This window comes from Gavia stellata, chromosome 5 (genome assembly GCF_030936135.1).
Source record: "Gavia stellata isolate bGavSte3 chromosome 5, bGavSte3.hap2, whole genome shotgun sequence".
In the NCBI taxonomy this organism is placed as follows: Eukaryota; Metazoa; Chordata; class Aves; order Gaviiformes; family Gaviidae; genus Gavia; species Gavia stellata.
The window spans coordinates 31,569,658-31,713,836 of NC_082598.1; the positions used below are offsets into that span (position 1 = coordinate 31,569,658).

The 144,179-nt window shown below is 40.1% G+C and overlaps 5 protein-coding genes across 5 annotated transcripts; 2 read left to right on the plus strand and 3 right to left on the minus strand.

The window, feature by feature from the left end:
* The first annotated feature begins 6,481 nt into the window (after positions 1 to 6,481).
* On the plus strand, positions 6,482 to 32,619 carry CRACD (capping protein inhibiting regulator of actin dynamics). Its single transcript, XM_059818006.1, has 8 exons — positions 6,482 to 6,616; positions 17,449 to 17,613; positions 20,152 to 20,220; positions 21,508 to 21,690; positions 23,357 to 26,438; positions 27,929 to 28,119; positions 29,194 to 29,359; positions 32,167 to 32,619. Exons 1-8 carry the CDS (start codon positions 6,497 to 6,499, stop codon positions 32,325 to 32,327), a joined length of 4,137 nt encoding a protein of 1,378 aa, XP_059673989.1. The 5' UTR covers positions 6,482 to 6,496; the 3' UTR covers positions 32,328 to 32,619.
* Positions 32,620 to 36,064: 3,445 nt separating this feature from the next.
* Positions 36,065 to 55,923, minus strand: AASDH (aminoadipate-semialdehyde dehydrogenase). The gene is made up of 15 exons (XM_009822058.2): positions 55,900 to 55,923; positions 55,171 to 55,424; positions 53,054 to 53,174; positions 51,993 to 52,333; positions 50,959 to 51,151; positions 48,369 to 48,610; positions 45,459 to 45,565; positions 44,829 to 45,001; positions 44,090 to 44,282; positions 43,453 to 43,571; positions 41,275 to 42,112; positions 39,999 to 40,162; positions 39,279 to 39,404; positions 37,824 to 37,955; positions 36,065 to 36,753 (listed from the first exon to the last, which is right to left on the minus strand). The coding sequence occupies exons 2-15, from the start codon at positions 55,398 to 55,400 to the stop codon at positions 36,346 to 36,348; spliced, it is 3,387 nt and encodes a 1,128-aa protein (XP_009820360.2). The 5' UTR covers positions 55,401 to 55,424; positions 55,900 to 55,923; the 3' UTR covers positions 36,065 to 36,345.
* A 3,254-nt stretch (positions 55,924 to 59,177) lies between these two features.
* On the minus strand, positions 59,178 to 108,263 carry PPAT (phosphoribosyl pyrophosphate amidotransferase). The gene is made up of 11 exons (XM_059817600.1): positions 108,136 to 108,263; positions 72,640 to 72,706; positions 68,970 to 69,176; positions 67,516 to 67,628; positions 67,251 to 67,396; positions 65,895 to 65,967; positions 63,904 to 64,055; positions 62,536 to 62,663; positions 62,005 to 62,226; positions 61,110 to 61,230; positions 59,178 to 59,700 (listed from the first exon to the last, which is right to left on the minus strand). The coding sequence occupies exons 1-11, from the start codon at positions 108,261 to 108,263 to the stop codon at positions 59,525 to 59,527; spliced, it is 1,533 nt and encodes a 510-aa protein (XP_059673583.1). The 3' UTR covers positions 59,178 to 59,524.
* A 603-nt stretch (positions 108,264 to 108,866) lies between these two features.
* PAICS (phosphoribosylaminoimidazole carboxylase and phosphoribosylaminoimidazolesuccinocarboxamide synthase) lies at positions 108,867 to 118,303 on the plus strand. Its single transcript, XM_059817601.1, has 9 exons — positions 108,867 to 108,945; positions 109,798 to 109,995; positions 112,666 to 112,844; positions 113,544 to 113,723; positions 113,816 to 113,929; positions 115,238 to 115,321; positions 115,426 to 115,606; positions 116,171 to 116,329; positions 117,077 to 118,303. The coding sequence occupies exons 1-9, from the start codon at positions 108,927 to 108,929 to the stop codon at positions 117,241 to 117,243; spliced, it is 1,281 nt and encodes a 426-aa protein (XP_059673584.1). The 5' UTR covers positions 108,867 to 108,926; the 3' UTR covers positions 117,244 to 118,303.
* A 9,084-nt stretch (positions 118,304 to 127,387) lies between these two features.
* LONRF1 (LON peptidase N-terminal domain and ring finger 1) lies at positions 127,388 to 143,180 on the minus strand. Its single transcript, XM_059817660.1, has 12 exons — positions 142,556 to 143,180; positions 137,200 to 137,318; positions 134,620 to 134,742; positions 133,874 to 134,020; positions 133,187 to 133,424; positions 133,014 to 133,104; positions 132,046 to 132,160; positions 131,356 to 131,477; positions 130,012 to 130,170; positions 129,737 to 129,899; positions 129,194 to 129,346; positions 127,388 to 127,661 (listed from the first exon to the last, which is right to left on the minus strand). The coding sequence occupies exons 1-12, from the start codon at positions 143,178 to 143,180 to the stop codon at positions 127,503 to 127,505; spliced, it is 2,214 nt and encodes a 737-aa protein (XP_059673643.1). The 3' UTR covers positions 127,388 to 127,502.
* Positions 143,181 to 144,179: the final 999 nt, after the last annotated feature.

Genomic DNA, 144,179 nt, shown 5'->3' on the forward strand with positions numbered 1-144,179 from the left:
GTAACTCTGAGTTATGTTGCAGCATGGACATTATTCCCCATGCAGGCATGAGTTAGAACCAAAACTCACATTCCAGCATGACAGATGAAAGAGAGAACTCTAAAAATACAGCTCAGAATTACAATCCATTTTCCTCTATTAGAGTATTAATGCGTATCTGGAATGACTAGAAAATGCAATTTATGTTTTTCATCTCTAGCTGGCCTGGGGACATTCATGGGAGATGCAAAGAGTTGGAATCAGATTTCTTTTTTTAAAACAAAATGTTAAGGTATCCTATCACTGCACTTGTCATTTCCCTGGGGCACTATTCTGGGAGGTGACTCTCAGATGTCTTTGAAGGAATTACACTGAGGGTCAATAGCTGGCTAAAACAAATTTGTTCTTGCTTTGCATGCTTTGTGAATTTTTTAGTGTTAAAAATGGCTGTATGTTAAAAAGTTGGCTCTATTCTCTGATTATTACAGAATTGGTTTTTAGTGGAAGTCTAGAAGAGTGAAAGTCATGAGTTGATTGGTTGGGTTTTTTTGGAGTCAGTTTCTACAAACATGAAAGAACAGAACAACTAATTTTTTCCCTTTATTTTCCAGTTTCTATTTCTAACTCTATAATACCGGAGTGGGAGGAACATTTATGACACATCAAAGAGGCAATTGGTGGTGCAAGCTTTCTGTAGTACAGTAATGCACTGATATGGGATTATGCAAGAGCTGAGAGCTCAGTGTTCCCTGCTGGCAAAATTCCCCCTTTTTAAGGACCCCACATTTGTCTTGGAGAGGAAAAGTAGCTCTGGAGGAAAATGGGGTCTAAAACATAACATCCACCAGTACTGAGGTAAACTTAGCCTTGTGTTCTGTGCAGTATTACCCCTGCACATACTCTGATGTAATTAAGGGTGCAGTCCCACAGCAGAATGAGCTGATCCAAGTCTGGACTGCAGTTGTCCGACTCTTTTCCAGCAGCTCTCTGGCCATGCAACTGGCATCGATGCTTGTGCCAGTGTTTGCTCAGCCAAACCAGGAAGCTGTGCGGGGTTTTGGGGTTTGGGGTTGGTTATTTTTTGGAGTTAGTTGTTCAGCCAGAACAGCTCTCTCAATTCTCTCATGTGAACCATGAGCACTAAGCAGGCACAAAAGAGGTGATGGGAACACGTGGGGAGGAGGATAAAGGGAGAAAGGGTGATACCTCACCCAGTCCTGACTAGGAGTAGCTAGAGCTGACAGAAGATTGCATCCTAAAGTGGTACAGATGCGTAACAATGGATAGCTGATGGAGATCCAAAGAGAAATCTCTTTCAGTTTGTCTGTCTTCATAGGAGAAGACTGAGACTTCTCTAGTAGGTGGTCCCATTCTGCTGTGAGGGATTTACTTCACATTTCCTATTTTCTTAGCACACACAGACACCTCAGCAAGAGTGAGTAATGGAAAGAGGGTTTACTGCACAGAGGTTTTTACAAGACAAATTCATGCATAGAAACATTAGATCTATGACACTTCCAATATCTACGTAATCTGTTTTACCTGTGGTTTTCTGGGATTCTTCCAGAAGTCTGAAATACAGCAGAAGGTGCTCCCTTTTCAGGGGAATGAATTTATTAGCACTGAGTTAAACCAAGAGTCTGAGAAATATTAATTTTGCACAGAAGAAGGCTAGTTAGGGATGAGATGTATTCGATGCAACTCTTTTTACAGCTAAATACAGTTAAACCTGGGTTAGGAGTCCATGGTCAAGATGTGGTGTCGTCCTTGTACTCCATGTCTTGCTCTATTTCCCACCCGTTTGACACTATTGGCTTCATTATTTGTAAAAATCCTGTGGGATGGTTGGCTTCGCTGTACTTTTATGCTCTTGAGGTACCCTCAAGATAAAGACATATCCTGGGGCGCTCTTTTTGTGCCAAAGCCCGCGTGTTTCAGAGAACCCCTCGTACATCCTCAAAAACGTGGTAGTTCTTGAGAATTTCATCCTAATAACAAAAGATGAAAACTATGTTCTTAGTTTTGCTGAGAAACTGAGTATTCCTACCTATCTTCAGGAATCTGAAGAGGGGCACAGGCGTGGCAAAAAAACCTCTGAGAACGGATGGAATTTAACTTTGCTTCGACTATGAGAAAAGTAATTTTGAAAATTTGTGTATTGGAACTGAAACTGGAACATGATACTGGGGCTGCAACACATCTTCAGAGAGAACATCTTTAAGGGTTTGCTAAAAGTGCTTTGTATTTTGGTATAGCACATCCATAATTTATTTAATTCAGTCAGGTTTCTGGAAGTGAGTCTGATGACGATTCAATTATTTTCAGCACAAACAGCCTCTGAAGTGTCATCGTCGGTATTATCAAGAGAAGTGCTCATAAACTGATGCCACTGTTTTCCCAGACCTCTTGGAAGTGATACGGCAGCCTGAAACTGTGTAATACCTTCAACCGTGGCTACAGCTATAGCCCAGGTCTCTGACTCACCATGAATCTATCGAAAGCCGTTCCTGGTGTCAACATGCCTTTTAACTGAGGGGAGGGCTTTCTGAAGCAGAGTCTGTAGCTGTGGATTGTGAGGATGTTATTCTATAAAGGTTTCTGAGAAAATCTTCAGAGATGAGAATGGTGGTAGCAGTGAAGGAAACGCAATTATTCATACTGTATTATGACTTAAAAGAAATTCAGTCTTTCTGAAAGCAAAACATGAGGGGAGTGAAAAAGGGACAGAAAAGGACCTTTGTGATACAGCCTGTCAAACTCACAGCTGGGAAGATTTGAAAGGATTGTGGGCTCAAAGTGAGTAAAATAAGAGACCTTTCAGAAAGTTCAAGTAACCTGGAAATCATCTTAAACACTATTTAAACTCACCTATAAAAGAAACTAGGTTACTACAATGTGTGAATATGTTTTTTTCCAATGTACTTCAGCCTACATAGACATTTAAGCAAAATTCTTAAAACATTTTTACTGGTTATTTGACATGTGGCTAGCAAAATTGCTCAGTCACCCAGCTCTGAAATACCCAGTATATCTGCAAAGAATTTTGAGGGGATACAGTAGACAAGAGGTCTTGGGTTAATTCATTGTGGAGTTTTATGTAAATGTTTCATGTGTTCTGACAATTTGGAGTATGTTTGTTTTGGTAGCAAGTTAGTAAGAAAACAAAAATGTACAAAAGCTTTCAAATATGTTTGGCCTCAGCTCTATGAAACAAAAATGTGTGGTGCCATATTCATCTGCATCTTGTAATGAGGAAGTGCCTATACTGAAAGCAGTTGGCGTATGGGAGAACATCAGAGAGAGATGCTATACGTGCTTAGCATGGTCCTAACCTGCCATCTGTACCGTTGTGGCCCTTGTCAGAGATAGGGTTGGACTTTCAGTGGTGATGTTTTTATGACTGGAGGTCACATGAAGCTCCCAAGCTGTTTCACATTACCTGGTGTCCCAAAGGAAGCTTTAAATGTTGTTTCAACAAAACTGACCTCACTAGCCATAAACCCAAATTTGCACGTAGCCAAAAGCTGGTGTGGCGTCTATCTCAAACAGTCAGGAGATTCCTTGGATTAGTTTTCAGGCAGGAGGTGAGACTAGATCACTGAAGGTATCCTCAGCTGTGTAGCAGGATGGGGAAGATCTTCATCTGCAGCGATGTCCTAGGCAGTCCACCAGCACTGACCTCAGCAGTCTCTTTTCTCCTGTTGCGGGGACTTAAATTACCAGGCAGTTCCTGTTGCCAGAGCATCCCTGCTGCTGGTCAGCTGAAGTTTTGGGGTTTGAACTGCTAGCAAACCCTGTTCAGTTAAAAAGCTGCAGGTTGGCTGTTCCTGACTTAAATATTAATGGACTCATTAGTAAAGTCAAAAATGACTTGCAAACAAGTCACTGAACTCTTTGGTGCCTGAATTGCAGCCCTCGCCTACTAATTAGTTGTAACAAACAATAGGGATAAACGTGAGCTGTCTAATTTTCAGTAGGAGAACACCAGCTCACTGGACAGTAAAAAGGGGAGAATGGTGTCATACGCACGGTGAATAGCTGTGAGACAAAGCCACAAGTATCTGAGCCACAGTATTGCTGGAAAAATCTTTGAGGGAAGATCCTCTTTGGAGCACAGTATGACCTGGATTATGCATCCTCAGCAGATCTCTCAGCTCAGAGGTAAATAGTAAATGATAAATTCCCACTGGCCTTGCCTTCTGTACGTGCAGCAGTTTCACGTATTGAACCGTGCAAATGCAGGAGGGGTTAGCATGGGCAGGTTTGTCAAATTTTGCATGTTCCCCTCAGTTTTAGTTGTGAATACGGACTTTCCCCCCCCTGGTTGAATGGAATGCTGGAACTTTCCGTTCAAACAGACCTACATGGTTGTATGGAAAAGCCAGCTTTCACTCAGCTTCCTAAACCACTCGTTTTGCAAGCCAGCCCTGCTAGGAATTTGTCTCCATTGAAGGGGCATTTCTCAAACTGTGGTTCATGTGTTGATTCCAGAATGGCCAAGGAAGGTAGATAACCTGCTGGCACATACTCCAATGCCATGCGATTTTACCACAGCTCTGTGTACAGGCTGAGTCATGACGTTTCAGTATAGAAACCTTTTTAGAAGAGGGTTTAAAAATATACTCTTATGGTTTCTCTAATAAAAGGTTTCTAAAAGAAGGTGTATTACCTTAGCAGCCAAAGGCAATCAAGTTGCGGATTTTACTTAAAAAAAAAATCTAAAATAGAATATAGCATCTTATTTATTAATATACATTAAATGTTCCACCTCTTTGGTGGCTAAAAATGGTATGAAATGTTGAACAGATTGATTGTGTGCTGGTTTGTTTCAAATGAAGCATGTTGTTCAAATATTAATTTTGGGTAAAAAAATAGTTTTTCAGTTAATCTGTGCTTGCATGGAGGATGAAACGACATAGGGAGCTGTTTGTGTTCTCCCCAAAAGTTTGGATTATTTATTTAGTGAGTGCAAATGTATTTTATATATAAACTAGAGAGAGGGAGAGTTTGTGGGGTTTTTTTCTATTATTTCCAGATTACCTGTAAGAAATTTTGTTACAAAAGTCAAGAATAGCCTATCATAAAAGGTTAGTGTAACCCTATATAACATTCTTTCTATGTAAGAAAAGATTATAATTTTTACTTAAAAAGATTATACCCCAGGTAAAAAATGAGATGAAAATGTAAGAAATACATTCCAAACATTTTTTTTCAAAGTATGAATAGAAATATTTTGAGCTCTTTATAAAGGATTAGCACCATTAAAGAGGGAGAAAAAGATAATATACCGATTTTTCTTAAATATGTGAAGCTTTAATTTTACTTGGTTTAGTTACCCCTCTCTCTGGAAGTATCATCTTACTTGGTTTTGCTGAAGTATTTGTTTATAATGTTTTTATCACATGTAGAAGGTTGTGTTAATTAGATTGGTATTAAAAGTATCTATTCTCTTTCCTCCAGATTGTTTGTTTACTGAAGCTGTAAATGGATTCCATCAAGTTGCCAATAGGTTATTAAAAGGAGAGATTTAAGACCTCTCAGTTGTTCAATTTTCTTCTACTGTGGCTTTTGTCATGTTTGTATTTTATTGGCTTTCCACTCCCCATAAAATACTCCAGGCTAGACAAAACATGACTTCAAACGCAAACATTTTCCCCCAGAATGCCCCTAAAACCCCAAAGTAACAACCTGCAAACCTTTTTTTTTAATTCTCAGTTTTCTTGATGAGCCTTTAAAATCTCCAGTAAATTAAACCACTTTTTGTTTAATCCCTTTGCCCGTGGATTTAGAGCAGCCATATAAGTAGGTCATTTGTGACACGCTCTCTTCCTTGGTATCGGTATCTAGTTTAACAGTAACACACGGGCGTCTCTCGCTGTTTGTTGCTAATCAAACCCACCCGGGATGGTGTAATAAGCTTTGGATCAGTTTGGGGAGTTGATGATAACATTTTATTGTCAGTGTGATCATACTTGTGGTGATAGGAGCAGCTAAGTAATCAGCTGAACGAGGTAGCTCTTTAGAAGTAGGTTACTAGAGTGTATTACCTCTTTCTGTGTTACAGTGCTACCTTTGCTTGGGTCCTGCTGTCTTTCTTTGACTAAGAATGACAGCAGGTCCCAAGCGTTGGGACTAAGCATGAACGCAGGCTTTCTTAAAGATGCGGTGTGGTAATGTATGCAGCAGTAGCATCTACCCTGTATCCTGAAAGTAACATTTAGATTTGAGACTTCTAAGGAAAATGGATTGAACTTCTCAACATGCCTGTTAAAAACATACCCCTCTGTGTTCTTCTGAGGAAGAAAACTGTGTGAAGAAATAATGTGTTAAACTTTTCATAACAGAAAATATTTGGATACCTCTCTTCTGAGAACGTTCAAAGCTTTTATGTAGAAGGCAAGGGGGAGGGCAAATCTATACAGTAGGGCAGCTATGATATGAAAGGTCAGTCTCATAAATTCATTGCTGTGCTTATTTACTTTTTAACTGTTTTTTTTCCAGGTCCTCCCATTATTCTATGGGCAGTCGAGCTTTTTCCCATGACAGTATTTTTATACCTGATGGGAGAACAGAGAGTGAACAGGCCGTCCAAGCAATGTCACAGGAGAACGTTTTAGGAAAAGTCAAAACTCTTCAGGTAAGAAATTGTAAGTGGGAAAAATATTTAAAATGTGGTGGAAAATGGTTTCCAGAATGTGTTAAATGCGGATAAAGGTGGGTTGCTTTTTGAATAGCCTTGGGGTGGTTTCTCAGCCATGTAAATTGCCTGGCCAAAAGCCATGTAAATAATTTGGATCATCTGCAGAAGATCTAGGTTTTGGTCTTGAAAGGTACAGCAGTGATGCTGCAAGCAAATCTGCAGAAATGTCTGCATCTTGTGGAACTCATTTGAATTGAACTCATGGTTTTGGCATGTCCTGGCCTTAGACCTACAGATGTGGTACTGAGTGAAAAAATGAGGGTGGTGTTGGCAGCAGGGAATGGCATGCAGAGTGAGACTTCTTTGCAAAGCTGATTTAATTATCCTTTTATGCATATTACTTTTTTTTTTTCTCCTTCTTTTTCTCCTTATCCTTTGAATGGGTCTCATGAAAGGTGGATATGTTTATCTCTCCAAAGCAAACAGCACATAAGTAAATACATAAACAACACGTTGAGGATATTTGCTTCTAAAGAACCCTTCTTTTCCAGAACTCTGTCCCATTTGTGCTTTTACCATATTTTTGCTTTACTCCTTGTACCTATGTAAGATTCCCAGCCCTATGCCTATCTAGACTTTGAAAGAGCTGTCCTTCAGAAGTACGTTTCAGTTTATTGCTCAGGATGCTGACACACCCTGTCAAAATGCTGATAAATTTTAAATGTTGTGAGGGTGCTGTTAGCCTGTAGCTGACTAGTAAAATACCATTGATTTCTTTTATTTCCAAAGTCTACCTGTGGTCCATCTTTTCTGGTAAGTGAGAGATCACGCACAGTAGACAGATCCGACATTCAGGATGAAATTGTTCCTTCTTCCTGCACGGTGCTGTCAGCAGACAGAGCACCTGAACGGCATTGGCTGTGCTGACTGTGGATGAACTTTGAAGTCGAAACCATGCTAGGACAGCTCCAATTTCTCTGTGCTGTTTTTTCAGCTTAAATTTCCCCGGGTCAGGGAGATTCAATGCATGCTACTTTCCAGGCTAGAATCCATTATATTTTAAATGACTGCTGACTGTGGGCAAAGACGTGAAGTAGTTGGACCTGTCTTGCAGAATGCTTGAGTGTGCTTTGGATACAAAGCTCATTGACTTCTGCCGAGAGCCGTGCCCTCCGTATCTGTTGGATCTCTTGTCTTGGCTTGAGTATCTTAGCTTTTCTCTGAATACCTTTTCACTTTGTACGAGTGGCTTCTCCCATTTCCAAACTCACCTTAAAATTTTCAATAGAAATTATTGCCTTCACTAAACTCAGAGACGTGATAAAAAGTACAGTTACTGCAGTTGCTAACAACCATCCTCGCTAAGCAAAGGGTAACTCAAGAAAATTAAATGAAAAATAATCACCCTTGAAGGTCACAAAATAAATAGCCAGTGATAGGCTGTTGCTCGTGTGCACTTTGCACGAGCCTTTTTTTGGTGTGGTTACTTGCATGTATTTTAAGGGGGAGTGTTGTTTCAGCTGCTTGATTTCAAAAGTGTGCCTACCTTTTTATTTAAAATTGAAGGACAGTAGTTCATATTTATCACTTTAATATAGCTGCAACCCAGCCTGTAACAATGTCCTTGATCCAGCTTTTCCCACTCTGCTAATGATGGTGATGTCCAGAGCAACCCATTCAATCAGAAAGCAAATGCATAGCAGATTGAGTGACACTTTTAACTATTTACATATTTACACAGAAGTTATATATTCATCTAAATGTCCATGGATTTTTTTCATAACCCCATGTAAAGGCTCCTTACAACAAGCCCAGGGGCCACCTCTTGTATCTGCAAAACCTGCTGCCCAGCACATAACTGTCCCCATTTCCCTGGCCATGATTTCTGCAGCTGTTCCCTGAGTTTTAGGACAAGATCATGCCAAAACCCTGTTGCACATTTTTAGGTTGACCTTAGAGTTGAGTCCCAGGTCTGACCAGTTATTTGGACTATCACTCCTGTCTGAAGGTTTTATGCACTCCATACCCCATCCTTTTTTTCTGCTGTAGTATTCTAAAAGGAGACTGTGTTTGCTGCATGATTTTCCAGTCACAGAAAACACTGATACTCAGTCTTCAGTTATCAGAAGCTTGTATCTACTTTGAAGTCCCTTTCTGCAAGCTCACTCCCACTGGGACCATCTGTATTTCTTTAAGTGGTGGAACAAAAGGAGACAGCCATCTCTTCTGAAGAACGCTCCACTCCTTAAAATCAATTCTGAGGCCAGCTCCCAGGAAAGTCATTGCTATGCCACCAACATTACTATGATTTTGCTCAGGCTTATATGTCACGGTGGAAGTGCAGCATTTCCAGTTTCCATTTGCCTGGCAAGATGCTTCTCAGTAAGGAAGTGTTGCCAGGATTCAGTGCCCTGTGCTGGCTCTGAACTTGCTGTATTCCAAGCAGACATCAAAAGCTCCGCAGGTTTTAACCTTTTTCAGGACTTTTTTTGGGGGTGGTACAGTGAACATTCCTGGAAAACTTAAATCGTGTTTGGAAGAGGCACCATGCTTACAAGCCTAACTGATAGCATGGTGAAAAGGGTTTTGATATCAAAATAGAAATGCAAGCCATTTAATACTGATGGTGCTGGATCTCATTCTGCTGGCCACCAAAGTGTTTCCCCCTTCTCACCTTGCATTTATGCTGACTTTGGAGTGTTGATGGACCCACAAAAAATGTTGTGTAATGGTGCAAAACTCTGTAGCACTCTGGGCAGCTGGCCAGCATATGCACTGGTTCAGCTTCTTACTGTAGAAATTCTCTCTTTCTGATCATGTGTGCAAGGTAAATTAGTTCTTTCTGGCATAGCTCTCAATTCTTTGTATTGATTTTCAGATTGGCAGCATTCATCCTATCAGGCTTTCTGTAAATGGATTTGGTTATGGTCAAAGGTTTTAGTGTGTGAGAAGTCACACACGCTGAGAAAAGCCTGACTTCTCGCACTTCTGGTTAACCTCCAATAGCCTTTGTGTATCATGAAGTTATTTTGTGTTGGCTCAAGTCACCTGCTGTTGTAAAAGCAGTCTTTTCCTTGTCCTTTGGATCTGCTGAGATTTATCATTACCTAGTTTTTAAGATCCAGTGTAGAAAGCCAGCCTGAACCTGCTGCCACAAAGAGATGGTACTCCAGGCACTGGTAGTCTTAATGCTGGACTCATTTAGTTTCTTAGGATCTGGTGCTTTGCTTTTCATACCAGACTATGAACGAGACACAAGGAATATTTAAAATCTAAATCTAGCAGTGTGAAAGAACCAATCTAAAAGAAACTCTGGGAGCTTCTTTTTACATCCTTCCCTTTCATAAGATAGTGGAGTTTTTTTTCTTGCATCAAAGTGTGTGAGATCAACTTCCTTGCATTTTGCAGCCGTGACTCTTCTTCCTACTACTGATATTTGCCAGAAATGGTCAGCAAATGAACAGAAGACAGTTTTTGTTTCAGATGCACAAAAACTAGCAAGTAAAATGGAAACTTGTTTTGAGCCATTATCTCCCTTTTGCTGTGACAGAACTGTGGTGCAGCACTGCTACTGCCTCTGGAGGCAGAAGGACAGCTTGTTTTCCACCTCTTGCCTTCACTGAAAGTATCTTGGGTCATCTGGCATCCATGAGGCTGCGGCAGTTGTTAGCTGCAAGAAATATAAAAGGTTGACTGTGGCATATGGCTTATTGCATTTAGGAACTACTGGGCTACATCTTTTCTGCTTCATGTGGCCACGGGGTTTAAAACAAACCAACCCTCTGCTCTGTAAATTTGTAAAACACCCATTTGTTACACAGATATTAATTATTATAAAACATGTCTTGGGAATCCAGACTTCCTGGTCAAATGCTGAAGGACCACTTTTAAATTCACATTTCCCTGGCTTTGTAATGATGAATGTCCCCAATCATCTTCTTGCTGTCAGAGCTAATGACTGTTCAGGTTTGGATCCCATTTCTTTTAGTCATTAACATATCTTAGCTAATGATCAAGCCCGTGCTTCCACTACTGTGCATTGCGTATCTGTATTCTACCAGCCATTCCCATTGTTGTTTCTGTTTGATATTGCCCAGATCTCAACAAAGCTACAAAGTCATTTGCTAAATCTCAAAGCTATTATCTTTTAACTTGATGCTCTGCATTTTATAGAATTGGGAGTGAATTTTCACTGCATGCTTGCCCAGCTTTGTATTTCTTGCAATTCAATTCTTTGTTGCCAATATTTTCTAGTGCCACTGCAGCCTAATCGTTTTCTTCACATTTGACAATTGTTTTCACTTTATAAACTGAATTCATAATTTTTTCTTAATCATTCTAGCATTTCTGGGGCAGACTCCCTTTTTCCTATGACCCTATTAAGCCCTGGAAATGAGCTTCCATTTTCCTTACTCACATCTGCTTTGCTTCCATTTTCCTTACTCTGCAAGGAGAGACTCAGGTGACAAATGCCACAGATCCTGTAAGTAACTCCAGGCTTCTCCAGAAAATCTTGCTCTTAACACATGAGCATCTGTAAGTGGTCCATTGCCACTGTATGGCAAAATCTTCATTTGCATCTGGATTATCTGCAAATATGTATCTCTAGAGATCCATATACAGTTTGCTTCTTCATGATTCTTCTATTTTGGACTCTCCCAAAATCTTTCTTGACATGTAATGCCCTAAACCACATGCTGCTCCAGCAATGGAGAGTGGAATAGTTCCCTCCATGCATCTTATATCCAAAACATCTGTGGTAATACTTCTTATTTTTCTCCTTTTCAGTAGGTTTACATATTAATTTTATATCTAGTTTACTTTCTAAAGCCTCCAGCTGTACCAATATAACTTCTCACATGATGTTTTCCAGTTTACTCTCTCTCTTTGATTTAAAGAAAAAAATAATATTGCTTATGTGGGTGTCTTGCTTGTTTAGATACGCTGTAGATTTTCCTGTTGGCTAAAGAAGTCCACTCACTTCCATAGAAAGAACAATTAGGTAAACTGTCTTTTCAGCCTAGAAAAGAAAATATGAGAGAGAATATGATAGAGATGCATGAAATCATGAGTGGAATTGAGAAAATGAATAAAGGACAATTATTCAGGCTTTCACAGCATGAGAACACATGAGCATCAGTTGAAATGAGTAACACTTTCAAATCAAAACAATTACTTCCTAATGCATAGTTGTACTGTAGAACTCATTGTCATACAGCACTGTTATTTGTGAGATATTTATAAAAGTTCAAAGAGCTATGAAACAAATTCATAAAAGAAAAGTTTCCAACTGGCTATTGACTCCAAAAGTCTTCAGATGCCACAAATCACTGGAGCGTTTACAAGGAAAATCTCAGTATGGGCTTGGCCTGTTCTCATATATTCCCAAGCAAGGCATTTGATTTTTGGGTCACTGTGGGAGACGGTACAGGACCAAGTGGAATTTCAACAGTATGGCTCTTCTTAGGAAAGTATTATTGATTATGTCATTACTGCACAACTATGTATAACTAGAAAACATAATTTCAGTTATTTGTGTATCTGGGCATTACAAACAGACATGAAAAATAGGTATTTGAGTTGAAGGCAAAATATGACCAGCATTTCTTGTAAGACTTGTTTGAATGGAATCAGCTGAAATAGTACACTCTCTTTTAATGGTTTTTAACTGAACAGAGTAAGCAGCTCAGCAGATCCGGTTTTGGATTCACTCCAGGCACAGAGCCATAAGAATGATGTGGTTTCAGGGGGCTGAATCCAACATGCATGCAAGCAGGCATGTGCACAGAAGAGGAGCCAAATTGGAGTGAAAGAGGAGATGTACAGCCCAATCTGGGCTCTCTGCCGGTTAATATGGAACGTTTGTTCTGTGGCATTTCCTATGCAAACACAAAGAGTGCTTTTAAAGTATAAGCTTTTTAATTTGCTGCAGGTGCCAACTAATGCAGAACAATTTAACTTAGGAGTTTTATTTCTGAAGTTATTAATGGTAAGCTGGTGTCAAGATGTCAGGTAAATAGTATCACTTTTAGCAAATTATTTTGCATGAAATAAAAGTGGGCCTGTATCCCGGTCCAGTTACTGAGGAAGATTTTAAAAATCAGATGAGTGCAAACTTTTTTTTTTTCTAAATTCCCAGTATTTATTTGCCTTTATTAGATGTGCAGCCCTGCCCCTCAGCTTACACTGAATGGCACCGCACTGATAGCCACCCGGGTTGGGTGTGAATAGACGAACTCTCATTCACCTCTTGAATGATGATGTTTACCTCATCCCCATTACCTTGGGATGAGGTAAACCTGGTCTGGAGCGCAGCTTGATGAACCCATTCAGAAACTCCTCTGTGAGTGTGGTCCCTCCAGCTGTTATTTCATGGTATAATTGTCATATGTGGTAGCCATGCTGTTTCGCTGCTGAGAAGGGTCTGTAAGTCCTGTGGAAATACCTGTCCACTGACTGCAAACTGGGGAACTGGGAAAGCCCATTGGAGTTAATAAGGCTGGAAATGGAAGGTGCAGGCAGGAAACATTCATCTCTTTCCTCCTTCTTCTAGCCGACAGCTAGATTTCGGCTAGGATGGTGACTTCTGGCTGCTAAAGTACAAGAGACACAAACCAAAAGAGACCAGGTTCATTTAACTGAGACCAATATGCATCTATGGAGATTTCTGAAAGGGTATTTAAACAAATGACTGCGCAATGGTAGAAGAACAAAAAGTCATGCCTGCAACATCTCATGACCAGCTTTGCAAATAATCCTCCTTAGGCAACCATCATCCACAGGCTGTCAGCACAGGAAATTCTCAAGAACAGAGGATTTGTAGTTTTGTGTTCAGAAATATGTCTAACTGAAACTTTTGAGAAATTTAAAGCAGATGCTCCTTTTCAGGGAATATGGCCTCTTCTCAATGGCATTGCAGCTTAAATTGATGTAACTCTCCATCTCTGATTTGAACTGTCTGTGTGTGTTTTTCCAAGTAAGAGTTGTGGGTTTTTTCTTTTCTTTCAGGGATGATGCATTTTTAGAGTTCTTATGATTGACCAGGTAGAAAACGTATCTGTATGAATTTTTTGAGAGAGGATAATTGCATTGTAGTTACAGTATAAGCACATTTAAAAAAGAACATGGAGCAGGTTTAATGTTGGTCTTTGAAAGCAATATGAATAAATTTACTCAATGGTAACAATAATGACGCTCGTGGCTTGGATGGGTGCACTCTTTGCTGGGTAAAAAACTGGCTGGGTAGCCGGGCCCAAAGGGTTGTGGTGAATGGAGTTAAATATAGTTGGCGGCCGTTCACAAGCGGTGTTCCCCAGGGCTCAGTTTTGGGGCCGGTCTTGTTTAATACCTTTATCGATGATCTGGATGAGGGGATTGAGTGCTCCCTCAGCAAGTTTGCAGACGACACCAAGTTGGGCGGGAGTGTTGATCTGCTCGAGGGTCGGAAGGCTCTGCAGAGGGATCTGGACAGGCTGGATGGATGGGCCGAGGCCAATTGTATGAGGATCAACAAGGCCAAGTGCCGGGTCCTGCACTTGGGTCACAACAACCCCATGCAATGCTACAGGCTTGGGGATGAGTGGCTGGAAAGCTCCCCTGCGGAAAAGGACCTGGGGGTGTTGGTTGACATCTGGCTGAATATGAGCCAGCAGTGTGCCCAGGTGGCCAAGAAGGCCAACGGCATCCTGGCCTGTATCAGAAACAGTGTGGCCAGCAGGAGTAGGGAGGTGATCGTGACCCTGTACTTGGTGCTGGTGAGGCCGCACCTCGAATCCTGTGTTCAGTTTTGGGCCCCTCACTACAAGAAGGACATTGAGGTGTTGGAGCGTGTCCAGAGAAGGGCAACAAAGCTGGTGAGGGGTTTGGAGCACAAATCTTCTGAGGAGCGGCTGAGGGAGCTGGGGTTGTTCAGTCTGGAGAAGAGGAGGCTGAGGGGAGACCTTATCGCTCTCTACAATTACCTGAAAGGGGGTTGCAGAGAGGTGGGTGTTGGTCTCTTCTCCCAAGTGACAAGTGATAGGACAAGAGGAAACGGCCTCAAGTTGTGTCAGGGGAGGTTTAGACTGGATATTAGGAGAAACTTCTTCACTGAAAGTGTTGTCAGACATTGGAACAGGCTGCCCAGGGAGGTGGCTGAGTCACCATGCCTGGAGGTATTTAAAAGACGTGGGGATGAGGTGCTTGGGGACATGGTGTAGTGGTGGACTTAGCAGGGTTAGGTTTGCAGTTGGACTTGATGATCTTAAAGGTATTTTCCAACCTAAACAGCTCTATGATTCTATGATTCTAGTAAGCTGATTGAGATTTTGACATTTAGTATTCAGCATGAGCTTTGGAGATTAGAATGCACTGAAAGAAATTGGCCAATGGACAACTATTAGTGGAGTTCATTTAAGCTAAATTTGTTCAAAAACCAAATAATACAGAGAAGAGCCTTCTACCCTGGAAGGAATGAGGACTACTGGAGATTCTTCTTCAATCTTCAAACTAATTTATGCAAGTCTGAGCAAATAAACTTTTAAAACTTTGAAGTAATTTAAAAAAAAAAACCACTCTGTACAGTCCATAAATATTGAGGATCGACTATATTTCCTGGAAATACCAGGAAAACAACACATTTTTACAGCAGAGTCCTCAAGCCATTCTTTTTAAAGCACAGACCATTCTCCACAATAGCTCTATCACCACACAACTCCCACCATGCATTGCACACACAGTAGATCAAGAACTTGATCAGAAGATCAAGAGAATAACACACCATCCCTTCCTCCAAAACACATTGCAAGCAATATATATACACGCATGCATGTTCTCACCGTGGAACAGAGGCACAAATTGTTAGTTTCTTGGGTAGTTGCTCAGGTAACGCTGACGGTTCCAGTTTTCTGCCTGGGACAACAATTTGTCTAGGACTATGGCTTCTGTAAGAAGAAAGGAGCAGCCTTAAGAAACTGTTCTGAAGTAATTTTCTACTAGCATCAGAGGACCTTGCAGGAATACAGCAGAATTACAGAATTGCAGAATTGCAGCCTTCACACTAATACAGACCCATTTCCTCTCTCCACCTCCTATTTACATAGTGGAAACATATAAGATCTCAAGTCAGAGAGTTGCACTAATAACACAAAAGCTGGATAGACTTTGTGAAACCCTTGCCTTTAGACTATGGGTGCACTGCCAGTAATCTAGGCAGGAATAAAACTCTGCCATTCAAAACTGCCCACTATGCCAAAATGAGGTACTAAATGAATTTCATTACTTTCTCCCAATATCCAAATGGGCATAAATAATGTATAACTCAATGAGGAGACTGAGAAAAACTATTCTAGTTTCATAACGTGATTATGTGGAATCTCTGCATGTACTTTTTGTCTTAATAGTTCAATACAGAAACCTGGTAATGTTTTGGGGTGATATGGATGAACTTTTATATAAGTGTCTAGTCCACTGGGTAACAATGGCAACCAAGACTGATCTGACCGGAATCTTTTTAGAGGTCCGCTTGCTGCTACTAAAGGACATCTTACCTAGCCAACTGCTCACCTAAGCCATGCTACTGATTCTGTGCTATAGGAAAAAGATACGTCTTTGTTTTACATGCTACCTACTCCAATCTTCTGCAGTTCTCAGGGGCAAACTTGTGTTGGGTCTGTGTACATACCTGACATTTCCACTGAAGAGAAGCTGCACAGTTGAATTGAGTATCACTGAGCTGTAGATGTGCATAGCAACAACAAGACAGAAAAGGGAGATCTCTTTTGGAGAATTTTCTGTGCTTGAAAGAAAGTAAAGCAGCAAAATAACACGCTTCCTTCCTTCCTAACTGAGAATGATTCCCTGAAATATTTCAGGAAGAAAAGCTATCAATAAATGTTCCTTACTCCATTTGCTTCTTCTAGAGAATGTCTTCTAACTCTTTTGCAAAAGGTTCACTTTCAAAGATTGTATGGTATTTGTCTCTGCAGTAGCCAGGGCTGTAATTTCTGTAATTCACCCTACCAGAGGACAGATATTATATGCTACTTATTTTACTCATCTTACACTTGATATAAGTGAAGCATACTTTCTTGTAACCCTTGAGAGAAGACTACTTCAACAAGGAAAATAAATGGTGGGAAAGATCTTTTATCCATTCATCTACTGCATGTCCCCTGCATAAACTTCTTTGTGTAAACACGGTGATGTGGCAGTCCACATGAGCATGAGCAAACATGAGTTTGTGCTCTGTTCCTACAAGATCAAGCATCTAAAAGAAGCTGGGTTTCCCTTCCTTTGTGGATTTGCCTCCTCTAAGGCAGGGTTATGCCAAACTCTTAACATTTAAAACTTATGACTAAACATTACAATAAGAATACCTTTAAGACCTATAGATGCATGAGATGCAGGGCTTGGGGGCTGGAGAAGAAAAAGGTTGCCTTTTGGGGCTGTTTTAGCTTCTCAGTGTACACTTGGCTCATGATCTTATTTCTTTGAAACAGTAAGGCTTCATAATTAGCTTTTATAAACAAAGTCTTAATCTAGGACATAGATCAAAAAAATAGAAGGAGTGTTTCAAAATTCACAATAAGTTTGCAAAAGTTGGCAACACTGATGAGAGCTCAAGTTGATCATCCAAAATCATGCAATAAATTCCTGACCTGGGTCACTTTGCAGGGAGAAAGAAGAGGGGGTGGCCATCGTGTTGCAGCAATGTGAGCCTCAAGCTGATTGTTTTTAATCCAGAGTCAGAACTTGTCTTGAGTGTTTCTGTGCAGCTTTCACATGGAGAAGGGGCTTGTTTTGCTCATAATATAAATACCTTTTTTTCCTTTTCTTTTCTTGTTTTTCAGCAACAGTTGGCCAAGAATATAAAATTTGGGCAGCCTCCACAAATGACAATTTCTGTGAGGACAATGGGGGAGGCAAACGCTAGTATAGAAGAGGATGTGTTGCTCAGTAGCCCCATGGAGACTGAGACTCAGCAGGACACAGTGATCTCAGACAGTGGTAATAAAGTAAGCACTTTAAATTGATGTATTCGTGGATTATCGTGGTACTAAAACAGTGAAGTTCACTGGGGTGTAGCAGATATCTCCAGTGAGGTGTAGCTGAGCTCAGTGGGCTGTTTTATGTGGGTGGGATCTCTCAGCTCATGCTTCTTGGACTGGTGAGAAGCGTGTGCTCTTGACATCCTGAGCCAGGTCACACAGAGTTACTGTTTTGACTGTCTGCTCTGAACTTCCAGCAATGCAGACATCACTTACAGTGTAGCTAGAAGACAGGAAATTTTTCTGAGACAGAAAATGTCTTGAAATATGGACTTCCCAGCATGGAAAGTTGTGCACAGCATCAAATGGCAAAACCGAAAATCATTCCAAAATGAGAGGGGTCTGGAGCCTAAATCTGTAAAATCCTGTGTCTTGGGGTAAATATCCATATTTCTCATGGACAGGAACTGAAGGCAAAGAAGGGGGAGAAACATTTTGAGAATGCTCCCTAAATCCAAATGTCCAGTATAATTCAAATAATTATTCAAATTATCCATGAAGATTTTGATACCGGGAACTGTAGACATTCAGGTGTCCCGAAAGGGCTTCTTCAGGCAGTGAAGAAACACGGCGAGTGATGGAAGCTCTCTGGAAATCCTCTAAGACGATACGGGTTCTGTGTGTTGCTGTAATGGCTGAAGGGAGCGCAGGGGACAGAGGGACATCCTTCCCTGCCCGCAGGAGGCTGACTTTGTGCCTGGGAACCCTTGGGGAAGGCACGCAGCAACCCACCACGTGCGTGCAGCCTGTAAGATCCTGGAGGGACACCAGGGCATGGACCTCAGCTCATGTTCACTGGCACTAGTGCTAGCTACGTGAAAGGCAAAGGCAGTAAGCGTCCTCTGCAGCTCATGCCTATATTCAGCCGAACACACAGAAGGGAGATTTGAGACTGAGGTGGCCCAAATTCTTCATCAGTCTTCAAGGGGCAACATAGCTCCTCTATGACCACTTCCTTCATGGCTGTGGTCAGATCTGTCAGGGAGCCAGGCGTTTGGGTAGGACCTGCACAGTCACACCTCTCCCTCTGCAGTCTGCAAGGATAAAAATGCAGTCAAAGGTATATTTCTCATGCTTCACAAATACTCCTTTTTGAAGCAGTCAGTTAAAGTGAATCAAGAGCATCCTGCGTGCACAAAAACTGCAGTGGTATTGTGGACAAGTTTTGGCTATGTACCCTGGTACTAGGCGAGACTCTGTGTTTGATACCAACATACATTCTCTGCGGACAGTCTTCTTGCTGGGTCCTGCAGGAGACCCGAATGTCACCTAGTGACTTCCAGCTCGAAGGAGAAAATAATTCAAGCACTAAAAAACCATTGGAGTATCTTTGTGTAATAAGGAGGGAGAGATTCAGTCCTTACAACCTACTCTTTTAAATATTATGTATTGAAAACAAAATTAATGTCCCTTTGCATAGTTCTTTTTCCAAATACTGAAGGAGCAGACATCCCTACTCAGAGGAGATTGCAGACACCAACAAACCAACGCTATGTGCATAGGGTCAACCAGAGCACTTGCTACTTTCCTTTTCTCTTACTGTGTGCTACTCATTACCTGCTTTATCAGAGATTTCTGGTGCATGGCAGCTTGCCTGGTTTCTGCTCCTGTCTCTGCTGTTGGCCTTGTAACTCCTCTGCCTGTTTATTTGCTTAGGTCCTTGGGGGACGGGGTGGCTTCTGTCTGAAGTTGGTGGCCAGGACCACATAGCGCTGCTCTACTTCAAACAGGTTTCCTGTGTTGCTTTGGGACTTTTGATTTTCCCCGACTGAGTAACTTGGATCGATGGCAAGAGTTCTGTGTTTCATTTAACCTCTATTTGTAAAGTTGATTTTTTAGGCTTTATACTAACAATCATGTGCACCTGGTGTAATGGGATCCCAGCATTCATTAGGTTATGAAGTAATACTGTGATATAATGATCAAAGCCAATGTTTCTTGGTGCGATGAATGCTGCTTCAACCTCTGCGCCTTAAAAATCCCCTCCTGTGAGATGGCTTGGAGAGGGATGGTGGCTAAGGAGTCCTAGTGACTGATAGGCTCTAACTGCTCTGGAGGAGCCAGTTTGCTTTGTAAGAAGAGGAATTGTCAAGAATCTAGAGTTTAAACTCTTTGCAGCAGAGGTAATGCCTGATCAGGTTCCTATTCTTTTTCCTTAGGTGTAGGTCAGGAGAAAATAAAGTTATTAAGAGCTGATTGAAATCCTACAAAGCTGTGCTCTTTCATTTGATTTGGAACCTGGTTATTTTGCTAAGGAAGTGTGAGTGTTTTACCTTTTGTAGTGTCTTGTAGCAGCAACTGCTTCTGTACAGACAGCAGTGATTCAAGGAATAGCAAAGAAACTCATAGCATTTAGGAACAAGAATTGTCTATCCGTTGATCCTGTAGTGGCAGGACACAGGGTAAAAATCCTACTCTAACATGCATGATTTCACAAGTCCTTTGAACCATATTTATTAGATACTTTTCATTTTAATATTTAGCTATTGTAATCTTGTTTTCTAGTCCACTGACACCCCAGATTTGTCGAGAACAATGAATTTGCCTGGAACAGGACATGAAGTGGAAGAAAAGGTAACAAAACTTTTACACTCAGTTTGCACCAAGTTAATTTCTTATTTTAGTTATTAGAAGCCTGACAGTCAGTTTTTGCTTTAATACACATTTCATTGTGCCATGATCATCCGAGATTTTGTGAACGTTGGGCAGTTTGGGGGCTAGTAAATAAGCAATGACTAAGATTGAGAAATCTGTAAGAGTTGGTTGCAGCAAACAGCAGAACTCAGTCTCTGCCAGTCTTGCAGCATTCCTGCATTTGATGTATTAATCATACAGCCATAATTTTCGTAAGTATTACTACTACTTTGTTATGCCTACATGTAATGCAATAAGCGTATGCAAAATGTTCCATCAGCTTTTAAGTAATTGGTTCCCTAATTAGCATATGTTTAACCTCAGAAGATTACAGAGCTGTCTTGAAAACAATGTATGTGATTTTCTTTCCTTACAGAACATGTTTTCTCCCTTCTTTTTTTTCTGTCGTATTTTTCCACTTGGATTGTGCCAAATACCAGTCTCAGGATGATAGCTCAGTGACTTACGGGAGAGACTGATTACAGGCTCACTCTTACTCGTCTAGACATACAGTGCCACTGTATTTATTCATAAGAGGAGTCTCACTAAATCACTTTGTATTTGCACTTTCTGAAACCAAGTATTTGAAGGGCAAGAGAAAAAAGTACCAGTTAAAGCCAGTATTTTTGCTGTTCTTTGGTGCTAGCTTGGACAACTCCACATGACTGTGGAGGGAAGGTTTTCCACAGGCACTGTGCCAGTCTGAGATCCAATATCATAGTCATCATCTCCCATGCAGATAGTACAGCTCTGTAGCTGTTCTATTATAATGCTTAGTTAAGGCAATCTGACTTGCTCTTGCCTAAAGTGTATAATCTAAATTATTAAAAGATGTAGATATTTTTTCCATAGCAAGCAAACTTTAACGTGTTCCAGTGTTTGATGTTGCTTAAAACTCTGCCTCTGCCCTTCCCATTCCCAACAACTTTTGAGTGGAACTAAACTGTGAAAAAACTTCAGTTAGAAAGGTCTAAGTAGATTTTAAGTGAAAAGTATAGAAACGTGTAGTACTGGAAATAGGAAAATATTACAGCTGTAACTTTCATGTCCAAAGTAAGTTCATGATTTGTATAATGGAAAAACAGGGTTTGAACTCTTTTCTGCTAATAACTCCTTTGAGTTCAAAACTGCAAAGGCTTTTCTTTGTGTGTGCATTATTTATTTATTTATTTATTTAAATGGAACAAATAGCTTAATAATAGCTTCTTGCATTTGTGATACAAACAGGTCACTCCAGTCAAATCATCTCGGCCAAAAAGACAATTTTCCTGTTCTGGCACAATTGAAACAATCAATTTGGATGCAGTTCCCCAGGCTGTTGCTTGTCTAGACAACAGTGCAGCTAAACACAAGCTGTCAGTGAAGCCAAAAAAGCAGAGGATGTCAAGAAAGCACAAGAGATTAACAAAGGTATTGAATCACTGGTGAAATGGTGAGAGGAGGGGGGTTGCTTTTGAAGCTGGGTACAGACTAACCATAACTGAGTGCACCAGGAGTAGCTGTAGACAGAAGACTGTCTTAAGATATGACGAACACTGTTAGAGACAGTTTTTGAAAGCTTCTTCGACAAATCTTGTGTCTTCAGGGCAAAACAAAATGCATGCTTCTTTCATTTTGTCTTGAAATCAAGGTAGTGACCTAAAGATGAAACCCTAGCTGGAGAGAAGATGCAAAGAAGTTTTAATATGGCCAGTTGAGACAAACACTACTTACACCTGAAGTACCTTCAGTAGGGTTTTACATTGGGAGAGCTTTCTGATTCTAGTTTTTCTAGTAAAAAAATTTGGTCATAAAAGTCTGAAGGATATCTGCCACTGTTAATGGTGCTCCATTATAGGCAATCAGATAGTGCAAAATTTGGTTGGGAAAAAAAAATAGATTCTCTAAAACTGGCATGTGTTCTGACAGTGATAATATCACTGTCTTATAAGAAAGAATAAGACTTAAGTAACACAGCTCTTGCTACAGCTAGAGTGAATTATCAAATCCTCACTTCGTACACTTACTGCGTGGCTATTTTGTTTTTTATCCTGACATCTTACCAGTGCTTGTAAATGGGACAAGACTATTCAACTAATACAGGGTTCAGGAGAGGCCACTGTCCTTTCTTACGCACCTTTTGAAATTTAAACCTCTTGTTTATACAGAATGTTTAACTGGAGCCAAATGATGGCTCAACAAATAATAGCTAGACAGGGCATTAGCTGAGCTGTTTTCCTCAAGGGAAGTGCTGGAAAGCACTTTTCAGGTGCAGCTCACCTTCAGACCATGTCGCTACAGAGACAAGGAGTAAGCTGTGAAGAAGACCTGTATTCAGTTTATTGCAAGTATTGCACCCACGTGCCAGGGCTGTGGGGCAAGCACGGAGAACCAGAGATCAGCAGTTAGTACGTGCCTTGGTACAGTATTGCTGGGGAGCTCTAGGTTCTCTATCCATGGCATGGTCCCACGGTTCCTGCAATAGAACTGGAGTCTCAGCACAGCTAATGGAGGAAGATATCCTGGCTCAGCGTTTGTGAAAAGCAACCAAATTGTGTTTCCCTGAGAAGTGTTCTTCCCTGGATAGCATTGCAGAGCTCTTTTCTGCAAGCAACAGCTTCTGGCTCTGCAAGTAACAGCCAGATTTGCCATGAAAGAACTGGCAAAACAATGCCCTTAAGCAGTACTAATTATTTCAGGCTTAAAGGATGGAGTTCTAAGCAGTAGAATAGGCATATGAAACTTGTGCTCTATTCCTCAGCCTTCTGTAAATTTGAAATGGCAAGTCTCAATCTGGATTAGCTCATGTACACCAAATGGTGATTCAATATTTAGCATTATACTGTTATCATTGCTGGGACGTTTTCTGTCTTTTAAAGGCTATCATCCAAATAGGTGAGAGGCATGGGATATGTGATGATGTGATCCATAAACTGGGGTGGGTGTATTGGTGTGTTGGCTCTGGATCTAAATCATTGTTTAAAAAAAAAAAAAAAAGTTGTTTTGCATTTGCAACTGGTTAATTGTTTCTTCACTGTAAAGAATAACAAGCCAATAGCCAATATTCAGTAACTCCAAACTTGTCTCCCAATTTTAGGGATCACAAAGTTTAACAATAACAGAATTTGAGCCGGAGGACCTAGAAACTCAGCTATATGGAGACATATACCCAGGTTATAATGGACACATCATAGCAGACAAGCTAATCCAGAACAGAGATGAGCAGAAACAGCTTCAGCTGGCAGAGGAGAAAAGAATTGAAGATCACTGGGGCATCTTTGAGGCTGAAAGGATAAGGCAGATTGTAGAAATGGAAGAACAAAGAGAAATGGAAGGGCAAAGGTGCCAGGAACTTGAGCAGGTGCAAAAAGAGCAGGAAAGAAGGCATTGTGAAGAAGGGAGGAGGCAGTATCTCCTTGAAGGAGAGACATCTTTGAAAATAGAAGAGCAAATATGCCATAAAGAGGAGAGAAGACTGCTAGAGGCTGAAAAGAGGCAAGAGCTGGAGAAGCAGAGGCTGAAGGAGTTGGAGGGGCAACAGGGACGAGAGCTGGAGGAGCAGAAGCACCAGGAACAGGAGGAGCAACAGGGACGAGAGCTGGAGGAGCAGAAGCACCAAGAACAGGAGGAGAAACAGAGACGAGAGCTAAAGGAGCAGAAGCTCCAGGAACAGGAGAAGCAAGAGAGACGAGAGCTGGAGGACCAGAAGCGCCGGGAACAGGAAGAGCAGAGTCATCGGGAGTTAGAGGAGCAGAAAAGGCAAGAGCTAGAGGAGCAGAAGCATCAGGAATGGGAAGAGCAGAGGCGCATGGAGCTGGAGGAGAAACAGAGACAAGAGCTGGAGGAGCAGAAGAGGCTAGAGCTGGAAGAATTAAGGCAACACGAGATTGAAAAACAGCGTCAAGAGGAAGAAGAAAGAAATTGGCTGGAGGAACAAAAAGAACTCAAGGAACAAAATAAGGAAGAAAAACAGAGACAAGAGCTGGAAGAGAAAGAGCTTCAAGAAGCTGAGATAAAACTGAAGCAGGAGAAAGAAGCTGAGAGCCTCAAACAACAGAAGAAACAGGAGGAAAAAAGGCAGCATTGGAAGGAGAAAGGCGAAAAGACAGCTAAGGAACAACCCCAGCAAGTAATGGATAAGAAAAAGAAACGGGAAGAGCAGAGAAAACACAAGCTCACAAAACAAATGCACATGGAAAGTGCAGAGGGTGTGCAACAAGATGAACTGAACCAGCAAAAGGAACAAGATGAACTGAACCAGCAAAAGGAACAAAGTGAACAAGAATGGAACAAGCTGGAAGAGCAGAAGGTAGACACAGAAGAACAAAATCTTCAGCAAAACCAACAAGAAAAATCCTTGGAACAGCAACAGGACAAGGATCAGTTGTGTTCTGGAGGGGCTGACAGGCATCCAGTAGAGGAGAAGCTCCAAGAAGGATCAAGAGCCCAAAACCTCAAGCAGCCAGAAAAAGGCAATAAACCAGCAGAAGAAGTCCTAGCCCAGAAACTGAAGAGAGAAGTTGAGGCTCAGGAACAAAAGCGAATAGGGGAAGAACTTAGGTGGCAAGAGGTAGATGAAAGACAAACTGCATCCAGACCCTTCACATTTCAAGTGTCTTCTGGAGATAAACAGATCATATTTCAGAAAGTAAATCTGAGTCCAGTCATGCCCATCAAAGGAGCAGGACTCTCTTCTCCATCCATCAAAGACTGCAGGATGCACACTTCCAGCAAGGGCTCTCATACACTCCCGTCATCTGTGTGTGTACCCCATACAGCTATTTTGGTTACTGGAGCACAGCTGTGTGGCACAGCAGTTAACTTGAACCAGATAAAGGACACAGCTTGTAAATCGTTACTTGGCTTAACGGAAGAAAGAAAAAATGTGGATATTCCTTCACCAGAGAAGGCCCAGAAAAAACCCCAGGATCCCAAACCCAGCAGCAGTAAAATGAAATATGCACAAGAGACATTGAACAACCAGGCCGTACTAGCTGAGTGGGCTTCTATCCGTTCCAGGATCCTAAAGAACGCAGAAAACAGCAAATACAATGAGAGAGACCGAGTAAGTGTCTGCAGACACAGTGATGACTGGACACCCCGAGGACGGGGTGCTTCCCATGGCAACTTGAGGAAAACCCTCTCAGCAAATGCAAAGTTCTCAATAACACCAGCGTGGCAGAAGTTTTCAGAAGCTTCAAAAAACAGTTCAGATGCTGAGAATCTAAGTGTGGCAAAAGGCAATGAAACAGTGGCTGTGGGAAGAACCACTGGCTCATCCACTGATTTGAAGGAGGTTGTGGCTTCCACTTTTAAGGATAACTTAGCTGAAAAGGCTAAGGAGAAAATGGAAACCCATAGTGAAATGACAGACAACACAGAAGGCTGTAAATTTGCAAAAGATCTTCCATCTTTCCTTGTTCCAAGTTTTCCTCATTCTCCAGGTAAAGAATTACCCCAGGCAGAACTGCTGGAAAATCAGCAGAATGACAGCATAAAAAAAGCAGATAAACCAGCACCAAATGGAGAAGAAAATGTTTCTCCTTTTGGGATAAAGTTACGAAGGACAAACTACTCTTTACGTTTCCATTATGATCAACAGGCAGAGCAAAGGAAAAAGAAAAGATACAGTGCAGGAGATAGTTTTGATGGTGTGCCAGACCCACTTGTTACAACTGAAGGTGAGAAAGAATCCTCTGGTTTTGCTCCACAGGAGAGTACATCCCCTGGCATGGGGAGAGCAAACGTCCCTGGCATTTTAAAAGACTCAAAAGACTCTTCAATTACTGTGGTGGAGATTTCACCACCAGCGAGCACACCAGTGGTCCTACCAGCCACCGGCCAGAGTGCTTTACCCCCTCATGAGAAACCAGCATGCAAGTCACTGGTCCCACAGAAACCTGCTTTAGCTCCAAAGCCCACCAGCCAGACACCACCATCATCTCCTCTTTCTAAAATGAACAGGTCAAACCTAGCTGATACCCTAGGGCAAAGGTTGGTTAAAGCTGAATCAGACGGTGGCTGGAGAAAAGAAGGCAGAGCAAATGCAGTGCACCCCACACCATCCAATGAATACAAAAATGAAGAGGAAGAAATCAGAGAAAAGAAGTCATTTTTCCCATCTATAAGTATTCCATGGAGAGAAAAAAATGACAAAAAGCCTGAGCCATTGAAGAAAGGTATGTATTTTTCAAAGGTCATTTAGCTATTGTCTGCATTTCCAAAATTAGATACTTGAGGTCCAGAGGAAGACATTTGGTCTTAAGCTATAATTTTTACCTGGCATGTTATTTGTGGAGCACCACTACTTTGCTTAGGGTTGTTTGAATGAATGGGACTTCCCGTCCCGACAATTTAATTCAGAAACACGTGAACTCGACGTGACCAGTGCAACCTGCTTAAGAAAGTTAATTTCAAGGAGTTAACTGAAGTTTGTGTGTTTTCCTTGGTAGAGATGTTACCTAGTTAGTCAGAGGATGGACTCTGTGTCCCATGTATAATGGTGTCATGAGAGCAGAGGGAATAATTTTTGTCATTTACATTATATTGTTTCTATTTTTTAGGGGAATATTATCTAGCTTAAAAATATTAAAATCTAGGTCCCCTTATAGTGCTTATCCTGGGCAAATTCTCTATCTATCTAACCCAATATAGCTGGGCACAGGAGTCTGCATTTCAGAGGCACTCTTCAGTAATAGAAACAATTACAGCAGCCATAGTGGCTCTTCAGAGGAGAGTTGAAAGCCCCTGTGTCCTGAAATAGCATTCTGTACAAGAGGAAAAATTGCCCTTTCAGCGTAAGGACACTGAAAAGAGCAAGGCAGGAATTCAGCATTTAATTGGGAAATCCCAATTTTTTTCCATTCTTGAATTTTGCAAGCATCACGACACTTCTAAAATTGTATCTCAGTGGAACTGCTGCTTACTTTTTACAATTTTTTACACTTACTCCTTTCACTTCCATTTTTAAATGAGGGTTTAGGGAAACTAGTTGGAGGCACAGCTGCTGGCCTGGGAGAGCAGGGCCCGGGCCAGTTGAGGGTTTCTGTGCTCACTGAGCTCCGCAGGAGGCCCTTTGCACTCAGTGCTGCTCCCTGCCACTCACAGCTCTATGCTGGGTGCTAGCCCGAATTTCATGAAGGGTACAGGAAGTCAAACACTCCAGTGGCGATTTAAAAAAAAAACATTTTTTTAAGAGGGGCTGCATTTACAGGAGTACGTAATTTCAGCCCCCATCTTTTGGCTGAATTTTGGACACTCTTCTTCCCTTAAATACGGCTGGAAAACCAGGGAACTGCAATACCTAGTAGTTTTTCATCCCTTTCATCAGCGGTATAAAAAGTCAATGCATATGTATCACTTTTACTTAAATATCTCATGTGGTGGCAGTATTAGGTAGTAAATTAGGCTATAGCTCTGAGAGTCTGGGCTAGGCTTTTTCACAAAAAAGGATAAATTTGGACAGCTGTATGAGTGTGTTGAATTAGGTCTTATTCTTGAGTCATAAAAACTGTTTCAGGTTTTGACCTACAGTCCAGGAAGGTCTGTGAATGGCATGGCATTCAATGGGCTTAGCTCCAGAGTCTTCACAAGGTAGAGAAGTTGCACTGGTTTGCTTGAGACAAGAGATGTGCATTAGTTAATCAACTCTTTTCATGTTTTCTTTCAGAAAAACCTGTCCTCCAGAGCAGGCACTCTTTAGATGGCTCTAAATTCATGGAGAAAGTTGAAACTTCACAACCACTTTGGATTACATTAGCGCTGCAAAAGCAAAAGGGGTTTCGTGAGCAGCAAGCTACAAGGGAAGAGAGGAGACAAGCCAGAGAGGCGAAGCAAGCAGAGAAGCTGGCTAAAGAAAATGTAAACAATCTTTAGAAACCTGCTCATTAGAAATACTGATACCATAAGTATAAATGTTAGCCAGTTTTATTATGTGGAAGGGAGGTTTTTTTATGTTTGGTTTGTAAGATTTCATAAAAGCTAAAATGACAGTGAGTAAAAAGTATTCTGAAAGTCTGGAGTTCCCTTTTGCAAAACTGAGACCTCCAGGAGAAAATACGGTGCAATAGTGTGACAATTTTAGTGTAAACTCTGATGCCTTAATATCAGGTGGTAGTGAATGGCAATCACTAGCACAACCACTGTGCAGATGATGGAACAGAAAAATTGTATGCAACGTGGTTCTTTCAAAGTTGAGTAAATAAGATGTTAAGGCTTAATGCTCGTGCAATAACAGCTGGGATACTCATTTATAGGTGAATATAGGTGAATACTAGTTAAGTTTGAATTTATTTTTCTCGTAGCATGTATTATTTGGATAAGATGTAGATGAATGAAAGAAATGAACCGTCATGTAAAACATCCAAATGCCTAAAGCAGACACTGAATTCAAGTATCACTTCTTTCCTGTTCTCTAAATAGCTGTTTACTATCCATGGTTTTCTATTAGTAAGAAAAACACTTCTACTTACAGTACAGAGGTGATGCTACACAGTGATGCTGTATATAGATACCGCAGATGGTAAAAAGGGATAACTAAGTATATTTTGATGTTTGTTATGACACACAAATTTCTGATGGACGCATGCATAATTACAGACATAGATAATTGGCGGAAGAAAACAGCAGTGGGCGTGAAGTTGCCCATAGATACACACTGTGTTTCAGTGCTGTATTTAACAGGTAGGGCTGGCTCAAACTGTTCAATATTTTGACTGAAATGACAACATGACAAATTTAACTTTGTGGGTTTTTTTTTTACAGTCCATAATGACTCTTAGTTTAAGAAGTATTGGAGTGGTTTGATCCTTTGCCAAAAAGGAAGGTTAAGGAAAGGACAGGTGATGAATGAAAGCATCAAGTGTGACATCTCTTACTTGTAGCCATTACATGACAGATTGTTTCTCATTTAGCAGTTTTTCTTCTCTGTTCCAGGCTGCTGTAAGTAATCAGTCAGATAATAAAAGCAGCAGCAGCAAAACAAGCACACTGCAGAAATCTACAACTCAAGAAGGGGAGAAGAAAATTGAGACTGCTGTGTCAAGACTAGAAAGAAGGGAACAGCTAAAAAAGTCAAACACCCTTCCAACTTCTGTGACAGGTACAGTGAGAGATTCATATTTACAGTAGGAATGATGCACTTCAGAAATGGTATTACATGTTTTTGAGAAAGTGAATGAATGATTTTTTTCTCCTATACTACCCCTAGAATTGCAAATGCATTTGCTTTCAGCAAGGAGCAAGGCAGCTTGTCCCAGTCTCATGTGCTGGCCATTACGCTGGATGTACATAATTTTAACAGGTTTTTAAAGATGGACTACTGCATTTGCTTAGAAATGCCCTAGTTCAAGTTAAAAAAAAATTCGTCTGTCTCCCCAAGCCATATCCAACAGTATTTGTAGAACACGACTACTGCACATTAGGGGGATTTGATTTACTGCAAATTGCAATTGCAGTACTGTTTTACCTTTAGGTTGGGGGTTAGCTCAGAGGGGGAATGATACTTAACTTCTACAAAGTGTATTTGTGTAGGAAATGAGGCATATTGTGTTCCCACCCACCCCAGTTTGCCAAGGAGAAAACCTCACTCCAGAATATTTGGAATTCGTATTCTTGTTTCATTCAAAAACACAAAAACTCATCAATACAGTTGAAGGTAGCCTGTCACTTTGAATTTAGGACTTCTCCGTCCCAGTCAAGTATTTGGTATGGAAGGTTGGAACCAGAACCTACTACCTTATCTGTCACTTTAGTCAAACTAAACCAATTACATATTCAAAAGGCAGGCACATTAAAATAAATACTTCCCCAAAGGCATAATAGTTTGGGGTGGTGTAAGGTGGTTGTTGAAATAGAGACTTGCCTGATATTTCTGTAGGCAACATTAGTCCTAGGCAAAAGGTTTTGGAGAAGAGTACAGATCGGTGTCGAAGAAACCTTTTTACAAGTTGCACAGTAAATAGTGTGTGCTTCTTGGAAAGTAAATCCACGTATCAGCTGAATCTATTCAGTACCACTCCAAGCCAAGAACTATGGAAAGCAACTATTGAAAGCCATGAGGTAATTCATTGATGTGATCTGTAATAGTAAAGGCTAATGCAGTGCTACTTCTACATTACAGACTGTTCCAAGCTGAGCAACCCCTGCGCATGCCTATGTTCAGTTGGTTCAGCAACTGCATGTCCACACTGCAGCTGCACACCAGCGCAGATATCCCTGAGAACTTGTTTTACTTGCAGCATCATGGGTTGGACTAGATGGTCTTTAAAGGTCCCTTCCAACCCAAACCAGATTGCCCATAGATTGCCCAAAACTTTCCTGCTGCCTGTTAGCCTGCTTTCAGTGTCCAAACTGGCTTTGGAGGTGGGCAGCTGGAGAAGCTTTACAGCATTCCTGACAACCTGTAACAGGGCTCTTTTGCAGCCCTACCCCAAAAGATTCATGAGTGTGAACCCAATTATCCTTGGTCAGTCTGTCTGCACTAGAATGAGAGTTTCGGGAGGAAATTTTGAGTTACCTAAAGTGAAAGCATAGAACTGTGTTGGCCCTAAAGGAAATAGTGACTGGATTTCTGTGTGATTGCTGGTTACATTTGGAGTCAGGTAGCCATTACCAATTACACAAATATACTATATACAAGTATTTGTTTATTATGGATGATGACACTGATTTGGGTTTCCCACAATTAGGAGAGCATTTAAGGCAGAAGACCAGGCTAGAACATGTTTAAAGTAAGAATTTTCTGAGTCCTCCTCTAAGGACATTAAGAAAACACCCAAAACTTGAAGAAGTTGGTATATTTCAGACTTGCACTTCAGTCTTGTACAACAGGAACTGATAAGAGGGTGTAACCTTTAAAATAGCATAAATTACCATAACATTTAAAATAATTAGCTTTTCAAAGTGTCTGTCTACAGCAATAGCTGCTACTACTGTTCATTTACTTATAGCTAAAAATACATGATTAAAGATATATTAAAAACAGTTTTTGCCATCCATGCAATTTTAAAGCTTTTTAAAACATTCAAAACCTGAAAATGAAATGCAACTAGAAGTAATTTGAACTGAATATGAATATTTAACAAAAAAAGCTTTTTGGCTTATAAAAAATAACACATGTAAGGGGAAGATTAGTGAGGAGTTATTTTGTAACTAAGATTTTTAGAGTTACTCCATCGGTTTCAAATAGGACTCATTTCTATGCAGGCTGCCTTCAAGGGCATTCACTATCTCAGAATTAAATAATCTTCCCACTCAACTTCTACAATATACTTCTACAGTTGTGCTCTGTAAAGTTGCTTTTTAGAAATCAGTTGCTTATTCAACACGTTTTCTTGCTGAGACAGCTGTTTGTCTTAAATATACTATTTTAAAGAAAATGTGACAAACAGCTATTGGAGAAAGCTGGTTCATTTCTTCAGGGTAGTCTCATGGGAGTGGTTAACTGAGGCAGAAAACTATAGGACTGCTTTCTTCTCTGTGCTTATTTAAGAACTCTAATCTGAAGAGGCAATCTAAATCCTACTGAATACAGTTGGGTCACATGTGTTCAGCAGCTGCATTACCAAAAAAAAAAAAAAAAAAATCCAGCTTTATTTCTCATTGTTTGCTACATTGCAGATGTAATTAAAATAGTTCATGTAAAGAAGACGACTGGCAAATTGGAAATGTTTTCTCTGGATCTCACAGAGACTGAAAATTTTGTCCCTATTTTTGTGAGTTCCATTACTTGGAGTGACCGCTGAAAAAGGAAACGCAGCTCCTCCTAACTTGATTATTTTGCTAATACAATAAAAAGTAAGATTTAACTAAAAGGGTTGGAAGTGAAATCTCTAGAATCCTGCAACAAAGTACAAGGTTCAACTAACGTTTTTTTTTCTCTTCCCCTCCCTACCCCATCAAAAACAGTGGAAATTTCAGATTCTGTTCCGTCAACCCCACTGGCAAAGGAGGTCGCCAAGAGATTCTCTACACCTGATGCTAACCCTGTGTCAACAGAACCAGCCTGGCTTGCATTAGCCAAGAGGAAAGCAAAAGCCTGGAGTGACTGCCCACAGATCATAAAGTAAACTGTAAAATTACATCTCTATTGCTGACCATTAATTGCTTTCTTTTTATTTATTCAGCTTTTTACACGACAAAACTGAAAATGCATGTATTGAAGGACTGAAAACTGAACTGATTACCATTTTGCTCTAGCTCACTGTCAAGTCTACTCAAGTCACATATTCCATTGCTTTGACAAATAGCTAAATGAGATCATGGCAAAAATTTCAGAGTCAGACTCTCTCAAAAATTTAAGAATGCTTAGACACTGGATGTAAATTTCAGCGAGTATTACAAGAAGGGCCAGAACTTCAGTTCAGAAGCTCCTTAAATTCTATGAGTGTTCAGTTATGGAATTTTAGATCTCCGCACTTAAGTGGAGATCTCAGAAATTATTTTGTCAACACTCCATTGTTGAAAACTAAGGCAAGATGCATGTTCCCTTCTCTTATTCCTAAATTTTTTTTAAGTGTTAAACTGTATGAACTGTCAGTTCTACCTGCTATTTGAAAGCTTCTTCCCTAATGAAGAACTTTGGGAAGTATCTTTCCACCTGCAAATGCTAAGTAGAAAGACAGTACCATCCAAATGCTGAGGCAATTTCTTTCATCATAGGATTAATACACTATGTCTATATTCCCTCACTCCTAGGAAGAAAATAATTCATCCTACTTAACAAAAAAAACATTATTTAAACAAAAGTCAGAAAGTTTTCAGAAAGAAGCCAGGGAATCAGTGTTTCTTCCAGTCATTTAAGTAAGTGCGGCACTGTTTGTGCTTGGCCATATTTAAAATGCATAGAGACAGTGATTGCAGATTACAACTTCAAATCAATCAACTGGAACTAAACTAAGTAAAACTATTCCTGTGCTCATGTAGCTGTAGAATTAGTCTCAGTGAGTTCCCACAGGAGTAAGACTTGCAGAACTGAAGTTAACTGAGAACTGAAAGCTAAGTCAGTGAGAGTCTCAAGAGTTTGAACTCTGCATTCTTCCTGATTTTACTGCACATGCAGCTTCAGGTAGTTCAGATAATTTCCTGTACTTTGACCAATACAGCCAGAACACTTCAGAAAGAAGTTTACTTACCCCATCTCAGGTATCTGCTGTGGCAATTGAACACTTTATTACTTCTTGTAACTAAAACAGAAATGTTCACCCCCCTCCCTCTTACAAAAAAGGATAAAGTCCATAATGTAATAAAAATTTTACTATCCTCAACTCCCACAGAAATAGCTAGGTCTACATTTTAAAAAGTCACCCCAGTATATAAATCTGTAACACACCTGAGTTTGTTTTACAAGGAAGTCTTTAACAAATTTGAACGTCTCCTTCTTATAACCATAAGGCTCAAAGGAACCTTTTAGCCTACAATGTCATAAAGGGAGAGATTTTCATGAGAAGAAATTGTATCATTATAGAACGATACCACATGCGTTTCATTTTAGCCAAACTGCTGTATGCAGCATGAGTAGTTGCACTTTAAATTATGCAGAAAACAGAATGAAACCTTCCCTATACTCCTGTTCTGAGAATCAAAAAGGGCTTGTCAGCTAAAGTCACTACTGAATACACTATTTCCCACCAAACAGAAAACAATGGTTCAGTATCATGGTTACAATAGCACAAACACAGTGGACATGTTAGATTGAGTAGATGTGCAGCAGCAAGATGGGGGTTTTTGGGTCTCTTAAGCCATCAGTTTTGCTCAGTTTCATATTTAAAACCAGAATCTCTAAAGTAGCTTTTTACCCTTAGTATAAGTATTTAGAATGTTTTATATAGCAATGGGGCAATGCTGCTCTCAAATGCTTGGGAAAAAAATACACTGAACGCCTTCAAAGTCGAATCTCTGCAAGCTTATCTGAAGAAAGAATTGGGCCCATAATTATTTTTGCTCTGCTAGCACCACAAATCAGTGCTTCTTAAGTTAAATTTACACTTTTTCTGAGTTTATAAGCCTGCAGTATGTATTGGTTACTACAAGAACTAAACTGCCCGAAATCCATCTTTATGATTGTTTCTAGGGAGAAGGAGCCAGGCAGAAATATAGAGAAGGTGAAGTAAATGAGGATTAAAGAATTAAAGGTAACTGGTATTCTGAAAAGCAGAGCAAAATTAGGTGCTATTGTGCATGACATAAGGATGCAATTTTCCAATACAATACATTTATAGCACATAGAATAGAGCTTTCATTAAGGATGGTCTTAATCTAAAGCTTCAAAGCTGAGTTTTTTTCCAACCATAAAGGTATCTAGTGTAATAATGGAAACTGTATTATGCACAGTACTTGGTGGAAACATTTCTAAAGTGTACACGTTCAAAAGTGACATTTCATGTTAAATTAACAAAAATTTGCACTAAATACCAATGGAGTGTTACTTTGCTTTAGCTTTGTTGCAGTCATTTCTGATGAAGTGTTGGAAATCTGTAAAAATAAAACCAAAACATTGCTACCAAGTTTAAAACAGCAAAAATGTTTTAAGAACCGAACAAACCACTATGTAGTATATTGTCTCAATTTTTTGTAACTTATACACACAAAATACCATTTCTTCTGACAAGGTTATATATGATTAACCTCTATGTTCATATAGTAATGTATAAAAACTATAAGATGTATAATTGTGGGTACTTGTTGTGTACTTTTTTAATTTTTCAAATGTTTTAAAGTGCAATTGTTTATTATACTAATGTCATTTTAATTCTTATTAAACTATAACCCAGTCAAAATTATTTAATCAGTGATGTATGTACTCTATGTTTCCTTTTGCTAACAGTGTAGTTCAGGTTTGCTTTATAAACAGAACTTTTTACAGTGTTACAAGTGTCTTGCCTATGCATTTCTGCTAATGATAAAATGGAGGAACCAGACATGATGAAGCAATATAGCCAGTGCAACTTCCACTTTACATTTTAATTCAAGATGTTAGAATTCAAAGTAGGTGGCTCATCAGAGAGAGTGAGAGAATAGTTTCTACTATAATTCTTTCAGAAGACTCATGATCAGGAAGATGCTGTCAGTTAAGTGTACTTTTGTCACTGCAAATACTTGATTTGCATTACTAAGACCACTGGTAATTCCTTTTAAGGCATTAAAGACAACCAAAACCAATTTACACAACCTTTTGTTAATAGTTCTATCTAGAGACAGTGTAGAGAGCATTCATTCAAATACCTTAAAAAATGATTTGACAATGGTTGATCTGAGCAGTACACACTTCATCTTGGAACTCATACTGTACCTGTCATTGAAATTTAATAAATACGTAAGTATATTCTTCACTTTAGAATACAAGAAGTAACTCCTACTGACTTCAATGGAGTTTAAGTATATGCTTGGCTGAATTGAAGCCAAGGAAGGCCTAGGCTCATAAAAGATGAACTATTCAGTTTATACAAACTATAGTAAACAGGTCACTAGTACCAGGTATGTGCAATGCAGGCTATGTCTTCAGAAATCAAGTTAAAAGTTAGATTCAAAAAAGGACTTGGATTACCTTGCCACGGCATAGAAACCTCATCAGCCTAGACAAACACCAGTCTGATTCATGGAAAAGCCAGGCACAGGCTAGGAAGGAATCTCAGGGCACAGACTAGGCTGGACTCAAGAGAGGAATACATTCCTCCCTCAGGCAGACAAGCATGTTATTCCAAGCTGCAGAGTATGGCACCTTACCACAGTTTCTCCCAATCCTGCAAGTGTTTGAAGCCAAACTACTGACTTTCATTTTCTTACTACACAGGTCAAAGCACAACATTCAAATTCAAACCATCTGAAACATGTCCTTTCATGAATCGGAGCTGGGAAATGAGGGAGGGACAGTGAAAATATTGGCTGGGTGCTGAGCAGCCATCCTCCTTCAATCAGTACAGCAAGTCAACAAACATCACTTTACCTACTCTCAACACTGCCTGGTGCAGAGAAGTCTTCCCAAGAAGTCTGCAAAGAGCACCTCTTGCCTACAGTAAAATAGGCAGAGAGGTAGACAACACCTGTGAGTTCTTAATTTACAAATGTAAACAATAAAAAGGAAGCAGCCTAACATCTTAGCTGTTCTTTTTTCCCTGTTATATACAAATCTAGGCAGTAAACATAATCATTTCTACAGCCAACAAGAAGCTTTGTTCCCCATACTATGGGGGAAGAGAAGACCTCTCCTGGAAGCTTATGTACTCCTTCTGCTGTTCCACTCTTGGCATTCAGGATCCACACTTTGCCATCTGTAGATACTGCTGCCAAGAGAATTTTGTTCTTTAAGTCATCACTTTGAAAAACAAATGGTGTTCCATATACACTTGAAGTGGCTTCAAATTTCCACAGTAAATTACCCTCCATGTTACAACAGTAGATAAAGCAATCATGGGAGCCAAAAAATATTTCTTGCTTAGTTAAAGTTGAGATGCATGGAGATGAGAACACCGGTCCATTAGTGGAAAACTGCCAAACCTACAGAAAGAACATAACCACCCATTATCAAAGGTTGTTCACATTATCAGTTTGACAGCAACTGTAATTTTTTAATAGACTAATTGTTGACAGGAGAGCATTGTATTTCAAGAGCAGACTAGATTTCAGTGAGGGCTGGTAACTACTTGTCAAATTACAAGTTAAGTTTTACACACAGGGTAAGTGATAAAAGACTCATAAAATAGATGTGCAAGAGTTACTGCCTTCTGTGAGGCCCACGTAAAGATGGCCAACTTGGGAAAAGAGTATTCTTGGGCTGTTTTACCACAATTAGTAATGAACTTTGAGAATTCTGTTAATGTACCGTTCTTTGCCAAAAAGGCAAATATTCCTTTTGTAATACAGATTTCCTCTGCTCGTGCTAATGATGTGCAGATCCCTCCTCAAGAGGGATCAGTTCTGCAGCACTGCTGCAAGCAGACAGAGAGCAGGGCATAGGCTAACACGTATTTTATATCATCAGAAAAGGTTTAGGAATTGCCTTGTATACTGCGTCTCAGGCAAACAAACAGAAAGCATCAGATGTTTTACACCAGATACAAACCACATTCATCTCTGACGAACTAAAATATTCTCATTTAATTCAACGTGACGCATACGTTGCCAGAATTATGATTTGGCATATCTCTGCTGTGATGTCAATATTTTTTGATAAATGCACAAACATTCCAAGAAACCTTTACTTCTAAACAGCCACCATCTTACCGAAGAGATGGCTTTAAACGTGCTTGAAAAACTCAAAAAACAAAACCATACCATTTCATTTGCTGGCATTACTCTTGACCATTTACTCTGGGTGTAAACTCTGAACTAGAAATTCTGTTACTGCATCAAGCAACTTGAGAGTTTGTGGTTTTGCCATGAACTGCATGGACTACCCTAGGCAAACAGTTTTTCTACCTTCTCCTCTCTATAACAATAAATAGACACTTCTATTTGGTTCACAAAAAGGACTATGTTAATCTTTAAACCTCAGAAAACAGTATTAATGAAACATCTTATTCAGGGTTTTGTGATGAACATAAAAAACCCAACAACAACATTTTTACCTTTTCTCCAGAATGAGTGTAACAATATAAGTTTCCATCCACACACCCAATACAAACGTACTTCTCGTTGCAGTGAGGTGAGGAGAAGAGTGGTTTTCCCAGGCAGCTTTTCCAAATCTTATTCCCTGTCACCTGTAAATGGCAGCATGGAATATCTAATGGTTAACACAACTACAAGAAGCTGCACAAACCAACCCTTCCTTCACAGCTTGACTTAGCCCTTAAGAATTGAGGGGCAGCTGGGGGGCCAGAAAAAGCAAAGAAAAGCAGTCTTATCCCATCCAGAATGTATACCAGAAGCACAACTAGTCTTCAAATCTTATTCCAACAAAATGTTTAGTGTTTTCCCTGGGATATTCAATACCCCTGTTCCACCCTTCTCTTCCTCCCCCCAGGCAAAATAATAATGATAATAATGTAGTAGTAGTTTTAATAAATGACAGATTCATTTTTTATTCCATTCCCAGCTTGTCAGTATGTGATGAGAACATCTTGAAAGCAAGTCATACTGATTATGTCATAAACTATAAATACTGTAGGAAATGCTGCAACCCACAATCTATGTTACAATAAGCTCCTAACGTAGCCTGCACATTCCTATTTTTATAAATAATCACTTGGAGTTACAGTTGGGTTTCTCAACTACCTGTTTACTCAGGATTACAGGAAAAAAAAAAACAAAACCCAAACTGTTTTTTCTTAACCACAGCCCACTAGAGCTGCAAAACCATACACTGGTCTTCTAACACTAGGTTGGGTATTACTGAGGAAACTTGTAGTGGGTGGGAGGTAAAGATGGTTAGGACTGATGCTCTGGGTTGTGTGAGTACAAAAACATGAACAGCTGCTCCAAGTGACTGTTCCTTTTATCAGGCAGGACCAGCTGTAAGGCAACAATGCCTCAGAAAACCATGAAATTGCTCCACATCCATCAAGAATGCCATTTCCCCAGTGCAGAGAACAGAATAGCAATCCAAGATCAAGGGGGACAGCTCTTTAAATGACTACGGGGAGGGAAACAGTAAGAGGAATGAAGGGGCTTCTTCCTCAATTCTGTTCTGATTTCAGTAAGTTCTGTGTATTTTTTTTTTTCTAATCTTACTGTCAAAGGGAGGGAGGGAAAAGAAAAATCTACAGACATGCATCTCACTAGTTTAACTGATAAGGTAGTGTATGGGAATGAAAAGACATTTATTCCAACTTTGGCCTACAGTCAGCATGTAAATTGAAGCAAGTCACTTCAGTTCTCTTTATCACCGGATAGCTTTCTGAAATACAGGAATTATTATGGTAATCTTGTGTATAATAATAAGACCCTCAAGTGAAAAATATCTTATGGTAACATATGATCATCTAGTTCCTTTCATCAGAAAAGTGATCTTAACTTCAGAAATGCATTTTGGTTTCATTTAAATTTGACATTGGGATCAAAGACAAGTAAGCAAAGGTACATACTGGGTTTACAGCCAATAATAGTCCTCCTAGTGTGGCAGCATAAAGATGATGTGGAAAAGAACTTAGACAAGGAGATGAAAACACAGCTCCACCTTCACAATGTAACTTCCATATACATGCCTTTTTCTGTAAGCAGAAGAAAAAAGATAAATAAAAAATATTTCAATTGGAGTTCATCATGTTTACAGAGACCTTTGAACGTCAAGATTTTTCAAACAGTGCATTTACTCAGCAAATACTAGTTAAGAAGTGAAGATATAATCTACATGCTGTTATAGCAACACATGCCATTGGCTACTTTCTCTTCCAGTAAATAAACGAAATTCAGCTAATGAAGAGGCAATATCTGCCCCTCTTATTTTCCATCTCCCATCATCTACTCTTTTAGAATGTAAGATTATCTCTCCACCATTAAGCCATAGCTTTAATTCTAGCTGGGCATCCTATTCTGAAACACCCACAGAGAATTTAATAACTAAGAAACTTAAGATTTGGTTTCAACCAGGACTAGTAGCACAAGAACCACAGCTGAGAATGTCACTAAAACTACTTAGTACCACATAATCCTAACCCCACTTCAAGCAGGCCTAACTATTTCAAAAGTGTAATTGTGGACTCCTGAGAATACTAACACCAGTGGAGCTTCATCTGGTGTACTACAAATAGGGTTTAAGTTGGATACTTATTATTCTATACATAAAAGTTAGTCAGTGTTCTTACATAAATATCCAAAGCATACACATGTTGGTCATGTGATCCAATATAGACTAGTCCACTGGAAGGGTCTACAACTGCAGAGCTTTTCACAGCATCTTCTGTGACAAAAGTCCAGTGTTTTTCTCCATCACTGCTTTGAAGCACATACACTAAGCCATCGTAACAGCCTGCGTGAAATAAAACAGAACAGTGAAAAAAAGGATAATGAGTATTCGTATTTATGGTGTGATTTATGCTGCTAGCTGCATCACTGCTGGAAAGAAATAAGATGACTCATGAGGTACAGTTTCAAAACATTTTCCAAAGCTTCTCCTCTTCTTTTAGCTCAAAGTCTTTGCTGATAGTTCATACATTCAAATGTGATTGTTCTGTGTGTTCTTTTCAGGTTAAATTTAGAGTATACTTATTTCACTGCCTTTCTATCAAATTTTACAGTAATACTATTAGAAGACACGGAGAGTTGCTAAAAAGGGAGAATAAGAATGTTTTTTAATTATCTCTTTCCCTAATTTTCCTTTCTGAAAACAAAGATGCTGAAAGAATAACGTCTGTACGTTTTGTAATGAAAACTGAAGTTCTAGAAACTCCTTCTGTTTTAATGAAACATTCAAATGTTGTTATCAGAGTAAATAGCAATCAAAACACTAGCAAAAAGATGATAACATTAGCTTTGCATAAAAAGCGTCACCACCTTGGCATCTGCGCTAGCCAGTGGTATATATGTATTAGCTGAAAAGATAACACTAAGATGAATAATGGCAACTCCATTGACAAGGGATATGACAAAACCAAAAAACTATCCAAACATGTTCTTTACATTTCCAAAAAGAAGAGTCAAATCAGATAATTAATCTCTGTGAAAAATAATCTGAGGCACCATGTACTAATTTTTACCTCTATCAATTTTTAAAGACATTTTAAGACTCTATCACCTTTCCATACTTTTAAAAAAAAAATGTAAAGTTCACACCTTAATCAACCACTAAAGAGACAAAGAGAAACCATACCCATTGACTATTCCTTAATAAGGCCTTATTAATAAATTGGCATATAATAAACCACAAGTGTATATGTTACATAAGCTCCATCACTGGTTATCATGAAACTTAAATTACTTCTTCCTTCCATTTCTATTTTACAGTAAGTTAGTTCTGAAGCAGATATGGAAGTTTAGGGCTAAGTGTAAATGGAGGACATTCAGAGGTAAGAAATAAGATTCTCTGTCTTGTATTTAGCAGAAAAAAATAATTTAACATGAAGGCTAAAACAAAAGACATACCAACAACAATGAAATTTCCACACTTAGATATGCAGGCAGAAGATTCAATACGATCTCCAAGCTTCTTCTCCCATTTTATTTCTCCCAAATCTAGATCAATCGCCTGCATTGCATGAGAGTGAGAGCCAACATATACAGATGCAGATACTTCTTCGTTAGATGGTATTATAACCAGTGGTGATGCATCAACACATTTTCTTGTATTTGACTTCCATCTTATACATAATGCCAACTCTGCTGTTGTTACATGACTACATTCTGCATGGATCTGCTGTACAGAGCAACAGTCTGTTTTATTTGCCTTGTTCCTAACTGTTGAAATTCTGTTCTCCATTTCATACCCTTGCACATGGCTTTTCATTATACTTGGAGTCACTAAATGCAGAAAGGATGGTTGCTGTAACAGTTCCACTCCTACCTGCTCTGTATTATGGGGTTGCATGAAAGACTTGGTGAAATTCATAGAAAAAAAATTATTTCCTCTGCTTAGTGCAATAAATGAAATTAACCCTGAAACAACCTCAAGTCCTCTTTCAGATTTCAGTTTAATATATTTTCCATTGAAGTCCTCTCCACTGTTCCCACTTGATTTTCTTTTCACAACATTGTCATAATTCATTAATTGGTCTTCATCTGGAAACAGAATTTTAAGTATATGTTTGTAAACCTCTTCAATTGAGCGGCTGAGAATAACTTCAAGGAGTCCAGGCACAGCTTTGCCTACTAACATCTCAATTTCATCATATAATCGTAGAGCCTTTAAGGAGTCTCCACCACTGTACAGAAATACCGCATCTTTAGAAATTCCGGTGGAATCACCTAGGAGACCCAGAACAGACTAGAGAAAAGAAGGAGGAAAGAGGTAACAGTCCATGGGTGTTACATCATGTCACACATATAAAAACTCAAGTTGGGTAAAATCCACCTGAATACCCAGAAATCCCACTAAAAATCAACAACTGAGGAAACTCACTACTCTGCAAAAAAATCACACAAAACATGTTAGCGCCAATAGAGGTAGTGATGGAACAAGAGTTGGGGAGGAACGGGAAAACAGGGAGATACTAGTACTGTACTACAAAATGTTTTGCTCAATTCCAATTCTGCAGTCTAAGATATTAAAGCAAATCATGCTGCATTTTTGTTGGCCGTTTTCAATCTCAATACCATTTATTAATGACAAATTTGCAGATAAAACATTGATGCCCTTTGATAAAATTGGTTTAGGTGCTTTATTTTATTAATAAAACTTATATAAACTGGTATCTTTCACTTCTGAATTATTTAAGTAACCTACTTATCTACCTACTTTTGAAGCTGTAACACCTTTAATTCATGAATGATTTTGGATTTGGCATTGTTACTACAACAAACAACAATTCCTATGTCTTCTCTCACCACACTCCCTGCTTGTTAAGTCTGGGCGTGAAGTCCAAATCCTCTGGTTTTGGAAGCCACTTTCTGCTGTCCATAATGGGTCTAGGGCACATCCCATCCCTTTGGGTTATCATTTCTATAGCCACCAATATGGTAAGTACCAGCACAGGCAACTTGTTTTACTGATTTCACTACATTTATTTGTTCAAGTCCTAGCCACAGCAAATCCCACTTTCAGGTGAAACTTGGAAGTCTATCTTTGGGGAAAAAAAAAAGTAATACTGTTTTGCATCACATTTCAGTACCTTGAAAAACAAGTCTTTAGCACAGAAATTTAGAAACAATACAAACAGACAGTCCAAGAGACAATTATGCAACTGTGCCATCTATTTAAATAAAAGACTTCTCAATTCATTACTATAGAAGTAAGAGACTCTACTAACACAGTAACTATTTTGTACAAAGTTTCCATGTCCCAGTTCCTTGTTTCCTTTAGGGGTACCTTCTTTGGCATGTGGAGCAGTATTCAAACAGCTACTGACAGGTTACGTCCTTCCTATGCTAATTGTTATACCTCATAGCCTGCAGTTTTATCTGATAGGGAAATATAAATGACTCCCTGTTGGCCACTGCAAAGCAACTATATTTAAGCACTAACTGAACAGAAAGAGCTGTACTGCTTAAATCTATAGGCAGCTAGAATGTTCTGGTTGCATTAGTCATACTTCTTAAAACTGTTTAATTCCTGACACATGTATAATGATCCACTTGCAAAGATAAAAAGGCAGCTCAAAATATTACCTTCCATAAATACTGCAATCTTTCCCACAATTCCTCTGCGCCACTCAGCTTACTGCCACGCCTTCTGGAGTTTAGATGGTTCTGGTAAATCTTGTTCAGTTCAGATATATCAACTTTGCCTTTGTAGAAAATAAAGTACGATTTTTTTCATTGCTCTTTTAGCATTTACACTTCCAAAACTTGCTCTGCCCAAATAGTCACTTTATTCTTGTACACACTTCCTTATTCATACTCAACTGCACCTGTGGTTTTTTTACCCAGTCAATCAACTACACAGAACCCAATAAGGGTTTTGAAAATTTACCCTAGCCTCCCACATAATCCCACCTTCAAGGCCTGATCATTCCCCAGCTGAAGTCAGGGTTCTGTTGCAGACTGCAACAGGAACGACTTAAGAAAAGAAATGTGCAGTGTTAATACTGAATTGATTTTACCACTACTCTTTGCCTCTCGAATGAAACATTATCAAGAACACCTAATACATGGTCATGATTTCCTACTAGGAGTTAGTTGTCTAATCTACATATTTAAAAAGCATGAATCAGGTACTGGATTTTGGTCAATAAAAAAATAAAATTTAAAAAAGGAACAGAGACCATTAAAAGAAGTGAGAAGGATACTTAATAGTTTCGTTTACCATGTGATGTTAAAGGCAAAGCTTTAATCGGTACAAACTCATCAGGGACTGCATGAGCTGGTAGATGTTTCTGGAGTTTTTTAAGTGTTTCTCTCTCTTCTAAATCATCTTTGGGTACAACAAACAGAATAAGTTTCTCCTGCTGATACCAGGTCACTGCACAAGCTTCTACCTGACAAAGATCTTCAGCAGCCTGTAATTAAAAAATATTAGTCTTGCTTTGAAATGCAGTTCAATAGAGTAAAAGGAGTAAAACCCACTAATTAAAAAAGTACACATTTAAAATTTGTACTTGTCTCGCATTCCTACATAACATCCTATAAAATACCTTCTCTTGTAGCTGAAGTTTGTACTGTTTCACATAAAAATGAACTCCTCAGAGATATATGTATTATTTGCCTAAATGCCATGAATGAGATACAATCCATAAGTCTGACATTCAACCTTGTAGAACAATCACTATACAAGCATTGCAACGCATTGCTCAGTATTTTTCAGGTGTTTATACAGTCCTCAATTCAGTTGGAAGAAACCATACAATAAAACAGACTTCCAACAACTCAGAACCAAACTCCTCCCTAAATTATGTGACTAAGTTTCTGATAATACACCCTCCCAACTTCTTTTAGACTACTCATTTTCAGATGACTTTTAGGAAATACCCATTTCTGATGATAATGACGTGTTCCTTATCCCTGATCTTTTATACTGGCACTCTACCCACTAGATATTATATTACCTGCTGCAAACATTCAATATTAAAACGTTTGCCATGACGTTTAATCTGATTGTCTTTCCGACCCAAGAAAAACAACTTCGCATTCTGCACTCTTACAAAATCCCCTGTTTCTCTCATTGTACCCAGGGGTACAGTTATTTCATCATCAAGAAAGCAGATTCGTTCTTCACCACCTACACAAGAAAAGATTGTGGTCATATATATTAAATGGCTAACTGTAAATGAAAATTATAAAGAGTATTTTATCAAATTCTCCTCAACTCTAACAAGCATTATAAGAAGTACTAAAAGATTATTATCAATATCTAAACTTCTGCAATGTACAAATTGGGCTATGCAGTTAATTCAGTTAAAACACAGAAATTAATTCAACTGAGAATGCCAAAATACAAGCAGGAAAAAAAGTCAATATAATGAAAGCACAGCCCACAGAAAAAAATATGGTAATTTCCTGTTCATCATTCCAACAACCTAAAATACTATCAAAAGTTTCTCAGCCCAATGGGAACTTAAAATGCTGTATTAATCTGTGTATCAGAGGCAGACACCAAGTAAAATAATCAACGTATTATTAAAACTCAATCAATTTCTAAGAAAAGTATCTTAAAAGAATAAGAAATATCAAATGACCTATGAATATTTGTCCCTCGCCTTCTACAACTGCAGAACCGTTGGTATCTCTGACTTCAACTTTTGTTCCAAGGAGCGGTGATCCCAAAGGTATAGGGAAATCAGTTCTAAATACATTAAAGAGAGAAATAGTAAAAACCTTTCCCTTCTGAACACAAAGCAACTGTTCCAGAAATGAGCTAGCATACAGTCTTTTAAAGGATTGGTATTAGAGCAAAAGTAGATGCTTCGGGCTTCTCTCTACAAATGTTTCTTCTTTAAAAACACCTCAATTTGTTCAAAATTCAAACCCTCATCAATGTCCATGGGTTTCATTATCACATACTAAAACCCAAAGAATGATAGAAAAATAAGGCCTGAATGGACCCTGAAATACCCTCAGAGTACCCTGAGAGTTTCAGACAGTTTTTAAGTCCCCCAGGTTGAAACTCCCATCAAGTTCAACCAATTTAAACACATGTAACTGCTTTCTAATTAATTCTTTCCCTGTCCTACCTAGTTTGAGCTTTTATTCTATTTTATTACTGATGTTGTGGCACAAGTACAGTTGACTCTTTCAGAAAAGACTGAAATAAAAGAAACTGTGATTTCAATGTCATGTATCTATTATAGATGACTTCTATTGAGCTGCAGACCAACTCCTTCCTTTCCCTTCACTCTCTAGCCTCTTCAAGCACTTGCAGAACATCATTTATTGAATATATTTCTGAGTGGGAGTAGTATATTTTCTTCAGTAAAGCAAAATTTAAAAAACAAAGTAACTTTAAACAACTTTGGTAATACATGAAGTTAGGCATGGGTTCCAGTTCAATTTCTATCATAAACTATCATATTTTAACCTAGCTCCTCTTATTTAGGCTGTTGAAACTTCTCCTTTTCTCCGATCAGACAATGAATTCTTTATCTCCAGTTGACCAAAAAGCAGTCAAATTTTGTAAAATGTGTATTTCTGCCAAGGGAGAATCTTCTCCTCCTTTTCCTTCCTCTGGTCAACTTCAAAATAGAATTACTTGACAAACAGGTATGAGAAAGCATCCCAGATATTCAATGTGTCTGCTCCATACTATGCGGAAGTCCCAACGCAAAGACAAAACCAAAAAATGAATAGAATTTAACACTGCCAAACCAACCCCAAGATTCCTACATATACCATAGAACAGCAAAAATAAAAGACAAACAACACGTCATTTGGACGTTATTATTAAGAGACTAGGGATTAGACATTTAATTCTGCCAAACTTAGCTAAAAGACAGAGGGGTGCAGACCACTAAGGCACTAACTTTGTGCTGATTTTTTTCATTTTCTAGCATCCTCTAGAAACTCTGCCAGTTTTCATCATTCAGCTAGCAAAAATAAAAGCCCACTGTACTCCAACTGTCCCACCAATACTAAGAAACAAAGAAGACATAAAATGGCCTGTCCTGGTTTTGTTGTATCTGGGGCTGCTTACTGCAAAGGAACCCTCTTTTGCTTTGCAATGAGGCGTAGAGGGAACAGGCTCTCAGGTGAAGGTTGGGAGACAACAGTCAGAGACTATAAAAACTTCCGTCATTCTAACTGCACCTCAGTTAGGACTGTAGAACACCACATGGTCTCCGGAGCACAGAAACTTTTGAGTAGAAAAAACAGTTTCACTAAGGAGAAAGTAATGTTTGAACTCAGAGAAACCAAAATGAAAATTATTTTTGCATGATAATTTAGTAACACTTTATGACCATCCACCATTTTTCAGTCTTCAAGGGTTTAAGTACCAGGTTAATAGATCGCATCATTTGTCCAAAACATCCCATTTCATAGCACATGTCTAACTCAAGTCACATGTATAATTATCATTCCAGGGAATAATTACACATTTCAGAAAGCAAATGAAACATTGAGCTAACTGGAAGTACCTTTCACAACCTTGACACTCCTGCAACTCTCTTTATAAAATACAATGAACAAAAAAAAGTCAGTAATTGAGTAAAAATGGCAGAGTGGCAAATGATGAAAAGAAGTACTTCTGGAAGTCCAAGTAAAATTACTGTGAGACCCTGGGTGAGCCACTTTGGACAAATTTCTGTCATCCATACTAGTCAAGTAATATCAGTGGGATCATTTGCTGAATAGTGTATTATCCAATATTAGAAAAAAGACCAGTACCTAGTCTCCACTTAATCGATTATTTGTGGAGTTTTAAAAACCGTAGGCAAAAGCATGGTACATGTATACCTACTGACTAAATTTAAAAGTAATCTTTGAGCATTTTTGCTTAAAATAACTAAATCTCAGAAGAAACATTCTGAACTTGATAGAGCTAAACCACGAGTATATCTTTGTTCTGAGGCTATGATTAAGAGATACAGAGCCCCATTTCTTTACTCTCAAGACAGCTGTGTTAGGTTTCTACTCTTTGAACGTGCAAGATCTCACTGGCAAAGCCTCATGATGAGCAAGAGTATGGCTAACTGATGTTACTAGCAAATTAGGTAGGAGCCGTTTGCCTGCCGAAGTGCAACACTGATTCAATACTGCCACATATTCAGAGACAGTACACCCTAGACTAGGCTAGTCCAGGTTCAGCATGTGGAATCACAGGCTGGAACGAGGAAGAGGTCTAGATACAGAGATGACTAAAACAGAGACCATCAAAACACGTTATGTGAAACTTAACAGGTCGACAAGTACACAGAATTTCAGACTGCAGTTCTGTTGTTCAAGAATCACTCATCAACAACTTTTACTTGAGGGGGGTGTATTAGAGCAAGAGAAAATAGATTAGTCTATTTCTACATAAAAACCAAATGTAACTTCTACCAGCATAAAGACTCATGAGGACTCAGTAGCCCTGGGAACATGAGACCAAGGTTCTATTTCTAGTGATTTTCATCATTCACATGCCAAGCCATGAAAACAGTGAATTTTCCTACCTAAAATCAGCACTAAAAACCTCTTCAGGCACCTTGTAGCAAGTGGCCCAGCTTGACACTTCAGTAATACCATACAGATTAAAAATACTTGTTTTGTTCTCCTTGTGCTTCCAACTTTTCAAGAGATTGAGTACAGGAAATGCTTCACCACCAAGGGCTAAGACACGAAGTGAAGTATTTGCAGACAACACTGTTGATTTAATAATGTGAGCTCCAAACCTTCTGAGAAGTGTTGGTGTTGCCTGAATGATACATATTTAAAAAAAAAAAAAAATTAGAAAAAGATCTGTTGTATTTTTTCACTATGTGTGTACACTCTTCCTGCTTTATCATATCTACTGCACAGCTATATTGTGGATGTACTTAACAATCATCTACATATAGCAGGTACCATCAACCATCATATACTAGTACAGATCACGCTGGTGTTTTACGAGATTTTGTTTCTTATGTGAAGCCTTTAATGAGTACTATCAGCACCAATCTATGTTCTTTTGCAAGGTTTCTTCTTTACTTAGATGCATTATGGGTTCCCTGTGGTGTCTCAGCTATTACCTAAAGTGTGTGCACATTAGTTCTTATGCTAATTACTTTGAAACAGAAAGCAGCAAACACAGTATTCTCTTGATGTTACTGTTTGAGCTTTTTTCCCTTCGTTCCAGCATGTTACAGCTAAAATATAGCCTATACATCTGATTAACCTGCATTTAGAACATTTAAAGACCTTTCCATAACACTAAAAAATCCTAGGATGCCATATTCTGGGTTGTTCCCGATTTGTGTAACTATAACAGTTTACAAAGATTAGTTTTTCTGAAAGCTTTCACATTACACTCTAAAATGAGCAGGGGAAAAAGAAAACTATTGGTGATGCAGAGCCCCTTCACCAAAGGGAAAAACAACAAATCATTTTAACAGACACACTTCACTCTCATTCTTGCCTACTTTTTCTAGTAAAGAGGACTGGAAAATTCATGGAGTTATTTCTTACCAGGTTATTTTCTTCTAGTAATATATGAAGACCATAACTTTTCAACTGATCATTTTAACTTTAGTGAATTATAGTGAAGAAAAAAGGGGGAAAAAATTACTCTTCCCCTCCCTCATAGTAACTTTTCAGATTTCTCAAGTATGTTCAAGCAAGTCAAGAGGAGAAGGAATTTTCTTGCTATAATTTAAGAAACATCATAAAACTATTCATCATCAGTTAAGCTATAAGGAGAACATTTTTGTCATTAATTCAGCTGAGAAGCCCTTCCTTCACTGATAAAGGCAGTGATCAAAAAAATCGCAAAATCAAACTTTTCTTGGAAGGACATCTCAAATATCTTAATTCATCAGATTTCGCCTTTCTCTATTAATGCTTTACATGCTTAAAAAAATACATATCTTAAAGAGTCTTAAAAAACATACTTAAAAAATCCTGCTAATAAAGATTAGTATCTCTGAGATTTTTTTCTAAAAGCAAGTGAGCTAAACTGATGAAGAAACTTGTGTATCGTAGGAAAATCTACACCGTCGAGATTTATAGCAATCATAATAAATAAAAATAAGAGCAGAGAATAAAATTACAAAATATTTATAACTAGTGGATTTTTTTCTGCTGTGGAATCTTCAGCTAACTACTCAAGTAATCTTAAATTTATACCCCACAGTCTCAACTACTACCAATCCTCCAAACGAAAAGGAAATTGCAGCATTTCTATGAGTGCAAATACTTCAGAATTACATTCATGACAAAGCAAGGCTTAGGGGTTGATTTATCACAAATAATAGACTAATCAGACCACACTCATTTTGTTCAAAGTCAGTTACAAGTGAGATCTATTTCTAGCAACTCTTCCCCCCACACCTGATTTAAGTTTCTATATTCAATTAACAGTTTTACAAAATTCCTCGTTACAGTACAAGGCAAGGGCTAGGCTTACTTAGCTATCCTGGATGCTCATAACTTCAAGTACATTTTCCAAAAATGAACTTTGAAATTATGAAAATTGAGATAATATAGGAGATGATCTATTCCAAAATATAAGAGGCACATGAAGCCTCATTTAAGCAGGTGGCCTGAAAACATAAGTGTTGCTGTGGAATCAATTATTCTCCTGCTCTCATTATTGTAAAAACGACAAACATTTTATTACCCTATAAATGGCACTAGTTTAGTTGTTGTATTTTTAGCATAGAGACTACCGTTAAAACTGAAAAGTTGTTTATGAGGACAGGCTCTAAGATCAAGCCCACTAAAAAGTGCTAAAATGGTCTGTAACAGATTACTCCATTACCAGATTCTTCAGAACTAACTGCTTAATTAACAGAATAAATTAATTCTTAAGAATTAATGGTTTCTTACGATGAATGTTGGTTTTATCTTTAGTTCATTGTCTTCTGCCACAATATGTTTGAGGCTTCAATCAAATGGTAATTTTCTAAACAGCTAACACTCTATAGCAAAAAGGATAGCATGAGCTATGCTTTCAAGGAAGAATGCTCCTACTCTATTATCCTTAGCATCTAGACTGATGAAAAGTAGTACACATTAGCAAAGGTGAGAAGCAAGACACTGAAGACACTTATCTTGGGTGTTACCCACCTGCAACACTGTCACACGGTGATGATGAAATAGAGCAGCAGACAGCTCCACCGGCATCATTTTAATAGTGTTTGGTACTACAAGAATAGAGGCTCCACTTGTCAGAGCAATGAACAATTCAACCACGGATGGGTCAAATGTTAGAGGAGAAGCCAGGAATAGCGTATCATCCTGTGTGATCTCAAATATGGATCTAAAATAAGAAAGCTAGGAATTACAAACCTGATGCATGTTTCCGTCTTCCAAACTGGAAGAGCAACAAGAAAGAAACGCGTTTTAGCAAAGCTATGGTCCTAAGGGCTGCTCTGAATATACAGCCATATGCAGGCCAGACAATTTGAGCAAGAGCTTCTGCCTCAAGACTGTAACTATTGATTAAACTAATGAGGCCCTTTACAAAGATATCCACCACATTACACACCTGTACAGTACATTGAAGGGCATATTTCAACTAATGGAGGAAAAGAAAGAAGAAAAAAAAAAGAGAGAAGGAAAAAAAAAAGAGAGAAGAAAGAAAAAAAAGAGAGAAGAAGAAAAAAAGAGAGAAGAAGGAAAAAAAAAGAGAGAAGAAGGAAAAAAAACAGCGAAGAAGAGTTGGTATTTTCCATAATAGGTTTTTTCCGAAAGTATTAAATGAAACAGAAAGAAACCCAGTTAGCCTAAAAAGGAATTAGGACTTAAAAACTACAGAAATATAACTGTGAATGAATAATTAACTTTGTTATCTATTTCTTCTAAGCCACAAGCCAGAATACAATACTTACAGGAACAGCATATTATTTGAAGTACACCCCTCAAAAATTCAGGTAAAGCACCATTCGAACATTAAAAATAACATTTAGAGAAACAAAATTTTATACAATACTGTTTAGAAACAATAGAAACAAACACAAAGAAATCTGAAAAGGCAGGGAAGGAGGCAGAAGCGAAGGAGCGTTAGCAAAAACCCGATCTACGCTCATCTGAGGTATTAAAAGTCCCTAAATGTCAAATTTGTAAAAGCACTTAAAAGGAAAACTGGAAACCACACTTACTTAAGATGCTGAATATTTGGCACTATACATTTATGAGGCACTCTGACTATTTTGGGGATCCCTGTAGTTCCTGATGTATGCAAGACGTATGCTAAAGAGTATTTCTGGCCAACGTCCATGTATCCTCCTTCTGATGTTTTTACTTCTGTTTGATCTGGGCAAACGGTATATCCTGGCTGCGAGTTACCCATAGCTTTGAAAGGCTCATATTTATTTTTCACATAGTCTACTTGTGAATTTAAATCAGCGTTGCTCGAGCTCATTTGGAAGAGACTTAAACCAATATGTTCTATTGTGGAAGAACTGTGGTAAAACCAACCAACATGGGACATCCGGAATTTCTGTAAGAGAAAATAAACAATTTAAACAGTAGAACTCAGGACGCACTGTTATTGTTCTACTGTATGCAATGAAATATGAAACAGCGTTTCATACAAATAAGCTGTGATTTTTCATCTCTCTACTTTTGGAGGACACACATCAGACAGTTTAAGCTCATGTATTTTTATATATTAAGTATGAGTGAACACAGACTTTATAAATGAGGAATAAACAATTCTCTGAGCAAATAATGAAAAGAAAGGGAAAATATACAAAAGACTTCTGAATTCTGCAGAAGACAAAGAACTCTGAACTGTAACTAGATGGCCCAATCTTGTCTATTCCTTTTGCAATGACTGAGGGTACAAGATTTGGGAGGAGTTGAACAAAGGGAAATCAAAGAATTAAATGCAGAAGTTATTTTCAACTATTGCAAAGACTTCCAACTCTCAACCTTGACATATGGAGAAACAAGTCTGGAAAAGTCTTCCAACGCCAGTGCCCTACAAGCTTGCCTGGACAACACTATAATAGGAAAGTAGGCAAATTTTTTTTAACAGGGGGAGAAGCACTTTGTACTTCTAGTTTTAAAGATGTTATTTTCTGAATGAGAAAGACAACCTCTTGACATGAAGAAACAAAACGACTCCACCCAAGTTTATTAAAACAGAATACAATCTGAATAGCTACACATTTCTAAATTGTCCTTTAATGCTTCCTGTAGAAGCCTGAACACTTACATCTATTTTGTCATTCTCAACAAGAATATATTGAAGATTGCTTTTCTTCATGAAGTAAGCAGATAACATTGGTGGTGCATCTGGATCAATAGCAGAATAGGCAGCTGGAACTTGAAGGATTCTAGCAAGACAAAAATGTTTTAAATGTATTGAAAAAAAATAAGAAAATCCTCTTAAATCTCACTAACATTTCTTTGATGCTGCAATTAGTTCCCAGAGCCAGAAAATATAGTCATAATATGACTTTTGAAGTTTTTGTTAGAAATAAAATAGGAAACAAATTATAATCAGTGTTGCCTTTTGGTATTTTACAGCAAGGAGAAAGATTAAAAGCTACATGAAAACATTCCAAATCCTTCCTGGCCAAGCAGGTTGGTGATGACAAAGGTATCCCTGACATCAACAGCACCACGTTTTAAAAGCTTCTGCTATTGACTAGGAACAGAAATGTAAACTTTTCATTTATACATATACAACATGTATAAACATTTTTTAAAAAAACACCAAAAGTCTGCATACTGAAAACACTTTTTGTTCTCACTAGTCTAAAGAATCCAGCGTAAGAAAATCTGAGCACGTACTGGAATTTCTTCCCTAATAAACAAAGAGAGGAACGCTAAGTATCATCCTGCGCTCGGCGTGCTTTACGTTGTACTGCTTCCTCAACAGTTGCTCACTACCATCCCCCCCTCTAGTGGCTCCATTTGGTAAAGACAAGCACTTGAATGTCTTAACGCCACAAAAAGCCAAGACGAGTAAGTGGTGAACAGTTCCCATAAATCTTCACATTTCTTCTAAGGCTGGGTTCTCAAGTACGATTAGTTATATTTCCTCTTTCTGCAAGTGATTTATCCCTGCAGTAACGATGAGATCCAGAATGAAGACTTGGATACCGCAGCATTCTGCATACTTTAACAGCCACTGGAATCAGCAAGCACCTAAGCCTGCCCTGCTTCATATATAGCAGCGACAGCTGTAAGACTCAAAACACCCCAGTAGCTCCCAGTCAAAAGAAAACTGTGTTGCTGCTCAGTTCATATGGACATAAGATAAATCAGGTTGGAAGGCACCTCAGAATGCCTAATCCAACCTCCTGCTCAAGCAGGGCCAGCTGTGAGACCAGACCAGGTTGTTCAGGACTTTATAAAGTCAGGTTGTGGAAACCTCCAGGGATGGTGCCTGCACAACTCTGGGCAACCTGCTCCACTGCTGGACTGCGGGAAAAGTGTTTCCTAATCAGTGAGAAAGCTCCTCAGTGCTTCTGGGAGGTTTACGATTACAGCACTCGCTCACTTCACTGAAATCTTTATAGTCAACTGCGATACAACTTGCGCTGTTGTGTATTTTGGGTGCAGTGTGACAACAGGCAAACACAGAGACAGATGATCCTCCTAAGAAGCGCAACTGCTGCTGTATACATCAGCTGAAAAAAATATGCTTTTGATGCTGCAATTCTATACCACATCAGAAATGGATATAAAAGATACATATATAAAGGATACAAACATTAGAATTCATGAACAGAAGCAGGATTTTCAAAATTGCTGAATTAACATGAGTGTTGAGATCACAAATATTTCCGTTTCCTAGCCATTAAATAATCAATGTCACTCTACTGCTGCATTGCTCATTACTTTTTTCTACAGTATTTGTAATGGAACTGTAACTGTATACTCATTTAGCTTAAAGCATGACATTTATTTTCAATGCTTATTTTTGCTAGCAAGAAAAGAATACATTAAAAAACCTGCATAATCATATTTATTCTGTTAGATCACCTCCATTTTTAAACAAGCACAACAAAGATACTAGTCATTAATTTTTAAAATTTCTATAAATATACTTAATCATACACTTTTAAGAAAATGGATATTGTTACATACACTTTAGACCAATGAACTTAAGATTCAAAACAACTTTAGCAGTGGCTTTTCAAAAGATTATAATACTGCCATTTTTTTTTCTTAAAGAATGCAAGACTCCAATGCCTCTTGACCATATTACTATGGTATTACTGCATTTTTGTTATTATTAAAAATATAAACAAACTGAAAATTTGCTTTTATAGACATGACCCTTAAAAAACCAACACAGATTGCAAGCATTCAAACCATTACCCTAAGATCCAAGAGGGTAAGTTTATTCCTGGGTAGCAGTAAAGGCCAATTTCACATTTTCCTTGCTGATCACAGTGCTTTCGAAGGAAAGCTGTTAATTCCATGGCAAGCTTAACCACCGTCCCATATGTGTAGAAAGTTGGAGGTTTGTCACTGCATTCATCAAACCAAACTGCTTTTCTATCAGAGTACAGGCCAGCTGCCTGATTCACCAGTTCCTGAAGAGTCATCTCAGCTGCATATCTGCAGTCCCCCTGAAAGATGAACAAGACTGCGTTGTCATCTCCTAACTTTTAGTACTTTAGTCAAAATATGTAAGTACACAAAACACTACCAAATAGAAAAAAAGGTCCTTGGCAGAAAACATGCAGCGTCACCACACCTTATATTGCATAAGTATAAAGCTTAATACTTTTATCGTTTACCATGGGTCTCATCCTAGGGCCCAGGATATTGACTAAGATTTCATTGCACAGAGGTAGTTTGTTCCTCACCTTTACACCTTTATTTTTAAAGCTGGGCACGACTGAATTAGTAACTTTATTAGCACAACTTAATTAACAGTTTTTTCTGTAATACAATTGTGAAATACGAATCTTTCCTTTGCCAGCAGAAAACCCAAGGCGTCGGTTGCCAAGGCCTTTAGGGTACTGCTCGTGCTGGTGCACCTCTCTGCCCAACGGGGCCCTCCCGTCACGCCCCTACCGGACGACCGAGCCGCGGACCTACGGGCTCCGGGCTGAGGCCAGGGTCAGGACTCCACAGCGGTCCCGAGCGAGGACAGGCGGCTCCCGCACACTCCCGCCACGCTCAAAGCCCCCCGTTTCCACACACGGCCTGGCCGCTCCCAGGGCGGGTGGCTGCGCCAAGAGCACCGCGGGACCTCTCCGGGACAGACGCTATCAGCACGGCCCCGCCGACCTTTGCCGCTGGCCCCAACGGCCGGGGCTCCGAGCAACGGCAACGGCTACGCCGCACGGGTCCCCACCTGAGGCAGCGCCGAGCTACACCTCCCAGCGCCCTCCTTCGCTCCGTCACCGCCTAGCAACGGAAGGTCAACGCTTCTGACTGGCGGGACAGTGTTAGTCCTGCCCGACTCTGCAGTAACGCGGCGCTCTCATTGGCCAATGGCCGTCGCTCTCTTTGGGCATCAACAAGCTGCGCCCAGCTCGCCAGTGGCCTGCGTGGGGCGGCGCCATTTTCCCTGGGGGTGAGAGGAACGGCGAGTCGCCAAAGCCCTCCCAGCCCTCCTCAGTTCCCCGGCAACTCTTCTTCAGACATGAGAAAGAGGCTAAAGCAAACGCAGGGGTTCGGGGTAAAGGGCAAGGTTTCCCCTCCTCCAGTCACGGTTCCCTCGTGCCTGCACCCGTGTGCCCCCCACCCCCCAGGAGGAGGTACGGGCCTTCCTGCCGGTGCCATCGCCGTTGGGCCGGGCAAGTACGTCATTTCCGGGGGGACGAGGTGGGTCAGGCGTTGCCGCGGCCGTTGCGGCGGGGCGGGTAGCGCTTCGCTCCTCGGCCGAGCTGCGGCGGCGGCGAGCGGGGCCCTGAGCAGCCCCTGGCGGGGTGAACGGGGGCGGCCGGGGCGTGCTTCCCCCTCGGCTGGGTTTTAGAGGCGCCAGCGGGGAGAGAGGGTGACGGGAACGGGAGCTGGCTCGGGGAGGGGGCACCGGTAATGCAGTATGGGCTGCGTGCGGGAGAGTGTGATTTACTATGAGGCACGAAATGATTTGCTCCAGCTTCGAGGCGCTTTCAAGGTGGCTTTATTAAAGAAACCTTCGATGCCTAGTGCCGGCGAGTGCAGTGAAGGGAGAGGTGACGAGAAGACCAGTTCATAACCACTTTTAATATTATGTTTGGCAGAAGTTAGACACTCACTTCCTATTGTTTTGTCACATTTTGTAAATGATCATTTGGCACAGTTGCACATAGGTAATACAGCAGAAACAGTTTCACAGTAAACCGTTAAAATAATACAAATAGCGACATCTAAAACCAGAGGAGTTTTCTCCCTCAACATAGTCACTGCATGTGTGTGTCAGCTGTATGTGATTAAAAAAAGGCCTGGTAACCTGAAGCATAAATCCAGCTGTCAGAGAAGAAAATGACACTTGAAAAGTATCTCCCCTTTAACTTAAGGTTTTGAAAAATATGTACTAAAGATTAGGGCATGTAGTGTATCTAAAAATTACAGTGCTTACAGTAGCAGACCTTGTAATTTCACATGCATAACATGGAAGAAAAAAGGCATCAGGATTCATTTTATTCAAATCAGAATTGTGCCACCCAATGCTCAAATCACATTTAAGCAATTATTATCAGACTTAAAAAATAGCAATTTTGTTGAAAACATGTTAAAAGAGTATTTGCACAAGTTTCACTTATAGTCTGTTCTATAGATAGTTTCAGGTAAATTGATAGACTTCTGCTTGCAACCTTGTTAAACTGTACACCTGTTTCTGTCTCAAGTAGAAAGGAAGGGCTCCTCACATGTATCTATAACCTAAGAGCTTGACTTATGCCTTCTTTTAAAAATGATTACTTTTTGTGAGGGCAGGAACGGTGGAAGGTGAAAAAATGTCAATGACAGTTTTTCTGTTATCTCACACTCCTCCCTGGTTAATCTGGAAGAGGGGGCAGTCAGAGTGACTCCACCCTGTTTTTTTGCTCACTTTACTGTCCAGGTGAACTGTTATGGTTCTATTACAAAGCAAACAAACTTGCTAATTAGACGGAAGAGATCTACATCTATCTCCCAATATGCAGATCTGGGAGTAAGAGCCCGATTCTTACAAAAATCTAGATTCTCTCATAAACTTGACTGCAAGTAGGTTCTGGTTCCACAGAGAACCTGCACAAGGCTCAGTCTTGACTTCATTAAATGTATTTACATGCTTTCTTGAATTGGGACTTTTGTTTTGTGATTGTCTGTCAGGCACAATTGCTACAAATCCCACGCAAGAAAGCTCCCTTTTGAATTTAACCACCAGTGCTGTAATTCAAAATTATGTGGGAGATGACGGGGAAGGAAGAAGCTCTTAAACTTTTTTCTTTTTTTTCTTTTTTTTCTTTTTTTTTGGTAACAGTGTCACAAACAATTATAAGGCCAAAATACACAATATTAAATAGAAAATCTAAAATTAAGTTGCTGGTATTCAGTGAAAAAAATGAGGTATAAAAAATATTTTTACAATTGTGCGTAAATTTGCAGTAGTTTTCAAAAGGTGCTTTTCCATTTTCAGTTAGTGGTTCATTGTCCAAGTGATCTTCATGTATACAAGTAACTGTGTAACTGTGACCAAATAAAAAATACAGTGTATTCAATAGCTAATGGTTCTTCAGAACTCTTTTTTTTTAAAACATTACATTTATTGTAACAGCAGTAATGTAGCGAAATAAGACTATACCCAAAACAACTCATAATCTTCAGCTGATATATTGTATTTACTGTTAAGAATGAAAAGTTACTTTATTTTTCAGGTTACTTTGGATGTTGACATATGAAAAGCACACTGAGCACTAGCTCAGACTTCAGAAATTGTCAGGACTTATCTGGAGAAAACAAGATATGAAGCAGAAAAAAAAATGGCAGTGCCAAGTATTTTTCTCCTTCCACATCCTATTGGCAACTGATAGAAGCAAACAAAGATAATGTAATTACACTGGACTTCAAAAAAAGAATTTGGAAGTTATAAAATCAGAGGGCTTTTGGCTGAGCATTTCCCTGAGTCTTCAATTTTTAAAATTATATGCTAGACATTATGTTCATAGAATCTGGACAATGGGTTACAGAGGGCTTCATTAATAAAGGCTGTTTAGCTGTATATGCAAAAGTTAGGCACTTCTATTCTTAAAAAGCCTAAGCAAGAACTGCTGAGGAAGCAATTTGATTCTTCAGAATCTGGTATTTTTCCTAAAGAGGAAAGCAAACTTTACATACTTTTGCATTAAGACTTTGATAATTTGAAATTATACACCACACAATTCACAATTTATACTTTGTGAACAAGTCTAACAGGGATATCTCACTTCCAGGGCAAGACTGAAACAAAAAACTCTGGGACTGCTACATACTTAAAAAACCTTTGGTTTTTATAATATTTTATGAGAAAATAGAAGGCACAACTGTGCATCAAAACAATATGATTTTGTATTTTAATCTGCTTAACATTGTTTTCATCAGCACATTGGATTTTCTGTAAGCCTGTACTATAAAGATGTATTTTAGTAACAGTAATTAGTTATCTGTAATAAGCTTTCTGTATCACCTAAACATAAGAAGGCTATTAGCAAGGAGACATCTTTGAAAAAGGTACGTTCAACAACAGATGAACTGGTGTCCATCCACTAAAAATTCACCATTCTAGCTCTACGGGATACTCTCCGGTGAGACATGCTGTGCAATGACCAATCTTTCCCATACGCGATTTCTGGGTTTTAAGGCTGTTCTCATTCTCTTGTCTTGCTTTGATGCTTTCTTGTACGGACGATACCAGCCCTTCCACAGAGAGATAGACAACACTGTCTGCTCCTAGAGGAAGTAAAGAATTCATCAGTTAAAGCTGCAATGTTGTACCAGATGCAATGCTCTTTGGAAATGCAGTCACATTATTGTATTGAGGTGGATCACCTTCCCTAAAGAGAATGGATATGAAAAATTATCAGACCATAATAAGCCTTGCCCTTCTCAAATTCTTTGTGCAGGGAGCAGAGTCACTGAAATCTAGACAGAAGGTTCTGAGTTGGGAACAACTATGTCACCCATACTGCAAAAACAGAAACAAAGTCCAGAGTGTTTTATTAAGACTCCATAAACTCCCAACAGTTACCCAGAGTTCAGGTCTGGAAGCAGATGTGTGCGTGGCTGGTGCATCCCAAACTGCGCACCTAGGACTACAAACCCTTACTGGGACGTGGAGGAGGGGAAGACCATCGTGTTAAAAAAAATTCAGTATGCAGTCCATGCAAATGTTCTAGCAGTAGGAAAGTTTGATAGCCTCTTCACATGATTAGTTTTCTGTCATTTGCACTCATCATTTTATGAATAATACTTAAAAATGAGATCCTACAAACTTGAAATATTTCAACATGCCTTCACAATATTTTTGGGGAAAAGAATTCATTGCAATATTAGGCAGTAAGTATTTAACACAGGAAATCAGAGTTTACAGTTTTCTAACTGTAACCACAGCTATGTTCTTAAACCATTTTAAAAAATGTTTTGCAGCACAATAGGCCATATATAGTAGATGCCCTCACTCACAAGCCTTCACATGACTTCTGTTACTGATATCCTGATGATGAGCACGTTATTTACCACATCACAACAACATAAGCTGTTGGTTCTTTTGTTCTGCAAACGTGACTTATTCTAGAGATTTGAGAATGTATTTAACGTTCTTCGATTAGCTTCAAATGTCATTTCTTTCAGAGTGAAATATATAATGCAGTTTAAATTATTTACATAAATTTAAATTTGTAGAAAAATCAGTGGCTGTTTACAAATTCAGAACATATTTTTTATGAATATCTCATGAAAGCAAAACTACATTAGCTTTTCATTATAGGACAGATTTTCACCACTTACTTTCTTCCTGGTATTTTGCCTACAGTAGCTCCTTGTAAAGACTTTTCCAGAAGGAGCTCTAAGTATTGAAAAGGTTGTCACACCTTATTTGTAACTCATAATTATGCAGTAATTCTAATGCTTTCTGTTGTTTGGAGAAATACAATTCACTAACTGTGTTAAAGCACGTAGCTAAATTGGTTTGATCTGTAGGGTACCTACAATGCAGAGATTTAGTGTATCAACCTTGCAATTTTTTAGTCAGTTTTGCCACTGTTGCCTTGATGTGTTGTGTTTTATTTTGACGTTGACAATAAATACCTACAGGTGAAAACTCTCTCAATAAAAAAAAAAGAAGAAAGAGTAGCATTTACCTATATAGTTTGCAAGATCATGAAATTCAGGTCTGTTGGCAATGAGTTCTTCTTTAGTTGGAATGTTTATTCCCATGTAACAAGGAAATCTTATGGGAGGTGAAGCCACACGGATGTGCACCTGAATAAAAATACAGTTTCAAAATGGACTGCTATAAGTTGAAGGTCAGCAGATTGTAACACAATAGCAGAGTCCCAGTTCTGCAAAATAATCATGAAGAACAGAACACAGCACTGCACAGAAGACATGGAAGGGTTAAAAGATAAAGTTTTTTTCAGACGCCAACACAGCAGGAAAGAGAAAGACAGTTTTAGAATTTATTTTTACAGTATTTGCTGATGTTATTAAAAGGTTCCATCCTGATTTTGCTTTTCTTCTGTGGTGTTCAATCCTTGATGCACATGTTTCAGTTTACGAAGTCAAACATTTTTGAACATTTTTGCTCTGGTGACAGACTTGCACACTTCGTTTCAATTAAAAAATCTAATCAATTAAAAAAATTGTACTCTGGTGACTTAAGGCACATGCTGTTTACTGCAGCATGTGGTTGTACTTAATGCAGTACCACAAGTCACACATGTGCCAGGAATACCACTGATACTTGATTTTCTGATCTTAACTAATTTGTTTTCCATTCTCTCTTTATTTGCCAGATAGTTCTTTGTAAATGGAGACCTGTTCCTCTCCCCTTAATCACCCAAAAATCACAGTCATACAAAAGAAACTTCTTAACCTATCTTCACACTGAACACGCACTAGCCATTGTTTTTTTGCACACTTGCCCTTTTAAATAAGGAAACAATGTATAGTACAAATGAAGACAAATCCCTGTGCTTCACCCTCCCATCAATCTTCTATTTACATCTGTATTGTACTGACTGAAAATTAACTTACCTCTTTGGCTCCTGATTCTCTCAGTAGTTTGATTATGGGTGAAATGGTATTTCCCCTCACAATTGAATCATCAATGATAACAACTCGCTTGCCTTTAAAATTATCAGACAGAACACCAAACTTCTTTGCAACACCAAGTTGCCGTAACCTCATATTTGGCTGGATAAATGTTCTTCCCACGTATCGATTTTTACAGAGTACTTCAACATACGGTAGTCCACACTGTAAACAGGAGACAGTTAAACAGAATTAATATCTAAAGAACTGGTTATTCTCAGTTACTGTTTTTTTAAAGCAATGTTAGGACTTTGCATGACTTCATAGTAACCAAAAAACTTTGAAATCCTTCATATAGTGGAATAACAACAGAAAAAGCAAGTGCAGATGACTCAATAGGAGTACCCAGCGTACTCAAGATACAAAGCTTTATCAATACAAAACTCTAATGGCCCATACCATTATACTCCCATTACAAGAAGAGATACGTGTAAATATGCTTGGGGGAAAAAAAAAAGGCAAGTTAACATTTACCTTTTGAGCATAACCAAGAGCTGCTGGGGTTGCAGACTCTGGAACAGTGCTGACCAGGTCTGCTTCCACAGGTGCTTCAATAGCAAGCTGCTGCCCGCATCTTCTCCTGACTGAATACACCATCTGACCTAAGAACAGCAAGAAGTGTTTTTCCTGGTATGCATAATTCAGATTTCCTCTCAGTCTGCTGTACAAATTTCTGTGGCAAGTTGCAGGCATAGAAGTCAGTGAGAACAGCTCCAGAACTAGTAAGCAGTCACTCATATAAGGTCAGTTTTTATTTCCTTCCATAATGTCATATTCTAACATTCCCATTCATATCACTACACAAGAGAATTAAAATCCAGTTTGCTCTAATCAGGTAACTAAAGGTCCTGTGGATGGTACAAAACCTACATACAGGAGGAAAGAAGTAGAAATTATGCCTGCCTGTTCATAATGTGCATGTTCTGTCTCTAGCAGACAAAGTTTGTGCAATCCTGCTGTCTGCCTCTGCCGACTTACTAACTTTGAATCAGTTAGCAAAATTCACCCCAAGTTTAGTAAGGGGATAAGAGGTCTCAGAAGCTTTTAAGGTCCTAAAAGATTTGCAACATGGGAGGGAACTGGAGGTATTGTGATGAGGCACAGCAAAGGGTACAGCAGCAGTACTAAGGAATGTAAGAAGTGAAGATAATGAAGGGTGAGAGGATCATGAAAAAAAGGAATGTGGGGTGAAACTGGCTTTATAAAGGTGGGGAACTGTATAGGATCAACAGATGGCATGGCCGAGGAAAGCAAAGAAGAGCTTGTTTGTTAGGTATGAGAGTCCTGGCCAATATCTTGTCACTGAGACAATTTTTGAGGGCTTCTACTGAAATAATAGTAAAAGCATTAGACTGACAACCCCAAGTACTTAGATAATGCATAGATTTACAAGTTCTATTAAAAGCATCTTCCTGAAATAACCCTTTCTTGCAAAGAAAACACCAAGATAAAGTTGTTTTGCAGATCCTATTTCATAAGTCTAATTTTTAAAAAGTTTTCCAAGAACCACTAAAGTTCCTTTCTCAAGTCTCTCACTTTTACGGGATATTTCCTCTACCTTAATCATGTTTGTGGCTCTCTTCATCTCTTCCATAGAATTACACAGGCAGCCTGACTGAGGCCATATGCACAGCCAGGAACAGGAAGGTGATGGTAACGTGCTCTTCCTGATGAGTTTCATGTCCTCAACAACTGTGCCAGCCCATTCTGTCCCAGCCCTGCTCTGCAAGCTCACAGTCAGTGATACCCTACTATGATCCCAGATCCTTTCCAGAGTCATTGTTCTCCAGAATAACATCTCCCCCTATTTAGGGAGGAGCTTTGTATGTTACATCTTCTTACCTTCGAAAATACTGTCTGGTCTTGCAAAATAAACATATTCAAAGATGCAGAATGCTGATGGATCTCCTTCAGGTCTTGGTACAACATCCAGTGTCTGGACGTCATACCTGGATATTTTCACGATCTCTCCAGGAAGGACCTCACGATAGTACCTTGAAAGAGAAATACACAGCATTTAGAAATGTCCTGAACCTGGATGACAGTTTTGAAATATAAATAAGATTCAACTGAAAGGAAAAAATGCTTTTGAACATAGTAACACGACGATTTGCTTCTATCTTAGGATTTCACCTGGCATGTTTTAAGACCAACATGCTAAGGCAAGTGACCCTTACTAAAACAGTCTGAATTAATACCCAAAAGCAGTAAATTAATACTTAGTACCAAAGAATTATGGTATTCTTCCTATATGTGAGATGTACAGTACTCAGTCTAGTACAGGTTTAGTTAACATTAAATATATTTTAATAATGTAGTCCTGGCTCAATACTAGAGGACTTTTCTATGAAAGCTAATAAATATTACAAAGTAATATAAAAAACATAATCAAGAATAAAGATGGTAGCCAAAAAAATCCTGCCCCACAAGCCAATATCTAGAGAAATATCTGTCTAGTGGTTACAGGCAGCTACCCCTGAATGACATAAAGCTGACTGGAAATGTATATTCCAGTTCCTGTATCTGAAGAAATATGGAATAGTATTAGGTTTATTATGTTACAATGTTCACCCATATTAGACGTTTTTCTAGATCCTTTAGTGAGTCCTCAGATGGCTATTATAACAATTTCAATCTAAATCTATCCCAAAATATTGCAATATTATGGAGATATAAATCAGAGATGAGCAAATCTGTGATTATTTGCTGGTCAGATACTAGCGTTAGCTGGCAGCAGCACTGACTACAGCAGAAGTTTAGACAAAATTGCTTTTTTAAAAACCCACAGGCTTCAGCTGGTGGTCCTATATGGTAAGCTTCTCTTAACAGAGATTTTGAAGAAGTTTCAGAAAATGGTTATTCTTATCCATATGTAGAATAAATTGTCTCGAGAAAGCCCCTGTTACCAACAGCTAATAATTCCTACAGAGACAGGGTAAAAGTTAACAGCAAAAGAACACAGACCACCACACCTACAATAAAACCCTGCAGAATGGAATAAAAGACCTATTCAGTGCCGTCATGTTGCTTCCTGATTTTGCTTTACATTTCTTCTTTTTATTCAGTAGTTGTTTTCTTAATGCAATTTTTCAGTTTTTTATCTGAAGAGGATCCAACTTTTTTATAATGTTTGATTAGGAAATGAAATATGCTTCCTCATAATCATTCTTACTTTAATTATGTTTTAATTCACAATTGCCTTCCACTTCAAAGTTCTAAAGATCAATTTGCAGTCTCGCGAAGAACCTCTTACCCATCTCTTTATGTCCAGAGAAAGTATCACACCTTTCTTTTCAGAGTATCTTAGCTAGAGAGGCAATGCGAATGTCATCTCATGTTTTGGCTCTGATGGGTGTTTGCATGCATGGAAATAGTTTCAGATGCCCATCATTTTTTTTGAACAAGGAGACTGGCCCATCAGACAGCATATGCTACAGCTCAGGTTAGTCCAGCCTGTGAGCTACCAATGAAACCTTTCTGTAGTTGAAGAATTATTTTGTAATACAATGATTCTGCTGCAAACGAGGCCAAAATTAAGAAGTCATACGGATAACCAGATTTAACGCAACAAGTAAGAGGCATTTACTTTACAACAGTAAAGGCGTCTTTGCTGTTACTTTCTGAACACATAATTCTTCTTTTACATTCATCTACTCAAGAAAATAAACTGGCAAAAACAGGACTGGCAAAAAAAGCCCCTCCAAACAGCCCAACAAACTAATCCTTGATGTCTTTCAGGTTGTTATAGATTATGATATTTGGCAATTTGAGGTTTAATGTTTAATCCCTGCCGGAGGAGAGCTTTCAGATAAAGTGAGAATCAGGGGACTTACTCTGCACCAATAGACAAAAAGCTACAGGATTCAGAAGAGACTACCCATCCTTCTGTTTCACTGTTATCTTTTCCTGAAATGAAAGATTAGCTCAGTTAAAGTCCACAATTCTTGTTACCATTACCCCCCCACAATTGCATTTCTACTGCATTATCTGGCTTACTATGGTTTAGGTTGCCAAGTGCACAATTGAAGACTGTTATAACTTCTAACTAAAAGGTATAGCATTCCAAAGTTTCTGTAATATTATTTAAAAACCCCACAACATAAACATCATAAACCTGTTCTAGGCAGAAGTAGAAGTAACAGCATCATATTCACAGTTCATGAAGAGAGACAATTCAGATAACTACCTTTGTTATCTCTGCACTATTTCATATTTTTCCAATTCTAGTTCAGTGACTTTAGATATACATAATCACTTTTGTTCAAACAAGAAACTCCTTACTTTTCCTATGCTAAATGTGTTGATAGATAGATCCTTTTGATTACAATGGATGCTGGATTGAACTCCAATCAGGAGAGTTTTCAGAGACAGGCACAGGAAAGACCAAATTGTGTAACATAGGGTAGGAATGTTTCTATGCTTTAAAAAAAATCTTGATAACTTTCCTTGTGGTTAAAATTATGAAGTTTTGTGAAGATACGGAAGCATTTACTACTTTGCCTTTGAATTATTTTATTTTTATACAAATGAACAGATTTTAATCTCACTTCATGGAAAACGTTGATTTGCAGGCTAAACAGGCACACAAAGAATTTTTCCCATAAACAGACTGTACAGTGTTCCATCACCATACTACGTGTGACTGGGAGTGCTTGGAATTTGGAAATACATTGCCAGTAATACAGCACTTTTCGGCCACCTTACTACAGGAGAAAGGAAGAAACCAGACTTGTTTCTGGACTGGACATAGTCCTGAGCAACTGGCTTAGGTGGCCCTGCTTGAGCAGGGGATTTGGACCAGATGACCTCCAGAGGTCACTTCCAACCTCAACCCTTCTGTGATTCTGTTCATCCGTGCTTTCCTGTTTAGGTGAGGAGATGTTAATTAAATTTTCACAAATATTCTATTATAGTTAGGCTGCCTAATTCTGACACTGTCATCAGGTGACTAGGATTCCCTTTTGGGGAATGAAAAAGATGTTTGCAGACTTCTACAAATTATTTTTTCCTTACCAACATTTTTTTTGTTTTGAATTTTCAAAACTGACTTTTACATCATATATTCCTACTTACACCTCAGTAAGTGTAGCTTTAATTACTTATATCGGTGATTTCAGGCACAAACTATATATATATACATATATATATATGTATATGTATATGTGTATGAATATACATGTATGGTTTACCTTTTCCATTCATGTCCCCTACTGGAATAAGGCGACCAATGCAGAGTGGGCGATTCCCATACGGATCACGTACTGCATAGATTATGTCTTTATGCATAATTAGCAATGAATATGAAGTTGGAGTTTCATTCATTAAATTTTTTATTCTGAAATGAGACATAGGTGAACATAATTGTGTGTCACACAAACAGCTGTGTGCATTTACAGCTGCACATCATGCTGAGACTAGATTGCTGTTCTTGATTCTGAAACCCACCCTCCTCACCTTGCTACCCAGTCGGCTGTATCGTCATTTTCTAGAGGAGGCGTGAAAGCCAGCAGCTGGGTGATCAGTTCACTGTCAGAACTGGTAGACAGCCCTACACCATGCCGCATAAGCTTTTAAGACACAAAACAAAAGTGTTACCAACATCATTAAAAAAAAATCCCACATAACACTGCTCAGATTTTAATCTAACACCACCTTTATGCAATGAACAAATGTTTTAAAACTTATCAGTGCTTCAGGTGATCAGATCGTAATAATGTCAAATGTCTTCCACCAAATGAAATATGTAAAAAGAGCTGGTACAATCATCTATGCCTGGTACTACATTTCTCCCTTTAAATCTCATTCCTTTGCTCCACATGCAACCAAAATTAATACCACCAACATTCAGGGCATAAATTCACGTTTGGGCCATTTAATCAGCTTTGTGCTTCTGCTTGCACTGGGAAGAGAGGTAAAATATACAAGGGAAAATAGGAAATTACCTATAACAGATACAGAAAGAGATGTCAAGGCAGAATGGTGGTTTGGGCACAAAGCAACAACAAAGAAGAGGAGGTGTGAAGGGAAACACAGTGGGATTCAAAAACTGAAATCCCACAACTTAAAGTTTGCTAGAGCTGGTCAGTCAAATTGTTCTGTCTTGGCGTATTTATGCTTCTAAGGGAGAAGAGAATCTGCAGTGTATCTAGCCAACTATTACAACCCATTCAATGCTGCATGCACTACAGTTCCTAATTTTTATCTCTGGAAATCATTTTACATCTCATGTACCTCTGATTCTGCACTCTCCATCTGCATTTCCTCACCACTTTCTCCTACCCATTCATACACTTGTGGCTCTGATTGAAGACGGGCTAGATTCCTTTGAGCATGCCATACATTTGCCTCGCTTCAATGCAAGAGTATGTCCTCTTGCTTTTGGATGGAACATATCATAGAAGAGATTTCACAATGAAACATCTGCTAATTGGTTCTTTAACACATACACTTCTAGCCAAACACACTATAAAATTTGGCATTTGTTGGTTTATGTCCCAAGAGTGCTTATGATTAATTTCACAAGCCAGCAATACAAATAAAGACAATATTCCAAACCAGACATTTCATATTACAATGCATAAGCATATGATTTGCTCCTTCTATCAGCCACCACAAAGGAGCAGAGCTTCAAGCCAAGATACCTTTTGTAATGGCTGAGTTAGTTTTCTCACTTGACCAACAGGAATGTGACCATCAGTCTAGAGGACTGGTGAATTATCCCCCGTGACGGTTACAAATGCCTCCCCTCCCCAGGACTTTTTCCCCAAAAATGATCTATTTTGATTATGGGGCTCTTTCACTACCCCAAGCAGTTTGGTATTAAGGAAAAGTCATAGCAAACTTACTGCTCATTGCTGCCTCATACTCAGAAAGAAATGATGCTGGAGCCGCCAAAAGGAGATACTAACCTTCCTCCTGAGTCGTACAGCATTTGTTAGCTCCCCGTTGTGCGCCACAGCGATCTTCCCATGAAGAGTTTCTACAACAAAAGGCTGGCAGTTCTGCAGCTCAGAAATTCCCGAGGTGGAGTACCTCGTGTGCCCAATACCAAGGTTTGAAACATACAGCTTCTTCAGGCTGTCTGCGTTGAAGACGTGATTTATAAGACCCATTCCCTTCGGAGAAAAAGGAAAAAAAAGTTCTGTTTGATTTTGTTTTCCTGGCAACTTCTGCATGTCTTCTTGTGTTTGTTTTTGATACAGCGTTAATGCAAGCAACTTTAAGAGAAAGGCAAATAACCTGAAAGACGCGGGAAAGAAAGAAGCTGAATAGATGTCACAGTGATGTATCAGATCCCATTACTCCTGTTTTTAAATAAAGCAATATACATTTTTATGCTGAGGATTTTCATGGAAGAATCTATTCCCTGACTAAAAATACATCCTCTGAAAAACACTACCAAACTGTTGTGTTGTTTTAAAACACCAGACAGAAGTCTGCCAGAAGACAGGCAAAGAAGAAAAAAGTTGCGAGAAGGAAATTCTACGTAAAGAATACCTTTTACAAGTTAGCAGTATATTGGATTTGCTTTTGCACTGGGTCCATGATAATGTTTATTAGATTCCACTGTCATTCCTGCCAATGTCAAAAGCAAAGCTTTTTTGAAGAGGTTTTATTGTTTCCTTAAAACAAACTTTTATAGCCAGGTTGCCTTCTATCTAAAGCAGAAATGCATCAAAACTTTTTAGTCAGTTGTCAGGAGCTTCCTTTGGCAACAAGCACTCTGTGGAGACAATTTAGCAGCGAGAACAGTCTGAAAAAACTGCACAGAGAGTAGAAATTAACACAGGACTCTAGGCCCTCCTACAAACTCCTGCATCTGCTGCTGCCTGTGGAAAATACTTACATCCTTCTATGCTTGGTTTCCCTGTCACGCATGGTAATTACAATATACACAATAACACACATGACAATACTCCTCTAGGACCTTCAAAGATACACGGGAGAGGTCTGAAGCTATGAATGGTTCATAACCTGTGCTGTAGGTACAACAACAGGAGAGTGGGATGGGACAGGAAGGATGGAAATGGGTTGAACTGTTTTCAGAGCTTAACCAAAAGAGCTTGAAGAAAGCTCAGCTTTAGGGTATTTTCTGCTGCAACTGCTATAGAGTCAGAATACCAAGAGGCAGTGGTTTTAGGGTACTATCACGTTAAAAACTTACTGCCTCAAACTGTCAAACTGGTATAAGTTTGCTTTAATTGTTCAGCAAAATTTATGCCAAATCAATTATCATCTGTTGTCTCACAGGTGACATAAAGGTGGTCTACAGTCTACGTCATGTGCTTATGTATGTACAGAAATGCAACCATGCACTTTTATTTTTTTTAGGCCAACTTTATCCTAACAGGAGATCTGGCAGTTCACAGGTCCAGTATTAATGGATGTGGCCACGTTAAGCATTGCAATAGCTTAAACAAGCAATGTCGTTTTAAACCAGATTTGGTTACACAAGTATATAATCTTTTAATCGCAGTTTGAAATATTCCTCTGATTTAGATTGTACTGGTGTGGGATGGCGAATGTGAATTACACCAGTATAAAAAGTTCCCAATTAAGACAATCTTATGTCTGTATTATACAAGGCCTGGTACATGCCAGAACATGATAATGGTCTGATGAATAGCTACTTTAATACACTTTTCTGCATACCCAAGTATGAAACAATCAAAGTCTTTCTCCTACTGGCATCACTATGTCTGTACAAGAGATTTAAGTTTTTCCACATCCTGAGCTAATAGAGCTATGACAGTAATGTTTTGTTATATAAATCTAGCTGAACAGCTCTGACAGACAAATCTGGACGAGTCTTTCTGGGAGAGTTTAAAAGAAAGGATTAATAGCCTTTGTCAAGGGCTATTAATCCATGGTCAAAGACTGGTAACAATCAGAAGGGAACACATACCCATGCCTTAGGTGTTCCAGTTCATACTCTAATGTATGTGTTGCCTTAAACTGTTGACAAAGGTGAGTTTGCATGGAAGCATCGGGTAGTAAATCAATACATGAAGCAGGCACCTTTTCCACCCTGTTGTCTCTCCAACGAAGAAGAGTCAACTGGAGTTCAGAGGACAAATGGATACAGGAGCATCTTAGCTGCTGACATTTTTATGGACTAGTTTACAAGCCAGAGTCCTAAATACATTTTCACCAGTGTAGCAGACCCAAATGTTTGTCACATTAGCACCACTTCCAGGATTAAACAAGTCTCATAAATTGTACTCCACAGGCTCTTTATTACACTGTGGTTATTACAGATTTTAAAAGTGCTGTAGCTGAGAAACGTGTTTCAAGGATAAAAGAAACCATCACATGCTCTGCAACTCTTAAAACACCAAAGCTGATATGATGAGATAGTAAATTAAATTCTTAGCATGACAGCTAAGTATTGCAGCTCAGTAACATGGAAACACTACAAATTATGGTATCACCTGCTGGAAGCTGATTCGGAGAAGCTCTTTTTACTACGGGATATATAGAGCAGCCCACTTTAAAGGAAGCTGGAATTCATGTAAACCTTAAGGAAAGCTGAAACCCAAGCAGGAGCAGGAATGAAGAACAGGTAACACGGTGCTGTAATTGAGAAAAGCTGCATTTAAAAGTGTGTGTGTGTTTGCGTGTGTGTGCACACGTGTGCGTGAATCAGGCTGTAAGTAACAGGAGGGGGGAAATGCCTGAAGAGGCAAAAAACATGATGCTTGATGAGACAAGATTTTGCATGAGGCATTGAGCAGTCACACATAGATATGCATGCTGCTGCAGCAAAGCAGTTCTTACTCTTGCACTCATTTGAACAGCTTAATTAATCTTCCTCAGAGACCTCTGAACATGAAGACAAACTGCTTTCTGATTGCGGTTGGCGAACACACATCAAGAATTCCCCCATGGTTATTTTGCTCATGTAGTTTTATTTCCTGCTCCTCTTTATTTCTCTGTTCTTTCAGGATGGAATAGGCTGATAATTTTTTTTTTCCTGATCACTATTCAATACAGAATGAGCAGAAATATCCCCAGAGCATGCAGGTATTCTCCTGGCATACTCCTTTCGAAGCTATGTCTTTTAACATCCCCTGGGATTCTCTCAGCTTGAGAAAGACTGCGAGACCTTCTCAGGCCTCCATTCGATCTTTTATTCGGTTTATTTTTACCTATGGGTAAAATAGCTGCCACTTCCCTGAGTCTCACTAATGCAAGAATTAGGCATCCATTTGTGCATAGCCTGTAACAATATTTCTTTTCTCTTGATCTCAAGTTGCATTGGTGCTCCATAGTTAACACCTTAAGTGTTGGGTGACTTTGGTAAGTAGTTTTTGTGACATCAATAGCCTGATCTGGATACTTCTGTGTGTCTGCCACTGTGTGCACGGATACACCCAGCAGGATAACGTTGGCATATTTGTTTTAAACATGCACTTAAGACGGAAATTGCATAAATAACAGAATTAGATACTATCACTGACAAAACCACAACAGTCCATCAAAACATGTTACTTTCCCCCTAATTATTCTGTTTCCTAGCTGAAACAAACTTTCATGCATCTCAGTTAGGCATCTACAAAACATTAATTTACATTTTACCTTGTGCACTTTGAATGCTTGGGATGACTCTCCATCACTTGTCACAATTCCAGCACTCTCCTGGCCCCTATGGACAAAATATAATTAACACAAAGCACTGAAATGCTTAGAAAATGAAATGCTTTAACAATGGATTGGTGTTTTTTCATCTATTTTTTACAACATGGAATTTTAATGTAGGTCTGTTTGTTGTTTTATTTTACAGGCTTGTAATTACAACTGGTTTCTTTCCCGTGTTATGCTTTATTCCAAAACAGTCACATAAGGTTTGTGCCTAAGCCCACTGAATTCGGTGGGAATCTTTCCACTAATAAGCACTGGCTCAGGCTCTTACGGCAGTCCTATTTCAGTGTGGGCATAAAATAACAGCAGATGCTTAATCTGAAAAGCTACTTTACAGTGATAGTAGTCTAGGCTCTATAGTGCTACTCTATTTCTGCTTTGGGTTGGGGGGTAGGCTATTAAGAAACTGATGGTTTTGCCTAGGGGAATGCATTGTCTCTTCCACAGATCACCTATGCAGAAGCTTTTGCACTCTTGCACTTTAGCAGTCAAGCTAGCATTTAGACTTGTAAAAGCTATATGGGCCCTCTGATAAAAGCGTTTGAGCACATAAACCTAATATCGGGCATCACAGCTTCTGAACTCAAGTGAAGCAAGTCTGGCATACAGTGTCACTGCAAATGGAAATACTTCTCTTACAGCAGATCAACCTCAGGCTGGCAGTTGTGCTTTGTTGAGCAGAAGAGCTGTGTCAGCTGAAATGACAGAGTTTTCCCCAGCCTGCTCCCTGTTCTCCCCAGCCCTGTCCCCCTGCTTGGTCCCCCAGGCATACGCCCAGCACCCGGGCAGACAGCACGGGCAGGTTCCCTGATGCTGCCCTGCCAGAGGCAGGCAGAATACTGCACAGCTGCCCAAGGCTCTTAATTCAGTCCTTATCCATTGAAAAGGTATGTTTTGCAGACTGGATTTTTTGTGGGTAGCAGTGCAGGCTGCTCGATGTCCCGTTAAAAGGCTTCCTGGAATAAGGCCGAGTGTTACCTCTAACAAAACTGCTGCCGTATACCCGCCATGCCTGTAACACCCATAGGGACTTTGGTGGACTGGTAAGCTCCTGTCCACGCTCATCTATAATAATGACTGAAAAGCAAAGATGTTTTTCTTAAAAAAAGGAAACACTTAGAATATTTTTAGAATATTAGATGGAGATGCTATTTGTGCATTAGACTGGTTTAACTCAACTGAAGTCACTGGAATTATTTAGTATAAGCAACAATATAATTGGGCACCAAAAAAAATCTACAGAATAGGTGCTCCTCTGCACCTGACCTAGCTCATGACAAATTTTCTCCAGTTCCTAAAATCCCTTTATTGGTCACTAGCCCCAGTTCCATGTAAAGCAAAATTTAAAGAACGTTTGCTTACAGAAAACCAAACCAAACAAACTTCACACCTGTCTGAACGAATTTACCCTGTTACTGACACAGATGATCCTCAAGAGAAAAATCAGAGATGAGAATATTCTTAAACGCATTTATTTTACCTCAGGAAGATACCCCATCTATAAGCACTAAGACTGGTTGTAAAACCCGAGGGTTGATATACTGCATTCAGCAACTTTAAATTCAGATGTTAACATTACAGGCAATTGCCATTTACATACTGACACTGTCCCTTTAAACAACAACAAAATCAACAGCCAGAAAGAGCGAAGCAAACATCCTGAAGGGAAGAAAGGCCTTTCCAGTCGTCGGATTACATCTTTCACGTAGCGCCGATGAAAGAAAAGGAAGCTCAATTTCATTACCACGAAGCTCACACAGTTTTACCAATTTAGTGAGATTTTTGAGTATGCAAGCTTTTTATTAAAACAGCATGAATACGAGAGTTAAAGCCGCGTATCTATGACCATCAGCTCACAAACACGCGCTACCCCGCCAAGCAAATGTAAAGCCGGATGACCCTATCCCCGCTACTGTCGTGCCTTCTACGGCAAACTTGCAGCTGCTTTGGACGGCTCAGCCCCGCGGCTGCCCCCCGCGAGGCAGAGCTGCCGCAGTGCCCACCCGGCCCCACCCCAGCCAAGGGCCGGCACCAGAACGGGGTTCGCGTGCCGGCTCCTCCGTGCCTTCTTTTCCCTTTCCCGAGGGACCAAGATAGCGCCGCTCCGTCTTTCTTCTCTCCCGCGACCCCCCAGTGCCCGCACGGCAGCCCCTGCCCACGAGAAGGGTTAAAGCAGCCCCATCCAGGCGCTGCCCCGCCCGCGGAGCCCGCCGCCCCCCGGCACCGCTCCCGCCCGAGCTGCTTTATTCGCCTGCCTCGAATACCGAGCCTGCTTATTTGGCAGTTTCTCAAGTTACTCCCCTCAGGCAGCTTGAGCCAGTAAAACTAGATCCTTTCATCTCGGCGGAGCTTACTGACAACCAGCCGTCTGGTTTCCTAGGAAACAAAATCTTGGCTAGAAATAGTGAATCATTTCCAGGTCACTTTCAACATGGAGAGTGGAGCAGGGAAGCATTGGACTGAGGAGGAGGTTAAAGCCTTGTTAAGCGTCTGGTCAGAAAAAAATATCAGAAAGCAACTCCACGGCACCCTGAGGAATAAAGGAATATTTATCTACATTGCTAAAAGGTTGCAGGAGTTAGGAGTTTGCAGGGATTGGAAACAGTGCCGTGCAAAGTATAAAAACCTGAAGTATGAATACAGAACGGTTAAATATGCCCACAACTCTGGGGATGTCACTAAAACCATGAAGTTTTTCCATGATCTGGATGCCATATTGCGATATGAACCTGTCACACAATTAGCAGCAGAAGAAAACGGCAGGTGTTCTGCGACTGAGACGCAGCTGAACACAAGCCCCACAACAGAGAGCACGCAAGGTAAAAAACTGTTTTTGCTTCTATCTTTCTCTCTTTGCTTAAAAACCAAAGGGAACAAAACCGAAGCCTGAGTTTGCTCGAGCCGAAGCGGAGGTTGCGCAGCCCCAACAGCGCTGTTAGAACTGACTTGATGCACTCCTCGCGCAGGGGAATAAAATGTTAGCACCCACCAGTGTTGAAGTCTGTAAATACAGCGTAATTCCAGCAAAATTATGCTAACTGCTTGTATTGCAGCCTCGGTGAGTACTTGCTGGTGACAAGGCTCCTGCACTGGGTTGAAACGTTAAATTAAGAAAAGCTGTCTTCTTTCCCTTTGACATTGGTTTGCAGTACTTTGGAAGCAGGTTTTGTAGAGCTCCAATTCAGATGTAAGCTTCAAGAAAGCTAAAAGTAAAGGTTGAAGCTGTCATAATTTTTTAAAAATCGTTATTTGTCATATAAGTGAAATGTAGGGTTTTATTCGTATTTCTCAGTAACTGAAAATTCAGGTATGATGACTAAAGGTAAATTATTTGGTAAGCAATTAAACTTAAATATTTGAGAAACAGAGGGATGTTTAATAACATCTCATTAAAAATTGTAAAGTAGTGAGGAAAGTGAAAATTAATCATGTTTATCAGACTATTTTGCGGCAAAGCAAATGAATACAACTGCTTTTATTCTGAAGGGGGTTTTACCAAATTATTTGCATCTCTTGTTTTATTCAGCCCTCTCTACATATGCATTTAAGCTGTGCTTAACATTTCATTAGGGTCAATCTGCTATTTGACATCACTCAAATCTCCTTGTCACATCCTAAATGTCACTGAAGCATAAGCCCCAATAATAGTTACAAGTACCAAAATAAGATGCCTAAAAAGAGAAATTCAAAGCTTAGCCGTTTGCTCCCACAGTGTGTGCCAATATAGGTTAATTAAGATTGTGAATCTTTTTTAAGAAAACAAAAACCTCAACATTAGTATTGGGAGTATCAGGCAGAGAAGGAAGCTGGACACCTAGCTTGCCCTTGTACCCCTCCATGTCTCCCTCTACAATGCTGTTTTACAGGTCTGAAGAAAAGAAATTGCCATTTTTCTTCTCATCGTTTACCCTAACGAAAAGCTTGACCTTAAATTTGTCACCACTGGCAGAAAGCCTCTAATCTGTCAAAGTCACGTTAAATTAAAATGGCAATTTTATAATATTTTAACATGTGCTCTCTGCACTGTGTATTGCAATCCACTTTTATTTTTAAACTTGCAGAACTAAGGCTAATACAAGCTGTTACACTTCTGAGGACTACGTGAAACTAAGATAGCGTCTTTCATCTGAGGATCTGCCCTTAGATTACCCTCTGTGTTTTGATGTAGTTTGCACCAATTTTAATGCTAATTTTCATCTGCCTTAGACCTCTAGCAAGTTGAAATCAGAAAAGGTTGATTTCAGTTGTGAATCCCAAACTAGAATATAAAAAAAAAAATTACCCCGGGTGAGACACACCTCAGTTTGAAGCATTAGGACAGCCTGCTTTTAAAGGTGATATAATTAAATATCTCTCTTAAATGCACAAGCATTTCTGTCACTCCCTTAAAGAAAAAGAGCAAGTTTTATGGATTAACAGAAATGAAATGCAACTAGCTGTAATAATGCAAGACTAAGGGTAAGAATTTAAATGCAAAGATTCCCACAACCACCATAATTCAGCCACAAAGAAAACACACTAAGATAGAAATGCGTCCTGCAGCTATGCGGAATGCATACATCCCCAACAAGGGGCAGAGAGAACAGCTGTGAGAACGTGAACTTTCTTCATTTAAGCACACAAGTCAAGCAAGTAAGGCCATACTAGAGGCCCAGTCCTTTCCTGACTGCAGTCGGAGCTGCAATGTCTGCCCAGCCTAGTCCTTCGAAGGGCGCTTGTAAGGCTGAAGCGGCATCTGTGGCTCTGCAGCTGATGCTCACAGCTCCCTCCGTGGGGGCGGCTCTGACGGTCTCGCTCCCAGGGAGGGAAAGGCGATTCCCCCCCGCACAGGTGAAGGCAGATTCCCCCCCGCACAGGTGAAGGCAGATTCCCCCCCGCACAGGTGAAGGCAGCCCCCGCCCCGCGGTGAACCTGGCTGGTGCCCTGCGGGAGGAGGGGGCCTGCTTTAATTTGGGCATCACCCTCCCTAAGGCAAACTGACCGAAGTACAGCAGGTCCCCTCCTGGGCTTCTGCCTTTCAACCACGGGGTGTCACAGGAGGGGAGGGGAAAACGGTCCCTCCCCACCTTAAAAAGAGGCTGAGAAGCCTTATTTTGACAGCTGGAGGAACCAAGGATGTCTAGGCTTGTGACTTGGGTAGCAAGAACAAAATGCTATCCACAAACTCAAACCTGTGCCAAATAATACTGTCCACCATGCACACCTTACTTTATTTTAAGGACCTACGAGCTATGCTAATTTGTTTTGTTTAAAAAGCATGACAAGGGACAGGGCGTGCTCCCAAAGAAATGACTGTATTTTTACCATTCTGCTTGGCCTCAGTCTAAATATTCATATCCATCCTTAATGTAAAGCTATAAACCCTGTCTTTGTGTTTGATTTGCTTGATTATCTCAACTACTGGGAGATTGCTGGGGAGTGGGAGGAAGGGGAAGGAAGGAAAAAAAAGAGACTACTTTTATGGGACTGAATGGTATTTCTATAGTGTTTCCCTGAGTTTTGTCTTCATATCTTGTAAAATCAAGTTTTCTTTTGAAAGTGTAATTGAAGAAATTAACACTGAAAACCACAATCAAATCTAAGAGAGAGGTGTCTCCGGACAAACTTGGTAGCAACACACACACCAATTCCCAGCTCATTCATGGAAAGACGACCGACACTTTTTGCATAAGCGCATACAGCATCGCAAGGCAGAGATGTTCATGTTGTCCTCCCAGAATACATGTTTTCAGAGGCAAACAGAGCTGTAGCTTAAATAATTGTTAAAAAATATACAACTCAACATGTTCACTTCTCTTAAAATTTAGTTTGTGTATTATCCCAGTAACAAACAACCAAGAAAATCCACGTAGAGTGATGGCGCACTACGAAAAATGGTATCATTCATTACAGTTCAAATAAATGACCTTCCCATTTTGTTAACCAGTTTTGATTGTTTCAAGTTAAATCAAGTATTAACAAGTCAAGTACAGGATTTACCAAAGTAAAGTTCACTTAGTAATTCATGTTAAGTTACTTACGCTCTTTTATATTTCTCTCTTTATGTTTAAATGTTAACGCACTGGCCACTTTCCTTGCCTTTCACTTTACCATAGCAAATGCAGAAAAATTATCAAGTCTGAGCAGAAATGCATCAGCAATGACAATATTATCATACGGACAAAACTCATTCGACAGCTCCTAGAAATGCAAAAAGCTCCTTCAGAAATGCCGATTTGAAAACGCCATTCATACATAGTTTTCCATGTCTGGACTTTAACATTAAACATGCCATTGACAAGTATATATATATACCTTTTTTTTTAATAAGTGTGCAATACTCTTATTGAGTAACTTTTTTTTTTTGCTCATCAGATGCTTTTTTTCCCCATCAAATATTCTAACATCGTTTTTGTTAACTGTTCTTATTTACTTAAAATAATAAATTGTTTCTTTTTACTATTACAATGTAATTAAACTTGCTCATCCTAGTACGCATGGCACATTCAGCAGCCTTCCAAGAGAGAATTTATTTCCCCCTCCGTAGTTTGCTTTGCAGCTCTTAAGCAGGTAAAACACCAGCCCTGGCGCTAGCGGCGGAGGCATGAGCGCACCTTTCCCTCTGCCAGCCTGGCGTAGCAGCTCCTGCCAGAGAAGCAAGGCGGACAGTTGGGAGCAGTCAGAGATCAGGCTACTGCATCTATGAGTCATTCTGAGCCTTGCTGAAAGTTAGGAGGATTTAGGATAATGTTTTCAAATGAATCCAGATGCAGTTTCCAGTTTCACCTACGTCAGGGATACCAGGTTGCATCCTAACCGCACCTCGTTACTGTTCCTTGTGACGAACTACCGCAGTCCCTTTGAACAGGTAGCTTTGATCTGTGTGACCTGCCTGGCTGGAGCTGACGGTAGCTCACTCCCTGTACAGTGAATCAACATTTCCAACCTCCTGTTAACGTGGTACCTTGAATACAGCATATTACCATAGAACAACTTAAAAGCCTGTCCTCTGTGAAAATTAAGCTGATTCAGAACCTGACTTACATATGTTGCTTTCTAAACTTACATAGCTATTGCTATTAATGCTGCTTTTTAAACAAATGTAGGAACACTGTACTGTGAAAAGCTAGACTGAATCCTGCCAGCTACAAATACATCTGTTCTCTAGTCACACTACTTTCCTGCTTTCCCTATGCCATTAACGAATTCCCTAGATTTCCAGAACTCTTTGCAGAACATTCTTGTTTTCTTCATACACTTCTCTAAATATTCTTCTTGGAATTTTTTGTTACATAAATGGATTTGTGGTTATCTGAATCCATATGCAAAGTCCACTTTTATTTGTATGTCTCTTACTTTCCATTATCTACTTTCAAACAGTACTTTTAATGTGCTGTCCACCCCAAATACTGAGTCAGAAAAGCGTACAAGTCACTAGAATCAATTCGGTTTCTACAGGAATTTTAAATTTAATTTCAAACAGACTTCATATGCAAGATACAAAATAATTTAATTTACCTCCTATAACTCGTGTCCCCTTACGGGGACAGGCCAAATTAATTTTAGATTTTATTTAAATACAAATTAAGTGTGGAGATTACAAAGTTAATAATCTTCTTATTGTGTATGGACATTTTCACTTAAACTAATTTAAGCTAATTTAGTCCATACCTATTTTTCATCTAAAAACTCTTTCCTTCTCAGGTGAAATATCAGTTTCTTTAGAAGATGATGAGGATGCTCCAGGAGATCCACTACTTTTTATGTCCCATGTCAGACCAGTTCAACTAGGTATAGTATGATGGCGCAGAGAGATCAAAAACTAAAAAGCAGCATGGCTGTCAGAGAACTTTCTGATAGCTTGAATACGCCGTCATTCTGTTTCTGATCAACATAGCTTTAAAATAGCCACGGTTTTGCACCATCTCCTTCGCAGTTTCAGCACTCAGCAGTCTCATGCATCACTAGATACTGACCACTGTATACGATAGAACATCTGCATGACCACCATTCACATTCAAAACACATCCCATGCTATAGCTTAATCATATTAACCACATTAACCACATTAATTTTGTTAAGTGCTAGTGGAAAGTATGCCAAATGGTAGTGTGTGATACCCATGTCAACTTGTGGATTTTCTCTAACTCATGTCATTTCTGCCTAAAGCAGCATGAGTGAATGGCCTGAGCCAGGAGAGATATGCAGAGGTCAGACCTGTCCCACTGAGCAATCCAGATTTGCAGTGGTCTTCAAAGCAACTGTATCCTCTTCTCCAGGCAGTGGTGGTGACCTCCAAGGGGTGGTCAGCAATGCTTTAGTCCAACCAACCATACAACAACTCATCTGGAAACCATCCTACTATAGTAGTTCTGCTCAGGAAAGTCATTACAGAGCAAAGGCACAAATCTGGCAAGCCAGAAAGAGGAGTAAGATCCTAGGTGTGAGCCCTTTCACAGGGCTGCTAAAAGGAATGGAGAAACCTGAACACATTTTAGGCAGAATTAGGCAACCGATGAGCTGATTCCTTGCCTGGATGAACAGCAGCACTGTCCTGAATTTCCTACGTGCTCTTTCCATTTTTTAGATACCCTCTATGCCCTAGCATACATCCCAGTCCAGTTGTAACAGCTTTCACTCCAGAATCTCCAAGGTGCCGTATTCAGGGAGAAAACAAGGCCCCAGCTAAACCTACAGCTCTTATGTTACACACTACACCCCTCTTACCCAGCGTAATAAGAAATTAAGGAAGAGACAGGAATCTCACATGGAATTATATGCACATAATATATAAACAAAACTTTTCTTCCAGTAAGTATCTGAATCAAATTTTACAGGAATATGTCTGTGTTGGTGCTCTTACAACACGCTGCCAAGCAGATTCATTTGGCCTGCTAAAAAATCTTCAATTCTGAGAAAGCTGCTTTCTACAAAGCCAGCAAAGTAACTTCAGTTGCATGGGCTCTCAAGTATGTACTGATACTAAAATGTCTTCCCTAGTGCCTCTCTTAGTCTTTAGATTTCAGGCACTATTTCAGGCACTACTGAAAGAAAAATTTTGAGCCCTTTGTATCTATATTGCTTAATATTTTTGGTTTCATTTCAGCAGATTTCTCATTTTGAGGAAGCTCAGAAAAAAATCAAATACGACATAAACACATTTCAGATCAAAAAATAATGTATATCCTGTCTTAACAATTTTTTTAGAACAAAGTAGAGCTAAAATACATTTGAGACATAAGGAAAATTTTCACAGTAACCATAACAACTTTGTTTCAAAGTGGTGCTTGTGGGTAAGATATTTTGAATCACAATGTTTTTTAAAGGGAATAAGGAACAAACAAAACCACCGTTTTCCACTCTGCATACAGCAGAATGAATGAGCAATATACCGAGTCACTAGAACTCATTTGAACTAATACCCACAACCAAAAGTGAACTCAGCTGCAAATGAAAACTTACTAGTGAGAAATACTGGTCTATACAAGAACTAAAGAAACCTTATCCCTCCCAGATAGCCCCCCACTCTATGGCTTTGACTGGGAAGCGCAGGGAACACCTTCTGCATTCTTTTTCCTCTTTTCTTCCCCTGGGCCTTTTCTCTCTGGTGTCTCTGGTACTCTCTGGTAGTGAAGAATGAACCACTCTGGAAATAGAGACAGTTGAAATACTCCCGATAACACTGAGCAGAGACTACATCAAGCCTATCTGATGTTGGCAGTTGTCAACCGTGGCAGTCCCTATGGTTGCATTCACCTGTAAACAAGCATTTTCTTTCACTCCCTCGGGAAGAAATGAAGAAAGCCTAACTGATATGTCACCTGAAAATTACCCTCCTCAACAACATACCAGTGAGCTAGCTGCTGCAGAGGTCCGATTAACACAGGGCTAACAGGAAAGAAATTGGTATCTGTTAGTACAGCTTTTTCACAAGTAGAATGAATTACAGAGACTAGCAAAGAATGCCTCTATCTAGGACAAGTTTGTCCCCAGACAGGTTATTGTATACAAGTATGCTCCACTGAAGCTGTATGTGCAAGCAAAGGTCAGATATTTTTGCCATCACACAAAGCTCAGTGACTATAAAGTATCCAACCCCCATAACCTGGCTTGCCCTTTTAGAATAAGACACTTGCAAAGGCATTTATCACATCAGTATGACTGCAAACAACTGTGTCAGTTACTGTGCACTTTCATGTTTGCTCTCTTTGATGAAACACCACAATTGTGGGTGTTTTTTTAAATAGTTATTTTTGCAAAGATTTAGAAAATGCATGAGAAACCACTTTCCAAACTAATTTGATAATCAAAATGAGGTCTTAAAGCAAATTCATAATTAGAAACAAAGAAACATTAAAAAACTGCAAGAGATCATATTTCTGTGGTTTAAGTAATTGCATGGCATCCTTTACCTTCTAATATTAAAAAATAAAAGTTGAAGACTGGAGAAAATAAAAAAATATATTACTTCCGCAGAGTAAGATAACGCAAACTTTAATTTTTACTAAAAAACCCCAATATTTTTGATTGACCTGCACTGAGAAAAGGAGAGGTTCTGTACTAGGAGAACTGCGTTTGTTATCACACAAATATTCTTGTGTGACTTAAGGCAAAATTCTCCATTCCTCAGCTCCCCACAAAAGGGAGCTTTGTTAAGAGTTAAGGATCAGATTTTTCAGATCCCTACCCAGTTTAAAGCTCTCCATGTGTGTAAAACCAAAAGTATGACATGAATGCAGAACGCTAAGTCTTGATGCTAGTGTCAGTGACTCAGAGCCCAATTTATTACTATGCTGATACAGCACTTTGTATCTTCCAAACAGCACTTTTCTCCTCTTTAATGTCTTGAAAGACAAAACAGCTCACCGGTTATTCTCAAAGGTGTTACCAGTAAAAGTTCAATATATTAGGGAACAGAAGAAAGAAATGTTCCTTGCAGATTAGTTAAATGTACATCCACTATCTTGATAACGGTTTTCAAGAGAAGGCAAAACCAATGTCAGAATTGACAAAAATGCTGGCAAATTAATAAGCAATAGCTTGATTTTAATGTCACCTCTGCTCCATCTTTCTCTGGAGAGGCAAGTCCTGAGGAAACCGCATACTTCATTCTCATTCTCTCTGTCCTTTCCCCACTCCCACCACCCAATGCAGGTAACCCATATCTGTGTCTTTCCCTTACCCCACACGATGCAGGTAATCCAACGTCAGCAATAGAGGCTTCCAAAACACCGGCTTTTATTCCAACAGTAGCAAATGAAGGAGGAAAACACTGGACTGTTAATGAAGTCAGAGCTTTGATACGCATATGGTCAGACAAAAATATCCAGCAACAACTGGAGGGGACAGTGAGAAATAAAAGAATATTTGAACAGGTTGCTGCTCGACTTCAAAAGTTCGGAATTGACAGGGACTGGAAGCAGTGCAGGACAAAATATAAAAATCTGAAACATGAATACAAGAGTGTAAAAAGTGCCCAAGACTCAGGGAATACAAGTAAAAGTATGAAATTTTTTAATGAACTGGATGCTATTCTGGGGCACAGCACCATGGAACAAGCAAGTAAATCAGATAATGATGAAAGTGAGAGACCTCCAGAATGGACAGAAGCAAAATCAGAAAAGGACTCCATAGGTAAGTACTTCATACCCATATATAATTTAAAATTTTTAGTTTTCCAGCACTAGAGAGACCTTAAAAGAACAAAAAAAAAATGCAAACAGCTAGATTTAGATTAACCAATTTGCTGGGGGGGAAAACAATGAATGGAAATTTACTATTTTGTCCAGTTGTTCACTTTACATTGTAAGGTAATCTTTACAACTGATTCTTTTTTTAATAGAATTGAGAAATAAAAAAGAGTAAAAAGAGATGAAGACGTAGGATAAGATAACTTGATACAGAGAGATCATTCCAGTTAAAATCATAGCAGAAGAGACTGTTTTCAGCTTAGCTAAAAAAATGGATGAGAGAGATAGTCAGACTGGTACTGAAAAAATGTAGACATCGAGCAAAAGAAGTCTGTAGTTACAGACATTAGTTAAAAAATTAACATTTAAACTGTCTTTCTCTTATGGTCCCCAGTAGCCCTGTTTTACTGGCCTTTGGAGCAAGAGTCCGAAACTAGTGAGACAACTATTGTGAAAATAGCAAAAGGAATAGCAGCAAGAATGCCAGCAGACCTTGCCTTTATTTTTGTGTAGTTATTGATAAATAACTTGGTAACGGATGGATTCATGCAGAATTAGAGTAGGCTGATGAACCTACACTACCCAGGAGTTAAAACATTTTTTATTGGTATGTACAACCAAAAACAGGCCTGTTGCTTAAGAACAGAATTAAACATAAAACTCTTTATTATACAGTAAGAAGCTTACACAGGGGATGATATAAGACTAGAAGCTAGTAAAGTAATGGAAGAAGACAAGAAAAATATAACACAGTCTCTGGCTGAAAACTACGAGAGCATTTTGGGGAAAGATTCACTCTTCAGTTGCTGTTTCTAGGCTCTTTGGTAATGTGTCTACTACTGCCTGCTGGCATAAAGAGCATCCTAGGTTGGACGGATCTTTTGATTTGACACAGCACAGCTGTTCTTATGTAGTACACAAATGCAGTGCCCTAATTAACATAGCATTATTTACGCAGAAATGCCTGGAGACACAGGTGAAGAGGACTCTGTTAGTAATATGTCAGAAGACCTACGGGTTGCAGATATAAAGAAAGTTTCTGACTCAGGTAAACTGAAAAGTCTTCTCTTTTATATAAATCCCTAAATTTAGTAAGTTAAGATGGATTTCTAAAATAAGCCCACATTGTAATGACAGAAAATGCAGAGGCCTAAAAAACTTTTAAGCAGGAGATAATGTCATAGTGATAACCATACTTTCAATAAATACTGGCACATATGCACATTTACAGTGCTCTGCGAAATTTGATAAAAACAGTCTACTAAGTAATTTTTCCAGACTCATGAGCCAAGATGTAAAGAAGATGAAACTACTGGTCTAAGCAAGTTGAATGCAATGTATTACTGTATTTACTTTTACTTAAACTATGTCTTCCCAAGGATTAGAATTGTTCAGTCTCCTGTGCATAAACTAATACGGCATTCTCTTTTTCACAATATAATGTGATCAGTGTTACAATATAATTGTGTAAATGCTCATGTCAGGGGATCAAAACTTCATTTAAGAGTACGGCTACTACCCCTGAATATGAAGGTCATACACTCTTTACAAAGAAACATGGTTTACACCTGAAAGCATAACTTTCAGGGGACGTGGGAATTTAACATTCAGCTAGAGACACATGAAAGTCTCGAAGGCTAATGGGCTTGACTGTCCACAACAGAGGACCTCATGATCTCTTCCAGTAGCATGAGGCAGAATATGGTCTAAATTAGGCATTAAGGAGAAGTCTTTCAGAATTTAAAATGGTCAAATGTGAACTTGAAAGATTTTAATGTCAAATTAAAAATCTTCTGACAGATAATGTTACTGTAAACACTACTCCAGAGAAACTGGCAGCTCTGCCTATAGCGAAAGAAACAGCTATGACAAGTAAGTAAAGCCATGGTTGATCATGAGAGGTAATTTGAAGTACACTGGACAGTAGTATTCTTGTTTTACCATTCAAGGGCAATTACATTTATTAATTTAAATTTGCTAACAAAGAAATATATAACTGGCCTTTTACCAGATCACCGTAGGCACCTGAGGCATTCATTAGGGAAAAACAGATTGTCGTGAAAAGTGCATTGCTTATAGGGACCTCATTTTGAGAGAGACAAAATATATAAGAAATCATAAATAATACTTTGTGGGATCCAATTAAAACTACTTGTAAAATGCATCAAATTCCATTTCTCCCCTCAACAAGTAAAATTACTACATACACATGAACAGTAGTAAGACAGTGTAATAATACATAGGCTCAGCAGTGCCACTAAACTGTCATCTGACATAGTTTTCAACTGCCTGAAGCTACATAATATCGTAACTTTTTGGATTGCAATCTTCCAAACAAGTTACTTAAGACGAAGTTAACTGAATACTTCCAGTAAAGTTCTGAGTACTCATTTTTGACATTCCTTTAGGATAAGTGTTAGGTGCTAGATATCTATAGCTTACCTTGGTTACCATTACCTTGTCAGATATTTTTTAACTGCATATTTTGTTTGTTTCTGGGTAATTGTAATTGCAATCTGATTTTGTGGGGAAAGATTAAAATGGCAAGTGTTTCAGAAGTGTCTCTGGCTCAATCTATCCACTCTAAAGACTACTGTTCAAACTTCTGTGGGGAAAAAAAGGCAAAACCACAGCACTCCATCATGAAGAGATGCAGTTTCAGTTTCCAAAATTCTTTCCCTCATTCCCAAATGAACAATACAGACTCATATCATTTTATCACAGGTGGTAAAGAACACCTAGACTTTAATGTTATTAATGGTAACATAATTAGCTATTATATAAAGCAGAGAAAAGATGCATGCTTTTTATATTACAATATCATGGAGCCCCTTTATTCTCTAATTGTGGTACATGTCTTTCCTAGACAGTTCAAATAAATTTAAAGTGCAACACTGGTAAGTAAAGAGATTGTATGTACCTCTGCGTTCATAAATTTACTTGCTGATAAATAGTGAAAAAGGCAGTCAGGCAGGGATACCATATTACATTGGTTCTTTGATATCAGTAGATGTCTGACAATTGATAGCCTTTAGGATGTGACTTCTTAAGGACTACTCCATATTCGACAGAACTTTTGTAGAAAACTGGTTCTCAACAAGCATGTAATTATAATTTATATATACATATTCATGCCTTTTTGTAAAAAAAAAAAAAAAAAAAAAGACGTAAATAAGAATTGAGAAATTCTGTTAACCTTGTATCAGGATATCTTCCTCATTAGTACATGGAGTTAATGTACTCTGCAGTCAGAGTTATACATACACTTGTCTAGATACATACTAGCTAGCCTGGGCAGACATCTGCTTTCTGGCAACTGCAGCTGTGTAAATGCGCAGACGTGCACAAGCTCCCTCAGAAGTGCATATGCTTCTCACGATCTTACGTGTGGATCTGAGTTATTAACCACAGTTACATTGTTGCCACTGCCAATCTTTATAAATAGTCCAATCAGATTTGCCGTACTCCAGTAAGGAAAAAATGAAGATGGTATTCGTCAAAAGACAAGTGCACCAGTTTCAGGAAAATACCTAGTTATTTGATGTTTCATGGTATTGTTTTTCTCCTCTGCCCACATGCATTTGCTCACATGCCCACCTGGGAAGGAAAAGACAAGGTAAATAAATCCTTCCACGTCCTGCAGTCTGTTACCAGTTCACTGAAGTGTCTCCGGCGGCGCTGCCCTGGAGTACCTTTCTCAGCAGAGTGGCCAACAGAGGGTGCGAGAGCATCACAGCAGTCACAAACCCCATTTCATCCCAGCAATCACAAACCCCATTTCATCCCAGCAATCACAAACCCCATTTCATCCCAGCAATCACAAAACCCATTTAGTTTTTTGCAGAAGCGGCCTAGGAAAGGCTAGGGTCACTGTAAATTCTTCTCTTTTCTGGTAAAAGATACCCATATTAAATCAATCTGGAAATAAAACCTTATTTAGTCATTTTGACTGCTGTTTTCTATTTCATGGGATCACTTTTAAGGACAGTTAATTACAGAAATCTATTTAGAAGAGCAAATGGCTTCAGTTTGCACAGGCAGTAGTCAGTCAGTTTTAACTCCATGTACATGTATGCTCCACATGTGTCAGAGTTTGCAGTATGACCACAAACTGTGTATAGTTGTTGGATTAAATCCAAAGTGGCATGGGAAACAACAGTGGAGATGAAAACAAGATTCCAAGGGATGTCAGTAGCCTGATGTTCTTAAAAAATATCTACAGCAAGTATTTTGTTTCAAACAAATTACTTTTCTTGTCATTATTTTTTTCGCTTTTTTGGTGCCCTGTGTACTTTACTATATGTCCCTCTCATGACAAATATGGAATAAGTCATGACATTGCCGAGATATATTCCTAAGCAAGGGCTTTTTAAAAGTTGGTTGTTTAAAGTCTAGATCTTAAGTTGGTACACATTCAAGCACTTATGTTGGCTTCTTTTGAAAGTTTACTGCTGTGTGCTTGGAATTTTAAAATGTACAGACATAAAGTCAAAAGATAATGTTTTAATACATATGCCCCAGGCTGGTGTGAAGCAGCGTTTCAGAGAAGTGCAAAAGCAAAAGTTCTTGATTATTCACTGGCTTAGCCCAAGGAATACTCAGGCTGCAGACACAAACTCCTGACTGTGCATCCAGAGCTGTCTGTAGGCAGTCTCAGAGATCTGCATGACAGAGATGGCAGCAACTTTGCAAGCTGTTGGAGAGTAAACATAGGCCACATACTGAAAAATTTTCCCTAGCTTTGACATTCCCCACTCCCATTTTATACTATACAAGACACACATGAGAGTAAGGATTAGGAGACAAATTACTTATCTTGCCTCGTGAGCCAGAAAACAGGATAAATAGTGATAGTGACAGAGTGCCAAAAGAGAACAGAGCTTCTATCAGTCTGAGCGGGTAAAAGGAAGGAGTGCGACAGCATTGCTCTGGTGGCCTTGTGAGCAATGCTTCAAACATGAAGTAGAGATTAAGCATATTTGCTGGCAACTGTCTATAGCTTCACTAAACAATGCGGACGGAGCCACTGTGTTTTATCCATGCCAGAAACTGCCGATGGTTTGTTCTGTTTGGCTCAGTCTTGCTCTCCTCGTGCCCTCCCTCCAAAAACTCTGAACGGTGGCTTAGAAAAAAAAGCCGGGCTCCCTACCCACAGTCTTGCCTCGCCAAGGAGAAAACAAAAAAGGCGCATGATGTTGGTCACATCATAAAGAACGTCCAATGCAAACAAGGCCGTATTGATTTGGGGGGTAATTTTTAATAAAATGGCTCTAGATTATGCTTTATTGCTCAATGTTTAGCAGCAATATTCTTGAATGGACTGAGAACAGGCTGGGAGCCAGAAACTGCTGTCATCGATCCGCAGTGTGGCCTTCACCACTTAATCTCTGTACAGCAGTGTCCTCACCTGGAAACGAGGATCGGAAAGACCACTTGCATCATCTGCCTGTCCACCCCTCCGTCCCAGGGCGGAGGGGTGGAGTTCCCCCTTAAACAGCAGAGGGCCAATGGCAGAGGAGCGGAGATCTCCTCCCCGTGGAGGGGAGCCCAGGGACACCTCTGTCACCAGGCTGTCTGATGCAAACCCCTCCAAGCCACAGCAGGGGGGATGCTCTGACGACAGGCATTTAGTACTTTGCCTTTATCACGCAGACAGGCAGCCTTGCAGATCAATCATCCAGGCACAGCACCCTGATGCAATGTCGGTGAACGGACCCTTGTCCCTTTTGGGGCTAATTCAGTGTCTCTTGGCATCAGTCACTCGGGAGACTTGCAGTATGGAGCACCCCTTACAAAAGTCACTGTCTTGCCTGTTCTGCTGCATAGAGGTTCACCAATTACTACATGTCATACAACCACGATCAGCGAACCATTCTACAAATTCTGATCCAGGCTTAAATAACTTAAGAGTTTGCACATTTCATCTATAAACTTATCTTATGCAGCTGTTACTTGTACATGCATACACTCTGCTCTTAAGCCCACTGCTACAGAGAAATGGCAGCTTTAGTGTATTAAGAGATGAAATCTTTAACAACAGTTATCATTGATGGCATTCTGAAGTTAGCGATCATCAAGACATAACTCAAGACCTGCTTAGTTAATAAGAACTCTGTAAATATTTTTTTTACAGAAATCATTGAAGATGAGGGTGACTTTGCCAACTCCACCCCAGCAGCTCTGGAAGCTACACAAATAAAGAAGGAGACAATTGACATAGGTAGGTCAAGACTGTCTTGATGTTTATAACAGCACATTCTACTTTACTGGCAACTGCATATTTCTAAGATTTGCATGTTATTCCCGCGCATTATACTCGTTCTACTTCCAGGTTATAATAAAACCTGGTTTTTGTTTGATTTCATAGTGCAAAAATGCATAAACACTTATTTCTCCTTCCCCCAATTAATAACAAATCTTATTTTCTCAGACAACATACTCCTCACTATGCTAGACGTGATAAATCTGCATTTGATTGTGACAAATACTGTTCTTTTTCATACACAGTTGCTAGAGAGGATAAACTGGAGAGCTAAACAGCTGTCTCAGAAACAGGGAACATTTTATGCCTTGTCTGTCTTTTCAAACTACTTCATGACAGTGCATTTAATTTCAGACTGTTCACTATCAAACAATTGCCATAAACATTCTGAATTATTTTACAAGTAAAACTGAAATCAGAGCCTGAGCAATATGTAGAAGTCATACATTCAACGACAAGTATTCAGGAGAAGATCTGTTTTATTAAAAACGTTAAAATTTAACATTAGACTACAGTAGGGATATTAATCTTCTGCAATAAATGAGCATAGAAACCATGGAAAGTCATGAAAAAAAGGCATCAGAGGAAATAACGATGACATTGAAATCTATTGACCTGACATCCTGGATCAAAACATACTTTATGGTAGTGTTGTTTACACGCAGAAGTTAATGGAAAGAATAAAAAATTCTATTATAATTATTCTGTGAACAACAATTCCTTGCCCTTTTACATTGAAAGTTTCTACCATAAGAGTATTTCTATTGTATGCATCAGTATTTCTGTGATCCAGGCAAGAGCTTCCTTCTCAGCAATTATGTTACCTGGAGTTTGGGTGTTGAGACACCCTATCCAACACAGCTTTTACAACTGTTTGCATAGGCTGATCTTGATTATGAAAGACAACTGTAAGGAGTATGACACTGAGGACAACTTCAGAGCAATGCTATCACAGCAATGACACACAGAAACACAAGTTACATTGAGGGTAAAGTAAAGCTGTGTCCCTGAAAGTTCAGGGACATAGCGAGGTCACACTAATGCAAAGAGAAGAGTTCATACACAATGACACAGAATAAAATGTCATGCAAATCAACTAACTGCCTTATACACACAAATTACCTGTTCCTGTCATGTAATATCCAACTGACAATACTAATCAAGCAAGTCAGCAGTACACAAGTGCCATTGCCAAAGGCAGAAAGAGATTAGAGAGCCAGCATGGTTGAGAGAATGAGCACATGAATGAAAGCCATGGGGTTTTTTGGTAATAGTTTAAAAAAAAAATTAAAAAAAATCACTCAAGAGCCCAGAAGTAGACGTACTGCTCTATTTTGGCCCAAGCTTGTATTTCCAATAGCTGCAAATGTTAAAGGAAGATGCAAGAATTTTCTTAAGAGTTATGGCGTAGACTATTTATGAAAAAACACTTTTTTTCTAGTGCCCCAAGTAAATCACACACACATGCTTATAAAAGTATAATTTCCAATTCTAAGTTTTCCATAGGTATAAAATTTATTCCTGCATATGGCTTATGAAAACAAGTATTTGCCAAATCACTTAAGAGATAGCAAGTTATAAAGCAAATATTAATTCCAAGTACTACTCTGTACATATGTTAGCAAGTACCATTATAGAAAGCTCATCAAATGAACCACTGCTTATTTATCAACGATCTCTTATTTCTAACAAAGTCTAAACCATGCACTCAGTTTTTCAAAACATATAAGGAATATTTACTTCTACTCTTTACTGAAAACTGTATTGAAGATAATTAGTCTATGACATCCCCTACCAAAACGATGAGAACTAACCTTTCTCTCCCCCCCAACCCAAAAAGTAATTCCACACAAAAGTGAACTTTCAGCCTCAGAGAAGTCCAAGCATGAGGAAATGAGCCCACAGTCAGCAAAGCTGGGCTTTGATGTCCATAGATGATTTCAAGAATTCTGAGGACTTCTGAATTTTACTTCTGAAAGGAATAGTTTTTGTGCTGTGAAAGAGTGCAAAGCTGTTATAACCTCAGCTCTGCACAGGGAAAAAAACCCTGGCAGGTAGACATGCAGAAAAATAATATAATGATGTTGCTATCCTGTTAGAGATGGAATTTTGAAGAGAACTCAGATGCTGGTAGAATGAAAAATAGTTCTTCTGTCTTCCCTGTTTTGTCATTTAAGCCGCATAGAATAGTTTCGGATAGAACCATCCCTACATATAGAAAGTGGAATTTAAGCTGAGGCTAGAGATTTCCACAAAAGCATTAATGAATTGGGTTCTTTCCAATTTTTCTTCTCCTTATGTTATCTCCATCACAAAAGCTCTGTATCAGAGACTAGCCTTTCACCCAAAAGTAAACAAACATGGCTTTCTCCTAAAGGAAGGCAACAGCATGCAACCTTCCCCACAAAACATAACATCCCGCCCTGCCCTCCCTCCCAGATTCAGGGAAAGGCATACCTCAAACAAAGCTCAGCTTTGAAACCCACCATGGCAGCTTACTAAAATGGACTCTAAACTACTTTTTTTTTTTGGTGGTAAAAAGGAGTCCTGAATAGAGGAGAACAAGTAGGAATAAGGAGCAAAGGTCTCTTTTCAGTTCTTTCTGCTGTACCAGGGAAACTCGCAAAGATCTGAGAAAAGCCCCATCAGCAGTATGAAATGCAGCTGATGCAAAATCACACTACACGCAGGTCTGCTGACAGGTGCCTGTGCCTCTCACGCCTCCTCATCGCATCCGAATCACGTGCACAGCTTCCAAACTCTAGAGAGGGACAGTGGTCTTCTAGGGCCCAAGTCCCTGCTCATTTCATGACAGCAGTGGGGGAGCATGCACGACCCCACGAAGGGAAAGGCTGCAGTCCAAACCCTGTTAGGTGTGAGTGAATCTGCAGACACGCCCTCACAAATGGCACCAAAGCCTCACCAAGCCTGCCCTACCCACATTGCCTAGGAAGAAAACTGGAAGCCACACCTGTGCTCATCAATGTGTACAAACATGTTATGCAAATCAACTTACATGTGAGATACAAACCATCCACGTATGCCTGCATGTTTAACCAAGTATTTTAAATCTGTGTTGCATCAACAGCTACCTTTTGAGGAATGTGAGGGCAGAAAGAAAGATAGGGCTTATGAGAAATACCAATAAATAATTTGATTTAGGGAGGCATATGGCAGAAGACTTCTTATAACTAGTGAGTTAGACTAATGTTTTACGACATTTTTAACTGAAGATAGGTGCTACCTGCAGAGGATGACAGTAATATTAGCAATTTATTTGTCTAAGTCCAAGTCCATTTTATTTAAAACTGTGTGTTTCTATAGATGATGATTCTATAAGCACTACCTCAGAAGACAGATCTTGTACACCAGTAGCAAAACGGATGGTGGGGACAGGTGAGTATTAATTTCCATGCATTTATTCTGAAACAAGAGTGCATTGTAATTTCAGTACCAAAGCTGGAGCAACCAGATCTCTACTGTAAACACAGCTCTACTTTTCTACTTCTGACTCCAGTCTAGCTTTATCACTAAACTTAAAAATTAGTTTCATAGCTCTATGCCCTGTCATGAGCAAAACTTGCATTAATACTGCAGTTCAACTTTGCATTCTATACTTACCTGATGAGCAGCATCTGCCTCTTCTGAATATGTAGGTAAGATTTTTTTCTTCTATTAAATCCCCAGTAGCTTTTTCATTTGCATGATATTTTGCCTTGCCATTCTAATTTGAAACCATACTGAAAAACCATTTTCTTATCAATGCTGGTATCTTCTTGCTTTAAAGCTTAAGGCCTGTTGCTTTCCTGCATGTAGCACTCAGATACATCTGTCTTTAATTTGACAAGAACAGCAACAAAATTACACTGACAAAATGTGGAATTTTAGATGCCTTGGAGAAACAAGAGATTTCACTTGCTACATATTTTGCATACTTAAGAGAAATGTAATCATGTATGGATATTAACATTGTAAAGTTAAAAGATTTTCATAACAAGAGATTATTATAGACATTAATTAATCCTTCAGCTTGTTACAAAATCATTACCTACAATTATAATTCAATGTATGTATATTCAGCAATACTCAGTTGTTTCTTTTATATTTTCAGACAATCATACTCCCTTGGAAGAAGCACAAAATCACTTTAAAGTTATTACAGTTAATGATACTGGAGCAGGGAAACACTGGAGTGATAATGAAGTCAGAGCTCTGATAAACATATGGTCAGATGAAAAGATACAACAAATGCTTGAAGGAGCCACAAGAAATAAAGAAATATTTGAGGAAATTGCCAGAAGGTTAATGAAACGTGGTATAGACAGAGACTGGAAACAATGTCGCACAAAGTATAAAAACCTAAAATATGAATACCGTGCACTGCAGAAGGAAAATGAGCATCTTGGTAATCCCAGGAGAAAAATGAGATTTTACGATGAAGTTGACTGTATCTTAAGAAGACAGCCTCTGGGTCCCTCGAGCTGGGGATGTGAAAGTTCAAGTCTCCTATCAGGTACTAAAAACTTCAGTGATGAGATAAAGTGCTTAACATGAAACTTAAAAGTCGCCTGTTGACCCATGCTGTAGGGGTGAAATATGTGCCAGAATAGGGAGGGAAAATAACTGAAGAACCTGTATCTGCATGGTCACGTAGGCAATACTCAGCTAACAGAAATGGTCTTTGGAGGAGTTTAGAAGTGAGAAGTGAAAGCACCTGAAGCGTTCAGTGTTTCTGGAGAATCTTTGTGGTTTGAAGCTCAAGTGAGATACAGTGAAATGGTGCTAGAAAACATGGCAAGTTTTAGAGGTGATCTAGCAGGCTTGTAAAGTCTTATGGATAGAGGGCTGCAAGCTCATACCATTTAGAACCGCAGAAATCTGTAACAAGCCAAGTGCAAGGACTCCATAAAAGCAGGGTATCCAGCTCCCTGAGCTGGAAGACAAGGATGGAGAGCAAAATAAACTCCCCATGATCCAGGAGGAAGCAGTTAATGACCTGCTATGCCACCTGAACACTCATAAGTCTATGGGGCCTGATGACATCCACCCAAGGGTGCTGAGGGAGCTGGCGGAGGAGCTTGCCAAGCCACTCTCCATCATTTATCAACAGTCCTGGTTAACAGGGGAGGTCCCAGACGACTGGAGGCTTGCCAGCATGACACCCATCTACAAGAAGGGCTGGAAGGAGGATCTGGGGAACTACAGGCCTGTCAGCCTGACCTCGGTGCTGGGGAAGATTATGGAGAGGTTCATCTTGAGGGTGTTCACAGGGCACATGCAGGTCAACCAAGGGATCAGGCCCAGCCAGCACGGGTTCATGAAAGGCAGGTCCTGCTTGACCAACCTGATGATCTCCTTCTATGACCAGGTGACTCGTCTAGTGCATGAGGGAAAGGCTGTCAGTGTTGTCTACCTGGACTTTAGTAAAGCCTTCGACACCGTCTCCCACAGTATTCTCCTGGGGAAGCTGGTGAATCGTGGCTTAGACAGGTACACTCTTCGCTGGGTTAAAAACTGGCTGGACGGCCAAGCCCAGAGAGTTGTCATGAATGGAGTGAAATCCAGCTGGCGGCCGGTCACAAGTGGTGTTCCCCACGGCTCAGTATTGGGGCCGGTCTTGTTTAATAATACTGTGTTCAGTTTTGGGCCCCTCATTACAGGAAGGACATTGAGGTGCTGGAGCGTGTCCAGAGAAGGGCGACGAAGCTGGTGAGGGGTCTGGAGCACAAATCTTATGAGGAGCGGCTGAGGGAACTGGGGTTGTTCAGTCTGGAGAAGAGGAGGCTGAGGGGAGACCTTATTGCTCTCTACAACTACCTGAAAGGAGGTTGCAGAGAGGTGGGTGTTGGTCTCTTCTCCCAAGTGACAAGTGACAGGACAAGAGGAAATGGCCTCAAGTTGCGCCAGGGGAGGTTGAGGCTGGGTATTAGGAAAAATTTCTTTAGTGAGAGAGTGGTGAAGCATTGGAACAGGCTGCCCAGGGAGGTGGTGGAGTCACCCTCCCTGGAGGTATTCAAGGAACGTGTGGATGTGGCATTGCGGGACATGGTTTAGTGGGCATGGTGGTGTTGGGTTGATGGTTGGACTTGATGGTATTTCTTACAGGTCTTTTGCAACCTTAATGATTCGGTGATTCTGTAATTCAGTTCACACCACAGTCAAGAGAGAAAAAAATCCAGGGCAGTGATGTTTATTTGAACACTTGTAATTATTATATTAACTTTGCTAAAAGCAGAGTTCTAAATAGATTTTGCTTCTATTTTAGTACCAAAAGACCTCTGATCTCAGAACCACACAGCTAACCTTGTGTCTGCTGTAAGGGTTCTCATGACTGGCCAACTGCTCCAGCTCTCAGGGGCACCTGCCCCTACACCAGACAGATCAGATGCTCTTGTAGAAGCAACTTAACCACTGCAGCTTAGAGCTCAGTAAGTTATGGTAAACCAGAACTAATTCTGATTTTTCTCAATATGTTAGATAATAATTTGCAGTGTCACAAATATTGAGGACTTGAACCATTTCTGCAGCAGAGACCAGATGGGCAGCTTGAGCAGAAACCACTGGAGTCATCCTTAAGCCAGCTGTCCGCAGTCATGAATCAGAGCCCTAATGTGGTGTCCAAGAGCACCATATGGTAGTGCCATTAGTTGAGGCTGGAGTGACAGCCAGACAGCCACAGGATGACACCGCTGCTTCTCACCTGCCTCTTTCTTGTGCTCAATCACATTCTTAAGACAGACATTTTCTTCTAAATCAAGAAGCTAAAGATATTACTGCTCATTTCTGCTCTCCATGAATGGAATTTGTCAACACCAAGAATATTTGAGCCAACCTGGCTGTTTCACATTTTAGCGTGCTGGAAAAGGACTGTGCAATCTGTGCTGTGAACGCTGATGCAGGAGACAGTAAAACAATAACCTTTCAGAAAAGAAGCTTTAGTTATTAAGCTGTTGTAGGCATCTGCCAAATAAATGTGTCTCCACCCTGATTTTGTGTGCCAGCCCAGCACCTAACTTTTCTAGATGATTCTTATTGCTCCAGGTCACTTGTCCCAAGGCATTTGGTTTTGTAGTATAAAGCTTTTTGGTGTGTGACTGACTGTGCTTTGAGAATCTCTGCAAAATACTTAGTCACATTGCTTTTCTCTTCTAAGTTTCAGTGGGAGATGTTACAGCAAACACAGGATCCTTGAGTATCAAGAGAAAAACATGGAATGATGGTAAGAGCCCCTGACTTTTGAATTGGATGCCAGATTCTAGTTTCCGGTACTCAAACAGTTAAAAAAAAAATCCTAGAACTTAACACCAAGCTCCAAACCAACATTCTTCTCTCACCCTCAACAATCTGCAAAAGAAGGGTCCTGATAAAAATATAGGCCTAAGGAAGACTGCAATTTCTTTATTTCAATCCTCATCCCTGGTATAAATGAGGTAAACATCAGGAAATAATTCTTTGATTTATAAGAATCAAGTGCAAGGAAAAGATAAAAAGATCTCAAAAAGAACATGATGTCTTAATTACCTGTGTTGCTCAGAGGAAAATAGGGACAATATCACAGTCATGGTTGTGGTTCTTCATATTATACTATGTGTCAGTAAACAAGAGGAAACATTACATGTTTAGACTTATAATGTCTAACATGTAATGCCTAACATGTTGTACAAGAGAAAACAGGTTAAGACAGCTATTCCAAAGAAAAGATATGGTATAGAATCACTAAGAGAGAAAAATGAAGGGATAGATAGAAATACGTGGCATGCAATCTGATAATAGGAAAGTTCAGGAGCTTATTTTTCTTCCTGGCAGAATTGTCAGGCCCTAAATAATCAAAAAGTCCAACAATGAGAGAGGACAACCTTAGTGTTTAGGAGGCTTGCCCCTATTTTTAATACTAAAATGATGTCTTGTCTACCGACAGATGAACACAAACAGATCCGACCACCACAACATTTCTGAATTCAACCTGCTCAGTTCACCATCACAAACTGTACTAACAGGACTAACTCTATGTGATTAAATATACTTTCACTTATTGCCTATTAGATAAGTAAGTCTTGCAGATGGCAGTAGCTAGGCAAAGCTGAAAGTTTCAAATATGAGTGATTTTTACAAGGTCTACTTCATTCCTACTTGCTGTTGTACAATGACCCCTTACACAACACCAGGCAACACCTGCCAAAAGACCGTAACAGAAGAACAGCATTAGGAAAATCTAGCATGTGCTAAACTTCGGTGTCAACTTTTCATTGACTTGTGCACTCTAACTACATACTTTGCTTTTGTCCACAGAGATGTCACCTGTTCCACTTAAGAAAAGTGCTTCTGAAAACACCATACTCCACTTCCAAAAACTATTAACAGAGAGAGTGCACACAGTAACAGAAGGCAAAAAGTTACTGTTAGAAAGGCTTTGTAAGCAGGAAGAAATGCAAGACCTCAACAGAACACAGCTGTACGCTGATCCATCAGCCATGCAACAGGTTGGTTTTATGAATTTTCTATGAAATTAGCATGCAAAAAGATTCTCTCAGATAGTAAGAAATTAAATAGACTTATTTATGAGTGTAGGTCACCCACATGAATACATGCTTGCTCCCCTTTAGTATATTCACCTTCAGTCATTTAAACTGAAACGAGGTATGAGTTGCCATCATAATCCTTAACTATGAGCTTTTAGCAGTGACGTCAATTAGTCTAATAAAAGATATAACCTCTGCCTACATGCCTTGGCTCACCTACATGCCACAACTAACAGGCTTAACTGAAAGAAAGTAACACTTTGACTGATCAAAGAAAACATGTACAGTTAAAATTTCATCCCATCATTTCCAATTAGCATCTGTATGACCTCGCTAGCAAGTTAGTCCTCTGCAATTAACCAAACAGTTGAAGCCATGAGAGAACTTCTTTTTGGTTAGGCAAGGCTGCTGGGGAAAACATGACACTTATTTCTTTTATCAGCATTTACCCTCCTCCTAGCCTCACCACCTGCCTATGCTGGGGTGGGGGACCATCCCCATCTGCCCGCTGAAGGTATGGTGCTGTGCAGCAAAGAATTGGAGAATTCAATGAGGCAGAAAGGAGGTACACAAAGTTGACGCCCACATAGAAGGGGCAGGCATGGGTTCTGGTACCTGTTCTCTACTGGGCAAGGCATCTGCCTTGTCCAGTAACCAAATGAAGTACAGAAAACACAGGAACAGTGCAGGGAACAATATAATGGTAAGTGACAAATGCCATGGCATAACTAACTCTGCAAAATCGTATGAGCCACTACTTCATTTTGTGATTGTGTAAGTACTCTATAGCCTGTACTGCCTGCAAGGCATGCATTTCCAGGGTTTTACTTTTAGTGTATTCAAGCAGAACAACTCATTTCTGGATCTCAGTCATGTTTGGGCATAGACCTACACAGCCCTGCCAAAGCTAGTTGGCCACACACAAGGGCACAACTCAAGTCAAACAGTCAAGTCCTTACTGCAGTAGCAACAGCCACCAGGTTTTTTATACACAGAGGCCTAAATTCCACCCAAGTCTCTCTTCACAAAATCTTCCACAAAAATATTACTGGATATAGTGCTTTGTTTCCTGCTCTACAATTAATTATTTTCTTGTTAATTCTTTCATGAGAGACATTACAAAGGTAAATAATTTCCACCAAGGTAGATTTTATCTGCCATTTGACTAGCATTTTTAAAACAATTCTGAGAAGTCAGAGAGAGATCCCTAGAAAATCACAGTTTTTTGATCAAGTTCATTTATACAATGACACGGACACACAGCTGTTCCAGTGTATGCTTATCTACCACTTTTCACATTTTACATTGGTTTCTCTAGTATCATTGTTGGTTTAAAAATCTTTTTCTCTTTGCAATGAGTTGGTTCAAAGATACCTCCTTGAACTTGCATCATAATACTTGCATACAGAACTGCTGTCTTTGGTAGGAGAACAAGGGATCTATCCCTGCCATCATGGCAGTCAGGTATCCTTCCATAACATGCTGAACCAGCTGAAGACCTCGCCATTCCTAGCAGTACTAAAATCACAGGTTACTCCTTCCACATGTGAACCAGAAAAATGTGTGATCCAACCCTAATTCACTCTAGTACATTTAAACAGTTTAGTTCAATTTAGATTTAAATTAAGTTTTAAAAACAACTGTACTGAAGACAATATGGATCACTCACATGTTCTGCTTTACCTGCTCTGTTCCATGAGTGCAAGGCTGAAGTTGCAGAAAACAGCTGAAGCTGATTTGATAACTCATTGCAACAAGAAAATCTCCTTTTCTCTGTGCTACTCTGAGCAATCTGATGCTTGCTGGATCCCCTATAAACCAGTTCAGCTCACTAACCTGAGACAAGACTAGCCCAGTTGGGAAAAAAAAAAAGCAAATGGTTTTCTGTGTGAGTTGAAGCAGCCCAGCAAGTTCTCAGCTGTGCTAGCCCTAACTGTGAGCAGCTCAAAGGTTGTTTTTGTTGCAGTGTGACTGCCCTCGCACAAGAAAGGCTAACCTGAGGGAGGCAGTTAGCACTGCAAAGACAACAAACTGCACTCAAAATTCTGAGTGATGCATAAGGATCCCAATCTTTCCAAAACTTTGCTGTCACTTCCAGTACAATGTCCCCCCAAACCCTTTTTCTTCTTCCAGAAAATAAAACTTATTTTATTCATCAAAATAAGCAGATCTTTCAAGAAATATGTATCGGTTTTTAAATGCTGTTGTTCAGCTGAAAACTGCACAAAAGCACTGAGGCAAAGGACTGTCTAAATTCTTAGTAGGTCAGAGCAGAGAATTGCAGAGCACACTTGCAGCCTCTGCTTGGAAACTGTTCATATCAACACTAGAGGGTAGACATGAAGAAGAACTGACAGAAAAAAAAAAAGAACACAAGTGGCTTTCCTAGTAAAAGGTCTTTCTCAGAAAACTTTCCAGAGAGCGGGATTTACCTGACAAACAAATGTCCAAAAAAGGTGGATGTTCCTTTGTGTGGGATTCCACTTCTATTCTGCATTGTATCTGCAAAGCATAACTTGCTTTTTGTAATTGTTTTGTCAGAAAGCTATCTCCTTCTTTCCTGCTGTTCACATTTAGTTTCGGTCAAAGATGGTAAGAGATGTCAAGGGCATGGGGGCATTTGGCATCACCCAATATTTCTGTGCTACTCCCATTTACACAGATAACAACTAATTCACTTGAATATGTAGGATGCTGAGATAAATCAAAGTGGCATCAAGATAACCTTTATTCACTGCAGTTGTAGTCATGATTCCACATGACTTTTTGCTTAGAGACAAAATAATATGAATGTTGCACATTTAGAATTCTGGTTGTCTAGAGCTATGGTCTGTCTCCTTTTGACAGCTTCTCCCAGGGTAGTGACAATGGGCTAAATAGAATGTCGCTAGAGTGAAGGATTTCTAAAAAAAAAGCCCCTTCAAAAATAGCACTAGTTAATCCAACTCATCCTTCCAGTGTATTTTTATATCCACTTGAGCTTGTGCTGTGGCTCTGCTCTGATCACAGCTTTACATTTATTACAGTCACACAATACTTAGTCTAGGCACACTCATGGGCAAGTTAAATGGAACTTGGGATACCACCTGACACATGCTAAATGGTTATGTGTGAGAGCACTACTGTACGACTGAAAGGGAGAAGAGGCCACCTTAGACATAGATCCACAACATGGTTCCTTTTTAGCAGAAAGGCCGAACCAAGTTGTTTCCATGTAACTGCTCCTGGGAATCTTAATATAAATTACATCATGAAAATGATTCAGCTTAAAAATCAAAACCAACACCAAGCAATGATGGCAAGAGGAGCAATCCTATAAATAACAGAGATCTTTGCTCTTCTCCCTCCTCAAATATCTGCACTATTACCAGGGGGCCATTCAGATTACTGTGAGGGCAAATCTGTCTCCTCTCCAGTTTGCAAATGGCAATACTGAAATTTTTGAGGTGTGGCAGATAAATGGAGCAATCACCACTCTGACCTACATTAAAAAGTTCCATTCTTCTCTAAAGCACACTCATTCACTGAGATGAATGGATCACTTTACACATCTTTGATAGGGCTGTTACCCTGGAAAGTCCTCTGAATGCCCCATTTAGATTATTTCCTGGTGGACCAAACTATATTTGGGCCAAATGAGTGGAGAATGCGCTTCAGGGAGCAGAAATGCCTGCATTGTTGGTGCATCCACAAGAACTATCAGTATCCCTGTTGGCTTAAAAGACTCTCCCTCCAGACTCTCACCCTTTGTTCCTTCTGCAGCAAGGTCTCCTTTGTGCTGGCACAAGCACTCATGTGGCCAAGTGGTTAACCAATTGACAGAACTGATTTAAATTAAAACTAAAGTAATAAAAAGCCCCTCCAAACAACCCTGCTCTTTTTAAGTCCAAGGAAAGTAGTGTAAGACACGGCAGAAAGAGCAGTCAGGACAGTTTATTTGAACTGAACTACCCAGCATGAACCTCCTTCCATGCATTAGACTCAAATTTAAGGTATGGGCAGACAAACCAACAGAGCAATCCTGTGAAAATTACTGGAGAGCTGTATCATGCCTACATGGATGACTTAACTACAGTCAATGTGAAGAAAAATGAACAGTCTCACCCCAACTCTACGGCTAGGTCAACGTAATGGAAAGTCTGTCGGCCACAATAAACATAATGGCTGTCTCTGAAACATCCTCTTTTATATACAGTTTATCAGCACTTCCCTCCTGTTTTTTCCATTCCTTCTTACATTATCTCATTCCAGTTGGTTACTCCATATCCAGAGATAAAAGCTGAGACCAAACTGCATTTTGTGACATGTACATCTAAGAGATTTGAACTTGGTTAGAATGGAAATCTGGCTTATCTTCACTTTTGAAAACGAGCATGCAGGAACCTGAGCCCTACAGGAAGTTATGTAAAACAACCGAGCGGATATAACAGCTCACCACTGCAAAACCGTCTCGCTCCTCCTCTCTTCCTGCAGGAGTAAGCTTTGTGGCATGTAATTAAACTGGGCTGTCAGCACCTAGCAGCACAGAATGGTCTACAAAGGAAAAGCAAGATAGAACTAAAAGATAAAGTGTTACTATATCCACATTCAGCAAGTGCCTGTGAAAGTACTAAGGAATGTTTTACCAGCACATACCACATGAATGTTCTGGTAAAACAGCATACAGGCTCAATCACTAGCTAGACAAACATCTTACCCAGTATATTCCATAGGGAATTTACATAGAAATATCGTTAATTACAAAATTTGGCATTTAGACAATTAAAACATTTAACACTGCAGTTCTTGCATCTGGGGATGGGGGATCTGCTGAACTCATAATGGGCTCGTGAGACGAAATGAAGAGGTAAATATGTTACATACCAAATTATCAGGATCATTACCTGTAGCGTATCCATGCTCCTCAGAAAATTCCCATCCAAACACTATTGCAATTTCAAGCTTTTTCTTTGAAAGATTCACGGTGTGAGACAGGATACCAATAGCTTGCTAAATAGACTTTTAAAAAATCTATCTTGTAGCCAAGAGGTTGTATATAAAATGTAGATACACACTTTCATTATGCTATATTGAGTGTAGATATTTGGCAGGATGGCTAATGGGAAGCAATCAGTAATTTTACTAGATTGAAAGAGAAGTAAAAATTCTTAACTTACACTGGTGATTATTTGGGTTCTCTTGTGTGGGTTTTAATAGTGGATAATAACAGGGAAGGTATCAAAAAAGCATGCTGGCCAAGCCTGCACTCTCCATTTACTATGATTCTTGTAACAAATTCCATACCTAGACCCAGCTGAGTTGGGACAAGGAGTATTCCCTGACTTAATAGGACTTCCACACGCACAGATGAGGCCTTTTAAAGACCTGTCCTAAAAATCAGTACAAAGCTGGATACGTTCGCGTTTCAGTACACAGTATTACTGCCAAAAATATTTTCCAGGGAATTTTGCAAAAAGTTAACAGAAATCACACTTGTTCCAAGATTAACTTCGCAAATTTGTCCTGGTCAAGGACTCAAATGACGTTTAATAGATTTGTAACTCAAAGTACTCCTCCTCTCTCCCTCACCGCCCCCAAGAAAGTTTTCTCCTTACCAATATCCTCTGACTCGATTTTGGCATGCTGTCAGTGGATTTTGCAGTGACTTTGTTCCCTGGCTTACAAATTGTAATGGTGATTTAGAACATCCAGCTTTAAGCCCTGTTAAGGCTGATGCCAGAGTAACAACATTAGCTTTAGCAGCTCTAAAGTTTCAAACGTAATGAGAATTCACTGCTAACATAACTGTAAAATGTGTTAAAGCCAGATGAAAATCACTTTAAAATTGTCTCACGTTAAATTGGTACAATATTCTAAGCATGTGGAAGGCCTTGATTAGCCTGTGAGTAGGAATACACTGGTTTTCATTTTAATTCACAGTTCACCATTCTAAAGTAAAAAACAATAAAAAGCCACGTTCTAACTTCTGCTACAAAGGAGTGTGAATTTAAGCCTCAACAATCTAGCAGCTGCTTTTTAATTTAAAAAAAAAACTTTAAAAGTTGTGGCTTATGTCAAGATAGTGAAATTCCAAGTCTATCTTTTGTCTTTCATGATGTGCCTACTTGTGGGCACACTCCAGAACCTTGCTTACAAATACACATTGTACGATTTTTCATGCAGAATAGTTTCAGTGAAACAACGAGCACCACCCAAAACATGCCGTTGAATACACTTAAATATTGTGGTGGCTTGATCCAGAGTACTGAGTTTCAAGTTCTCAGTTACAAACATACTCACTGAAGTAAATCTCTCCAGTGCTGTAGTATCTTTTTAACACTGTAATACAAACTATCAACTCGTTTTAGGCCATTTATCAGGAACAGCAAAGTCCTTCACATTGCTGCAACCAGCTGTATCAGAACATAAAGCACAAAGAATTTATGCTGCATGCTTTTGTGGCATGGAACATATACTCTCGATCTTTATGTATACAGATAAGATTTCAAAGATTAGAAATGATAACGCGTTCCCAACAGCTGCCTCTTCTTTGTGGATCAGCCATCTCAAAAATGCAGTTTGATAATGCCATGCTTGAATATTCTGATTTTTAAAATCTAAGATGAATTAAGGGCCAAATTCTGTAATTTGATTTATCGCACATGACTAATTTGCATATAAAAGAACATGCCTATGAGTATCTAAGGCCAGTAGTCTTTACCTAAACATCCTTACTAATTTGAAGGTGAGGTCTAAGGACTGATGGCCAATCAAACTTCTGTTAGTCACTTAGGCCTGATTGGGACTGCCCATTAATATTTATCATACCTCTCTTTCATACTTACTTATTTTTAAAGGAATAGGGTTAAGAGACACTTCTTGGTTTTTAAGTTTAAAAGAACAGGCTTAATGAAATTTACTGATACAGTTAATGCTAAATCTTAATTCTGGTTTTCAAGAGACATTCCAAAAAGAAGGAAGAAAAATAGCTGCTATCCTATTACTTCCTGATAGGGATGCCACTTCTTCTACATCTCACAGTAGGAAAAAAAGAGGTTAGAGAGAAACATTAAAGAAGGAAATGGGAACATTAACATCTCAGCTATTTAATGGAATTTTATTGAGTGCTTGCAAAGGTGTACCTAATTGAACAGACTGTTTCACTTTACAGATGCAATAATGTTTATGTTTCTAAGAAAGCATCCCTTAAAAATTTTAACAATTATTGAGTTAGAAGATCAGAATCAGAAGTAGTGCATATATGCCTTTAGGTGTGTATCTTCCTGTAGAACTTGTGAATTGCTTACAGTTTCAATCACAACATTAGTATTACTGTCTATAGTTGTGTCTTCCACAGGGGATATTTGGTATTAAAGAGCCCATCAAGAAATCAAATATACTTGTCAAGTGCCCATCAGAAAAAAAAAGAAGAAAAAACGTGTATTGAAAAATCATGAAATAAAATTGCAATGAAAATTCATATAATAAGCTGCAAAGTAATGAAAATACATCAGTCATTTTATTTCCAACTAAGAAACTCCAGGTCCACCAGTGTAACTGTGTAAGCACAAATTAGGTAAGATTTTTTTCCAACCTCTTCACAGAAAAATGGCACAACCTAAAATGAGACTGTTGATTACATGGCTTTGTTCCTTGGATTCTGCAGCTCTATCACTCCCAATAAAAACATTTTTGATGGACACTGACAAATATATATAGTTTAGGAATGATACACCTGCAACCCAAAGAAAATTATTAGTATATGAGTCATGTAGGGATGCAGCATTTTACCAGTAAAAGTATATGAGACTCAGCTGTAATAAACAGAAAATCTCAATGTAAACAGTTTTCTGTTGATGGTCCAAAACAATTTCAGAGCAACGTTCACATGTCTGTGACCTCAAAAATACAAAGAACATATAATTTTATCTATTCAGTACATGTGTACTTAGAGAAGCCCAGCTCCCCAGACTGTCAGGGATGTGATTATTTAGCAAACTTTTTGCAAATGGAAAGTTAAGCATAGTATATAGGTGTTTGTACTACAGAAGCCTAGCATGTCCTACAAAACTGGCATGTGCGTGTTTGGCTGTGCATGTGTTCCCACAAGGATATACCTTGATGGCACCACTGAAAAAATGATTAGTTTATGTCAGTGCATAACATTATTACTTTGAATACCAGATGGAAGCAGAACCCAAACTTCATTCTGCAGCTCTGCATCCACATGGATCACAGTGAATCTAGTCTGTTTTACATTGCCATAGACATATCAGGTAGAAAAGAAGTTTTATTATATCATGGTGATGAATCTAAACAACTATGGCTCGTAGGAGCCTGCAGATTCTTAAGAACCACTCCGTGTCGGTAGTCTCGATTTGTCTGAATTACACTTCAACACAAGCATCTCGAGTAACGCGGAGAATGACGGCCGGCTGGCTGGGTGCCTGGGACGGGGCGGCGGGCGCAGCAGCCGATGAGCGGGGGGCATCCCCGCCGCCCGGTTGCGCGGCCACGCCGCGGGCTCCGCACACGCAGGCCCACGAGCAGCGCGGGACGTGCGCACGCCCGGGCCGGCAGCGCGGCTCCCCACGGCGGCCGGCAGCCGGAGCGGATGCGGCTTAAGTGAGATGCAGCCGCGGTCCCAAGCACGTCCGAGAGCTGCTCCTTCGGCGGGGCCGGCCCGGGAGGGCGGGAGGCGGCGGGGCGTTCCTTGCGCTTCGCCACCGGGATGCTGCCGGAGCTCCCCGCCGGCGCGGAGCGGGAGGGAGCGACGGGACGCTCCGGAGCGGGCAGGCCCCCGGCCGCGCCGCGCCGCTCCCCTCCCCTCCCAGCCCGCTCCCTCCGCCGCCGGCGAGCCGGGGCCCTCCCGGCTGCACGTGCCGGCGCGGGGCCCCGACCACCCCGGGGCAGCCGCCGCGGCCCGGCCCGCCACAGAGACGCCGGTTTCGGACGGTGGCCCCGTCCAGCCCGATCCCGACCCCCGTGCCCCCCGCCCCCTTACCTGTGCTGCAGCCCCACCAGCCCCAGCGTGATCACATGGGGCACGTCCAGCTCCGTGGGCCACACGCCGGAGGCGATGCAGCCGAACACGCCGCACTCCTCCCGGATGCCCAACTCCTCCAGCTCCATGGCGCGAGCGGCACGTGGCGGCGGGCGGCGCGGCCCCGGCGGGCGGCCCCGGCCCCGCTCCCGGTCGCGGTCCCGCTCCCGCTCCCGCTGTGGCGGCTCCCGCGCGCTCTTGCCGGCGCCGCGCGCAGCCAACAGCGCCGCGCCGCGCGGGGCCGCCGGTAGCCTGCCGGCGCGGCCTCCCTCATTTACATACGGGGGGGCGCCCCCGGCCCCCACACCGCCGCCTCGCCCGTCCCCTCCCCGCCCCCTCCCCCGCTTCCAGCCAGGCCCGCGACCCCGGACCCGCTGCCCCCGCGGGGCGCAACAGGCCGGGGGGGGTGTTTGTCCGTGGGGTGGGGGGCGCGGGGAGTCGGGGGCCGGGCGCGGCGCGGCGCCGGCATTGGCCGGGAAGTGGGCCGGGGCCGTGTTTGCACGGGGGTGGCGGTGGTTGGGCGGGGGGAGGCAGCCGGCCGGGGCTCGCCCGGGGGTCTTGGCGGGGCGGAGAGGGATGCGGGCCGTCCCCGCGGCGTTGGGCGGCGATTGGCGGGCGGCGCCGCTGCCCGCTGACCCGCCTGCCCGCCCCTTCCGCCGGCCCCTTCTTACCCCGGCGGCGGGAGCCGGCGGCGTGTGCTGAGCCTCTCTTCTGTGCCCTAGGTGTCTGCTCCCGCTCCTGCCGCCATAGCCATGGCCCCCGCAGCATCAGGTAAGTGCCTGCCCTCCACCCCACCCCCGGCAGGGCAAGCCGTGAGGGGGCGGCCCGCGCGCCGCGGCCGTTGAGCGCTGAGGGGATCCGGTAACGGTCAGGCAGGGGGGTTGGGGTGCGCCGCTCCCGAGGGGCCGGTTCCCGCTCAGCCGGACTTGGGGTGTAGGTGCTTGGGAGCGAACTTTTCCCCGCAAAGTTTTTTGGTTTTTTGGGGTTTTTTTTGTTGGTTGGTTGGTTTTTTTTGTGGGTGGCCGCGCGCCAGCCTGAGGGGGGGCCCAGCTGCGCCCCGTCCCGCAGGAGAGGCGACGAGGGGCAGGTGAACACGTTAGAGCCGAAGCTTTAACCCCCTCCCGCTCCGGGCGGCGGCCGCTGCCGACCCGCGCCGTTTGGCTTTCTGCGCTTCGGTTTGTCCCGAAACTAAAAAAAAAAAATAAAAAATAAATCGGTAAAAGCGGCGCGGCTTCTGCCGGCGCCGCCTCAGACGGCACCTCCCGACCGGCAGCGGCGAGTGAAAAACTGTACTGGTGCGGAGGTGAGCGTGGCCGGAGGTGTGCACGGCTGCTTTGAGCGAGAAGCTGCCCGCCTTTAACCGGCGCATCCCTCGTGGTGCCGGAGTTGCGTGGGCAGGCGTTTTGAGCGATTGCTTTCGCCCTCGCTGCTCGGAGGGAAACCTGGCCAAATTGCCCTGTAGATGGGGGCTTAGCGTGCTCTTCGTGGTCACTGACGGCAACGTGGGATCCTGCTGGGTCTCACCTTGCACGCAACAGCGCATGAAGTATGCGAACTTGGTGGGCTTACGTGCAGAAGTAGAAAACTTCTTTCAATCTAAAACTGATAATTTTCTTTCTCAAGACCTGAAACTTGGTAAAAAAGTTAATGAAGGTAAAACGAAGGAAGTGTACGAGCTGCCAGATATCCCGGGATGTGTTCTCATGCAGTCAAAAGACCAAATAACAGCGGGAAATGCAGCCAGGAAGGACCGAATGGAAGGGAAGGCTGCCATTTCCAATACAACAACTAGCTGTGTGTTTCAGTTGCTTCAAGAAGCTGGTAAGTATTTCAAAGGTAGAATACATGCCTGATGCAGGTATTGTTACAAAACAGGATTGTTTCTATGTATTGGTTTATCCTGCCTTGAGGCTCTGATGGTTGGGTTTTTTTGAGTGTCTCTGCTGTTAGTTTTTAGTTACAGATTTCCCTCTGGTATTACAAAGCTGGGTGGGTAATTTGTTCATTTGGAAGATGAGACTATCTGAAGTGATCTTCTAATCTCAGATAACACTGCAATAGTTTGTCCTGCTTGTTTGGACACACCCCTAATCTTCCCCTCTACTTTTGTCAGTTCTTCCCTACCCCCACGCCCCCTTGCCTGTAATACCGGACTGGATGCATCTTGCCTTTCTTACTACATCTGCCTGCATAGAAGTCACTGCTAGCTAGTGGTGCTAACAGGCTACGTCTAAGCTGTGTGAAATTTGTCTCTTAACATTCACACACAAAATTAGAGTATTCTTTTATGTGTGGGTTTTCTTCCCTTCTCAGTTGTGTGTGCTATAGCAATGTAAAATTCCTGTATGCTTTGTACTTAAACACTTGCATGCATTTGTGATACAGTCTTCATATCGGTCTGTATTAATGTATTGGGAACTTAATGTTTACTTTAGAAGACTAAAAATTTGAGTTGCTCAAGTAAGTTTTGCACCACACTTCCAAAAATGGAGCCACTATGTTTGAGAGAGCATTTCGAAGGGTCTTTGAGGAGTTTGCAAGTTCCAAAGAGGAATTGGAGCTAGTGGGTTTCTAACCTGAGTCTGCTAACATGCAGGCACCAGTAAACTTGGTTGCACTGTTCATAGCTGCGCGCTCAGTGTACTTTGAAGCATTCGCACAAAGACTTCTTCAAGTCCCAGCTGAGTACCAGTTTCTCTACATTTTACTAAAAATTCTATTATCTGTTATAATAGATCTTGGTCAAACAGTAAAGTCCTAGCATGTTTCATATGTGGGGAAGAGAAAGATGTTTTCTGTAGAATTGTATCTACCTGTTTTTCTGTGCAAGTAGTTCTTAAAATATGGGCCCAGATGATAAAGATATTTTGTAAATGGATCAGTGGGAAAAGAAGAAAGTGTGATCAAGTCATTCAGTATAATCCTCAGTCACTGGCTTTCTTGGGAAGCCTGTTGTGCGTACAGTACAAAGAAGCTTCCAAGTTCTTTCTGATTATATTTGCAGTTGACTTAAAACTACTATTTTTCATTTAGGAACAATTAATGAGATGTTTTGCCTGATTCTTAAATGGGCAGTAGTTAAGATAACAATCAAAATACTTAATATCCTACAGATAAAAATTTTAAATGTGAAGAAGCCATGCTGTAGACATCTAAGATCTTTAAATGGCTTGTACTCAGTAACTTCAGGTGCTATGGAAAAATACACAGAATAAACCGCAGCTGCATTTTAAAGCAACAAAAGAAGTTTCGGGGTTCTCCAGTTTGGTTGTTTGACTGGCATAAATTGCAGATAACATGAATGTCTTATTGTACAAGTAGTTTGTTTGCTTTGCGCAACTCTTCTTAACCTACTCTTCCAAAGGTGATGATTTACAAAGTTCTGTTAAAGTTTCTCTCCCTTTTATAATGGAGTTAATGTCAGCCCTTCAAAAGCATGCATTTGCAGTGATGAAATATGTAGTAGTAAACCATGTGGGGGCCCTAATGCCTGGTTTTAGAAGTGACTTAATACACAGTTGATTATTTAAATCATTCTGCCCTTGAGGGCAGTGCAATAAAATCTGAAGAGTCAATGTTAATACTATATTTTAAGGCTTTAGTTCTTCCTTTATGGCTTTAGAAGTGGAATGGAATAGAGGTACTTCTTGGTTTGACTGGATGCAGCTCCTTTGTTCTCTGTTTCTGGCAGATGCCAACTGGGCTTGGCAGTTGTCTTGCCCTGGGGGGAGAAAGGTGGGACTTTTCTTCAGGAGTGAAATTGAAAAAGAGCCATTCTGAATTTACAGTGGCTATCTGCACCTGTTGGCTGTCCCTGTTTAATATGGGGTCATCTTAGAATTATGTAAGAAGGTTGATTTGCTGCAGCAGGTCTGTGTGTATGCATGCGATTCTGTGTATTAATGTCTTTTGCCCAATAAATCACTGCGGTCTGGTGTTCTAAATAAATGTGAGTTCATAACGGAAGGGAGGAATAAGCCATTCTCTTCCCTGCCCTATCCTCCTTTAATAAACAAAGTAGTAAAGACTACCATGCTTTTATATTTTGCTGCCTTTCCCTAACTCCTTTGAAAGCCTCCAATTACTGTTCCATGTATGATGGATCTTCCACCAGAGAGCATGGTTGGGTATTTGGTTGCTGCTAAGTTTTTGTTTAAAAACAAACCATTGAGGGAAAGATTTATTTTTTTTTAAAACCTCTGTGAACAAAGTTATTTGCAAGAATAGGATTTCTGATCAGAGCATAAGGTTGTGAGCTACAAGTGAGTGCTGTGTGATAAAATTGTCAAAACTAATGACTTGTGGAAGATGACAGCATTGATTGCCTTTTGCAAGGCCAGAGCGGGCTTAAAATACCCTGAAGAGATTCAATGTGTCCCTTAAGTTCAGAGAAGAACAAGATTCAGTTGTACTTAAAACTAAAGATGTTTGACTCTTGTTTCAACTGTGGAGCATGCCTATTAATGGAACTAAGCTAATCTTTATATTTAGGAATCAAAACTGCTTTTGTCAGGAAACAGAGTGACACAGCATTCATAGCAGCTCACTGTGAAATGATCCCAATTGAATGGGTGTGCAGAAGAATTGCTACTGGCTCCTTCCTCAAAAGAAACCCTGGTGTCAAAGAAGGATATAAGTTTTACCCACCCAAAATTGAGATGTTTTACAAGGTGAGTTTCCTTTCCTGTGATGCTAATCAAACTTAAACAGAGCTAGAACTCTGTATTATCTCCTTTAAAATGCTGACAAATAAAGCAAGTAGCACTAGTGGCTGACCAATCCTCTTATTATTGGTAGTTTTGCCATCCTAATGTTTTCTTGCATTCTTGTCCAATGGCTGTTTTGTCTAAAGTGCATATAATGTAATACTGGCTCAAAGGGCCATCAAAGAATAACAAGCCAAACTGTACATAAAATAGAAAAATGTTTTATAAGGTATAAGGACTTTTTAGGCGTAAGCCTAATGCATCAGTTGAAACAGATGTGTTGATATATTTGAAGAAATTAAAAAAAAAACAGCACTTGTATGGTGAGGGTAAGTAGCTAGCTAGTCACTTAGGGGTCTGAAATTCTTTGGGAATGTGAGCTAAAAGAGGTGTCTTGTGAACTATGACCTAAAGTGTTGTTTGTAGTATACCCTCTCACTCTTGGGGCACTATACAAACTTGAAGTGCGTTTAAAGATGTTCAGGTGTTACAGCAAGTTTTTTCAGTTCTGCTGTCACTTTTTTTAGTGCTAATCATAAAATACTAGTTTGAAGCCTGTATTTGTTTTCTGAAAAACAAAACCTAGTATTATCTTCTAATGGTTATTTTCCTTTTATAGCAAGCTTAAATTACGTGATGTGTATGTTTTGGTTTTCTTAACAGGATGATGCTAATAATGATCCACAGTGGTCTGAGGAGCAGCTAATTGAAGCAAAATTCTGTTTTGCTGGACTTACTATTGGCCAGACTGAAGTGGATATTATGGCTCGTTCTACTCAAGCTATTTTTGAGATCCTGGAAAAATCATGGCAGCCCCAAAACTGCACTCTGGTAGACCTGAAGGTATAAGAATCTGATTTCTCATGATCCTGGTTCTGACAGGAAATACATCACTGTATAGTTCCTAAAATAGCTTTCTTGCTGTCTCTTTTTAGATTGAATTTGGTGTTAATATTCTGACAAAAGAAATTGTTCTTGCTGATGTTATTGATAATGATTCATGGAGACTGTGGCCATCAGGAGACAGAAGCCAGCAGAAGGACAAACAGGTAGTGTTTTAATCTTTACCTTCTAAGTCAGTTGGGAAGGAGAATGAAAAAAGTAAACCCTACAGTTAAATACCCGCTTTCAGAGTGGCTTTTTCTAGATAGTCTTATCTTGTTACAGAGTAGCTCATAGGGTACCTAATGTCCAATCCCGTTCTCAATAAATAGTTGATTATCTGGTTTATGGTAGGAAAAAATCCTCTGCCTTACATCTTCAATATGAATGCCCAACAGTACTGTTGACTGGAGCTGTTGTAATGAAGCGTGGAGCTTCCGCAGATGATAAGATCATCTGCCCACCAAGTCAAAAAATAAAATAGTTGGACAACAAACCGGTAGGAAGAATAGAAGCTTTGGTTCCCAGGTCTGCCTCCAAGTTTCTCTGTTTATTCAGAGTGGTATCCTCTACTAATAGAGATCTGGTGATACATAAGAGGGATCTGCAGGGAGGATACTTCTATTCATCATTTATTTTGGTTAAGCTTGAATTCAATATTCAGTTGTCTCTAAGTGTTACTAACAGACTGTGTGCACCTATGAGGGCTGCAAACATAAGTTTGAAATAAAAGTTGTCCTATATTTAAACTTGTAGCAATTACACTTGTCAAAGATCTCCTGAATTACCAGAGAAGTAGTTATGAAAGAACCAGTTTGGGAATGCAGCTGCCATGGAGCTTCTGTGACAGTCACTGAGACTAGTAACAGAGACCCTGGGACAGAAAGTGGCTATAAGCCACAAGGGAAGATTTCAGAGTGGGGGGGGGGAGGAGGGGTATTACTTTTTTAAATCAGGAAGCAGAACTGTTCTATTGTTTACTTTAACTGAATTATGTAGTAGCATGCTTGAGTGAATTGCTCTGCTAGTGCTTTTGCCCATCTCCCTAAAATAAGGTGCATGATAACATCACGCGGAAGCTAGGTTGGCTAGTGCAGTGCTATTGCAGGCAATCATGTAATTTACAAATCTATTTTAAAAAAAGTTGTATGACCTTCCTTAAATTTACCCTTTGGAAAGCTTCCAAAACCTTGATGTCTTCATGGTCAAAAGCCTTTCATGTTGTAAATGGCCATGAATTGTAATGTAGAAGGTTTTTTACACCTACTGAGATGGTTCTTCATTAAATAGCTCTTCCTTGCTTCCATATCCACTCTCTCCTATATATGCAGCAGTCTCTGTTCTCCTTCCTGTGGAATTGCTAGAAACTGCATAAATACTTCAGTTGGGATATTCTTATCAATTATGATAGCAAAATGAGTGCTTTGTGTACCCAAAACATATCAACTTACAGTATTTTTTTTTTCTCTTTTCAGTCCTACCGGGACCTGAAAGAAGTGACTCCTGAAGCACTGCAAATGGTTAAGAGAAACTTTGAATGGGTTGCAGAAAGAGTGGAGGTATCTGTTTTTATGAACAATGTATCTAGACTTCGATAACTGCATGTCTTCAATCCTATTGACTGCTTTTCTTTCCTTCACCCCCCCTTCATTCTTTTTCCTAGTTGCTTCTGAAAACAAAGAGCCAAGGTAGAGTTGTGGTGTTGATGGGATCTCCTTCTGACCTCAGTCACTGTGAAAAAATAAAAAAGGCATGTGCAAGCTTTGGAATTCCTTGTGAGTTAAGAGTGACCTCTGCTCACAAAGGGCCAGATGAAACCCTGAGGATCAAAGCAGAATATGAAGGTAAATGCCAAAGAACTACTGATTTGGATTGAAACTGTATCATGTTCAAGAATGACTAGGCAACTTAAGGATTTGAGTGGGCTCTTTCCATATTTTGTTAAATAGAACACCAAGCTGTTACGTAGCTGTTCTAAACCGACTGTCGTTAGGTAATTTCCAAGTGATAGACTGCACTGAGCAATTAGAGTAATGTATTGTCCTACTGCCTAGCCACAGCTTCTATAACTCAAAGTCTAACCTCTGCTTTTATCCCAGTACCAGAACTACTTTGCCCAAGCCTTGATCATATTAATACACTTATTGTAGCATCTTGCTGGTAATGCTGGCCCTTCTGAAACAAGGAGTGATAAGTTTCTCTAGCAGAGTCTGAGTATTCTTATGTGTCATTTAGAAGGCAGATATTGCTCCCATCATGTTTTCCTGCCTGTTTCATGAAAATATTCTTGCTCATTGTTTTGGATGCCATGAGAAAAAGATACTTGATTTAAATTCTTATCTTACCAAGAAAACTTGACAGCTCTTCAAAAGTGTTTGTGTATTTCTGAATGTCTTCCTCCTCGCCAGGCGATGGAATCCCAACAGTGTTTGTTGCAGTAGCTGGCAGAAGCAACGGTTTGGGGCCAGTAATGTCTGGTAACACTGCTTACCCAGTTGTCAACTGTCCTCCACTCTCGGCTGACTGGGGTACTCAGGATGTGTGGTCCTCTCTCAGACTACCCAGCGGTAAGATGATCTTCCAACTTAAGCCCTTGTACTGACCTAGCTCTATTTTTGCTGTTGTTCTAGTGTACATAATGTAGACAAACACACATATGGCAAAACGCTGGAAAAGTAGCTGGATCAGTACTGAACAAAGTCTTGCATACAGTCTTTGACTTTTTGATGGCAAAAAGCCCAATAAACAGAGCAAAGTTTATATAGAAATAATCTTTAGAAAGATATAAACCTTGGCTTATCCTTGCTAAACATTCCAGTTTGAAATTGGCATTAGTATTAATGGGAATTTAAATAAGTTAATTTTGTTCACAGTTAACGAGCTGCATTTTACTTATGATCAAAGATCAAAAAATAACTTTCTCCACAATCAGTGTAAGTAAGAGCTTAACTCTATTACTTCAGTGCATTGCTAGCTGTATGATTTTTTTTTTTTAACTTTTGTTATTGACTTGAATGGATGCTTGGCAACTAGGAGGCCCAGAAGTCTGTTACCTCTGTATAAGGAGAGTCACTTGGTATGCTGCCTTTTGGTTTACAATGCCGTGAAGCACTCATGTTAGAAGTAGTGGAACACATGACACTTCAGTAGCTTTAAAACTAGATCGTGTGGTTCCTGGAGGCTGAAACAAACATCGTCTTAAATTGTTCTTCAGTCGCAGTGTTTTGGTTGACTATAAAATATGCTTTGGTAAGTGGCAGCGTTTTGGTTGACTATAAAATATCCTTTGGTAAGTGGCACTTTCTTCTCTGCAGGTCTTGGCTGTCCTACTACTCTGTCACCTGAAGGAGCGGCCCAGTTTGCTGCCCAGATATTTGGGTTAAACAACCATTTGGTGTGGGCCAAACTGCGATCAAACATGTTAAACACCTGGATCTCCTTGAAGCAGGCTGACAAAAAACTTCGAGAGTGCACCTTGTAAGTCATACTAACAAGTAACTTTTATTAGTTACACAAAGATAATGGCGTGCATATTCATTCCTATTAGGATTTACGCTTGGATGAGCTCAAAAGTCCTGCATCCTTTCTTACAGAAGAAAGCATTGTTAGAGCAGCAGATTAAGTCTGTGTCCTCATCCTTACTTTGTGCATTTTTTTAGTATAATAACTTAGTAAAAGATGGGGAAGTAGTATTTTAGGTATCTCTTTCTGTTGCTCCAAAATGGTGCTGTTCTGCTTTTTAGTGTATACTGTTAACTACACACTATGTCAAGAGAATGATTTGGTGCAATCTAAATAGAATTCAACTAGTCTTCTGTATTTCTGTAACAGTAATATTCTTCCATAGAAATAATGTGTGTCTTGAACCTTATTAACTCAACTGGACTGCTAACTAAAGCCAGTGCTGATGCTGTACTGCTTGCAATGATGGTATGCTTTCTTTAGCAATAAAATGGCAACATATGCTATATTAATAGGAAAAGGGGCTGGAAAAATGTTTTAAGAGCCTGAAATAAATACCTGCCTTACTTAAATGTACGAACATACATACATGTATTTTTTTTAAGTATGTGTGTGTACACATACCCCAGTGATATCTTCTGGAATGATGTGATAAAGTTGACACCAATTCTCTTGTTCATAACAAGCTATAAATACTAATGCTTTGAGTGAACTGTAACTAGGCTTGTTGCCTGTTTGCTGTAACTTTTACCTAGTGCAGTCTTTGCTCTTCTAAATACCAGGCAGATCTCTACCTTCAATAATTCTAAAGGACCTATGGGATGTTGTCAAACCGTCTTCATACACTTCAATAAGTCTAGCTATTCTATATTTCCTCAATCTGTTTCTATGGAAATTTTACTGAACTGAAGGGGGGAATAAATAGTAAAGCAACAAACTACTGGGGGGGAAAATCTAAGTGTGACTGTCTTGTCTTCGCACACACAAATCTTTTGAGTAGGTACGATTCTAACAAATATGCAATTATTCAATGTAATGTAACATGCTTTTACAATTATAAATAAACTATTGAATTCAAAGCTTCTTCATGGAGATTTATTGAATAACTACACTCAAACTAGCTATCAGCTGTGGTACATAACTTCAGGACCCTAAGTTAGGCAATATTCTTGTAAAAAGCTTATGCAGTAAAACCTGCATGGAGTGGTATTGAGTGACAGTCTCCTAGAAGATACTCATCTGCTTAATCAAGTGTCTCTCACTGTTACAGGAAGCTGTGTTGCTTTGTTCCTAAGGTACTGCTTTATGATTGTGTGGTAGGTCAGGCTTACCCCTTAGTGTGAATAACTGGATTAAATGCTGCTGCTGGCCTTCTCATTCACAGGAAGGGACCACAGCTTACGTGTAGTTGTATAGAAGAGCTCTGAACAGTGCTCTCGGCATTGCTTTCTTTATGGAGTTAAGTGCAGGGGGTTTTAAATTAATCAAAGCTTACACTAAAGCAAAATAACTACTCCTTTCTAAGTCTTGAGGTGGGTTGCTTTTCTAATGAATTTCTAAACAAAGTATCAGTAATTGTCATCACTAGCCCTTACCAAGAGGTTGAGATTTCTTGGTGGCATACCCTTCCTGTGGTATTCCTTCACTTAAAAGTGAAGATCCTCAAGACAGTGTTTTTTAGCAAGCAAGCTATTTACCAAGGTTGTACTCATTTACATACTCGAGCTAGCATGTCTGAAAGTGTGCTGTCAGCTAATACCAGATAGTGGTATTAACTTCAACTAGCAGAAAAAATTAGTGGGTGAAAAGAGATGAGTGCATGCTCTTTGTTTGCTTGGGTGAGTGAATTGGATCATCTTACCTTCTTATTGGACAAAAACCAGAGCCAACAACTGTAAAGGAGAGTGCAGCCCTTCCTTCTGGTGGCAGCAGTCTGCTAGCTCAGCTGTGCAACAATATATAACCTGAGGGTGAAGTTCCACAAGAGGTGAAGGTGTCATTTCCTGTTCTTCCCCTCCCTGCCCACCCAACACTACACTGGGTGTTAGTGCTGATGGGTAATCAACCCGACAAGCTTGTTAGTCACCTGACTACCCTAGCACCGCAGTGAGGTGAGGCAGACAGCCAGTGATTTGTGTCTCTTTCCACCCCCATGCTGTGTTGTATTGCTGTCTCTGTACAGTCTTCCCCACGCAATAAAAATGAGTAACAGGCAATGGTTTGAGTGTTACACCTGGAATATTCTGTACTGTCTCTAGTCACTTTTCTCAAATTACTTGCACCCTGGTTGTACTAACTTCACTCCTAAAATTGTGCCAATTTATGTTGGGCATGAGCATGCTAAGTTCTTCAGTTGCCATAGAGATGGTCATTCTTCAGCTTTTGGATGGGGTGGGTTGTTTGGGGTTTTTTTGTGCAGTCTGGACTGAACTCTCTGAAGCAAACCCTTGCTTGAGCAGTTGCCTTGCAAGGAAGCACTAAGACACAGCAGCTAGTATTAACTGTGTTGGTGTGATCAGCAGATGAAACCTGTGAAGCCTATCCTATCTGCAAGAACTTCATATAGTTGTCCTAAAGGCAGAAGTGCTGTGTATCAGCTGTTTGGTTGTTTAGCTGGAAGTTTTTCACAAAGCTTTTGCTATGAAATGAAAATACTTCTCTGTGTTTCAGCATTCCAATTATTATATTGATGCAATAACCTGAGCAATTCTTCAGCCAGAAATTGCTCTTGTAGCACTTTTAGTTTTTAGAATTGGACAAAAGAAAAGCATCCCAACAAATTCTTAAATAAAAAGTGCTTTTATCTTCACAAAAGCTACTACGTAGAGGGGTTACTGAAGTTTATTTGCATTTTTTTAAAACTGAGTTGGAATACCTGTAATGAAAATCTTAATTTTTAAGCACCTGCTCTGGAACCTAGGACCCTGGATTAGATCATGTCCTAATTAGCAGAGTTACCTGCTTAACAGGTAAGATATCAGCAAGGGGCTGTTTAGACTTGGCAGAAGGAAGTGCTGAGGGCAGGACTTGGTTTACACCCTATGCTGCTTCAGGTACAGGTGAGTGGCACCGGGTGTTTGGCCTTTATAACATCATTCCATTTCCATAAAAAGACAACCGCAAACCCAAAAACTCCATTCTGTAAAAATACATGAGGGGAAAAGCAGTCATGGCTCCCACTGATTTGTCCTCCGTTCAAAGGTTAAAGCACCTCTCCAGGACACTGAAGGTACAGTTTTAATATCTTCTGCCTGGGGAGGGCTGTAAAAAGTGAGTTGAAGGCCTAGGAGAGGACATGATCGAGACTTCTTGGGGATGTCATTAAGGCACTCCCTATTTGTGAAGCCTTTCTTTTTGAAAGCTACTAAAGTAATTCATACCCAAAGGAAAATGATGACTGTTCCCTCACTAGAGTGGACATTCGAACCTTTTCCCACAGCCCATATGATTTCTTTAGCAATGCAACTTGTAAAATAGTGTCAGAAGGAAATCTTGAGGCATGTTTTAAAATAAAATCAGAGGTGCCTGTTGCACTGTATTTGGATCACATTGCAGTAGGCATGTCATACGCATTTTCAGAGCATACTTCCCCATTGAAAACTTGCAAAAGCTTACACATGAGAATGCTTAATTTCTGGGCATAGACAAAAATAAGGTGTAAAGGTTGTTTGAACAATCAAGACTTGTTTCAAGGTATGTACAAGAGGAGAACTTTAAAGTTTCATAGAGGGTTGGTTTAAAAAAAAAAACAGCAACAAACCCTGAATTCCCTGCAGAGCTTAAGTACCTCTAGTCTCAGTTCCCAAAGCCCTCTTCCATTTCAGATCTAAAAGTATGTGCATTCAAAACTCAAATCCTCAGAACTGACGTGCAGTGGCTACTTGATTGAGAGGGACCTAAAGCCACTGAGTTCATTTTTGGTAGGTAAGTTTCCCTACTGCTTAAACATCTGCTGTTGTGCTTCTGCAGAAGCATCTTGCATCTTGACAGGGCAGAGCAGCCTCTGACTCATCTAAGCCTGATCAGGATGCACAAAGCCAGTGCTCCAGCCAGGATCTCAAAGCATACATATTCACTCAAAACATAATTGTGCCCTACAGGTTAGAACAGTCACCCAGGTTATAAGCAGTTTAATCTCCTCTCTACTGGGGGAAAGGGACAAACGTTTCCCCTTACTTCTTAGGAGAGTGCTTTAACCACCACAGGCGTGCGGAGATCTGTAGGAAGGGAAGATCCCAATTTCCCCTTTCTCCCCCCCCCCCCCCGCCCAATTTCAATTTGTTTCCTTGAACAACTGCAACAGGGGTTAGACCACAGTAATGCTGCAGCTGCCTCTGGAGCTTTGGGTTTCTGCCTCAGGAGTCTTAGACACATCCTGTCACCTTTCTTCAGTATGGAAATGATTATGACGTATCAGTTCAGCTAGATGGGGAGCTTTCTGAAGGATGGAGCTTTCTGAAGGATGGACTGACTCACTTCCTGAGGAGTATGCCCTGAGGGTAAAGAAGTTCTTAGACCTGGAGAAGACAGAAGATTTGTTCTTCCCCGTAGAAGTAAAAATTCAAAACTTCTTGAAGAAGGAATTAAGATATATTTGCATGGAACTTGATACAAGAATTAACTGTAACAGCTTTTCTCTCTCTCTCCGCCCCCCCCATCCCCATCTCCAGTGATGACTGGTGATGTGATCACCAGTAGGAAGATATCTTGATAGCAAAACAGGACAGCAAACAAGTTGCCAAAAGCTCAACAGATGCTTGAGACTATCAAGCATCATGTTCAAGCCTTTTCAAGGACTGCACTTTTCACGGAGAAGAACAGGTCGTCTTGCAGGAGCTCGGAGCTTCCGCGACAGCGCGATTTCATCCAGCAGGGGGCAGTAGGCTTCAACGTCTGATAAACCGGCATAGGAACGCGGATGGGCTGAGGCAGCCCGTCAGGTAACAGTCAGAACTAGGGTCTGATGGGGGGGGAAGGAAAACCCCAAAACAAGCAGCGCCACCTTAGAGCAGCGTCAGGGAGAAGCTAGCCCACCTTGCCAAGCACCTTGTATAGCTCTTTATGCTGATAAAAAAGAAAAACATTACTAGCTGACAGACTAGAAAGCTCTTGAACGCAAGGAACCAACACACACACAAATACACGATATAATTAAGTAGTTTAAGATGCCAAGCTCCAGAAAATTTCTATTTGGATTAGAAAGTGACTGTATTTCTCCCAATATAGCACCCTGTCCCCAGTTTCCCATTACATCATTTCCCTTTTCTAACACACTTAAACATCTAGTAAATGGCCAGCTTCCTAGCTAGTACAGGTTCAATATTCTGTCTGCTTTAAAAGCAATTCCAACAGAGGACATTCTTCCATCTCACTCACTTACCAAACAAAACAAAATCCCTCAACTAGAAGTATAAAGACTTCTTTACCAACTTTTTTCTCTCTAACATTCAAAACTTTTTGTCCTAGAGAGCCTGCACATCCTCATAGGCACTTCCTGACTGCATTTAAACTACATCACTTGTACTATCAGTAGTGCAATCATGGTTTTAAATCCATGGTGAAATCCTGCTATTGGCCTTTGCTTCTAAAAGCAGTCGCAGCCATGAGCATCCAGGAAAGTGTAACTGCACCAAAATCAAGGCTCAAAACTCACTATACTCTCTATTTTGCTTTGTTTTGGTAAAGGCTTTAGAGTAACTTACATCCTAACATTAAACATTTTGCAGCTTTATTTTTTTTAGTTGTAGAAAAGCACATGGAAGTGTGATGGACAGATTTCAGTGTGTTACCAAGTGGTACGGATACAATAATCCTTAAACGAGTATCTCATGTCTACTCATTAACTGGAACAACCTTCCCATTAGAAATCCAGTAGTAGACAGCCAGGACAGTACTGAAAGAGCAACATCTCAGACTTGGTCAGGTGCAGGCCAGGCAGTTGTGGTTTGTCTACTGCTCCTGAAGACCTGCTCAAAGCCAAAGTTTCAACCATTCTCTCTGGGAACTGTCCCTGCCCCATGATAATGTCAAGTGAGCAGTGCCTTACACTGCAAGTCTCCCTTGTGCTGCTGTTCAGAAGACTTAGTTGTGCAAATTAGCTCTGCCCTGCCTCGCTTGTATCAGTACAAATATGGCTGTAGTAAAATTCCAGGATCTAGCAGATATTTACCCCACACACACCAGGCCAGAGCTCAAAGGAATGGGTTAGATGACTTACAAAACCAAAAGGATGGGCATACTGTCCTTGCAAGTCTCGCAAAGCCTCTAGCAACATGTGAATCTGGCCTAGTCTTTCACAGGGTTGTGCTGGTTTTGGCTGGGATGGGGTTAACTTTCTTCATAGCAGCTAGTATGGGGCTGTGTTTTGGATTGTATGGGGCTGTGTTTTGGATTTGGGCTGGAAACAATGTTGATAAAGCAGGAATGTTTTAGTTACTGCTGAGCAGGGCTCACACAGCACCAAGGCCTTTTCTGCTCCTCACCCCACCCCACCAGCGAGTGGGCTGGGGGTGCACGGGAAGTTGGGAGGGAACACAGCCGGGACAGCTGACCCCAACTGACCAAAGGGATATTCCATACCATATGACATCATGCTCAGTATATAAAGCCGGGGGAGGAAGAAGAAAGGTGGGGACATTCGGAGTAATGGCGTTTGTCTTCCCGAGCAACCGCTACGCGTGATAGAGCCCTGCTTCCCTGCAGATAGCTGAACACCTGCCTGCCGACGGGAAGTGGTGAATTAATTCCTTCTTTCGCTTTGCTTCTCCGCGCAGTGTTCTTTTGCTCTACCTATTAAACTGTTTTTATCTCAGCCCACGAGTTTTCTCACTTTTACTCTTCTGGTTCTCTCCCCCACCCCACCTGGGGGGAGTGAGTGAGCAGCTGTGTGGTGCTTAGTTGCCAGCTGGGCTTAAACCACGACAAGGGTTCAGAGCAAATACTTCTCTCTACTAATGTTCTAGCATCACTTCAAGTTTCATAGCCACCCCAACCAACATATCCCACAGCCATCTTTGCATATTGGCCTTAAAATACTTAGAACCAGTAAAAGGCCCACAGAGAGACAATTTGCTAGGAAGAATGTGATAAAGTTTGTATATTTGCCCACCGAAGCCTTTCCAAAAGAAAAATCACGTTAGATGGAGAAACATGAAGTTGCCATTTCACACTGAGAAAGCAGGCTTCTGAACCTAAAGTTCATTGGTTGTCACCCAGGGCATCAAGTTGTTACAAGAAATGCTGTTTGGCAAGAGTAATTAAGGTAAAGAGACCCGAGGTGAATATTAATCATGAATAAAGAATTTCAGCAAGACCCCTAGCCCCACTTTGGCAAAACTGGGAGTAAGTCCTTGCCAGAAAGGACATCAGTTCTGGGCAGATATTTCTCAGTACAGTGACTCCAGGCCCTCATGCTGGAGTTCATGACATTTCTCATGTTAACGTACACGCACATCCGATTTATTGTATAGCTATTGATGGATCACAAATCTTTTGAGACACATCTAGTTTTGTTCTCACACTTACGTAAAGAATGTGTCTACATCAACCTGTCAGTCATATAATTGAACAGGGAAGGCACAATCCCATAAATAAGTCACCCCAACAGTAACTTGGGGTAGCTCTCCTTGACTGGTCCACAGGCACTGCCCAGTGAAGGAGATGTCCTTATGTTGTGACAGAGAACATGAGAGGCTCACAATATCCCTGACTGTTGCTCATCAGCAGGTAAGACTAATCATTAATGGTGTTGTACCTTGCCCCCACAGCAAGTGAGCTTGCCCCTTTTCCCTTTTGCTCATGCTTAGATTGCTCACGTTCCGCTCAGGCTTAATTGCATTGATTGTCATATTATTAAGTTGATCAAACTTGGTCCTTAGTCCATTGCTGTTTTATCATACGATATCTAAAGAATGCTTGTTGTGTGACATGGGGGGGGGGGGGGGGGGGGCCTAAAAAAAAGGATCAAACGAATAAGGAAGTAATCCCCAAGTTCAGAACACTACGTACAAAGTATAGCATGGTATCTCTTCAAGATATTTTACTGAAAGGTCTAAGCCAACATTTGGGTGAACTTTTTGTTCTGCCTCATTCTGCACAAAGTGACAAAGTCCGGTCCACAAAACAACCACTTGAAAAAATTCCAACTTAAAAATTCTGTCAAAATCTTTCCTCCCCATTCTCAATTTCATATAATTCCCAGCAGCACCTACAATCATCAACATGCGTGGAATAGTTACTGAAAAGTAGTACTTATGATCAGTCTTAATGCAGCATGTGTTAATCATAGTAACTTCGCTTTTTTTTTGTTGTTGCTGTTTCTTTTTAATAAAGTTTTCTCTTACATGGTTTACAATTCCAGAAGCAGGACTTATATATGCACAGGACAGTGCAAGCCAACTGACACTTTCTTATCTGAATTTTTATTTTATTAAAAACTCATGGGAATGTACAAAGACACCTCGAAGCCACATCTTCCAGCAGACTAGGGAATACTCAACTTTAATTTTAAAGCTCTTGGCAAGAAAAAAAAAAATTTATCACTAGATTGGTTTGGGTATTTCAAGCCTGGCTACAGGGACTTTTCACTGTCAAGAAAAAAAAAAAATCTTGATCAGGGTGGTACAAAAGATTAAGTTTCTGATGTTATAACATACTGAAGTGGAGAAATAGAGCATCCCCTTTCTTCATTACACAAATAAAGCTTTCCAAATATTATTCCAGGACTTTATTCATACAATAAAGGGGAAATTTACCCTAGACAGAAGCCCACATTAAAAATGATGCAGCAGATTTTGTGTTGCCTGTAGTATCTCAAGTCTTAAATTCCAGAAGAGAACAAGGCCAGAGCATCTGATTACCAAGTCTGTGAAATGCCTAAGTGTTCTGCAAGAACAGTTTCCCACAACTTTTAAGTTTTGTGAAATGCAAACTTCATAACTGAAACCACCTTAATTTAAACAAAGTAGATACAAAAGCAGGACACCAATAAAAAACTTATCTGACCAATAATCAGTCTGAGACAGGTACTATATCAGAAACAGATTATGTACATACCAACTACATCATGAAGCACCCACAACCTTGATGTAGGTTAAACAGCTGGTTCTGGATTTACTTAAGATCCCAGAATAAAGCATACGGAAAATGAAAGTGATTTTTAGTTTCTGATAAAGTTAAAAAATATTACAAACTTTTTAGCTTTTATTGAAAATTAAATATATTAGCAAAAGCAAGATTTAAGAAATATTTTACAAATGATTTACATACAAGAAAGCCAGTATCAGACATATTCACAAATATGCAAACCTTTAATTACAAAAAGTACTTATTGGCAGCATGATGCTAACCTTGCCACTGCAGTGTGCTCTACTATTGATATGAATAAGGCATAGAACTCACATTTGCACCAACTTAAAAAGTTCAAATAAAACTTGAAGCTTTTAAATCCTGGATGCACAATCCCCAATACACACACACTCTAAGATTTCTTCTTCTAAGCTCTACAAACTAGGTGTGTGTTCTGGAAGAACAGCCAGCCTGAAAAGCCCAGTAGAAATGTAACTGGTACTAGCATTTAGTTTTCAGTTTCCTCTTTAACACATACAGGCCTAGGTATGTAAACCATATTCACAGTTTAAGTATTTTTAGACAGAAGTACCTTTTTTTTTTTTTTGCATTTGTTCCTTAAAATTGGCTCTCAGTTCAGCATACAGTTCATAATGTCACCTGTTTTGTGATGCATACATTTACAAAACAACTTAAAAATCTGTGCCATATTCATGGTCAAGATAATTCAACAAGAGTAGTAATATCCAACAGTGACATTCAGTACTACATTTCAAATATTTGTGCAAACAGCAAAAGAACAGTTTTATGAGGCAAACATTTGCAAAATCTTTAATACCTCCTCAATGTTGTAAACTTGGACTGTCAGCCTTAAGTCCTGCACTTCCCACAGCTTTAAGAAGTCAGTGGCTAAAATTATCAAGTCTCAAAAATGTTCTCTTCTACATAGTGCAAATTGTAATGTAGATAATGTGAAAAACATATCTAGCTGGATTGACTTTGTGCAATTGTCAGTGGTCTTCTCTCATAGTTGAAGAAAGTGTGCATTCAAAGAAGCACGTGGTTCAGGAAGTTGGGAGGGTGGGAAAGAGAGAGAAAAAAGCAGTTCCATTACACTTCTCAAACCAGCACTAGATGTGCAAAGGCAGCAAAAATTCCAGCTGCTACCACAACCAGAACAGAGTAACTTTTCAGGAAGACCCAGGCGGTTAGTCACTTGGACTGGTCTCTAGAAAAATATGTGAGTATATGTTGGATTTTTATCAGACGGTCTTTTAAAGACATCATGGAGAGAACTGACAGCTGATATCTGGGGTCTACTGGGAGAACAGCTAGAAGCCACCAACACCAAGCAGGACCATTGGGCATTGCCTAAAAATAAAAGATAAGTCAGTTACTCATAACCAATTTAGTACAGTTGACTAACATGAAGACATCGAAAGACAAAGTCGTCAGTGACAAAGGCTAGTTTAAAGTTTGATACTAATTAGAGAATTCCAGATCCATGAGATCGGAAGGTTTCTGAAGCGATCTCTTCTGGTCCCTTCCCAACTGAGAAGTCAAATAAAGTACACTTAAACTAAGCTTGATAAAGCATTTTTAAGACAACAAAGGAAGATCATAGCTTCCTTGAGAGAAAATGGCTAAGTATAGGACAGTCACCTAATAACAAACCTCCCTGATAAAAACTAAATCCATTACCTGTCATGCTGTTCTTGAGGCTTGAATATTCTTGAAGCCTAATGTTTTCATTACAATTGTCTTTGTTATATTTGAAGGACTCCTCTATCGCCTCCCAATTCCATTCCCTTGTCATTACCTCCTAGACAGAGCAGGACTACTTAATCAGTTTCTAAGATGATAAAACACACTATAAACTTTTTCCTGTACTTTATTCAATTCTCTACACCAAGCCTCAGATGTCATGCCCAGAACTGAACATAATACTTGTTAATAGAGGTCATGTCACTGCAGAGAAGATTAATTACCTCAATTGACTTGCAAAAATATTACTGGCAGTGGTACACTCCAGGATGACATTTCCTCCCTTTCATCGGTATCATACAGTTGACACATTTGTGTTCTATTATAAATTTCAGGTACATACCCACAGTATTGCTGCCCTGCTAGTTATCCTGGTTTTGCACTCTTATTCCTGTTTCCTAGTATGTTGTTTTAAATTTGTTTTTATTATTAAATTGTTCTCAAATCACTTCTGAATTCACGCATTGGCCTCCACAGCATCTACAGTCCTCTGAGATTGGTTAATATAGTCTCATAAAAGTATGCAGCAGATGGGCAAGGGACAGGCTCTCATAAGACCCCACTTCATATATAATACCACTTTGATAGCCAAACTTTATGTATTTTTAAATGTTACTTTTCTCCAGCCTCCACTCTCTCAGGATCTCACCAATCTTCATTAACTGTTTATAATAACCATTAAAAAAAGATTGCTGCAGCTAGTTTCTTAAGAAACATTTGTCAAATTCTAGCAGCTGCAGCAGTTTATGGCACTAGCTCAGAAAGGAGGAAAGTGTTATTTGTGTTTACCTCTTCGCCAAAGATTACTGCCTGTACGTGTCACAGGGAAGAACATAGAACTCAAGTGGAAAAAAAATTGTAACAGCTTTACACAAACCAACAGTTTAAAATGCTACTGGAACTTACCAAAGTGTTCTCAGTTTACTAGTTTTATCTCCACAGCAGCATATCATCCTTTCCTGCAAAAACTGTTGAACACTGACAGAATTGCCTTTTGCTGCTCATCATAAGAGAAACAAGATGCAAGCCTTCAAAGTTGGGAAAAAAGTATTTTTTTTCTTTCAATGTTTATCAGTCATTCACAAGGTTTTTGTTTTTAGAAATAAGCACCTAATAATTGATATTAAATGATGTCTCACCTGTATATTTTCCTCCCTGTCAGGCATTGGCCCAAAGTGCTGAAGAATTTGAGTGCGAAATTTGTTTCTTAAGTTTTGGAACCAACTGCAGGCCTGATTGTAAACAAAATTGTGAAGTTCTCTCAGTTTCTTTAGTTCTTCTTCATCAGCAACCTATAGGAGGAATGTTACGAAAATATTAGAGATAAAGAAACAATTAAGGTGTTTTAAGCTAAAAATCAAAAAACATTCAATTTCAGTTATATTTAGATACATTTCTTGTGTTATCCTAAACCTTGACTGCTAATGACTGAATGGTAAAGAAGGCCCGTGATATTTTAAAAAGTTACAGCTTCAAACTATTGTTCAAACAAAAAACACAGTATTTTTTTGTTGCTTTATAATAATAAAAAATAAAGCTAGCTTCCATTTCTTCCACGTGCTGGCACTGAATCTTCCAGTGGTCTAGGGACCTAAAAATTTGAAACAGAGCTCTCAAGAACAACTCAAGCAAAAATCTTGAGATATTAATACAAGTAAGTATTTAGACAGCATTCTGGATACCTTAACATCTTCCAAATATTCGATGTCTGCAGTGCAATAACCATCTTTCATCCCTCTCCGTAAAACTCTAAATCTCTTTCCACCAACTGTATCAACAACAGACCGTCCATCAGGTAGAAAATGAACATTCCTAATTTGCAGCATGCATCCATAGTCTGCAAAACTAGAAAAGAGACCTTGTCAGTAATGCAATTACATACTTCTGAAAGGACACTTTCTATAATTAAAAAAAAAAAAAGACAGATGAGAAGCTTAGAATTAGGATGTAAACCTACCCATTTTGAGAATCACTTATACACATCCCAAACTGTTTAGTCCCAGTTTCCATACTTCTGCGAATCATTAGTCGGTATCTTGGCTCAAACACATGTAGAGGGCAAGGCACAGTAGGATATGCCATAGTGCAAACAAACATTGGAACATTCTTGGTCAAGCTTCAAGACAACATCAAAAGAAATATGCAGCTTAAAAATCTCATCACTGAACTATGCCAAGACAATACATTTTTTTCAGTATCTTTGCTGTATTTGAAGTCATAAAGCACTCTTTTCAAAGTTTAGTAATAAGCATATTGTACTAACTTTCACAAACAATAAACCCCATACTAATAACAGTGACTGAATATCTATGTACTGATTTAATACATACGGGACAGTAAGCCTCATAGTTATCTAGTTAGTGATTATCTAGTGAGTGAATGAAGGACAGGGGTTTTGCGGACAGGGGTGGTGGTTTTTTTTTTTCCTTTTTGTTTTAGTTTGAGCCATACAAGCCATTATGCTCCCAGAGTCACAGTCTTCCTGGAACTAAAAAGATGTAGCAGTAACTACAGAGTAGCTGGGTCACCATTTAGATTATTTTTAATGACAGACTCCAGATCACAAAGTGCAATGCAGGGTGTAATTTTTACCTTGCAATATGCCTCAGCAGGCCTAACTGGAAAACAAAATATTTTTTTCATGCTATCTTATCAAGTATGTACAGTTGATAGTAGACAAAAACAAGTTAGCATTAAAACATTACCAGGTATTTAATTTTAATATCGTTCAGACTATAAAACATAATTCTAATGTATGGATTCTGTTACATAAGTTGCATGAACTATAGTTTTAAATAGTTTTCCAACATTCATATCTACAATACATGATGCTTTATATATCTGAAGAACTGAAGTAGAGATGAACGTCAAGATTACAAAAAAAATCCCAAGTATTTCTTTTCATCACATCTATCTTTATACAATTATTGTCTATAATGAACTGCTTTGAAAGAAAGTCAAGTATCTGAGACTCTGTAGCCAACTCAAGGGGACAATTCCATTAACGTCCAAGCTAAAACTGAAGCTCCACAACAGAAAGAGAAACAGAAAGGCAAACGTTATTTTGTAGAGGACTTAAGAGCCTCACGTTGCCACTATCAAGGTGGGATTTTTTTTTTTTATTTCCACAGGAGTTACAAAACTGTTAATTTTCTGAAATACACATTTAAGACATCAAATTATACTCCTTCTTGCATCCATAATATGCCATTATTAATAACCACAAAAATTACAAAACATTTCTAAAAAGGACTTCCATACTAATCTCTCAAGTTTTCTAGATAAAAGACAGCAAGTTTACTTTGAGTGTTCAGCGGTTTCTTCAGCATGAATTCTTTTTCTCTCATATAATTCATCAGACAAATATTTCATTATTAATTCCTCCAGCAGTTCTGTGATGCTATATTTTCTGCTTGCAAGGTACTGTAAGCAATTAAAAAAAAAAAATTAATATTTCTTTTCATATATATTAACAAAAGACTTGAGAAAATGCACATTTTATTTAAAACCGTGATATATGAAATGTGTCATAAATTAGACTTAAACCCATGAAAACTTACAGCTCTGAAGTTCTTATGTTTCATTACTTAACACCTAATGTTACTCTAATATTTGAAAATTAGATTCTCTATTTTAGTTCTTAGTGTCTGACAACTCAAGTGTCTAACTCTGTATTTCTATGCTTACCAGAGACAGAATTGATTTCCCAGGTTATACAGCCACACAAATAAGAAAAGTGTCCAGAAATCACAGAGGTTTTACTGAATAGTTACCAAAGTTTACAAACACTCAGGATTTAATTACACCAATAAAGCAGATGGTCACAGAAACATAAAACCTCTAAGACACTGAGGCAAACCTAATTTGTCTCAAGTTTTTCCTTTCTAGCAGCAATCCGTAACGCAAGTGAATCCAAGTTGTTGGCTTTACGTGAAACAGCCTTTAAAATGATACAATATTTGTATTTGTGAGCTCTACTGAGAAACAGTACCTCTTTCAAACTCTCCTTACAGAGTGGACACTGAGGAGCATGGTCTAAACACCGTTCCAAGCAACCTTTGCAAAAAGTATGTCCACAAGGGGTTGTCACTGGCTGAAAGAATAGCCTGAAACAATATTATTAAAAGTTAGATACCATGGCAAGCATGTGTTTTGCTAAAAAAAGTCAGTGATTGACCTCTTTAATTTTTAAGCCTAGTTATACCATAACAACGCAGAAAAAATTAATCCCATGTCTCCTTATTCTACTTTTCCCCCTATACTGCAGTTTGTTTCCATTTACCACCACACCACTCATTTTTTGTTTTCTGATGAATCTGGACACATTTCAACATTCAAAATATCTAAACATTTATCCCAATGTATAAAGATTTTGGTCTCACTACTTAGAGATTCAGAATACACAAAATTAAGTGATTCTTTGAGGAGCTAAGCTGTTTAAATAGCAGTATTGCATACTAATAACATAACTATGAACAGTTTAGTATACACCATGTTTTAAGGTATTTGTTCTGAAAACCAAGACGACTCAGTAAGAACTTTCAAATACATCTACATTTAAGTAGACTAACATTCTGAATTATCTACATCTCCTAGAGAAATATGAGATTCACAGGCAATACTTGTAAGCATTAGCCTTCCCAAAATAATAAATTAAATAGTTTTATTGACTGAAAACCCCCCTAATATTTAACCAGAAAAGATCCTGTCCTTTTTAGGTTACCAGCTAACAACACCAAGCTTAATTTAAAAGGCAGCTTGATTAAAATAATGCTGTATTATATAGCACTATAGCAAGTGACATATTTAAATAAGCGTTTAACTGCAGGGATAGAGGAAGGCAGAAAATTAACTGATAACAGAACTCATCACACTCTATAAGTACCTCAGTTTATATGTGTAACAGATATGTGGCCAAGCATCTGCAGTGGAAATATTGAATCAAGGAGGAAATCTTACCTCATACATAAAGAGCACTCAAAATCTGATACATCAATCAAATCCCCTGGAATTGTTCCAAAAGCCAGTGTCATGTCCCTTTTTGTACTTTCTAAGGAAAAGCAAGACAAAATACTTCAAAGAAAGGCACAGGATAATAAATACTTTAAATTTCAAAGTAAGTGACTGTTTACCTCCTTGCTTTTTGTGTTTGTTTCTTCCATCTTCACATACAACTGTATCCTGTTCTGAAAAGGAAAGCTTTCTTTTCAACAAAGCACCTTTTTCTTGGCCAGAAAGAAGGGGTTCAGAAGACACTCTCTTTAAGCCATCTTCCTTGGCAAGGTCTTTTGTGGAGTTAAGAGCATGGGCAGACTGTGCGCGATTTAAGCTTCCACTGACAGGCTCCAGTACTTCTGAACCTCCTAAACTCTATAATAGTAAGATGAACTGAACTGTACTTAAAGAGCAACACAAATCTGACTATGTAAGATGCGAACATGCAAAGATACGTAAGTCAAACCGATACCCACAGTTAGTGAATTAGTTAACTAGAGGCATTTGGTAAGTCAAGACATTACTCAAATTTGCGTAGCATTAACAATTTAAAGATCTTCATCTGCTTCAAAGAGAAGATTTCTTTATTTTGAAGTCACTAATATCAATTCTCAGTACCTTCTAATAAGTAGTTCACTGGAATGAGGAGTCTAACACTCCAAATGAAAATACATTACTCTCAAATCACATTTATTTTCTTCCAATTAAGCCAATTACAGAAAGTCAGCATTTGGGCTGGAAAGCAATTATGACAAATAAAGACATCAGAATGTCTGATGTTGCATATCAGCCAAAGAGAAAAGTTATCCTATAGTTTTTGTTACCTGCTCAGAACAAAGTTGTAAGTTGCAGTAAGACTCAGTCACCTCAGAACCAAGTATAAAAGGTTTATTTCGAATATGTGGTGAATTCCACGCAGATTCCTTCAGACTCTCTCCTAACTTCTCTGGTGACAGCACATCACACAGTATCTAGCAAACAAACAGCTAAATGTTCATAATAATGAAAAAGGATCTAGACACAGCTTTATTACAAAACTACATACCAAAAATAAGAATTTAAACTATATGAAGTTATTGAGTTTTATTTAAGCAGTAACTGAGGCAGAACAGTTGAGAACAAGCAGAAACCTACATACCTGTATTACTAAAAAGCAATTTATCTAGAAATCTTTTCTACTACAAGTGAGTGAGCTCTTCGAACAGAGTTAGACATCAATTCAATATCATGCAGCTTTTTCAATGTAAATTTTTATTACCAAAGAAAAACTGTGGTGCTCTGGACACAACAAAAGAGTTCAACTTAGAATATTTAACTTGCTGTCTGCTTTCCCGTTTTCTAGATTTCCATTTTGTAACTTCAAAAGCATATGTACTTTTAAATGTGTACTTAAAACTTGTATATTAGGACTATCTCTTCAACATAGTATATCTTGAAAGGAACTAATCTGCCACCTGAACCTTCTCTGTATGTGTATTGAAGATTTTTAGATGCTCAAAGTCTACCATAATGGGAGCTTTATAAAGGAATCAAGTCAGAGATAGAAATCCAGTTTCATAAATAAAATTACCCTTTCTACTTCTAGCTTGGCTGGAAGAAAGTCCTCATCAAGGGCTAAGCACTGTAGAAACAGTTGTAAGGCATCACCTACAAAGCCAGAGTCTTGCAGCACTTTTCCTTTCCGGAAGTAGACCTGAAAAACAGACACCAGGAAGACACTTCTAGAGAGTATGTAGAACTGCAGTATTCATCTTACAGGCATTACAACAGAATTAGAACCCTCCATGAGAAAAAGAATATAGCTCTTCAACAAACTTCAGCTGTGTGCAGTGTGGATGGTCTGTATGCCTTGTCCGACACACATCCCGTACAGTGTCTGAAAAGAGTCATGGGACAGGCTGGTGTTAGTCTCCTCCAGTTAATTTGTTCCGGCTTACACGAAGGGTTAAAAACCTGACTAGTGCTGAATTCACAAAAGGCCTTAATTTCCCCCTTCTGTGAGTCTTTGGAGGGCAATAAGAGGAACCGCAATGCAAATTAATACATAACCTCATATAAGAGCTTACAGGATATCCCTTTTGCCCTGTGTTTCATTAAAAGCCTTACGGTTCCAGCCTGCAGGAAAAGGGTAACTACAAACAGAACAATCCACACAACCATGCATCCCTTACATACATCTTAATCTATATTCTTAGCACAAAGCAATACACTTTTGGAATTGCTTCCAAACTACATTTTTATTCTTGAACACTAGACAGCAGCTAGGAAAAAATAAAAAAATCTGTTTACTATTTTCTCTAAAAGAAAAAAAAAAGGGGGGAAGAAAAGACTACTGCATTTTGCTGAACCCACCTATAACTATATGACATTGGAACTAAGAAGTCCCTTATCCAACTTGCCTCAATTTTAAAAAGTTGCATTTACAGTAATATAAATACAAGTTAGATAAAAACAACAGTTATCTAATAAAAGTTAGATAAACCAACAACATCTAGTTATATATGAGATATTGGATAATGGGCCAGAAAACTGAATTTAAAAAAAACCAACCAAAAAACCCCCAGAGTGCAGTTTCTATGGAATGACTGCCAGTATTAACAGTAGAGTCTGTTAAATGAGGCTGTCAGATGAGGGCATGCATCATCTTTGATGGATTTGGGCAGTTTCATTAAGATGCATCCTGAAGAAGGAAAATATGCTAATCCTCCTCTTATAGCCAGTTTATTTACCTACAGAGATAAGGATTGTTAGAGAAATCCATCAAACCAATCTCCGTTAAGTGACGTTTCTTTCCAAACACAAGAAAAAAGTAGAAAAAAGTAGGCAGTACTACCAATGCTGAGAGGCGAAAAGTAGGATGATCTCTGAATTTGCAGTAGGCATGGAACTGCTGAACACAGGAGAGACCAAGACAGCAGTAGTTATCTCCCCTTGTGTGGCAGGATCTTGCTGTATCTGCTGTGCTCAGAGTTTAGACAGTGCTGCAATATGCACTACCCTACGGTTCTGAAGGCCAGTGACTCCCCACCTGCCTGCACTATTTGCAAAGCTCAGTTGCAACTGAGTTTCTTTGGACTTTTTGAAGAAAAACTTTCCATGCTAAAACAGCAAAGTGTCCTTCTCTTAATAAAAATTAAGAAATAAACAAAACAAACCCCAAACCCCAGCTGTTACGTGTTACATCACCATAAACTATCCCAACTCCAACTATTACAGCCACTAAAAAAAGGCCCCAAACACATACTTATGTTTTTTTAGCCAATACTATTGCAAAATAATTTATTGCTTGTGCTAAATATTTTTTGACTCTTTGGTAGCATTTGGAAAAGAAAACTATGTTGTCCTATTTATATAGCAAACTATTTTACCAATAGAACTCAAAAAATATGAAAGAAATGTTCACTTAACATAGAGCCAAGAATTCTAGTCCTGACTGGCAACAGTGCTTGCTCATCTCATGTGATATTCTCAAGGAACAGATAATGCTTAAAATTCTCTGACTTTGGGAAATACAATCAAAGTATAAACACTTCAGGGAAGTGCGGAGCTTTAAAAGGACTAACTTGTACATAGTGTAAGAAATTTTAAAACTCAATTACATCAACCTACCAAATGTACAGGCCTCAGAATTTCTGCTTTCAAGCAATTAAAGCTGGCTGCACAATTTCAGCCAACCATCCAGTCCAATAATATTAAGCTGAAGTTAAGTTTGTAAATATTTAATAACTTTTCTTAAGGGAACACATAGAAGTATTCTTATAAAGAAATAAAATAATCAATAACAAGTAACTACAGACAGCACAAAAGTACTTCATCATACTTCCCAAGAAGTCAGTTCTACTGCACTTAACCCTTTGTCCAAAGACACCATCTCATGTTGTGATACAAAATAAAAACACCGTAAGTTTTTGATGAAGGCTAAATTAACAGTTCTAAGTAGATTTGTCAATTAACTCTAACCTGCCGTACTCATCAGTAGCCTGTCTCATATAAGTAACTATTTTAGGATACCTTTTAGCGTTTTGCATGTCTAACAAGATAACGTTTAAGGTAACTGATCTAGGTTCTTAACGATGCAAGTATAATTTAGAATTCATTAATTTTAAGATAAATGCAGATTTTGAAAAATGAAGAGTTTATGTCAACTTACCTCTGGCCAGTTTGGCATTTTAGAAATAACAAAATTTAGATCTTCTATGGCTGTTTTATATTTTTGGAGGCCAACATATGACTCAGCTCTGTAAATTCTTAGCATCAAGTCACTGGAATCTGAAGACAAAAATTAAGTAAAATTTTTAGTAATTCATAAATATGTCATTTTTAATTAGATATGCTTTCATAGTGATATGTCATAACCACACTTCTTTCTACCATACTTTCAAAATTACTGGAGTACATTCTCCCGCACCCCCCAGTGTCTGCGTAATAAAAGTGGCAGTAATTCCAGGCTCATGTCTTTCAAGCTAAAGATCAAATTTTGGACCCTCTAATGTATCTTGCAGCAATAAGAAAATATATTTTAAGAGATCTAACACTGAGGCTGACAGAATGAAGTATTGCTCAGTACTGCTGTGACAACAAAAATTGAGGACTAAGACGACTTTAGCTTTAGAGTACACCCATTCAAAATCACAGAAGTCGGGGAATTCACCGCACTGGTACTAAAAAGTCTAAGTATTACAAAGTTTGCTTTCAAACATTCAAGTTTTTCTTTAGGCTGTTATTTGTTTTTATAATGACTTCCAACTATAGCTGGAGATGCAGATGGCACTTTCACAATGGTATCCATCTGGCAAGTACCAGAAGTAGGTTTCATCACTATGCAGTCTGAAAAGAGATAGCCAATACCAGAAAGCCTTTAACACCAGCTGGCAGCCCTGTTGTAAGAAGTTGTACTAGTGGAACTTCTGCAATGGGAAAACATTAGTATGTGTTCAGTAAAGACAAGTTCTCCTGTCCAACATTCAATATTTTCACTTTTAGTAAAGCAACCTCTAAATGGGAAGCACACCCATCTCCATGCCACTAAAGCTATGGTTTTCATAACACAAGTAACTATAGTTGTTGCTTGGAAAAAATGCTAGCACACTGCTTTGTTCTTGATTTGTTTTTAAAATACACCTGTGTTTTTCATTGAATGAGATGAGTCACACTTTGGTCTACTGTAAACAACACTAAAATTACATCTTTTTTTAAGTTTGTTTCAACAAGATTTTCTTGGGAGGGGATCATTTCAATTCGATATTCTATCTTAGTCTATTCAAAATGTCTAGTTTAAATTTTCATAATTTCCAGCATTAGCTTGGTTTACATTTAAAAGCCATACTGGTCAATGTTCCCATGTATTCCAACATATTGCTTTGTATTTAGATCCACAACACTACGTGTAAAAACACCTTAATGGAAAAGAAAGGGTTAAGAAAATCAAAACTGACAAAAGATTTCACAGCTGAAACTAAAGCATCTTTCTGATTTGTCTGTCTTTTGAGTTGACAGTTTCCCTTCAAATATTCCCAAACTTGGTTTGCTTATTTTTTACTTTATTTTAGACATAATAAAATGTTTGTATTAACAGAAGTCTGGGAAATTGTCTTTGCCTAACTTATAATATGTAATTCTGCAAGCAGAAGAACTCTGAAGCCTGCTTTCCTGCGGCTTTATGTTTTGTGACTGTTATAGCCTAGTAAGGCGGGAGCTCAGATCAAACTCTTCAGACCGTTTTTTTCTGTTGTATTTGACTCTTTGGTGTCCAGCACAGTTAGTATCAAACCAAATTCTTTCCTTCAGAGGTAGCAGTAAGTGCGAGTCTTTGTTCTCTGATAAGCTACCTATTTGCACATAATCAGAGGGAGCTCATCTTTTTCAGACTTTCAAGTGTAGAAGATGACCTGAGGAACTCTGAGCCTTCTTTTCTGGGGGGAGGGGTAGTTTGAAGATAAAAATGTGAGTTAAAGTCTACAGTAGGTGGACATTTTGTCCATTTCTTTTTCAAAGGGAAAAGCATGGTTCCAACTGAACTGGTACGAAACAAAGGGCTAAACCAAGGAGTTTAACTGGGACCCCAACTCTGCGGCTGAATGCACACAAACACTGCCAATACCAATACGTATAACAAATTTGGTCTAAATATTTGCAAGACCAAAAGATCTAAATTTATATGTCCAATTTTGCAACCATAATTTCATTTCTAGGCTTCATAATTGTGAAAACATCATTTTGCAATGTTTCAGTATATATTTTAATGTTTGCCACCTAAAAGGAGGATGCAAAACTGTTTCAAATCCTTAGACCAAAGACTAAACAGAGCAGAAGCATAATTTGTGTTTGTACTTTCAATTTCAGTAACCTGATCTATTGTAAATACAGAAATCGTTCACTTCTAGTGTACCCAAAGACAAATTATTTTAATAAAAAAGACATCAAGTACTTTCAGTGCAGAACTGTGCGTACCAGTTATTATTACATTAATAGGAAAGTGTACAAAGGTGTACACACAAAACCCCACTCAATAGGAGTTCTTTTTTCATACTATTTCCAAAGCATCTGCTCCTAGCTGCTGTCAGCATAAGCATACCAATAAACGGACCATCTCTGGTCTGATCCTGCATGCTTTTTATACGGTTCTTAAAAATATACCAAATTCTTCAAAATAAAAGACATGCACATCACAACCACTTTGCAGAAAAACTTTAGGACACAGTATTTATTAATACAGTACTACAGGGTCACCCCAATGATCAGGGGTTGCAACACAACCCCTGAGAAGTGGCTGAGAGAACTGGGCTTTTTTAGTGGAAAACAATTCCCAAAGGCCTTGGGAGAACTCAACAGCCTTCCAGAATCTAAGAGGAGGCTCCCTAGAAGACTCTTTACTGAAGGGCCTGGGGGGTAAAAATAAGAGGCAATGTTTATAAACTGAAACTAGGGCAGTTCAAACTTGAAATAAGGAGAAAAATTTTCACTTTGAGGATCATTAACCTTTGAGCAGGTTGCCCAGAGAGGCTGTAGAATCTTCATCCTTGTAGGTTTTCATGATCCAGCTGGACAAAACCTTAAGCAAACTGCTCTGAACTCAGTGTTTATTCTGCTTTGAACAGGAGATTGATTGGTCAACAGACCTCCTGAGGCCCACTCCAGCAGGAATAACTGTGATTCAGACCAAACTCAAGCCTATTATAGCTGTGTGTTTCAGGATACTTGACTAAAAGACAAGCTGCGCTTGTATTTTAATCCAATAGACTTCCTTTAACTAAACGATTTCATTTCAACCCCTGCAAGGAATATATTTATCATATGAATGTTACCATTCCTCATGTTTTTTGAAAGTCACTTTTGCACCATGGCAAATATGTCTCTTTCAGACGTTTCAAGAAATGTATCAAAATTATGAAAAGATGCCATTTGAGTAAAGGTTTAGTGCCAATGCCTTATTTAGGACATCAGATTTATGTCTATCACAATTTTTTAACTTTCTATCTGCGTTAAAAAGAAACAGAGAAGAACCAGCAGTGAGGAAACACTGAAACAGAACATGAATTATTTTAAACATGAATACATTTCTTATGCTACATTGTTTCCACCTCTAAGTGTTTTCAAGATTCATATTCCGGAGGAAGATAGAAAGCATACCAGCAGCTATTAATTAGTTCTCTATTGGCCTGAAATCACCTTCAATTTGCAGCTCTAAATTCACATTTAATGTATGTCTGCATTCTGATTCATGAAGTTCTTTAGTATCTTTACCAGAATACTTGGAATATTGATAGTTCTGAGGACTGGAGACACAGGAAATAGTTGTACAAGGGATCTTAAACTGAACTTCTAGCACTTAATTCTAGCACATGTACTGAATTTGGATAATAAAATTTTGGATAAGCATCACAGCTGGTACCTATTCTCAAATTTGAAACCCATTGCAAAGCCAAAATTTAAGATGTAGCTTCACAAAAAAAGGAATCAAAATTCTTTCCCCATAGATATCTAAATGGTATTGCTAAATCCATAAAAGAAAGATTAACTAGAGTCTGTAGAATTCATTTTCTCTTTCATTCTTTCAAAGCAACCTTGAAACATGAAACAGGACCCCTGTAAATATTTGTAATCAATAATGGATTCATCAGTCTGTCCCCTGAAGGCCACTGAGTTTTGACTCCATTTCTTTGTGACCTGTATGAGTCAATGCTGTACTTCAGAACACACAAAGGAAAAAAGTCTGCTTCTTACAGTTCCAAGATTTAAAACAGATCAGCCACTTTCTCAGGTCACATCTATCCTATATCCTACATTTTGGAAACATCCTGGCAAATAACATAAAATTGAAGGCCACAACTGAACCTCTTCAAATTAGGTTGCCAAAAGGCATATAAAATATATCCGAGATTTAATCCCACCTACATTGAAAACAGTTTATTCTGGAACTAGATCTCACGTATCTCCCCAGAACAGGTTGGAAGGATTAGACTTATACAAGCTTTTGGGGTTTGCTCCGCTGCAGACAACTGTACAAACGTAATCTGTAAAAATACTAATTCCTAATTTTCTGAACAGAAATAAAATGGCACATATGAAAACGGAACCCCATAAGTCACCAGGTGTTAAAACCCATAGTCAAATAAAAACAACAAAGGAATCTGTCACTGGATCCGTCTAGATGTATCAATCACACAGATTTGACTCCCTCTACAAAGACTGAACTTTGAAAAACTGACCATATCTCCAGTGTTCTCGATACTAGACATCCTGCTAGCAACTGATACAGGATAGTCTAAAAGCATGCCTCTACCTCCCGTCTTTGCACCCTCTCTCAACACTATATTATAAAACTTCAACCACACCCACCTATGATGTCACTGCCATTACACAACCTGTCCCCCTCCATGCCTGTCTGCTTATGCAACTGGGCCCAGCCTGCTGGGAATTGTCTTGGTGACACTTAAGGCTGTGAAAATAGGTCTCTCTCAGGAAACAAGGTTAAATACAGCAACAGAATTTCTCTTGTCCACGCACAGCGATTACTAAATACAAAACAAAGCCCACAAACTCTTCCGTAAACAAGTCCCACAAAGGCATGCGGGGGGGGGGGGGGGGAAGACAGACATGAAGAAGCCCATGCTGGACGCTTCTCCATGCCTCTGAAGTGTACCCCACTACCAGGCCCGACGCTCAACTGAGGTCCGAACAGCCACGCGTCCCGTAAGCGGTCCCTCCACTCCACCAGACTATGGGGAGGTTCCTTGAATCCTCTCAGCAAACTCGAGAAAACTTCGGATGTTCTTCATCGGTCCATTTCGACCACCGACGGCCTCCACAGTAGGGGAGAGGGGCTGAAGGGCTGGAAGGGAACGCACACCCACCTGCTCCGCCACGCTTCCAGCCCCCCGAGCCCGCCGGGCTGCGCTAGCAGCTCCTCACGCTCCCGCCGGGACACGGGCGCGGAGCGAGGCGGGAGTCCGCGGCCCAGGCCCGCGGGGCGGGCGGAGGAACAGCCTGCCCCCCACAAGCCTCACCTGCTCGCAGAGCCTGGCTGGCGGCGCCCAGAGCCTCTCGGAAGCGGCCCTGGGCCAGCAGCTCCTCCAGCTGCCTCCCGGTCCTCGCCCTCTCGCACTCGTCCGGGAACCACTTCTCCGCCAGCTGGTTGAGGACGACGCTGGTCCGCAGCGGGGCAGCGGCCGTGCTGGTGTCCCCCGCCGGCAACAGCCAGTCCCGGCAGCGGCGGCAGCGGGCCCGCAGCTCCCTCCGGAGACAGCGGCGGCAGTAGGTGTGCCCGCACGGGACGGTGACCGGCTCGCTCAGGAACCTGCCGCAGCCGCAGCAGCGCAGCGGCCCCTCGGCCGCGCCCCCGCCCTCCGCCGCGGCCCCGCGGTCCCGGCTCCAGCCCAGCCCCTGCCGCAGGCGGTAGTTCAGCACCAGGCAATCCACGAGGGTCCCGAGGCGCTGCGGTCCGGCGAGGGGCCCGAGGCACAGCGACGCCAAGGACGCGCCCACCACTTCCTTCAGGCGGTTCCCGGGCACCAGCCTCTCGCCCAGCCGCGGCAGCAGCTCCCGCTCTCCATCCGCCTCTTCGCCCGGGCTCCCGCTGCCGCCCGGCTCCGGCGACGCCTCCGAGCCCACGGCCACGGGAGAGAACGCCATCGGCTGCCCGGCTCCGGCAAGGGGGTGTGGCGCTCCCGCTCCGGCCGCCGGGCTCGGCTGCGCGCACGACACTGAGGCACTGGCGGCGCGGGGAGGAGGAGGAAGCAAGGCACCCTCACGGGCGGGGGGGGCGGGGGGGGAGGTGTGTCACGTGCGCGCCTCTGCGCGCGCGACCCGGGGCCACCGTCCCCCGCCCAGCGAGGCGGCGACGCGCGCCCCGCGCTGCCCCCCTTTCAAACCTCTCCGCCGCGCGCCCTCGCCCCGCCGGCTTACATAAAACGCGACGTCAGCTGACCGCCGGGCGGGCCGGCCATTGGCGGTGGGCGACGCCACGGAGGGGCGGGGCAGGGCAGGGGGAGGGCGCAAGATGGAAGGAGGTTACAAAACATCGCCCCATGCGCGCGCTGTAATGGGGTGGGGGGCGGGGCAGGTGCCCGCGCCCGGCGGCCAGGGTGTGAGTCACGCGGGGGCAGGGGAGGGGCCGGGCCGGGGGAAGTGTCGTTCCCTCAGTGCCCTTCACAGCCCGCCGGCCCGGAGCGGAGCCGAGCCGGGCCCTGTGCGCAGTCCTCCCCGCCTCTCCCACCCGGGGGCTGAGAGAGAGTGCGGCGGGGAGGGGGCGCCTTAGCGGGGCCGGGGGAGGAGGGTAGTTTGCCGGGGAAGAGGGACAGGCCTGCGGGCTCCGGGTTGGCTCCTGGGAGCGGCGCCGCTCTGAGGGGCGGCTGCTGTGGTGAGGGCGGCCGCGGGGGTCGGGCGCTAGCAGCGCTGTCGGGGCTGGGTGGCGGGTGGGAGGCGGGGGAAGCAGCCGAGCGCGAAGGGGTGGAGCCGCCGGGGCGGGGAGAGGGGTCTCTGGCGGGTCTCCGAGCGCCTCGGCGGGGGTCGGGGGTTTGTAGCTGCCGTGGCCCCGAAAGCTTCACCTGGCGGGTGCCTGCCGGGCAGCCCGTGCACGGCCGCCCTCCCGGCGGCTGGTACTCAGACGTCTCCTGCCGCTTGGGCTGGCCC

Bases quoted from the DNA above. Each gene is read 5' to 3' on its own strand.
- CRACD (XM_059818006.1), top strand. From the start codon at position 6,497: ATGGGCAGTCGAGCTTTTTCCCATGACAGTATTTTTATACCTGATGGG. The intron at 20,221-21,507 runs GTAACAAAACTT...TGATACAAACAG, and splicing joins GACATGAAGTGGAAGAAAAG to GTCACTCCAGTCAAATCATC. The intron at 26,439-27,928 runs GTATGTATTTTT...GTTTTCTTTCAG, and splicing joins GCCTGAGCCATTGAAGAAAG to AAAAACCTGTCCTCCAGAGC.
- AASDH (XM_009822058.2), bottom strand. From the start codon at position 55,400: ATGACTCTTCAGGAACTGGTGAATCAGGCAGCTGGCCTGTACTCTGAT. The intron at 53,175-55,170 runs GTAATGGTTTGA...TTGTCTTGCTAG, and splicing joins TTACCCTCTTGGATCTTAGG to AATCCTTCAAGTTCCAGCTG. The intron at 40,163-41,274 runs GTATGTCTTTTG...TATTTCACGCAG, and splicing joins TGGAAATTTCATTGTTGTTG to GCTGTTACGATGGCTTAGTG.
- PPAT (XM_059817600.1), bottom strand. From the start codon at position 108,263: ATGGAGCTGGAGGAGTTGGGCATCCGGGAGGAGTGCGGCGTGTTCGGC. The intron at 69,177-72,639 runs GTAAAATGTAAA...TTTTCTCCGAAG, and splicing joins AAGCATTCAAAGTGCACAAG to GGAATGGGTCTTATAAATCA. The intron at 67,397-67,515 runs GTGAGGAGGGTG...GTCTCATTTCAG, and splicing joins ACAGCCGACTGGGTAGCAAG to AATAAAAAATTTAATGAATG.
- PAICS (XM_059817601.1), top strand. The intron at 113,930-115,237 runs GTAGTGTTTTAA...TTCTCTTTTCAG, and splicing joins GCCAGCAGAAGGACAAACAG to TCCTACCGGGACCTGAAAGA. The intron at 115,607-116,170 runs GTAAATGCCAAA...CCTCCTCGCCAG, and splicing joins GATCAAAGCAGAATATGAAG to GCGATGGAATCCCAACAGTG.
- LONRF1 (XM_059817660.1), bottom strand. From the start codon at position 143,180: ATGGCGTTCTCTCCCGTGGCCGTGGGCTCGGAGGCGTCGCCGGAGCCG. The intron at 133,425-133,873 runs GTAACAAAAACT...TTACTATTATAG, and splicing joins TACAACTTTGTTCTGAGCAG to AGTTTAGGAGGTTCAGAAGT. The intron at 132,161-133,013 runs GTAAGATTTCCT...ATATTGTTTCAG, and splicing joins GAGTGCTCTTTATGTATGAG to GCTATTCTTTCAGCCAGTGA.